Source organism: Thermobia domestica, chromosome 15 (assembly GCF_964235325.1).
Source record: "Thermobia domestica chromosome 15, izTheDome1.hap1.1, whole genome shotgun sequence".
Lineage (NCBI taxonomy): Eukaryota > Metazoa > Arthropoda > Insecta > Zygentoma > Lepismatidae > Thermobia > Thermobia domestica.
In genome coordinates, this window is record NC_137468.1 from 3,596,691 (window position 1) to 3,740,869 (window position 144,179).

The 144,179-nt window shown below is 36.9% G+C and overlaps 2 protein-coding genes across 2 annotated transcripts in view; both read right to left on the bottom strand.

The window, feature by feature from the left end:
* Nucleotides 1-50,165: 50,165 nt before the first annotated feature.
* Nucleotides 50,166-113,005, bottom strand: LOC145671807 (carotenoid isomerooxygenase-like). The gene is made up of 11 exons (XM_081741040.1): nt 112,688-113,005; nt 95,224-95,444; nt 93,304-93,415; nt 91,122-91,268; nt 83,643-83,784; nt 78,260-78,413; nt 74,242-74,465; nt 65,070-65,246; nt 61,762-62,013; nt 57,425-57,523; nt 50,166-50,416 (listed from the first exon to the last, which is right to left on the bottom strand). Exons 2-11 carry the CDS (start codon nt 95,405-95,407, stop codon nt 50,243-50,245), a joined length of 1,665 nt encoding a protein of 554 aa, XP_081597166.1. The 5' UTR covers nt 95,408-95,444; nt 112,688-113,005; the 3' UTR covers nt 50,166-50,242.
* Nucleotides 113,006-117,502: 4,497 nt separating this feature from the next.
* The window catches only part of LOC145672004 (carotenoid isomerooxygenase-like), a 108,115-nt gene continuing 81,438 nt past the window's right edge, over nt 117,503-144,179 (bottom strand). The window contains exons 8-11 of the mRNA XM_081741186.1: nt 131,546-131,722; nt 128,549-128,800; nt 121,772-121,870; nt 117,503-117,676 (exon numbers count right to left, since the gene is read on the bottom strand). Of these exons, the coding sequence (XP_081597312.1) occupies nt 117,503-117,676; nt 121,772-121,870; nt 128,549-128,800; nt 131,546-131,722 (702 nt within the window). The remainder of the gene's footprint in view (nt 117,677-121,771; nt 121,871-128,548; nt 128,801-131,545; nt 131,723-144,179) is intronic.

A 144,179-nucleotide genomic window follows, 5' to 3' on the forward strand; every position in this document is an offset into this window, starting at 1 on the left:
CATAATAATTCTTCCCACAAAATCCTATGGTGACTCAGTGATAGAGCTTTCATTTCTGCTGCATGGGGTCCCTAGTTCGATCCCAGCTCGCATCAAGGGATCTTTGTGGTGGACAAGCATTGTGTACGTGCAATTTATCAGGGTTCTCCCGTTTACTCCCATTTTCTTCATTCCACTATTTCATTCTTTTCTCATCATCACCGTCTCCTTTAGCCTAGCCGGCATAACCGTGGAGCGTAAAACTAAATGATTTCATTTTATTTTGACTTCATTTAAAGATACGTAAGCCTTTACACAATATGCCCCAATAATAAATCTGGTTTAGAAGTTGTTATCGATCGTGGATCTCTCGTGATAAAGAAATATTCTTATAACCACTAGATGACGTTAGGAAAACAATCAGGATATAAGTTCTGTTCACAAATGTATAAAACGAGACGAGACGAGGAGAAAAATACCTCGAAAATCGAGACGAGACTTCTATCTAATTTACGAGGCGAGACAACCTTATTTTTCGCCTCGTGGCAACACTTTTAGCAAATAATGCAATCTCTTTACACTTTCATTCCCTTCCTCTTCCATGCAAAATTTTCAGCAAGAAGTGCAGTTTATGTCGTAAATAATAACACTTGAAGCCTCACACAGCAAAGCTTTTCGTGATATATTTCCCTTTAAAACTTTCTAACGTCTTCCGAGTTACCACTGAAGCGACATAAGTAAAGAGACCGAAATATTGTGGGATAGATTGCAGGCATAGGGGAAACGTACCGACTGGTTTGTTCTCTTGAACGCGTTTTAAAATATACGGAACGATGCAGTGTGGAAGGTTTTACACTCAAGCCCGTCTCCCCAACATTGGACCAGGTTCTTCGTTAACATGTCGCTTTTCTTATATCCTCTTTTTCTCTTTCTTTGTAGAAGAAGAAGTAGACAAATAAAAGTAAGGAAAAGACAATCGGATAAGAGGAAATAAGAGAAGATAGAAATCGAAGTTCAAACGATGAGGAAAACGAATGCAGGAACATAACGTACCCAAGCGACGCTCGTTGCAGGCTGGCTTTACGACAAGGACTTTGCATATTCTTCTTCGTAGCAAGCGACAAACAAAGAGAGCGGATAAAGAACAAAAGCAAATAGTCAAATGACGATAGAAGAAATACAAAGAATAAAAAAGAAGGAACAACCTCCTTTTCATTTTATTTTTTTGGGGGATTTTTTTTTTTTCAAATAACACACAACCCTGGTTTATCTGCTATTTCTGTTCCCCCTTGTTGTCTCAGAATTGCAAACTCATCCTGTTTGGCAATGAGAGGAGAGGAAAGAACTGTTGCAAATCGAGATTTGGACTCAAAAACATTTTTTTTGGGGGGGGTCCAAAATCAAATATCTAAACGTATTTATATGGACATTTCAGTATAGGTCTTGTTCAGTTCAAACACTATTTTCCGCCAACAAGAATTCGTTTGAAAATCTCTATCAAAGGTACGGAGCCCATCGATCTAGAAATTGTTCATACAAACCGACAACCCGTACATTGACAACAAATTTGCGCTATTGGTGTCGCCAGGTGTGCACAGAAAAGCACGTCATTTCCAAAGATAAAAAAAGTAATTTAAATACCTTTCTTAATTAAAATAGTCACCGTCTGTAACTACAAAATGTTGCCATCCCGTAGCCAATAATTGGATTCCGTAAAAAAGAAAGTCTGGAGTTTGCAATACAAAGAATTCCTCAATTGCAAGTTGCACCGTGCAAATAGCAGAGAAAGATTTCGCCGTCAAGAAGTAATGGAGATTCCAGAAGACGTGATAGTCGAAGGGAAAGATGCCAACAGAATAGGGTGGCCGAGGGAGGGTTTCATACTTTGGTAACCTAACGAAGATATGATGGATCACACTCACCATAATACGATGAAGAAAGGGATTTCGGGACACTCCTCTGAATGCTGATCATAATACACCTACTGTCCTCAGCTTTTATGATTGTCATAGGAAATGCACATTTTATAAGAGACAATACCATGCGAGGCATCTTTCAACATTTTTAATGTATTTAGAGAACTGATAATTCTTGTCGACCGCTTTCAACTTATATGGTACGGAAACATGCAAAGAAGGGAAGGTGCCTATCACCTAGACAGGTCGGAAGGATGTGAACAAGGAAGGTCATTACCAGGTAAATAGGTGGAAGCATGTTAAGAAGAGAATGTTACTACCATATAGGTAGATCGGAAGAATTGGAATAAGGGAAGCTCATTAACATGTGAGTAGTTCGGAACAATATAAAATAGGGAAGATCATTACCACGTGGGCAGGTTGGAAGCATGGGAAGAAGAGAAGGCACTACCATGTAGCCAGGTTGAAAGCATAGGAAGAAGTGAAGCTCAGTACAACGTAGATAGGTCGGCATTGAGGTAGATAGGCACTGTCGACCTTTAATCTAAATGTCGTGGATTAAGACAAATACTTGTGCCATATAGTCCAGACAACGTCAGATCAAAGTACATTAACATACACACATCTAGAAGACAGCTACTTAATAGTGGAATCGTAGTGATTACGTCATCGTCTTCCCAATTGAAATTGCGAAAGAGGAGACTAATAATCAGGAGCGTCATTTCAGATTTTGCTTGGGGGGGGGGCAAGACCCCCTGATATAAGTAAAATTTCGCGTTTTTTGCTGAATTTCTATTTTATTGATAACTTCTGTATAAATCTCAACCGTAAGGGGGCAATTGGCGCTCCCTGCCTCCTAAATGACGCCCCTGCAGATAATCAAAGCATTTTGTGACTGAAAAAAGTTTACGTGACAATTTCATCGAATGCATATATTCTTAATCGTGAAACCAGGCGAAAGTGGTTGAAAAACACCAAATGAACACAGTTAAAACCAAATGGAGCAATTCAAAGAATGTATGAAACATATCCAATTCAATAAGGTTTTGGTAGTGCCCAAAATCGGAAATAAAATACACCTCAAAAGTAATACAAAATAAATGAATGAAGTGACTGCTAAACAAACATCAAGAAGAACTAGATTAATATCTTTCTCAATTGAAGAAGTGAGTGTCAAATGTAACAAATATCGGATAGCTTCTAAGGTATCGTAGGTGTAGACCAGCGAGAGATGCAGAAGATAAAATGTGTTGTTTCTAACTTTTATTACTGCCATACCTGAATTATCTGAATCCACGTTGAATGCAGAGCCACCTAGGAGACAAGAAAACGTTGTTGACTAGTACGACAAAAGATTGGTACTGTTTATTGCAGATTTATTCTGGAGTGAGATGTGGAAATTCCAAATTCAAGAAAAGTTTGTGAAAGTACGTACTTTTCATTGATTACAGCGCCACCGGAAACGAATCGAAAAAAGTTTCGGATACAATTTATTTATTTTCCTCTATAGAATCCGAATTTCCAATAAAAATTTAGATCTTCATTTGTGTTTTCAAAGTTTCACGCTCTTCACCCTATTGGAACTAAGGGGTACTAATTTCAACACAGGGGAATTTCCCCGTTCAGAATATTAACTTTTTATTTCAAATATATTTCAAGCCCGATGCTTACTTATTGAGATATTTTGCAGTCTTAAGTTAAAAAAACCACCCCGTATAATAGGAGTGGGATCGGAGGATACACAACTTGATGATGACATCTCTCATAGACATCACTATATACTGATAGGAAATTAAAAAAAATACAGTAACCATAAAATGATTGTAGATCAGGTTCTAACAGGAATAGTGTCATGAAACTTGTATCATTCCACGTGCAAGAGACGACAGTCTCTATGTTTTAAATCAAGATTGATAGAAGTACGGGAAAAGTTAAAATTAATCAGGTGAACAACAAGGTATGTCTATCAAGTACTACGTACATCGAGTATTACATGAAAGTACAAAATTGTTACTCCGTCTGCAATATATTGTAAGGATCCCCACATTACAGCGTGAGCACATGTTTACAAGCCATACGTTCTATTGTTTATGAGCAGCAGACGATACACAAAAGAAGGAAGACACGAAGAGCAACATGATGGGAACCGAAGGAGAACAAGATACCTGAAGAGGGCCTATGAAAGTGGAGGCATTAGTTGACCACTGATCGCTAAGCCTTAATTAGCTCTGGAGGTCGCATTGGGCAAAGGGGCTCTACCTTTCCTAAAATCCCTGGAGGCTGCCTTGAAGCAAAGGGGAATCTTCAACACAAATCATACCTTGCGAGATTGCAATGAGCCGAGGAGGTTACCTAAGGACCATAACCTGAAGTCACTACAAAACACCCATGTGGCTGCCATAAGCGAAGGGGTTTCCGTATAAAACCTTCTGGTCATAAGGAAGACACGAAGACCAACACGACGGGATCCGAAAGAGAACGAGCCACCTGAAGACGGCCTATAAAAGAGGAACCAAAGAAGACGGAGGTATCAGTTGACCACTGATTGCTAAGCCTTAATTAGCTCTGGAGGTCGCATTGGACAAAGGGGCTCTACCTTTCCTAAAATCCGTGGAGGCTGCCTTGAAGCAAAGGGGATTCCTCAACACAAACCATACCTTGCGAGGCTGCCATGAGCCGAGGAGGTTACCTAAGGACCATACACTGAAGTCGCTTCAAGACAACCCAGTGGCTGCCATGAGCTAACGGGTTTCCGTATGAAACCTTCTGTTCATAAGGAAGACACGAAGATCAACACGACGGGATCCGAAAGAGAACGAGCCACCTGAAGACGTCCTAAAAAAGAGGAACCAAAGAAGACGGAGGTATCAGTTGACCACTGATTGCTAAGCCTTAATTAGCTCTGGAGGTCGCATTGGACAAAGGGGCTCTACCTTTCCTAAAATCCGTGGAGGCTGCCTTGAAGCAAAGGGGATTCCTCAACACAAACCATACCTTGCGAGGCTGCCATGAGCCGAGGAGGTTACCTAAGGACCATACACTGAAGTCGCTTCAAGACACCCCAGTGGCTGCCATGAGCTAAGGGGTTTCCGTATAAAACCTTCTGTTCATAAGGAAGACACGAAGATCAACACGACGGGATCCGAAAGAGAACGAGCCACCTGAAGACGGCCTATAAAAGAGGAAAGAAAGAAGACGGAGGTATCAGTTGACCACTGATTGCTAAGCCTTAATTAGCTCTGGAGGTCGCATTGGGCAAACGGGCTCTACCTTTCCTAAAATCCGTGGAGGCTGCCTTGAAGCAAAGGGGATTCCTCAACACAAACCATACCTTGCGAGGCTGCCATGAGCCGAGGAGGTTACCTAAGGACCATACACTGAAGTCGCTTCAAGACAAGCCAGTGGCTGCCATGAGCTAAGGGGTTTCCGTATAAAACCTTCTGTTCATAAGGAAGACACGAAGATCAACACGACGGGATCCGAAAGAGAACGAGCCACCTGAAGACGGCCTATAAAAGAGGAACCAAAGAAGACGGAGGTATCAGTTGACCACTGATTGCTAAGCCTTAATTAGCTCTGGAGGTCGCATTGGACAAAGGGGCTCTACCTTTCCTAAAATCCGTGGAGGCTGCCTTGAAGCAAAGGGGATTCCTCAACACAAACCATACCTTGCGAGGCTGCCATGAGCCGAGGAGGTTACCTAAGGACCATACACTGAAGTCGCTTCAAGACAACCCAGTGGCTGCCATGAGCTAACGGGTTTCCGTATGAAACCTTCTGTTCATAAGGAAGACACGAAGATCAACACGACGGGATCCGAAAGAGAACGAGCCACCTGAAGACGTCCTAAAAAAGAGGAACCAAAGAAGACGGAGGTATCAGTTGACCACTGATTGCTAAGCCTTAATTAGCTCTGGAGGTCGCATTGGACAAAGGGGCTCTACCTTTCCTAAAATCCGTGGAGGCTGCCTTGAAGCAAAGGGGATTCCTCAACACAAACCATACCTTGCGAGGCTGCCATGAGCCGAGGAGGTTACCTAAGGACCATACACTGAAGTCGCTTCAAGACACCCCAGTGGCTGCCATGAGCTAAGGGGTTTCCGTATAAAACCTTCTGTTCATAAGGAAGACACGAAGATCAACACGACGGGATCCGAAAGAGAACGAGCCACCTGAAGACGGCCTATAAAAGAGGAAAGAAAGAAGACGGAGGTATCAGTTGACCACTGATTGCTAAGCCTTAATTAGCTCTGGAGGTCGCATTGGGCAAACGGGCTCTACCTTTCCTAAAATCCGTGGAGGCTGCCTTGAAGCAAAGGGGATTCCTCAACACAAACCATACCTTGCGAGGCTGCCATGAGCCGAGGAGGTTACCTAAGGACCATACACTGAAGTCGCTTCAAGACAAGCCAGTGGCTGCCATGAGCTAAGGGGTTTCCGTATAAAACCTTCTGTTCATAAGGAAGACACGAAGATCAACACGACGGGATCCGAAAGAGAACGAGCCACCTGAAGACGGCCTATAAAAGAGGAACCAAAGAAGACGGAGGTATCAGTTGACCACTGATTGATAAGCTTTAATTAGCTCTGGAGGTCGCATTGAACGAAGGGGCTCTACCTTTCCTAAAATCCCTGGAGGCTGCCTTGAAGCAAAGGGGATTTCTCAACACAAACCATACCTTGCGAGGCTGCCATGAGCCGAGGAGGTTACCTAAGGACCATACACTGAAGTCGCTTCAAGACAACCCAGTGGCTGCCATGAGCTAAGGGGTTTCCGTATAAAACCTTCTGTTCATAAGGAAGACACGAAGATCAACACGACGGGATCCGAAAGAGAACGAGCCACCTGAAGACGGCCTATAAAAGAGGAAAGAAAGAAGACGGAGGTATCAGTTGACCACTGATTGCTAAGCCTTAATTAGCTCTGGAGGTCGCATTGGGCAAACGGGCTCTACCTTTCCTAAAATCCGTGGAGGCTGCCTTGAAGCAAAGGGGATTCTTCAACACAAACCATATCTTGCAAGGCTGTCTTGAGCCGAGGAGGTTACCTAAGGACCATAACCTGAAGTCACTACAAGACAACCCAGTGGCTGCCATGAGCTAAGGGGTTTCCGTATAAAAACCTTCTAGTCATAAGGAAGACACGAAGATCAATACGACGGGAACCGAAAGAGAACGAGCCACCTGAAGACGGCCTATAAAAGAGGAACCAAAGAAGACGGAGGTATCAGTTGACCACTGATTGCTAAGCCTTAATTAGCTCTGGAGGTCGCATTGGGCAAAGGGGCTCTACCTTTCCTAAAATCCGTGGAGGCTGCCTTGAAGCAAAGGGGATTCCTCAACACAAACCATACCTTGAGAGGCTGCCATGAGCCGAGGAGGTTACCTAAGGACCATACACTGAAGTCGCTTCAAGACACCCCAGTGGCTGCCATGAACTAAGGGGTTTCCGTATAAAACCTTCTGTTCATAAGGAAGACACGAAGATCAACACGACGGGATCCGAAAGAGAACGAGCCACCTGAAGACGGCCTATAAAAGAGGAAAGAAAGAAGACGGAGGTATCAGTTGACCACTGATTGCTAAGCCTTAATTAGCTCTGGAGGTCGCATTGGGCAAACGGGCTCTACCTTTCCTAAAATCCGTGGAGGCTGCCTTGAAGCAAAGGGGATTCTTCAACACAAACCATATCTTGCAAGGCTGTCTTGAGCCGAGGAGGTTACCTAAGGACCATACACTGAAGTCGCTTCAAGACAAGCCAGTGGCTGCCATGAGCTAAGGGGTTTCCGTATAAAACCTTCTGTTCATAAGGAAGACACGAAGATCAACACGACGGGATCCGAAAGAGAACGAGCCACCTGAAGACGGCCTATAAAAGAGGAAAGAAAGAAGACGGAGGTATCAGTTGACCACTGATTGCTAAGCCTTAATTAGCTCTGGAGGTCGCATTGGGCAAACGGGCTCTACCTTTCCTAAAATCCGTGGAGGCTGCCTTGAAGCAAAGGGGATTCTTCAACACAAACCATATCTTGCAAGGCTGTCTTGAGCCGAGGAGGTTACCTAAGGACCATACACTGAAGTCGCTTCAAGACAAGCCAGTGGCTGCCATGAGCTAAGGGGTTTCCGTATAAAACCTTCTGTTCATAAGGAAGACACGAAGATCAACACGACGGGATCCGAAAGAGAACGAGCCACCTGAAGACGGCCTATAAAAGAGGAACCAAAGAAGACGGAGGTATCAGTTGACCACTGATTGCTAAGCCTTAATTAGCTCTGGAGGTCGCATTGGACAAAGGGGCTCTATCTTTCCCAAAATCCCTGGAGGCTGCCTTGAAGCAAAGGTGATTCCTCAACACAAACCATACCTTGCGAGGCTGCCATGAGCCGAGGAGGTTACCTAAGGACCATAAACTGAAGTTGCTTCAAGACACCCCAGTGGCTGCCATGAGCGAAGTGGTTCCCTTACAAAATATTCCTTCCTTCACCCCCTGGTCATAAGGAATATTTAAGTTGTTAACTATGTAAGCACAAAGACTATTTTTTATTTTTGTAAAATAAATAGTAAAATAGATATATATTTTTGTAAAATTTTGTAATTTTCTATTTTTGACAGAATCCCAAACTGGCATTGTCTCAAGCCATACAAATTATGGCATATATATATATATATATATATATATATATATATATATATATATATGTATATGATTATTACTGACATCTAGAGACTTAAGCCCGTCATGTATGCGGAATGATATCCCTCGGCGATCACACTATCGAAGGAAGGGGGAATGTAAGAATCGGCCTGACACCTGTTCATTAGGTACCATAACGGAATTTGCCTGGTGTGAATGAGAAAAGCTTAAGTAAATCTTACTTAGGATGACTGGCCTAAGAAATCTGTTATACCTTTTGCAACTGAATGTCCTTACCGGAAATCGAACAGGGTACCACTCGCACTCTGTCTCCAAAAGTTTTAAAAATATGCAACTTATCGTGGGAAAAATAGACAGCGGCAGAGACACACAAATGGTCACTAGATTGTATAGTAAAAGCTAGCTTATGTAAGTTGGAACAAATTGTATTTTATTTCATTTAATATTTTCGTGTTGTATAAATAATAATTTTGTATGTGTGCCAATTAGGAAAGACATATATGTATTTTATCAGCAATTCTTGTCAAGCACAGTTGGCTGACGGGATAAGTGGTTAACCATATGTCATGTTGAATGTTATATATCAGCTCGTAAATTATAGGCATTTATTTGATAAATCATGCATTCAAATCGTTCCAGAAGGTCAGATGAGAAGATTGAGAGTGTTAACTCAGTGTTACGTTTACATTGTGAGACTTAAATTATTGTCCTTCCCGGAAGGGCGTAAGGCTATTATAATTTGACAATGTCAATTGGTCAATCAGGTCCCTTGTTGCTCCTTCTGCATGCGAGATCTTGTTTAATTCTCGGCAGAACCACCTCATGAAGAAGAGAAGTAGTTGCCCAGGTTCCGCACCATGTGAGGAAAGAGTTAGGCTATTCAGTAAAAATAACAAAATGAAGTACAGTGGAACCTGGATAATTCGAACTTCTGTAATTCGAAAACTTCTTTATTTCGAATTTTTCTCTTGGTCCCTAGAATTTTATATACAAACAATGCTTTAAAAATATCATGGTTAATTCGAATTATAATCTGGATAATTCGAAGTTTTTGCCGTGTAAATCTTAAAGGAGATCAAGTCATCGGGTCGGATTTTCCAAGAAACGGATGAACATACGTACTGTAGCAGGCTTTCCGCCCCGCCCGCAGACTACTCAGCTTGAAGATCATCGCACCCACCCCTCCACTCCTCTCCCAGCACGTACACCAATGACCGAGAGACTAAATTCTAGGAAACGAGCAAAGATCTCAGCATTTTTTGAAAAATGTTAATTTTTTTGAGTCTCATGACAGTTATTTGTATATTAATACAGCAATATTATTTTCTGTTTTTATGACTTTTTCAATGTTCATGCATAATACAGTGCTAGTGTACGTACGTACGTATTACAGTACAGTATTTTACTTCATACTGTATTAACCTATGTTTTTTCTAGTTTTACAATGAGTGTATGGTACTTAAAACACTTATTATTAGCTCCAATAATGGTCTTTATGTTAAAACCTGAAGTTTGGTTGTTTATTTCAACCATTTACAAAAACTTTTTTAATTCGAATTTTTGTATAATTCGAATTTTTCTACTGGTCCCTTGAGGTTCGAATTATCCAGGTTCCATTGTACCGTGATTTTGAAAGACATTTTTAAAGTTTTAGTACTATTAATGCTGCGAAGTGGGATAACACCATCATTCATATGCATAAGTAGAAGTTGTCTCAAAAATAACTTACTTAAGTTCGATTGGAATTCTCATCTACATTTACTTTCCACAATTTGCTTCAAATATTCCAAGATTCCTCCAAGTATCCCGCGGGAGCTAATGTGATTCAAATCTCACGTGACATACTAAAAATAATACAAAATTTACCATTTTTCATTTGTTTGTTTATCATAGGTGAAAGAAGATAATGACATGCAACTTACCACAATCATACATAATGTTATTTTACAACAGAAAATATAAACCTGAAGAATTTGCAGTTTTGCCATCCATAGAAGTTACAGTGTTGCCAAAATGACATTTTCCCGAAAATCTAAAATAAGGCAGCGACTAGAGCAAAAAACTCAATTGCATTTGATTATGTATCATGTTATTTTCGAATCCTGTGAACTGTTATTGTTTAAATAACATCTATATATTAAAATGCTAGGTTTATGTGTTTATCTCCAAAGAAAAGTTAATATGTTCGTCCCCAATCATTTCGACAATGAGATCTGGAAAACTACAACTGCTAGTAACGTTCCGCTTTCACTAATCGATTCCAAATTCTGTGTAGATTGTCCAGTTCTAATTGAATATTAAAAAAAAAAAAACATGGCAGTTATTTCTTTATTACATTTTTAGGGGTAGACTGGAAGTGTTGATATTTAAAAAACATCGTATCCTATGGGTTATACATTCCAACACCACATAGTTGTATACAGGAGTAGCATATCTATCACTTATTTGTTTCATGCTCAAACAGTGGCGTAGGCAAGGGGAGCAGAGGGGCCGGCTCCCCCAAAGAGGTCCGACAATGTACTTTGGTACTTTGATGTTTGTAATTTTTATATATTTTTATGTTTATTTTGTTGTTTGTATTTTTTCTATATGTACCTATAACAGCACTTGCCCCCCTCAAACACACATTCTGGCTACGCTACTGTGCTCAAATGATAATGAAAAACGAAGGATAACCATTTCTCCATTGTAAAATGAATTTTTATTGTTTGGAGTGTTTTGAACAATGAACACCGTATATCACTGACATTATAATTAATTGTGTGTGTAACGTATTTGCTTATTACATACTGCATGAAAGAAAACACTGATCATACATGAATTAAAAACTCGAACCGGAAGTAGGCTCAAATCTTGCAAATGGTGCGTGATATTGAAAAAGAAATCGAAAAATCTCCCATTTACGGTATCTCTTGCTGATTTTTATCAAGACGTCTTTCACTTGTGTCTGTAAAAGGACATGTATAGATGTTGTTCTTGGGAGTGAAAAGCGTTAAAAGTTAGTACATAGATAGTGTAAACAAAAGAAAAACGTAATTAGGTTTAGAAAATGAAGCTCGTAACTATGTGATTGTTTATATGTGCAATTGAGTTGATGTCTAAAATGAGCCAGAAGTGGCTGAAGTGGGAATTAGGATTGTTACGAGCCATAAGTGGTTGAGATTATGAGTAGAATTGATATGAGCCAAAAGTGGCTGAGTTGATTGTGTAGTTTTCAATGTTAGTTGCTCAAGTCTATTTCTGAACCTTAGCGGTTGGATTGGTATACGTTAATGTAGCCAGTGATACACAGATACAGTAAATTGTTGAAGTAGTTTGGAAGTTGTTTTGACATCATTAGTGATTATTAGTAAGAGTATAAAAAGTTAATACCTTTGTCTATTGAATTAATTTACAACCTAACAGTTGTGAGATATGAGAAGGAGATACATACTCATATGTGAAAGGTGCATTGTGTAAAGAACGGAGATTCAGCTAGTTATTATTTAATTTTAATAACTGTATGTTAAAATTACTTTGTTTATTACAAACTAAATACAACTATTATTTAAAAAGTAGTTTACAGGATTTTAAGATAACACAATACGTAATCAAATGTAATTGAGTTCGTTTATTTAGTCGCTGCCTTAACGTAGATTTTCGGGGGAAATGTTGTTATGGCAACACTGAAAATTCTTCAGGTTTATATTTTCTGTTGTAGAATAACATTATCTATGATTGTGATAAGTTGCATTTCATTATCTCCTTTCACTTATGAAAAACCAGCAAAATAAAAATTATAAATTTTGTATTACTTCTAGTATGTCAGGCTCTTAAGGGGTAGATCCATGTTTTACAAGTCTAAATAAACGTTAAACTTGAAACCACCAGGCAACTAAATTGGTCAAATTTCTGTTTTAGAGCAGCTATATTATATTACCCTAGACATCTTTATACTTCTTAAACACTCATTTATAATCAGGAGATACACTCGTGTTGTACTTCACTCTATGGTTCCCACATGCTCATGCCAAGTGAACTTTGTGGTGGACAAACACCGTGTGCTTGGGTTTTCTCAAGGTTCTCCCGTTTCCTCCCACTTTATTCATTCCACCATTTCATCCATTTCTCATTATCACTGTCTCCTTTAACCTAGCCGGCAGCATAGCCGTGGGACGTAAAACTCAAAAGATTTCTATGGTTCCCACTATGAAGAGCCAACCTGTGTTACAATGCGGGTACTGGGCGCTAGAGGGACGAACGGCGTGAGGGACTCCAATCACTAATTACTAAACCTCAAGAATAGAAGAATTCCAGACAAAGTAACACATATTTAAAGAGTATTCGTTAAAAAGTACAAAATAGGCATAATCTTATAGACTGCTTTGTGGGGCTCAAAACATGAGTGTGTAGCAGGGGTCGGTTTATTTAAAGCCCCCTAGGTTACTTCCTTTCCCGCATACGGCATTGATAGTATTTTGGCTAACAGAAGCATTTTTCCTCAGCACACACACTCATTAAATATACACCGAACAAATAATTAGTGACCCCCCTTGAACTTAACATGACGTACGGTTACACTCCCTCTAATCTGGATCATTGCCTGTATCCAGTTTGAAAGTTACCCATTCGCTCATTAGTAGTAAAGTACGAAGATTCCAATTTGTACGTTAACTTGCTGCTCCATAGATTTAGAGTTAGATTAAACTCTTAGTATTTTACACGCCAAACTAAGTGTAACAGACCGACTGAATGTTCCTCACATCATATATATATATATTGTGTGAGTATCGGGGTGGCCCTTCCGATTTTTTTTTGAGTCTTACACTCCTAAAATGGTTTCAAATCGGACCAAAGTAACTCTTGGGAAAAATGAACTTTCTTAAATAATATTAAATTTTGTCCCAAGCGTCCTCAAATTTTGAATGCAGCATAAATATGAGGCCAAGGTATCTGATAGTTTGAAAACACAATTGTGAGCTAATAACCATGTATTATGAAAGCAATAAGTATTAAATAATTGGATATAAGTTGAAAATAACGTCGAATACGGGATACGGACAAAATCTCGCGGCCGAAACATCGCCGCCCAAAATCTCGCCGGCCAAAACCTCGCCGCCCAAAATCTCGCGTGGCCGAAACCTCGTCGGACAAAATTTCGCCGGGCCAAAACATCGCCGCCCAGAACATCGCGTGGCCAAAACCTGGCCGCCAAAATCTCGTCGGCCAAAATAGATATATCTCCCACTCCCCCTCCATTTTGTTGTGCCGACAAAGTGAAATCATAAAAGACATCCTAGGCTCGAACCTCATCTATGTTGAAAATTTGATTGAGATCGGTAGGATGGCTCAAGAGGTATAATGTAACAAACATAATCATTTAATTTATATATATATATATATATATATATATATATATATATATATATATATATATATATATATATATATATATATATATATATGAGGTTCGAGCCTAGGATGTCTTTTATGATTTCACTTTGTCGGCACAACAAAAGGGAGGGGGAGTGGGAGATATATCTATTTTGGCCGACGAGATTTTGGCGGCGAGGTTTCGGCCACGCGAGTTTTCCAAAGCATGCATTAGAATTTTTCTTGTCATTATTTTAATGTAATTATGTGTTATTACTAAATATATACATATAGTAATACATAGAACATTCTAAATTGAAGAAATCGTCGTGAAGAGGTTTTATCCTGACGACATTTCTTCCCAGGTGACACTACGTCTCGCTTAATTTAGACCAGGCGAGATTCTGTGTCGCGAGATCATTACAACGAGGTTTTGGTCAGTCGAGATTTTGGGTATGGCGATATTTTGGGGAGCGAGGTTTTGGCAAAGCGAGGTTTTGGCCCGGCGAGATTTTGGCCCGCGAGGTTTTGGCCCGGCGAGATTTTGGGCCGCGAGGTTTTGGGAGGCGAGGTTTTGGCCAGGCGAGGTTTCAGCCCGCCGAGAGTTTGGGCCGCGAGGTTTCGGGAGGCGAATTTTTGGTCCACGAGGTTGTCGCCGCGAGGTTCTGGTCGCGAGGTTTTGTACCCAAACCGTCAAATGTATCGACAAGATACTTAAAACTTTTGTTTAATCTTGCAAGACCCTTCAAATTAAATGAATTCTTCTCAACCAAGTCGACCATCCAAAGATCATGGATACCTTTGATTATGACAGGAATTCTACGGCAATGTCGTTTAGCAGACTTATGTAAGTCGTTAACGATCTGTTTCGTACTAAGACCATGTTATTTAGCGAAATGTTGCTTGAATAATGAATAACATGGTAGTAACTACAGGATGTTCACCAAACGAAAATTTATTGCTCCGAACAACAATTTTACTATACACATGAACTACATATTTATTCAAATCAATTTCTTCATCCAATGGAGCGTCTATAGTTCGTGATCCGTCATGTACTTCAAGGGATATACTGAATTTGAATTGATCTCTTGCGTTGTAAATTTCAAATACAGGAAACTCTTTATGTTTCTTCCTCAGCCATGTAAAGTCTACCCTTTTTACCTTCTCTTCGAACAGTATATCAAAGAATGGTGTATTAACTTCAAACATATACTCTTTACCACCATCCCAAGTGGGTTTAATATCTCTTTCTGTATTGGTTGTTTCTGTATTGCATGCTAAGAAAACAACATGCATATTTGTATGCTATGTAAGCTCTTCATTTCAGCCTTAAGTTCGTTTTCTTTGTGAAATTGGCTTGTTCCTTTTTCAAAAATTGGCTGTTCCTCTCTTTGGCTTGAACTGTCCGCTGTCGCTGCTGTCAGCTAGCCACTTTGAAATTTTATAAACAGGCCTGCTTTCCTGATTGGTTCCTATTTCCTGCTAGACACTTATAGCTGATTTCTTCATCGAGCTGATTGTTGCTTGCTTGCTGATTCCTGCTATTTGTTAGCCAACTAGAAATTTTATATACAACAGTTTGCTTTATACCTGCTTGGTTTCTGTTTTAGCTAGCAATTAATTACCTGCTTGCTGGTTACTGTATATATTTCTAGACACTCGTAATTTTATACATGACGGATTGTGCTGCTTGCTGACTGCCTGGTTCCTGTATATATTGCCAGCCATTGATAATGTTACACACAACTAAGTGCTGCCTGTTTCCTGTTGTTGCTAGTCACTTATAGTTTTTGATACCGCCTGCCTGGTTCTTATCTTTATTGCTGGTCACTTAATTGGATATTGGATTCATTTACCCGATAGGGTCTTAGTGCTATCTGTCCGATGTGTGTTGGTGCGTTAATGGATATTAATACATGTGATGACAGCCTAACTACTTCTTTTGGCTTCCATTGCAGGATCAATTGAGCAGCTAATACAGGATGTTTCAAAACAACACCGACAGCTTTTGAGAGGTGATTCCTGACACTAAGATAAGACAGAAAGTATAGATAGACCAACCTGGGTGCACGAATGCTTCCTTTCGCAGGTATAGGCTGCCGAAAACATGAAAAAAATGAACTTTAAAAATCCATAGCTCCGAAGCAATGGGACCTATCGTAGGGCAGGTCAAGACTTCACTTACAAGTAAACCTTACGTTTGGGTGAATCGAGTTGCTGACTGAGACATATATGAAAAAGTAGTACTAAATGTGGTCAGTATTTCAGTGAAGTTTTAGGTGCGAAGCTCCAGGGGTTTAGGAGATACAGCTACCAGAACATCACATGAAAGTACAGAATAGTCTTCATACAGTTGGAGGTAAAAGCTCTGTAAGACCTCTTGTAACGACAAAAGATGAATAACAAATATATGGGTACATATTAGGACTAGGGGGAAGTCATATAGTAAGGGTATACCTGACGGCGGCCATCTTGAAATCCGCCATTTTGAATTAAGGTTAAGTTTTTAAAATAGGAATAGGGTCATGTAATACATGATTTAAGGCGCAAATTTAACCAGAAGAACAATGGTGACGTTAATTTTGATTTACGCGCAATTGGTAAAAAGTTACAAGGAAATTAAATATTGTTGCTGCATATGTATTAGTCCTTTACCCCACCTTGTAAATTTTGTGTTAATGATAATAATTAAATAAAAAGCAGATGGATAAATATTAGGTCTATGGTAAGAGTTGCCTTGATGGCGGCCATGTTCAAATCCGCCATTTTGAATCAGACAAAAGTTTTAAACAAAACGCATAACAGTGACACCTTATTAATAGCAAATTTTACCATAACTCCAACGGTATAACCATTTTTGCTTTATCATTAACCAGCACAAAATTAAATGGATCGCTCCTTACGACTACTGCTTTGACGGAATTGTTAACGACAAATGTGTTAAGTGTAACTGGATTGCCTTTGTCAGGTGTGCTCACTGTGAGCAGAGCATTTGTGCAAGTCATGCACTCTTTTCTGAACTACATATTGATTGTACTAATTGAGGACTTTTCTGGAAGAAAGACCCAAGTTCAATTATGACTCAATTCCACTTTGGTCATTTTTCCTTAAATTAGCAACTTGTTTATGCGATAACAAGTGCTGGTTAATGATAAAGCAAAAATGGTTATACCGTTGGATTTATGGTAAAATTTGCTATTAATAAGGTGTCACTGTTATGCGTTTTGTTTAAAACTTTTGTCTGATTCAAAATGGCGGATTTGAACATGGTCGCCATCAAGGCAACTCTTACCATAGACCTAATATTTATCCATCTGCTTTTTATTTAATTATTATCATTAACACAAAATTTACAAGGTGGGGTAAAGGACTAATACATATGCAGCAACAATATTTAATTTCCCTGTAACTTTTTACCAATTGCGCGTAAATCAAAATTAACGTCACCATTGTTCTTCTGATTAAATTTGCGCCTTAAATCATGTATCACATGACCCTATTCCTATTTTAAAAACTTAACCTTAATTCAAAATGGCGGATTTCAAGATGGCCGCCGTCAGGTATACCCTTACTATATGACTTCCCTCTAGTCCTAAGATGTACCCATATATTTGTTATTCATCTTTTGTCGTTACAAGAGGTCTTACAGAGTTTTTACCTCCAACTGTATGAAGACTATTCTGTACTTCCATGTGATGTTCTGGTAGCTGTATCTCCTAAACCCCTGGAGCTTCGCACCTAAAACTTCACTGAAATACTGACCACATTTAGTACTACTTTCTCAGATGTGTCTCAGTCAGCAACTCGATTCACCCAAACGTAAGGTTTACTTGTTAGAAACTAATATGTGCCCTAACCAAATAACCATGTTTCAGTATCTTGTGGTACTTCCACAACAATTTTTATAGAGATAGTTGGTAAGTACTTGAAATTATAGGCCCATAGCCAAACTCCCTCTATAAAAATTGCTGCCTGAATATTGCAGGATTCTGAGACATGGATTTTTGGATAGGGCTCATATTAGTTCCTAAGTGAAGTCTTGACCCGACTACGGTAGGTCTCATAGGTTTGGAGCTATGGACCTTTAAAGTTCATTTTCTCATGTTTTGGGCAAACTATAACTCCGAAAGGACACATTTTTGCACCCAGGTTGGTCTATACTTTTTGTCTTATCTTGATGTTAGGAGTCACTTTACAAACGTTGTCGGTGTTGTTTTGAAACACCTTGTATATTAAAATTTGGCAGCAACACTTTCGTGTGTAGGCACTTTTTTTCTTTTTTCAGCTCTTACCAGGCATGATTGCCGGATGAATTATTTTTTCAGTTTTCTTTTTAAAATTTAGCCAGACTCACCTTGTATGGAGCTCTCTACTTTGGACCCTGTGTCACATAGCTGTTGCTTTATAAAGCAAAATGAGTGAATTATTTTAATGATATTGGATTTGTTTCGTTCTGTACTGGTTAATACCCCATGCGATAGATACAGTCTCTCTCTTCGAGAAGTCTCGTAAAGGTTTTAATGATATCTTTCACATTTCCGGTCTACTTAAGATTTCCTTAGGTCTACTTCCGGATTATTTCCAGTTCATTCCCATACTCCAGAACTCTCATTGATTCGAAGGTTATGTGTCTAAAATCAGCCAAACAGGAGCATGAGAAAATTCCTACCAAAAAGTGATGCAGAATGCCCACGTTTCAACTACGAATGTCTGTCCCCAAGATTTAAATTAATTTTGAAATCACTCTCGGAAAATGGTTAAGAGAATGGTTAAGAACGTTTTGAGAAAAGATAGCCTAGTTTCATAAAGTATGCATTGATTGGCAACAAAAAGGGATAAATCCTTTGAACGAATGTGATTGTTTCGAATGGTGTGAACTCCAAAATATTAAATACTGCACATAAAATTTGATGAAACTTACGCTGAGTATATTTAAAGTAAAAACATGATCATACTGCAGGTTATCGCAAAAGTCATGGCAACTTTCGAAAATGAGAAGTAAGAGAATCTGAAACATGTACACTCATGTCCAAAATTACTGTCGCATGTCTATAAATATGTTATTGTAGGAATATAATTTGATAACGAATTCGCCCGGCATTTCTTATAATGTTAGTACGTGTATAATCGGCAAAGACATGTATTTTTAAAATTTCATGTCAAAAGAGCAGTAAATAAGAACAATAAAACGAAAATAAAACTTTCTTGTCCATTTAGCAACATTCTATTTTACTAATTTTAATTTTCGTATTTATAATTCTTTTCCTATGAAATTTACCACAAATGTACATTTCCCGATTATACACATAGTATCAGTATTAAAAGTACCCTGCAAAATCATTATCAAATTATATTCTTACAAGGAAACAGTTATAGATATGCGACAATCATTTTGGACATGAGTGTACATGAAAGGTTATTACATGTAGAGATTTGGGTAAATATAAATGTTTTACATTAAACTACAACATTACAAACTACACTGTACAATTATGCGTAACACGTAGATGCATGGACTATAGATGCCACAAATATTTGTTTATGGATTTTATGCCGGTTTTCTTCCACATTCTCATTCTACAGATACTTTCAATTGTCTTCATTCACGTGCCTTAACCGTTTGTCTCGTTTAGCCTAAAAAGCATAATCCTAGACTTGAAGTGGAATATTTAATTTCATTTTAATTTTTGTTTCCATTTTCTTTTGTCATGATCCTCGTAAGGCTTTGTCTAACGTTTTCAGCTGAGATCATTAGTCCTTATATAATAACATGGTCAACTTCTTTCCAAACTATTATGAAAAATATTTGTCTTATGCAGTTCAAACTTTCTCCAGATGTTAACCTATCCCAGTACTACATGTTCACTTTTTTTATTTTTAAACTAGCTCTTATAGTTCATTAATATTACTTTTTACAAGGAAATGTGACAGCGCTGGAAAGAACATAAATATATACATATATTTAGATATTGGAGAATCAGCAGGGTTTCATTTCCTGCTCGTGGAGATGCAGATACCTGGCCCATTCACACCATTGTTCCTCACTGAAATTCAAAACGTTAGTAGGGGAGGGGAAAAAGTTACGAAATGAGAAAAGATCCTTCTTCTAATAAAGTGGAGAATGCATATCTTCGAAGTTATCTTAGTTGACATCCTGATCATATGGTTCAGAAGAAGAAAGGGTTACGGGAGGCAAGACTGCCCGCTGTTAGAAATGAGACAACCTTATCTATTCACATACCTTTTGGCTCAAAACTTTTGATCGTTTTACTTTGGGATATTGTAAATCAAAATTTAACTCTTGAGGACGTTAGTATGAACTACTTTAGCATTGAAACATTCAGTGAACTTCTTAAAATTTGTCAATTTTAGTTTGGATTTCCTAGCAATATTGAAACTAATGAAAGGGTGTTTTCTGTATTCAACACTCATTTTCAATATAAAAGAAAGTCCACCACTTTCTGACAGAATTTCCTGCATTCAATAATTTAGATACCGTAACTCAGTATCGTAGCCAGGAGGAGTTCACCCGTCTCAATATTTAGTGTAGTGGTATTGAAAACAGATTTAGCTTACACGCAGTCTTTCCATATATTGTCCCGATGTTACGATGTTATTTTATATAATTTAGCATACAAAAATTAAGTACTGTACAGCCATGTTAAAAGAAATTTACTAGCCAGAATCTCTGGGCGGTATTCAGAGAGAATTCGTTAATGAAGTGTTAGTCATGGACTAGTTAGAGGCGCACAAGCTCTTTACTAAGGAATGCATACTATTTTGTATTCAGAGTCTACATTGAATACAACTAAAAAGTTGATTTGGGTATGATTAACTAATATAACCTCAATGCATCGGGTGAGAAAAATAAATGTGGCAACTACATAAAAGAAGATGTGCGCATGCGTAGTCTGTAAACATGAAAATACATGAAATACGAAATACGAAATGTGTTGCACAAGCTAAACCGTGGCTAAAAGGGTACCCTCTGCTCTAGATTAATTAGTCACATGTGATTAACTTCGTCAATTACTACGTCCTAATCAGATACTCTGAATACACTTTTGATGACCATCCGTTAGTCAAACACGTACGGTAGTAGGTCATTAATCAGACGTCAAAACGACTCTGCATAAGACCCTCTATGTTTAACCTTTCGTATAAGTTCATCAAACTAATTATACATGTATTGTTAATCTTGTGGAGCTCTTTCTTTGTAACATATGCGTCAAAATTGCTGTGGTTGCGAATAGAATACATTCAACAAGTGAAACACAGTCTCTGGCCCAATTTCAGAACCTCCGAGCGCCTCAGGCTTTAAAAATCAGAAGGCCTTATGCAGAGTCGTTTTGTCGTATGATTAGAGTCATACTAAAGAGTTCGACTAACATATTTCCTGCAGTAGTCAGGCTTTTAGTATGACGCTAAGCATATGTCAAATGACTCTGCAGAAGGCGGATTATCTCTTGTCGAGACGAGTTAGCTGAGCATGGCCACCAACTATATCAATGTTTATTGCCTACACGATGACTATCAAAGTTCATTCAGATCCCGGCAGTAGTTACAGAACAGAGAAATAAACTACCACAAACAGGGCGAGCCGAGCATATCCATGGCCGAGCTCAACTACCAAATACTGCGATCTTTATTCTTACGCGATATGCTATTGCCTATCAAATTTGGTTTAGATTCGTGCAGTACTTACGGGGAAATAAAGTAATAAATACAAATCAAACTGACCTTGTCTCTGGCTGAACACTACGATCTAATATAGCGATCTTAATTTCTTAGGCGATGGGTTACTTGTTCACAAATTTGGATTATATCTGGCTAGTAGTTACTGGGAAGTAAAGTACCACACACACACACATACATCTGTAACGAAACTTAAGCTTCGGCATACGTAAGCCGGGAGCTTAAAAGAAAGTAGATGTTTTAGGTTTTTAGAAATATTACTGAGCTGCTGTTGCTTAGGTTTCACATATACAGGGTGTTTCAAAACAACACCGACAACGTTTGGGAGGTGATTCCTAATACCAAGATAAGACAAAAAAATATAGGCCTACGTGGATGTACAAATGCTTCCTTTCGGAGTTATAGGCTGCCAAAAACATGAAAAAATGAATTTTAAAAGTTCATAGCTCCAAAACTATGGGACCTACCGTAGTCGGGTTAAGACTTCACATGTGAACTGGTATGTGCCCTATCCAAATATCCAAGTTTCAGAATCCTAAGGTACTTATGTCACAATTTTTATAGAGGTAGTTGGTGCGTACTTCAAATTATATGCCCGTAGTCAAACTCCCTCTATAAAAATTGTTGCGTGAATACTGTAGGAAACATGTTATTTTGGATAGGGAACACATTAGTGTCTAAGTGAAGTCTTGACCCGACTTCGGTAGGTCCCATAGTTTTGGATCTATTTACCTTTAATGCTTTCATATTTTCGGCATCCTATAACTTCAAAAGGAAGCAATTGTGCACCCAGGTTGGTCTATACTGTTTGTCTTAACTTGGTTTCAGGAATCACCTTCCAAACGTTGTCGGTGTTGCCTTGAAACACCCTGTATATGGAGGACTCGAAACTTCAAGTGTGATCCCCATTTTTCTCTCCCACACATCTAATTTGTGTAAATGCCTATCGCCAAACTAAAATGTGTGAGACCTCCTTTGATGAGTTTGTGGCTCAAGGGTGTGATTTAGAGCTCCACTGGCATCTAGGCTTTTAGCGCCCTCCAAGAAAAATCTAAAAAAAAAAAATGCTGGTTTTCTGGCTACGCCACTGTCAGTATAGTCATGCTTGTCCGATTTATTGCATTAATTATTTACTTGAGACTTGACGCGTGGAAAAATCGGTTGTAGCTGGCAACTCTGTGTCTTGTTTCAGTGTTTTGGTTAACAAGAAGGAACTTCCAAGTAGTGGTGACTCGCTTCCAGAATACGACTCTCCTCCTCCCGCTGTTTCTGTTGCTTTACGGAAGGGAGGAACTTTTGGCTATATAATTTCGAGTGGTGCAAGACAGGCAATGCTTTCTGGATCGTCCAAGTGGGATTACTAAACCTTCGGATTGTTCCCTGGTGACCGTTAAAAACGTGACTACCCCGAGTCGAGTGCTTTATGACTTCTTGTGGCATCTTCTTCTGAGCGGTCGCATCGCATCGCGTCGCCTACGCTCTCCGTCTTATGAAGACCTCACTTCTGCGCTGTCACACAAAGGTTTACCACAAAAACATTGAAATAAAAAATAGTAGCACCACTTCAACAAGAGTAAAGACTTATATTTGTCCTCGTAGTTTCATTTATGTTTCTATACTTAGACTCTATGTTTGGATAACGATGGTTTTGGTTGTAAAACAAAATCAAATTAAATGTTGATAATTTAATCTGAAAATTGGTATCTTCTCAAAGAAACGTATTTTGTTCTTTGTTATATTTATTATTGTTATCGTATTTAGTGTAATTAGACTATATTCGTTCATTACACATATGATTAGGAACACCAGCTGTATTCTTTTAAAGAATACAACTCTTTCTCAGAATATGCAATTTTGTACTATTTTTATTTGAAATAAAGTGCTCTTTTGTAGTATTTTTGATAGTCTTGAAGGACCTTGAATGGTGAACACAGGAGATATACGAGTCGTGAGATATAAGGTAAACGTAATTACAGGAAACTTGTAAAATGCCCGTTCTTTGCACGGGAAGTATAACATTTACGAAAAATGTTTGAAAGTTATGTACATTTTCTAGTTTCAAAATACTTGTCAATACAATATCGATTTCGTTCAAGTTACGCTTACATAAGCTGGATAAATTGTTCCTTAATAAATTTTTCATAGCGTCAAGACCGAGTGAAAGTGTTTTCTCGCTTCTGGAAACAGTACTTAACGCCAATCCTTAGAAATCGTTATGCAGATTTGTAGTCAATATTTAGTGTATTGCATATGTAATGTAATCTTTAAGTTTTACGTTTCACGGTTATGCCGACTAGGCTAAAGGAGACAGTGATGATGAAAAATGAATGAAATGATTTAATGAACAAAGTGGGAGGAAACCGAAGACCCCGAGAATACTTACGCACACGGTGTTTGTCCACCACAAAGTTCATCTGGCGCGAGTTGGGATCGAACGGAGGACTCCATGCACCAGAGGTGAATGCTCGCCTACTACTGAGCCACCGCGGCACCTGTTGAGAACACATATTTTTATTTAGTACTTGAAGCTTCAAAACGCACGAACTTGCCATTGAATTTCAAATACTTACATAAATTAGAACTCCATACTGCAAATTCCTTGAATCTGACCCATGTCATCTTTAATGACTATATTTTTATATAGAGGACAAGTTCTGGAACTATATACAACATAAACTGTTACAATATTTCCAAACATCTGCTAAATAGAATAATTCTCAATGGACAGATTATTGATATACATTGCTTGATGTAGCGTTTGCTAATTGCTTAAATTTGTCACTAACGAGATTTAGCCAACGGTAACAATGAGGTGGTCTAGCTTATTGCTGCGTTATTGTCTTGGCATCTAACGAATTCTTTTCCTCCCATGGATGATCAACTATCTTATTTAAGGTATTTAATTTTGCATCCCTTTAACATTCAAGCCACTTTGAATGAAAAACGCGTTTCTTGTTTTCCTCCGCCCTGGATTACGGATGAATTTCGTAGCTTAATGGTTTGTCGTGACAGAGCGTATAGCAAACATAAAAAATAACATAAATTACGTTTATCCAACTCAAATGACAATCAAGCCATACTGTCTTTCCTATTCTGTTCAACCACTTGCAGAATGTTTTGGAAATGTTCATCTTTTCCGATGAAGAAAGAAAATCCACAGTCAGCTTGATTCCACGTTCTGCACAGTCATTGATAACATTCACGGCATTGATATTGAGAAGTCAGTTTTGAAATAAAGAGTTTTCTGGCCAGCCTGCAACTTCGTCACCGAGGAAGTCATCTTCGAGTTTCAAGGTGTGAAACCAGGAGTCAGGTCCAACCAAATCGGTTAGAGATGTAATATTGGTAATTTGTTCAGGAAACCGAGGTTTTCCAAATCCTGTTCCATATCATTCATTTGGATTTGATAGGGGAGTAGCAGGTTTCACAGCTAAGAGTCTACTGGTAAGAGAACATTTCTGTTCGAAGGGCAGTGCACTGCTGAAAAGACTTAGAGGAACCATCTCCGATGTTAAATACCACAAGTGTCGTTGAAATGCACGTATCGCACTCTTAGAAATAAATGGATTTATATTCTTGTACAACAGTAGATTTTGATAGAGCTTCAAATCGTTCCATGGAGCATAAACTGCAGAGATGTATGTCATCCACCACACACTGTATACATGGGTAACACATATGACAAAGTCTCTAAGCTTTGTAAACTGTCGTTGAGAAATGATGGCATTGTGAGGTAATGTCTGAATATGTTTCTCCAATAAACACATTTTAATGGCATAGATCAATTTAGCCATCCATCTCGCTCTATGAATGGCACCCGGTCGTTTTGAATTTAACTGGAGTCCCAGATATTTTTCCGTCGAGGAATGTGGTGCAGACTTCAATGAACTCGAGGTAGTCAGTTCTCAGAACTGTCTTGCACTGAACTGTTTTCATTTTGTTTCAAATTATATTGGGAAATTTTAAAATTGTTCACTTTTCTTAAATGGAGTTGGATCAAATCGTGAGAAAGGATATTCACTGATATGAGGTAATTCGTCATAGTGCTTATGAAATTTTGTAAAAAAGGAATCAGGTGACTTAGTGATTTCAATATTCAAGTCTTTAAAAACTTGTCCAATTATAATTTCATCTATATGAAGGCGACAAGCTTCCTTGTTTCATGATTCACTCCTTCCTAGAGTTGCTATCAAAGCTGCCATAGCAGATGGCATTTGGTCATATATACTGTCTGGACAGAAAGAAATGGAAGTACATGAATCAAATATATTATACATCCTTCATGGAGGTTCTCTTCTACATCGTATTCGATGGTGTTGAGAGGATATCTTTTCTGACGTTTGCAATTCTTACGTTCAGTATGTTCAGCGACGTTATAAGCAAACAGTTGTATCCGATGGATATTCTGGAAAACCATCAACGAAAGATGTGGCTCACATGAGAAGATATAAAGGACGTGGGTCACCTGATATCTTAAGCCAGAAATTAAATTCCAACTGAAGAAAGAAAACTTTTTAGCAAACCAAGTAATAAATAAAGGGTTTTGCATTTACTTAGTAATAAACTTGAAGGAGGAGGTTAGGGTGTCCTCTACTCCAGAGAAAATGCCGATGTTCTAATTGTGTAATCCGTTGTAGAAGCAACTATACAACGCAGTGTTATTGTTATTGCAGATGACACAGATATCTTGGTAGTTCTTTGTTACCATGTCAATGTCAATAACCAAATTGTGCTTTTACATTCAGATCCAAAGTCCAACACGCATAAACATCGGGTAGAGCAGGGGTGCCCAGGAGGGGCTATGACGCAAACTGCGTCATTGAAATATTGGGGGGGTTAAAAATCTATATAAATATGTTTGAGGGGTGTAAAAATTAATCGATTTTTTTTTCATGTAAGAACACCTACGGATAAACAATTGAGGGGGGTGCGTCATGGACATGAGGGGGGCACCACTGGGTAGGGGATATCAAAACAATTCAAATAACCGATAGATTTATGTTAGAGCCTCTCATTTATGCATGCTGTTTAAGGTTGTGACACAACTGTTCAACGTTGAGAAAGGCAATACAATGAAGCTGTTAAAAACAGCATCCTGAGCTAGTATGTTAAGAGAAGTGATTTTCCTCTAAAATTGTAAGAAAAGTGGTCAGTATCTTCGGGCTCTCACGGTCATGCAACCAGTACCAGACGCCATCCTTTCTGTTATTCGATGTAGTTGTAGAACAGATTGTTCGTCGACAGGATGTTCATGTAGTAAACATGGTGTCCAATGTTCTGTAGCGTACAAACAATGACAAGGCGTACCATGTACAAACTGTATCACTGAAAATGTAATATCTGATGAAGATGATGATGATGAAGTAGTCAAGGAGAGGATTAACAAGAATGAGAAAGAGGTGGCAAAAATCATGACCTGTATCCGTAATAAAGGTAGTGAAAATGTCTTGCTTTGTATTTATTACTGTTTATTTCCGTTTCTTAATATGGTTAATAATTTATCTTTATTGTGCTGTTGACTACACAATATATTCTTGCATGTATAATGTACAACATTTTATGTAAAATTACTGTTCTTGTATTTGCTTAGGTCCGGGGAAAATTATATTTTAATAATAGCATTTTATAATATGTTAGAACTTTTAACAATTTTTTTTCATTTATTACCATAATCAAACTGAATATTTACACGAACTTTGTAGTTATATTTTATTAAACATTTCAAGTATTCACTGTTAACTTTCCTTTCCATTTTATTTGTATTTGGCAATGTTAACATGTTGAAAACGGTTAAATTTACAAGAGTTCTCTACAATAATAAATATGTGAAACAACATTTTTAGAATCTTCAGTCCCCATATTTAAATAAGACTGCATTACATAAATTGTTTTCTACATTTCCTTGATTATTGTGTTCATTAGCTTTTAATTTGACACAAAAATGAAGTTTCTAGCTCGAGTCATTGGAAAGTCATTGAGAGAAAAGTATATCATAACTGTTTATGGTAATATCCAAGATGACGGCACAAAATGGCGGATTTTGTCTGGTCGGATTTTAATATGTTAGCCAGGGCGCTTCATAGAGTTCGGTACCACAAAAATAATTTCCATTGCAATTTTTTATAGGTTGACCCCTTTTTTGGTATAAATTGACTGGACTAAAAATATTTATATAATTCATAGCACCAGACATACACAGCAATATGCAAACACTCTTAGAATATCCACTAACCTTGAAAATGTTCATTTGTATAGAACTACGCATATGCATTTTTTTAGAAGTTCTAGCCCAAATAATAACAATACATAGATATTATTTTTGCGGAACATTTGGGTATTATAGGGATAGTTAATTAGGAATACCTAGTTTATATAGTACAAACGTGAACACATTGGAGCTTTTTGGTCTTGTAACATTTTGAAGGACAGTAGTAAATCTCTCACTTGGAATCATTTAACACATGCGGAAGCTCATTCCCAACATACAACATGTATTTGATGACATGAAGAAGGAGATAATTCCATGAGTGACAAGGCTAAAACAGCAATCACTTCTCTCGGCGCTGCTTCGAACACAACGCCACTCGACTGTTTTGACTTGTGTGGGCGCTTTACATGACCTCTTCTCTCTATCTTTGTCGTATTCCAGTGTCTCTCCCAATTCAGGCAGAGTTCATCTCTAAACGTTCATGGAGCGGAACGTTCCCACCAGCAAAGAATGACCCCGAACCACTCGACCCCCGAGGAGTTATCTGAAGCGTGAAGGAGCCGAAATGATTATACCTCTACGTCTTACCGGCCGCTGCCTCCTGTAGCTCTTGTTCTACAAACTTCTTCATCATAATAACAACCCACAACGAACACATTTCTCAGCGGACGATCAAACTCTATTTCTTTAAAGAAAAAATGGATAAACAGAATAAACAATTGTTTTTTTCAGTATTATTGTTTTAAATTCCATAGCTTTTCACAAACTAATTATATGAATCTATCCTAGAAATTACTCAATAAACATAATTGTAACACCCATATACTCGTTAATCTGTGTACGACAATGAGATCTGTAGCTGTTAATAAAGTAATCAGGTAAACACAGGCTGACTTTAGAGTGTAACTTGTGCCCATGAGATTTTTAATTGAAAATGTCATAAATGTACGTTTATTATGAAGACAAAATTTTCCGAAATTGAATAAAAATTAGTCTACAAATGACTAGCAGATCCAAAAGAGTCGCTTGGAAGGAGCGGATTGCTCCTGAGACGATTAATGTAAGTTTGAAATAAGGCCCCTTACATCAAATCAAAAGAAAGTAGTGTGATATTTTACATCTAGAAAAGCTAACTAACTCTATGGCCTATGGAACCCGAAGGTTCAATACCCGAAGGTTCACAAAAGCTCTCCACTGACTTCTATGCTTAGCGAACTGGATCCACTTTCTGCTTTGTATTCCTATTTCTGCGAGGTCCATCTTAGTATTATTCTTCCGTCTGTCCCTTGGTCTTCCTAATGGTCATTTTCCGATTGGACTTCCAGTTGAAACTTTGAATGTATTCCTGTTTTCTTCCATTCTGGTTACATGGCTTTCTTACGTGAGCCTTCTAGACTTGATGGTCCCTAACAATGTTCGGTAATTTTACATGTCCGTTATTATTATTATTATTATTATTATTATTATTATTATTATTATTATTATTATAATTATTATTATTATTATTATTATTAAGTATTCTGCCTTTTGGCAGGTCCTTGGGCTAATGAGTTTTGTTTTTCACTTTGCATTTGGACATGGAAACGTTTCTTCCATGTTTCTCAACCTTCAGCTTCCTCTTTTAACTCCCAAAATTTTCTTCTATTTTGAAAATCATCGATCACTTGTGTTCTTCTTCTTCCTATTCCTCGCTTTCCTTCCATCTTTCCTTCTATGGCGGTATGAAGAAGACAATTTCTTTGTAAGATGTTTCCAATCCAATTGGCCTTCCAACGAAGGATACTATCTAAAAGTATCCTCTTCTCTGCTATCCGTTTTAAAACATCTTCGTCTGTTATTGTATCTGTCCATTTTATCTTCTCCATCATCCTCCAACACCACACCACATTTTGAATCCCTCTAAATATTTCTTCTCTAACTTGCGTAATGTCTAAGTCTGTGAAGCATAAAGTCCAATACTCCACACATAGTACTTGACCAATTTCTTCCTTAGTCCAATATTAAGCCTGCTAATTAAGAGTGATCTTTTCTTGTTGAATGCTTCTTTTTCTATGGCAATTCTTGACCTGATATCTTTGGTACAGTAAGTCTCTCGACAAAATACTTCCCAGCTACTTGAAATTATCGACCTCTTCAAGTTATCTTTATGATCTGACCCGTATAACCCCATGAAAAGATAGTCTTTGAGGGGGAAGACTGTGGCCACCACCGCCCTCTCCTTGCATCCACTAGTGCTATAAAGCAAGTTATCTTGGTTTGTCACAACCAACTCTGTTATCGTCAACTACTTGTTTTTCTTTGGGGGTGGGAAGTTGAAGAAGAACGTAAATTTGGGAGAATTGCGCCCAAGCACTTTGAGGAGATGGGCTTATGCAAGTAATAAAAATCTCTTACTATCTGAGGTCAAAATCCTCCTTGTAGTCAAAAGTACGAGGGTCATTTCGTAGATCAAGCCAACCATGCTACAACCACCAAAAGATTTTCCATGTCAGAAATTCACTATTTGTATTTGAAGCCCACAGGAAAGAGCTTTTCAATGGCACCAACAGACGATGTCTATGTATATACATTACCTAACGGCAAGGAGCGATCAAAAAATAGATAGGTATATACAAAATCATTGCACGATGAACCTTTAACACAAATGAACAGAAGAGAACAGAGGTACACAATGAAGTAGGCTTACTGTATCGTAAGTAGTATCCCTTACAGCAATACCCTTGAAATACTCCCCCATCCCTTCGTTTGATATGCACACATCTTTTCTAATGTCGAGGAAGATAATCCTTCAATAATCACCGCTTTTCGAGTAGAGGTACTGCGAGCTAGTCGAGATATCTTATCCTAGATTCAGTGGTACTTCTAAGTCACCATTTGAGTTTCAGACTAGCCCCTTATCCTGACAAGATTCCTTTCTTTCACTAGAATCAAAAAGGCGTTATCCAGATTTCTGGGATCGGCACTTCTGCCTAGTCACTGCTTAGTCACCTATCAGCTAGGCCTTCTACCCGGAAAGACCGTCTACGCAATACAGGACTTCCTCTAATTACGGCAGAGGTACTCCATACATTATCGCACTCAATGACTGATGTAGGCTGTCTATCTTTAAACATATGTTCATTGGGAACGGTGTCTTTCCAGGTAGGATAGTCAAAGCCCTACCTACTGGGCTAATCCATGGCGAGCCATAGACAAGATCTTTACTAACTTACCCATTTGGAGATACTGCGAGTGCTTTAGGATACCAATATTCCATCCTATTCCATCCCAGACCCAAGAACACGCTCTCCGGATGCTCATAGTCTCTCCCGGTTGGGCAATGTTTCCACCCTACTTGTCACACTAACTACTTCTCTTTTACGTGTTGGTGTACCAAATTCGCCAAATCTAGTTGCCAAATTCGAAGGATTGTTGCAAAACCCACACCTCTGCCGGGAGGAGCGGTAGTTCACATAAATGTTCCACTTACTTCGATGAGGGTCTGTCGCGGTCGTAGTATCCTCCCATATTCGATAACACGGATTAGTCGCCATTTGGTAATCCGTCCGAAGCCTTCATTCCTTTTGTAGACACTTTTCCTGACTTTATCCACCACTTACGATTTTCGTTCTCATCCACCAGGAGAGTGAAGAAACGAACTTTCAGATACCTCCTCATCCAGCTTCGGACTAGCACGATGTACCTGGCCTGGTAGTAGAAGGAGAGATCCTTTGCCTTTTCTCAGCATGGCTTGGGACCAATCATGAAAGGATTGAAATGGTACACAGCGAAGTGTCTTCCACCACCATTCACACGCAACTGAGATGAAGGTCGAAACGCACTGGATAGTACACAGTGAACTGTCTTCCACCACGACTCACAAGAAACTGTCGTGACGGTCGATGCACACTGCATAGTGTCCAGCGAACTGTCTTCCGCTACGACTCAAACGCAACTCACGTCAAGACCGATGCACGCTGGATGATACACAGCGAATTGTTTTCCGGCATGATTCGCAAACAACTGACGTAAAAGTCAAAGGGCTGGAAAGTACATAGCGAACTGTCTTCCACTATGACTCAAACGCAACTGAAGGTCGATTCAAGTTGGATGGTACACAGCGACTGTTTTCCAACACTACTCACAAGAAACTGACGTGAAGATGGAAGTACACTGGATTAAACACAACGAACTATCTTCCACCTATTCACAAGCAACTGGCATGAAGGTTGAAGCACACTGGATGGTACGTAGCGAACTGTCTTCAAGCACAACTCGCACAGAAATGATGTGAAGATCGAAGCACACTGGATAATACACAATGAATTTTTCTTCCCCTACAAACAACCAATGTGAAGGGCAAAGCATGCTGACACGGGAGGGTCCCACAAGTTGTCGCTAAGATCTGATTGCCATATAGCACATCTGATAGAGCATCATAAGAAATTAAAATGAGCAAAGTTTAAGGTGCTATGGACCAGAAGGATAGAAGCTACGGGGCTTCAAAATTTGAATATTGAAAAAATTACATCATGGAATTATGTACATTTAAAGTAAATATCTTGAAAACCGTTAAAGCAATCAAAACAAAAGTTGCATAATTTAATGAGAACAAAATGCCCTATCGAAAACTACAAACAGTGTTGCCATAGATAAAGCAGTGTTGCCAACCCAGCATAAAATATTTTGTTTCAAATAGTACCATATACAAGCGTTCACAGATTTAAAACGCACTATTATCACTAAACATAACAGTGAAGTGTAGTGGTACAGTATTGGACACTGTTGGAGCTACGTATGCTGAAAATGTACAATGGGGAAGTCTGATATGTGGATGAAGGGTAATAAAGGAGTGCATTGGAAAAAAGTGACGGATCTGCATTACACTTTCGTAGCCTCAGTGAATAAGCAGACAACTCGCGAAAACAAAATGATACTCGCTTGGAAAGAAAGACGTGTTTTCTAATTCTGTAAAATGATTCTCCAGATTATCCTATCAATATTTGGAAGAGTAGTTTCTTGGCGTGTGTCTTTCGTGTTAAGTGGCATACTGTTTTACTTCCTTTCCTACATACCATATGATTAAGTTTGTACACTGTAATATTCTCATATTCACATTGGAAATATAATTATTTTATTACTATCTCATTTCGTTTTTAGTCGGCCCCGATAGCGTAGACAACCAACCTATGAGGGATGCGGGTTTCAATTCTGCCTCGGACATGTTTTTGTTGTACTTTTCACCTTACATTTCATTGTTATCTTCCTTTGCCATAGTGGTTCGGATCCTATTTTACACTATAGGTCCCGTCCTATATAGCTTGGGAGCTGACACAGGACGTTAAAATGGCATCACTCAATTTCGTTTTTCAAATGCATCAATATTTTGTGACACCGCTGACATTTTGCTGTTATACTATCGGTGTTATGCATTTGAACTAAATTCATAGTATGAGACCCAGATTCTATTATTACCATCTGTTGTTACATATCAGACTTCTCCATTGTACACTTTCAGCACACGTAGCTCTAACAGTGTGTAACACTGTACCACTACACTTCACTGTTATGTTTAGTGATAATAGTGCATTTTAAATCTGGGCACACTTGTATATGGTGCTATTTGAAACAAAATATTTTTATGCAGAGTTGGCAGCACTGCTTCATCTATGGCAACACTGTTTGTGGTTTTCGACAGGACATTTTGTTCTCATTAAATTGTGCAACTTTTGTTTTGATTGCTTTAACGGTTTTCAAGATATTTACTTTAAACGTACATTACTTCATGATATAATTCTTTGGATATTCAAATTTTGAAGCCCCGTAGCTCCTATCCTTCTGGTCCATACCACCTTAAATTTTGTTCATTTTCATTTCTTATGATACTCTATCAGATGTGCTATATGGCAATCAGATTTTAGCGACAACTTGTGGGCCCCTCCCGTGTGAGTCGTAGATACAGGGCGTTGGATAAATGCAGCACACATGACGTCATATGGTGGAAGAAGTCGCCCTTCATCAATGTGAGTTCCCTATTGTGGTGCGCGAGATGTGGCATTAGGTAATCTTGTCATCTTGTGTAGTAAGGAAATAGTACGATTCCAGACATGGGTTCCTTATCAAAACTTGATCTACTTTACAACCTCTCGAGGTGTGTAATAGGACTTGTGAATCACCCTGTATGTAAATACTTATCATCGAAAAAGTATGAATGGATTAAGTTGAGCTGAGTTGAGTTTTAGTTTAGCGTCCCGTTCAGCAGCGAGGCTATATGGGACGTGGACCTACTGATTAACGTGGTATCCGAACTACATGAGCTCCCGCCGGGAATCGAACCCGGGTCTCCCACGCCAAAGGCGCTTACGCTAACCGCTTAGCCACGAGAGAGCTCTATGAATGGATTAAATACGCTTGAAGAATAAAAATGGAGAACCATCTTATTGTGATTCTAAAATAACATGATAGTTAAACCTCTGGAAAGTAATGACTCCTTTGGTCCTTATAACTACGCCAAAACGTAGAAATAGAGAAAAATGTGTCTCCTAGTTTCCGTTCTAATGGCTGGAGGCATTTATTCTGTTCTATTTGGTTGACTCCCTGAGAGGGTAAGTAGGAAAGCGATGCTGTCGACATCTTACGGTAAGGAATATAATTAAGTTGTGGGTTGGGAACATGGCCACAACTCAACAGAAGAGAGAAAGACAAGGTACCGTAGTTTAATTCTGCGTAATCTCTGTCTCTCTGAGCAGAACTTGTCTGTCTGTGTGTGTGTGTGTTTCGCAGAGATGTCTGCAATGACTCCGCCGTTCGTAACCATTTGGCTGCAAAATTAGTATGCTAAATGTTGTGTGATAGTTCTTTGTCATAAATAATCTTGCATATTGTTTTTTTCCACATTTACAACAACATTTGAACAAATTACTCGCTGATTCATGGCGTTACTAAATAGTAAAATGAGCAACAGCCAGCAAGTTAAAGCATCAACGAATAACTCTGGATATTTATAGCCTTTGTCTCGACAAATTACGCAATGCCTTATCATATTTACAAACGATTCTCGTTCTCGTTAATTTTAACATGATTTTTTTGTGTGTGTTATTTACCAATTTAAGTTGTTGGCAAAATGTTAATCCTCTGGCAAAAAAAAGGAGAAAAATGTTTATCTGACAAATGTTCCCTGCGCTATACAGTACAACAATCAACGAAATTGAAGCTGTTATGACTTTACAACACATGACTCTCATTATCGCGTTCAAATACAAAAGCTGTTGTGGTGCAGTAACAAATGAGTGTATTTGTATTCTTGTTTTTTTAAAAGAGATTTTGAGTTTAGTAACTGATTTAGTCAACTGCCTAGTGTGTTGTTCCCTTATATTCTATAAGAAAATGCCTAAAAGATTTAAGGTATGGAAGTTGCCTATTATGCTGTTATGAACTAATTTGAAACCAACATGTCATAGCGAATGGCCGAAAATAAGTCATTTATAACTAGCCAATATATGACGTATGAGCGCCGTCTTGCAATTTGAGAAAAGCAGAGAGAAAGAAAATGAGGAAAGGAGAGGAAGAGGATGACGTAGGATAGCAAATGTTGCCAGTGAACGTGAAGTCATGTATCCACGAGTACAGTAGAGAAGAATTCTTGAGAAATTGCTATGCAACTCGCCGAACAAGTGAAGAGCGCACTACAGGAAATGAAATGAAATGAAAGCTTTGAGTTTTATGTTCCACGGTTATGCCGGTTAGGCTAAAGGAGACGGCGATTATGAGAAATGAATGAAATGGTGGAATGAAGAAAGTGGGAGGAAACGGGAGAACCCCATGAAAACCCACGAGCTCAGTGTTTGTCCACCACAAAGCCCACACGGCGCAAGCTGGGATCGAGCGCACTACAGGGTGGTCCGGAAGTGGGCGTACCCCCATTTAGTTTCAACAGTATAGTATTATTTATGGTAGAATGTCTCTACACAGTTACCTTGAAGCCTTAAGAGTATTAAGAGTCATAAACATCGGTATGATCACCATCCATGACGTAACACAGCTGAATTCTGCGCCAAGTTTTCGCAGATGTTTTGTGGAGATACTCCGAAGTAAGAAAAGACGTGCTCCACAATTGCTCGTAATTCCTGTGTTGTGTGATACGAGTGTTTGTTACTTGTTGTTTTATGAAACACCAGAGAGCATTGTCTGGTGTCGTCAGATCGGGACTTCTTGGGAGCCAGGCAAAGGGATCTGGTGAAGATGCACAACTTCTTCCAATCCAGTGACCAGGAAATGAGTTATTAAGGCAATTGCTCACGTGAATCGCGAAGTGTGCTCATGCTTCATCTTGCTGTATCACAACAGTGTCTTGGATACCATTTTCTTCCAGTTGACGCACCAACCATTCATTAAGCATCTCCAGGTAAGAATGTCCATTAACACCAATTAGGGGTGCGCCCACTTCCGGACCGCGCTGTATGCTTGTGCGATTGTATAAACATACCCTTGTCAACAGTAGTACAAACTCAGAGATTACACCACCACTTTGTATGAGAAGAGAATGAAAATAGTACTGAGAAAATTTAAGGAGAAGGGGATAGAATTTTCTTCCTGGGCTATCCTCTAAAATCATCACTGTTTCATGCAACTCCGAAAATAGAAAATAGAAAAACCAGTATTGTAATGTGACCTGAAGTATTGCTAACTTCTTTCAAAGTCTGTTATTGTTGAGTACTTGTTCTGTTTCAGGGAAAGGCCCCTGGAAAGCAGATGACGTTTCCAGATGCGTCAGTGATCGTTGCGCCCCATTCAATCATGTATGTGTCACCAAAATTTATTAGTTTGTGAAATTCTAAAGCTTAATATCAGTGATTTGATCATGTAGGAGAGATTTGTTACGGATGTATAATAATTTCGGTAAGTGATAGTTGCTGATGTAATTGTGGGAATAATTGAAGATATTGGAGCAAGCCTATCACCCAATCATACTTGCATTTAATTAACGTATGAGTTGGCAACACTACTTGTAATCGAGTAGAAAGGAGAAACTGTATGCTGTCCTGGTTCGCAAGAGAGCTTCTCAACATCAGAAATGCGGGGTTAATGAAAACTTGACCCACGACACACCATAACCCACTGTTACTATAAAAGTTCCTATGTTTAGTTCCGCCAAGTCTTTCAGGTTAAGTTCTATTTCCCTAATCTGTTAGGTTAAATTCAGTTCACTTTCAAAACTCCTTTAGGTTGATCTTCCAAAATTCTAACCACTAGGTTACTTACAACACTGATCAATATACGCGTAAACTTCGGTTATTCTTTTATTGTTTCTCAACTGGTAGACTTAAAATTCTCTCTTACCATCATACTTTACATATAACAACATTTCTCAATTCAATAGATCTTTCTTGAATCAACCCTAACTTTACTACATGTTACAAATCAACAACCTAAAAACTGTGCCTAGCAACCAAGGATGTTATAAATAGAGGATCTGTCCATATGTATCGTCATCCTATTAAATCGATGAAGCCAAAAAACAACCGAGCATCGGCACGTCTGATTGGCTATTTTCGTTTCCGCCATGATTGTTGGTTCAAAATATTGCTATCCTATTGGGCGAAGTGGGCAGAGTAGGGGTGACGAAACTGTGACGTATAGCTTCAAGATTTTGTTGTAAGGGCAGATCCTCTATTTTATAAGATCATTGATAGCAACATAAACATCTCTTTTCTTCCTTTTCTTCTTTTTTGGCTAGTGCTTTATTTTTTTCTCAACGCTTACAACCTATTCCTATAAACGTTTATATTTCCTACTCCTAACACCCACCATGACCAACTTGTGAGATACTCAATTTTTCGCAAAAATTCGGATCCCATTCCCCTTTTAGGATATGTATTATAATGAAAGCGATATAATAACTTCTCAGTTGGGATTGGTGCCAAACTATATACCAAAAGTAATTTCATTTGGATTTCCAATATGGCCGCGATGATCACGCACACATAGTTACATTATTATTATTGTTTTTTTTTAAATAATAATTCATATATTAAAGGTTATTCAAAAATATATTTTGAATAACCTCCTCAAAAACCGCACAGGCTGTGCCTCAAATGCCAAGTAGTAAGTCCTATTGATATTATTACAATTGCAAATATCAATATCCAAAAGTGTCTGAATCTCAGCTAAGTACATACAAACAAGTGAAAAAGGGAAGAAAAATTGAGGTTTTGAAAGTAAAACAATTTTAGAATTGTTTAGAAGATGTCTACAATGTACTGAGCAGAGTGGGTCATGGTAGGTCGGCGGTCACGGTGAAATGTGGGTCATAATGAGTCACATCCTGTTGACCCGCGACCCACTGAACCACTCACAAATCTTTACCTACTGGACCCACTCCATCTCTGCTCAAATGTAGTACGAAACACCGGGAAAATTCATTCACTAAGTTGTCCATGTCCATCTTTGCCTGTCGCTTGTTCAGTTCCTGAAAATGACACACTACAATGAATTAAAACATGACAAGTTGGTTTGACAAATCGAAGAAAGGATTTTCCTCGATAGTGTGTCGTAAGGATTCAGAATCTTTTACCCTGGAGCGACCGACCTTGACTGCTCTTCGACATTTTTACAACCTGGACGAAATTTCTGCAACCAGCCCGTTACTGTGCTGCGGTTCACTGTACCTTCCTCTTTTAACCATGACAAAGGGTTTTGTTTGCTTTCGCAGCATTTTGCCTAAGTACGAACTCAGACAGTAACCGTTCACTTATCAAACTTAATGAAGCGCTCATCGACACTGCCACTAAAGCCTAACTGAAGATATTAACGGAATTGCGGCTTCCATGTTAAATAGTCTCCTTGCCACACTACGTCTTGGCGCAGTTTACCTTTCACTTACATTGTCTTACGGTTTATACCAAGGATCTTATAAAATAGAGGATCTGCCCTTACAACAAAATCTTGAAGCCATACGTCACAGTTTCGTCACCCCTACTCTGCCCACTTCGCCCAATAGCATAGCAATGTTTTGAACCAACAATCATGGCGGAAACGAAAATAGCCTATCAGACGATGGCGGAAACGAGAGTAGCCAATCAGACGTGCCGATGCTTGGTTGTTTTTTGGCTTCATCGATTTAATAGGATGAAGATACGTATGGGCAGATCCTCTATTTATAACATCCTTGGTTTATACACGCACCTGCCGTTTGGATTGTGCAAATATTGCATGACTTATAACTCATTCTTCTAATATTAGTGACATCTATCTCTCGTCAAATATAGCTAAAACCTAAATTTTTGGAGTGTTACTATAGATTCGAAAGCAATATATATTCTGCATTGTATTCCGCGAATACATTTATTTTGTTTAAGGACTTTTACATGTCCAACCGTCACTGCTAACATTTTTCTCTTAACGCTGAAAAACTCTTACGATGTATTTTGTTCTGCTTTGGAACAGCTTTAAATCACACAAGAAGAGAGAATGTCGGTGCGTGGATTATTAACGCAACATTAACTCTTCCAGTTGCCTTGCAAAAGGAACTGATCCACGACTGCTGTCAGATGAATGCATTATCTATTCCATTCACCCTGTGAGCCCGGACTCTCTCTGTACACAACTCCAAAAGAGATGTGCCCAAACTTGAAGACATTGTTGTTATATATTAAATACGTGCAGCCCATAACGAGCGGAGATTTCTCTCAAGTACATCTCTTGAATTAGGGTCTCCGACAGTTTGAAATATACGTACAGAATATTGTTATGCTCCAGATAGGTCAGCAAATGTTTCAACTGCCTATGAATAAGTTACAGTTAAATTCGCTTCTAGCTGTTGAAAGTGGATGCAAAAATATCAAATATGCAAGTTCCAGGAGATAAATAGCTACGTGTTTTTGACAGCTGCAAGATTATAATTACAGGTACGTGCAGGTCAAATTTCGAACTTACATACGTTATTTATTTTAGGAGTACCTTAGTTGAAACAAAGTAAATCATTTCCTTGTAGTGTTTGGGGTCCCGGGTTCGATTCCAGCCCCCTCCAAGTGAACTTTGTGGTGGACAAACACCGTGTGCGTGTTTTTTCTCGGGGTTCTCCCGTTTCCACCCACTTTCTTCATTCCACCATTTCATTCATTACTCATCATCACCGTCTCCTTTAGCCTAACCGGCATAACCGTGGGACGTGAAACTCAAAGATTTCATTTCATTTCCTTGTATTGTTAAGAATCTATTGTTTAATGTTGCAAGATTAAGGTGTTTAAGTGAAAGTCAATGCTGCACATATACACAATCATATACATTAACACAGAAGAACGTCAGAAATATCACCAAAACATGGCAACTGAAAAAAAAAAAACGACAGCTTCATCGGCTGCTCTGGAACCGACTAAAAAACGAACGTAATCCTCAGATTACATATACAAGGTTACTATTAATGATCCATTCGTTTTAAAAGGGTTGCATTATCGAAAGAGATATAAAGAGCTGGCCCTAGGCAATTTGCCGCCCCATATAATGGCTGTGCCTTGTTTTTTTTTTCTTTAAATAATAAGTGAAAAATAAAGCAAGACATCTGCAGAGGAAAGATGATAACCCTTTTTATAGAATGCAATATCGAGCTTTAATCTCAATGTATCAGTTTGCAATTCCAGTGCAACTAGCTCTTTTATCTTTATTTTCTGATTTTTCTGCTATATCTGTTTTTAAAAAAAATAATTAAGAAACTTGTTTCCACAGTGCCTATTTGTGACAAAGACAAGACTAGTTTTCATATCAAAACTGTGATAACTAACTAAATGAAACAGGTTTTCGCTACTGTTCGAGAATTGAGTTCTTATATTTGACAACAATCAATATACGCTGGAATTTGTTTCTCCATTTGCTTTAGCACTGTCCATATGACCTTAAACTAATGCGACCTAAACATGATTTATGAGTGTAATATTCAAATAGAAGGTCAGCTTAGTAAATTTAACTACCATCATTACGAAGTCTGTTTCCAACAAGAAATATTTATTTTAAATAATATAGTTATGATAGATTACCTCGAAACTTGCTACCTTGTCAAATGCACATCTTGCACATGTGATAGAGTGAGATGGGGCCTACTCATGAAAATGTGACCTGAACAATTACTAGGGTTTCGCCTGAGGTTTTGTACTGATAACGTGGATCTAACCTGGAAACACACAAGTTAGCGACGAAGTTAATTAGTAAGTTAGAGTTGAGTTTAGCGTCCGCTTCAGCAGCGAGAGTGTGGGAGACGTGAACCTACAGCTTAACGTAGCAACCGAACCACATCTGCTTCCGCCCTAAATTGAATTCGGGTCTCGCCAAGAAGTTATACACGAAGAATCACAATTAAAACAATAGAAAAACACACATCTGTAGGATATGAGTATACAGGGTGTTTCAAGACAACACCGACAACGTTTGGGAGGTGATTTCTGACACCAAGATAAGAGAAAAAGTATAGACCAACCTGGCTGCAGAAATCCGTCATTTCGGAGTTATAGGCTGCTGAAAACCTGAAAGAATGAAATTTAAAGGTCCATAGCTTCAATACTATGGTGTCTATCGTAGTCGGGTGAAAACTTCACTTAGGAACTAGTATGTACCCAATCCAAATATCCATGTTTCACAATCCTGCGGTACTTCCGTAACAAGTTTTATAGAGGTAGTAAGTGAGTATTTCAAATCATATGCGCGTAGCCAAATACCCTCTATAAAAATTGCTGCGTGAGTACTTTAGGACTCTGAAACATGGATTTTTGGATAGGGGACATATTAGTTCCTTAGTGAAGTCTTGACCCTGCTACGACAGGTCTTTTAGTTTTGAAGCTATAGACCTTTAAATTTCATTTTTTCGGCCGCCCGTAACTCCGAAAAGAAACATTAGTGCATCCAGGTTGGTATATATATTTTTTGTCTTATCTTGGTGTCAGGAATCACCGCACAAACATTTTTGATGTTGTTTTGAAACACCCTATATAACACCAGCTTTCTTTTAAAATTTCGCAAACAAAAGTATGTCTATCAGAAAGGAACATTGTTTAGTTTTTATTTGGTAATAGTTAAAAGGATAGTTGGTTTGGTATCTCGCTCATAAACAGGCCATTGGTGAGTGGGGTGGAGAAAGTAAGAGCGAAAAGGTGGGGGAAATAAATCAAACTCTCGTTATATAGCATTGCTATGAAAATTGTTATCGATTGTCACATTTGGAGGGATTCGCAAAAAGTATTAAATTATAGCCACTGAAACAGAGTGACAGATTCAAACACATTTATTGTTCAGCTGGTTGAATCCTGCCAGTGACCAATTGACGAGAAAGAATCAATTTTACACAATTGTTTTTTTTTTTTTTTCATACTTTTTTTAAAGTTATATTTTTCCTTCATTTTCGGGAAGGGCTGCGGCTCAGAGTCGTAATAAATTCGTTCTTCAACTAGGCTGTGGAGACACGTAAAGCATATATCTATGTATATTAGAATTTAACAGAAGGGAATGATATGCATTTTTGATTAACCACCCCTTTTCCGGTCTTTGGCACAAATGCCATCAACCCCTCTGTTTGCTTTTGCTTCTATAATTCAACTCTCCCCTTCCCTCAAACCCGTGTTTGTCAGCTCTCAATCGGGTGGATCTAATGATGATTCATGGATGGTTTTTCGGTTCGATCAACTGACAACGTGGAACACGTCATTTAGAATATATGACCCCCCATTCCCACCTCCGGGTAACAGTTTCTAACATAATGTTTGTTCCCGCGTTGAAGGTAATTATAGAGAAAATGTCGCAATTAATATTCATTGGGGTAATGGATTTCTTGCTTTGTTGTGCGAGGTTTTGTCAATGAATTTAATATCTTTTATAAATAAATCTTTTATCTTTTATTTAATGCTTTCTTCCGAGCTTTACTAGGAAGGGAATAAAATTTGATTTACTTTTGCGCATATAAATATTTCGTATCTAAATACTGAAGATAACAATAATAATGTGAGCTTAATTGAAGGTTACACAGACTGTTAAACAACAAGGAAACATTAGTGTTATCGCTTACATTAAAGTGTCTTTTCTTTTTTAAATTTGGCCAAAAAAAAAAAAAAAAAGACGTGTGTTTTGACCAAAGCCGAATTCTAGCGGACCTTTCGTAACGTAGTGTAATGAAAATTGTAAAGCAGGGCGAGCTCCTCTATAGGTATGTTATTATTATTTATTTATTTTACATCCTCCACTCTCCTCTGTCTTAGCACCTTACTTGGGAGGCCGCGGTGGCTCAGTGGTAGAGCGTTCCCACTGGTGCATGGAGTCCTTCGTTCGATTCCAGCTCGCACTAAATGAGCTTTGTGGTGGACAAACACCGTGTGCGTGGGTTTTCTCAGGGTACCTCTGTTTCGTCATACTTTCTTCATTCCGCCATTTGATTCATTTTTCATCATCACTGTCTCTATTAGCCTAGTCGGCATAACCGCGGGACGTAAAACTTAAAAAAAAAAACATTTTTTCACCTTACTTGGTGACTTGATTGATGATTTTGAGTTTAACGTCCCGTTTAGCAGGGAGGCTATATGAGACGTGGACCTACTGATTAACGTGGAATCCGAACCACATGAGGTCCCGCCGGGAATCGAACGCAGTTCTCCCACGCCAAAGGCGCGTACGCTAACCGCTTGGCCACGAAGGAGCTCTACTTGGTGACTTATCAGTAACGAAAACGCACTTGAAGTTTTCGAGATCTCATTGTCGAAAGGATTGGCCACAAACATATAAAGTTCTGTTGACTACAAATATATAACATACACCTGTATAAACCTAGCATTTTAATATATAGGTAGTCTGCATCACAGCGAGCGTCAAGCACATCTTTTTTAATAAAATTCGAAAAATGAAATCTTTTAAGTTTTACGTCCCACGATTATGCCGGTTAGGCTAAAGGAGTCGGTGATGATGAGAGATGAGTGAAATGGTGGAATGAAGAAAGTGGGAGGAAACGGGAGTACCCCGAGAAAACCCACGAGCACGGTGTTTGTCCACCACAAAGTCCACACGGCGCGAGCTGGGATCGAACCAGAAACCCCAAGCACCGGAGGTGAACGCTCTACCACTGAGCCATCGCGCCCTCCTCATAAACTTCGAGTGAAACAAGTTGTGTTCTAGGGGTTCAAAAAGCTTAAGTTAAATGTTTTAGTTTAACATCTCATGATTATGCGTTTTTCGCTAAGGAAGATTATGTTTAAAGCAAGTGAATGATAATGGAAAGAAATTGTGAAATAATCAAGTGGGAGGAAACGGGGGGTACCCCGAGAAAACACACGGAGACAATGTTGTCCACAATAAATTTACTTGGCCGTGTATCGAACCAGGGACCTCACATGCCTAAGGTAAGTACTCTTATCACTGAGCCACTGTGTATCCCAACCCTAATACTTCAAGTTTAACATATGCTTTAATAGCATGAATTCTTAGAATAATAATTTAAAATTATCTTAGAACAGTATTTTTATTAAATATTTTCAACAATTTCAATTCTGTTATCAAAGATATACTCATAATAATAATAATAATAATAATAATAATAATAATAATAATAATAATAATAATAATAATAATAATAATAATAATAATAATAATAATGTTGGTAAGAGAAAAATTAAAGAAAAGTTATTTATTATCTCTGAAGGAAGGAAACGAGATAAAGAATTAAAAGCAAGTGAAATGGAAGATTTCTCAGAAACTTAACAAATGGTCAAAGAGTATTGAAGCACGGACAATAGAGTTTCCGCCCCTTGTGGAGATTGTCTACGGGGTACTACATCGCTACAACAGAGAGAGAGAAAGTCTTTCCTCGTAACTTTCTTCTATCTCTCCACCATTTCTCCGTTAGAGAAAAAGGGGAAAAAAATAAAAGCAGTAAAAAATCAACACATCCAATAATAATTTTTCGCGTGACGGCGGAGATGCGATGGGGGGACCCGTCCTTTCCCTCCCCCCTTTAACAAGGAGCTTCTTATCGCTGTGGAAAACCTTTTTTTTTTCCCTGACGTGATTGCTCGATCGACGAAACTTTTCTCCTTTTTATTTGGCCGCCCTTCCCCAAGGGGAACACCCGGCAGAAACTAAAGGATAGAAAAAAAAAGGTAAGAAAAGTCGAACCGAGAATTGATTTTGCTTTCATTCCCTTTTCTCCCTCAGACTTCGTTACAATCTAGTGTGTTGTCTCCTCTTTAACAGTTACTGCGGAGGAAACATTTCACCGCAAGAACAAGATACAACACTTTCTCTGTTTTCTTTCCTTCATATATTTATCTGTTTTTTTTTTTTTCGAGTCGTTGTAACTTTGAGAACCCGCTATAAGGAAGATAAAAAGAGTAACTCTCTTATGCTTTTAGAATACGAGGGCTGATCAATAAATGAATAAAACATAATTACGTGTACTAATCCTCCAAATGTTGGTGGTCTTTTTCAAAATAGTTCCCATTACATGCAATGCACTTGTCTCAACGTTTCTGTCAGTCATCAAATTCATGCTGGAAGCCATTTTTGGACAGATCCTTCAATATCGCCTCCGCAGCTTTCACCACTGTCTTGAAGATGCGAAATACTGTCCCCGGAGGTGTTTCTTCTACGTTGGAAAAAGAAAGAAATCCAAAGGTCTAAATCAGGGCTACGTGGAAGATGGGATACACACGGAACGATGATCTTTGCAAAATAGTCAATAACAACATTGGCAATATGGAGCGTGGCGTTCTCATCGTGTAGCATCCGTCCGGTTTCTTTCAAATATGGTCTTTTTCCGATTAATGTGACCTTGGAGGTTTTACTATACACCCTTAAATTCACTCCCGCGACAGTTGTATGTGGCGAGACGACATGTTGGTACACCATGCCTCGAATATCGAAAAATGAGATGACCATAACTTTGTCAGCAGAAGCAACTACTCTCGCTTTCTTGGGTGTTGGTGGGGAAGGAGACTTCCACACAGAGCTCTGCTGCTTGGACTCAGGGTCATAATGATGAAACAGAATTTTAGTTCACTGTACTGTTCTTCGCGTGCCACTTCCATGTTACCTTATGCGAAACCGAAACTACATGTGCTTGAACAGCTGCCAAGGTCACATTCCTGACGTCAGGTGCTTCAAACTTGCTCAATCAATCGGCACTTCTCCCACTACACAGACGTGTTTCGTTTTCTATGCCTCCTGCTGTTGTATTCACCTCATAAACACTGATGATCATTCTTCGTTGATTAGACTACGTATATTGTGTTTTACATTTTATTTTGTTTATATTTCTATTTACTTTTGCAAATTATACTTTTTACCCCTTAATATAGGGTCTTTATAAAGTGACGTAATAACAACCCAGCTTTGAAAGGTACTATAATAAGTAAATTCACTTCGAACTGTTGAATCGTTTCTTCTGTGATGCGATGACAAACAGCAAATAGCGCATCTTTTTATGTGGCAATTATATACAGGTTGTTTCAAAACAACACCGATAACGTTTGGGAGGTGATTCCTGACACCAAGATAAAACAAAGAGTATAGGCCAACCTGGGTGCACAGGTACTTCCTTTCGGAGTTATAGGCTGCCGAAAACATGAAAAAATGAACTTTAAAGGTCCATAGCTCCAAAACTATGGGACTTACCGTAGTTGCTCAAGCCTTCACTTAGGAACCCTTGCTTTCTCGTTGAAATACCTCTGGTATCCCTCTTTCTTTAAATAACAAATTATTTTCTATTTCACACCTCTGTACCGTAACGTTTCTCCTTTCTTCAAGTTTCTCCTAATTATGTCCCTGGTCTTTATCCTTAACCTGTTTGATGGCTTGTGTGATTGAATAAATCCTCTTCTACGTCTGTTATTTCTCCCTTTACTTTAAATTTTTGCCCTAATCTCAATAACTTCATTTACTCTTCTGACAGAGTTACATCCCATATATTATCCATACTTTGTCTGATGAAAGCAAAAGGCTTAGTTAGTTGGCAAAACTATTACACATTGATATTTTAATAAATAAAGAAAACGTTATAATTTTCTCAGAGCTGAGTGATATTTCTATTTTGAATTACAAAAGCAAAACTAACGTGAACCAGAAAGTTATTGGATTGAATCCGATGTTGAAACGAAGAAGTAATAAGTGGAAATACAGAATGAGAGTTGAGATATTAAAAAACACAATAAACAGTACCACAAGTACTACTACTTTCAGTTTCCACAATAAACAGTGTTTACTGGCATTTATAGCCGTCTTTGTCCTATACTGAAACCGAAAGTTGTAGTAAATTTCTACATCTTCCGGTTTTAGTAATGACATATGAGCAGCGATAGACACTGCAGCTGTATCAAAAAGCCACTTTTCCACATCTATTAACGTTTCTGTATGCCGATCAGTCTTGAAACCGAAAATCATACACACCCAACACTTTCGGTTTGAATAAAAGGTTTGAGTTTGACGAGGTTTGAGATCAGACTTTTTTCTTGAGACGTAAATTCATTAAAAACGTAACTGGTACTAAATTTCTACCACTTTTGGTACTAGTAGGAAGATAACTAGAAATGGAACTCATTTTTGGGACAGTGAATCTAAGTGGGAAATCACCACTTTCAGCTATTTATGATTATTGCGATATTTCCTCATATTCATGAACGACAGCAGGTACTTCTTACAAGCAGCCGACAGATGCTGTCTACGACGAAACACGAGGAAGACACGAAGAGTCACGAGGAGACTCCACAGGTTCTACCTCCAACTTCGGCTATAAAAGAGGATGTCAAGAGCCCGCGACAGTTGCAGCCCTACAATGAAACTACGCTGAACCCAAAAGTCAAGAAAAACACAATCCACATGGAAGGCAAGGGCCAAAGCCCGGTACTTCAAGCACTTAAACCCGACAATGTCTGTCTGTCAAAGGACTCAGTTGCAGCTGATCAATTCCTACATTTCTCTCTAAGCTGTTCTCTGCGGGAGAGACTCTTTAACCTTATCAATCCGCGCGCTCTACTGAGCAGGAGATACTAATCCACCTTTGCGCTGCGAAGGTTCCTATTCGCCGCCGAGCTGCTCTGTTCTCTTTTACTCTATAATGATGAACATTGAAACCAAAATTACTTGATTTATACCAATGTCGATGTGAATAGAGGATTAAGCGAAGGAAAGAAACTTATTTTTGGGTCACTGAATCCAGGTCAAAAAGAATTGTTTGTCATATTTTGTGTTTTCACTTTGACTTAAATAAATGACCAAAGTTTTCACTTTCGAAGTGGGAGACTCATCTTGAACTCGAGGGGACAGTCCATGTTAAGATGTCACGACAAAGTTATACAGTCTATCTTTTATTTAGCCTTATTATGACAAATTACCGTTCTGGACTTTATATATAAACACTACTCTTCGGGGACTGTAGCTTGAAAGCTTTTAAACTTAAATTTTACCTGAAAGTATCACTTTTGCGTATAAGTTACATATTTAAAAGTAGGAATGGAGAAACAAGAAAAAATAAAACGCATAAGCGACGTTTTCAGTGTAGCTGACATACTCTCTTAAGTGTAAATAAACATGCATGTACATTTGCTACAAATAATTGTAATAAATTTATCATCCAAAAGGAATAAAGTTCGAAAATTTTACAGCAGTACATTATATCTATAGATCCTTTATCTCTTTTTCTTAGTGACACATATACACGCATACGTAGACATAAGCATATTCAGTCACTGTCCAAAGTCTGAGAACACTACTGAATTTTCAGAATTTTCTAAACAAAATACACAATATCCATACAAATCCCTATATGCTCGACTTGTTTTGCAAAATAAACATCATTGATTACATTAAAAAACGAAAATACACTGTTCTGTTTTCATTGAGACAAATTTATTGAAGAAGTATGCGTTCACCGAAGTGCCGATCTGTAAACCTTGATAAGAGCTTTACAAAATCCAAGTATTTGTTTGGTCAACTTTATCCAACTTTGCGACTTCAACACCTTTAGAAACCTTTCAGAGATCTTCAGTAGGCCTATTTACTGCCATGTGTTCACCGACTGTCATGTGAAGTTGATCTCACAAGAGCTCGACGGGTGACAGATTCTGAGATTATGGCGACCACTCCATTTTTCTGATGTTGCGAGCCATTTCTTTGCTTTGCACATAATTACTGCATTACTTGGAAAAATGTTTGGGATCATTATCATATTAAAGTACAAATTTACGGCCCAAACTCCACGTCCCTAATGTAATTGCGTGCTTCACTTTAATGTGATACACATTTTCTCTATTATTATGTTGATTTGAACTAAATCACAAACTTGATTGCCTGTGAAACATTCCCACAAAGTGACACTAGCTTCTCTGTAATTTACTATAGGTATTACACATCAGGATTAAAACGTTCTTCAGTTGTTCATTAATGCAGTATTTATGTTATGGACCTCGAATTAAAAAGACTCCGCTTTATTTTTACATTTTGAAACATGAACTTCAATTTTAAAAGACTTAACTATATTTCAACAGTTAAAAACATGAACTTCGGATTAAAAAGACTTCACTATATTTCAACATTTTTGAATCTGAACTTCGAATTGAAAAGAAATGTAAATGAAATCTTTAACCCCTTGCGCTGAATCATGAGTCTAGCTCGTCATGGCCATCCAGTGCCGAATCGCACAATGACGAGCTACACTCGTCATAAAATTTAATTATTGTAGTATCACATAGGGTTACTATATTGATGTTTTGAAAGCTATATAATGATAAACCATCTATAATACACTTTTATAACTTGTACTTCAAGAAATTTGATGCAACGGAAGGAATTAAATGATTTAATATTGAAGGTAGTCGCTCTGTTTATCATAAAATTCATAAAATAAATCGTAGTGGAAGGAGCTAAATATTACGTCTTACCAAGGGCGCCCATCAGGGGGAAAGATGGGGCGCTTTCTCCCCCAGAGGAAATTGTACTTCAGAATATCGAAAATCCAATAGAATTTTTACATTAGTTACAGCAAAATTTGAAACTATTTTTGAAACGTCTTTTATACTTGCCCCCCTTGGGAACCACAACATGGGCGCCCTTGCGTCTTACTTGTATGCCGACTAGGGTAAAGTAGACGGTGATGAGAAGTGAATGAAATGGTGGAATGAAGAAAGTGGGAAGAAACGGGAGAACCCCGAGAAAACCCACGAACATGGTGTTTGCCCACCACAAAGTCCACTTCGCGCGAGCTGGGATCGAACCAAGGACCCCATGCATCAGAAGTGAACGCTCTACCACTGAGCCACCGCGGCCCCTCGAATTAAAAAGACTCCACTGTATTTTAACGTTTACAAACTTGAACTTCGAATTAAAAAGATTCCACTATGTCTTAAAATTTTAAAGATAAACTTCGAATTAAAAAAGACTGCTATATTTTAACATTTTGAAACAACAATCGCATTAACTCTCATATTGAGTATTGTTATTCAAACTGAGTTAGTGAACCATCCATGTAGACTTTTGGGCACAGGACCAGGACTAAAGAATTCTGCTCGTGCAACCTCGGTCCATGTTGCTGCATCCAAAGCAAGAACTCCAACTTTGTTCTCCAAATCTTTCCCCCAGAGTAACGCTGATAAAACAATTCCATCATCTTCAGACTATGAAAAGAAAAAAAAAAGAGAAAGAAAGAAATTAAATTTTGAGTATAATCATAATTTAAAATATTTTGCAGTATTTGTTTAAGAATAATTCATTTTTATTCCATGGAATTATCACATCAGATCAATGAAATTTCTATATTTTATATAATAATAGGCGGGTATCAAGTATTATGGTCGCAGCTCTTAAGCCATGTCGACTGTATCACTAGAAGCTTTTCAATATTTAAATTGATCTAAAAGTTACGAGTTGAAACCATGAGACCCACTAACCGGTTCTAAGTAAAATTGCGAACATTAACAATTGTATTAAATAACAAGGAATAGCGGCACCAGACATGTATACATTGTTCTAAATAGCTTAGTGCCTTACGCAGAGTCGTTTAGAGGTATGATTAGCGTCATACTAAAGGCCTGGATGCTGCAGGAAAAATGTTAGTCGAACTCTTTAGTATGGCACTAATCACGCGTCAGAATGACTCTGCATAAGGGCCTTAAATATTATATCAAATAAAAGATGTCTGAAAGTAAAATTGCTTAAAAAGTGAAATGTAAACAAAATAGTTTTATACTCATGTACTTATCTGTTGAGGCGCCATCATGACATTTCTCAGTGTCTATGATTGGGAACGAATTGGGTATCGCAGTTTGCATCGAGACATGAGACGCATAACATCGGCTTTTAGTACTTCAAAGTATTATATACTTTGCCCTTACGATCTTTTTTTTTATTCTTCTATAATTAGATAATAAGCTAATCGTTGAATAAAGCAACAGAATTTTTTATAATGAAATTAATATCGTGTAACAGTTTCGGAAAATGAACGCTGTTGGAGCGGGACTTGTGCACGATATTATGATAGTTTTGCAATAAAAATCGGTTGGTTTTGCTGAACGATTAGTTTTAAAAACAGGGTAATTTGGGGTAATATGGGCATTTCGATAATATGGACAGATCTAAGGTTTTCATAGCATTACTTGAACCAGAAATAATTATAATTGAATTTGTTAGTTCATGACATTGGGTGGAGCAATTAAAACGCTTGATACAAATGTGCACGACGGTTGTTATATTGTGTTATTTTAGAGGACAAAAGTAAGTAACAGGACCGGAACGAGGGGAGCATAGGAGGTTTTGGACCTATAGCTGGACGGGGGCTTCCACTCTGATCAAAATCTTAACTGTTTGTCTAAAAATAATCATACAAGATACAATCATCATAAGATAAAATATGACCACAAATATGAAACATATTCTCATTAACTTTCCTACTGTACTTTCACAGAAGTGTATTAGGTGAAGTCCGCAGGAGCCACATACTTTTCTAGGTATTAGGGCATTTGCGGTACAACAAGAAAACAAGTTTTTCTGGGACATTTGCGATACTGTTCAAAACTTTCCCTTAGATAGTGGGACATGTACGGTACTGTTCAAAACTTTCCCTTAGATAGTGGGAAATGTGCGATACTGTTCAAAACTTTCCCTTAGATAGTGGGAAATGTGCGATACTGTTCAAAACTTTCCCTTAGATAGTGGGAAATGTGCGATACTGTTCAAAACTTTCCCTTAGATAGTGGGACATGTGCGGTACTGTTCAAAACTTTCCCTTAGATAGTGGGACATGTGCGGTACTGTTCAAAACTTTCCCTTAGATAGTGGAAAATGTGCGGTACTGTTCAAAACTTTCCCTTAGATAGTGGGAAATATGCGGTACTGTTCAAAACTTTCCCTTAGATAGTGGGACATGTGCAGTACTGTTCAAAACTTTCCCTTAGATAGTGGAAAATGTGCGGTACTGTTCAAAACTTTCCCTTAGATAGTGGGAAATATGCGGTACTGTTCAAAACTTTCCCTTAGATAGTGGGACATGTACGGTACTGTTCAAAACTTTCCCTTAGATAGTGCCGTGAAAAGAACGACAAAAGCAAGCATCCATTTCAGCCCCGTTAATCTAAATTAGAATGAATACATTATTAAAAGGGGTGGGTATGCAGATGGAGCAGCCTAATATATGTGATTCATTTTGATTGGCTGGCTTTAGTAGGTTATGGATATGTAAGAGGAGATCACGCGGGCCGCCTAATGGAAACTATCACAATAATCGATACATCTGAGAAGAAACTATGCGCTTTCCATTAGAGTTTTCAGTACAGGCAGTATCGAAATTTCAAGAACGGGAAGATAACTTGGAGGAAACAAATATTGTCCCTTTGATCTTCGGCCTCTTACCAGCAAGAGATAGTAAGACATATCAGAGTTTTTCAGTTTGGTGAAGGCTAATATTATGATTGGAATCCGAAATTAAGCAAATTACATCTAGAACAAACCGCAATTACATCTCTAAAAACACTGTTCCAGCGCAAATTCGTGGGTGTTATTTCCATTTTAATCAGTGCTTGTGGAGGAAGGTTCAGGAATTAGGACTCATAAATTACTATAAATGAGTTCCAGAGATGAGACTGCCTCAGAATGTGTTTTGCCCTAGCATTTTTCCATGTAGATGATATCGATATTGGGTGGCTTTCCATTATCGAAGATACATCACATCGCGAAAGACTTAAGAGGTTTTTAGATTATCCTGTAGAACAGTGGTTAAGTAATAATACCGGTTAAGATATCTCCATGTGGAACTTCTCGAATCAGGAGCACAGAACGAATTATGCTGTTGAAGGTGGAACTACAAACTCAACTCATTAATAGGTAAGTCAACTCCTAACGTGTACTGTTTGGTGAAGTATCTAAAACAATGAGGCTGTGTACAGCGACTACCTGTATCAAAGAAGACATTTAAACATTGAAGGGGAACGTAGATAACGTCAGTACATAAAGTTGGACGGAAAAATAGAAAAAGCAGTAATTATTTATGTAGTCTCAAAAGATGTCAAGAAATTATTGATCAAAATTGCACACATTCAAAAGTTGGACTAAGTTTTGTTTGTTCCAGAAGAGAAGCTACGTTGTTTATTATTATTATTGTAATTATAAGTTATCTCAATCTATCCATTATAATTGTCTGTAGCTATTGGAAAACTGTTATTGAAAGCTATAAAAGAAAACAAACATATAAATATTTCTAGAAGTTCCCTTTAAATATTATGGACAGGTGTTTGACCAAATGACCAATGACAGATAAGAATTGGTTTACATTTTCCAGTTTTGACCAATCACAAACAAGCATTTGTTTACATTTTTCGGATGTGTCTACCATGTATTCCAGTATTGTTTTCACTTTTCTGTACAATTGATCCTTATATTTGAGAATTACATGTTCTTAGCGTTCTGAGATAAGTTTGTATATATGCATGGTGAGTTAATAATGGTTTCATATTCTGAAAGAAGATTTTTAGTCTGCTTCTAGTATGCAAAAAAGCCCAAGTCCCTTAAAAAAAGTCATGTTATTTTCCCCTAGACGAACGTGCTGCCTACACCAATGTTATAAAATTTGGTCTTTGAGTAGCAGTTGATATTGCGTGCTTATTCTCTAACTGAACACCCGAAAATATTCTCTCTTAGCAAGAAGAGTAAGAAGTTATTTCGATTAGTACCGCAAATGTCCCAGTACCACAAGTGTCAATACTTCCAAGTACCGCAAATGTCGATACCGCAAGTGTTGCGCTTTCTTTTTCTAGGTCCGGGCCTCCAGATGGATTGGCAAGTAGTTGTCATTATTTTAATTGCACATTTCGATGTTTATAAATTTCAGTATCACGGATGGGGGGTATATAAGAAATTCACGCATTATAATTTTTAAGTACAAAATTCAACTCATTTATGGTAATCTATAGACATTTCATTGCCAGCAAAGGATGTAGCTACATGATTACTGCAGTGATGAAAATTACTAAATATTGTTATTGTATTTAGTAAATGCAGAGAAAACTAAATACATGGAAGTGCGTCGGGACCGTAATACGGCAAATTGTGGAGGCGTTAAAATATTAAATAACACTTTTGATAAAGTGGATACTTTCAAATATTTAGGATCAATATTAACAGACGAAAATCATATTCACGAAGAAATTAAATGTCGACTAAAAGCAGGGAATTCGTGTTACTATTCGGTTCAAAATCTCTTGTCGTCGCGAATTCTGTCGAGGAATTTGAAGCTTAAAATATATAAAACGATAATCATGCCTGTTGTTCTGTATGGTTGCGAAACATGGTCGCTTACTCTGAGGGAAGAACATAGACTGAAAGTATTTGAGAACGGGATCCTTAGAAGAATATTCGGACCCAAGAGGAACGAGAATGGGGAATGGCGGAAGCTTCATAACGAGGAACTACATAGTTTATACGGTTTACCCAACATTGTTAGGGTCGTCAAGTCTAGGAGGCTTAGGTGGGCAGGTCATGTAGCTAGAATGGAAGAAAGTAGAAACGCTTTCAAAGTCTTGACTGGTAGACCCATAGGAAAACGACCATTAGGAAGACCTAGGCGCAGATGGGAGGATAATATTAAGATGGATCTCGCAGAGATAGGAATACAAAGTAGAAACTGGATGCAATTAGCTAAGGATAGAAGTCAGTGGAGAGCTTTTGTGAACGCGGCACTGAACCTCCGGGTTCCATAGGCCATAGAGTTAGTTAGTTAGTTAGTATTTAGTACGGGTTTATTTGTTTTGTGTAAAATGAACAGATATAATGAACATGCACTTAGCAATTATCAGCTAAACAAAGATACATTTTCATATTATACAGTCCTTTTCATTATATATATATACTGAATACAAAAATTAGATTTTGTTTTAAAGTACGATCCTGTGTGACTTTAATATTGACTACAAAAAGTGACAAATATCTCGTAAGACCATTGAAGAAACGCAATTACGAATTTCACCTAGTATTTAAAGTCATGATCACAATGATCGGATTTTCACTAAACTTGAATTTTGTGACATATTATCAGAAGCGTGGTAAACATCGACAGAAATGGCAAAGCCATATGATAGGAACTCGACCTGCCTAAACCAAACACAATAACATATTACGCGTACGTTGAATATGAACTGTAAAATATAAGCAAAAACTGTATTTTAATATGTCATATAGATCTAAATTTATATTTGGTTTCCATATCTAATATTGAAGTTTTCAAGTAGCTAAGAATGTTATAGTACGGATTGTGTATTTTTTCTTGAATGCTTTCATGTATTCTATAGTGTCACTATTATCTCGGCGAAGATAGTTAATGGAGACAATCCATTAAAATTCTCATGGTTACGATGACTTAAACGGTAAGTTCCATATCCCATTGTTCCATATTGAAACAAACGTAGCATATATTGCGCCATCAAATGGTGGCGAACATTCTCCAGCGGTTGATAGCTACCGGACGAAATTGAAACTTCAAGTGATTGCCTTACCTGCATGCAACCCTAATTACATATTGGATGTGCAAGCATGCATAACGGCACAGGATCCTTTTTACTGCTACCACACTTTATTTTATTTACATTTCTTTCTAGGACATTAAAATATTTTTAAAATTTCCTCGAACACAGAACACAAGATTAAATTACACTGAAAAGGAGAATGATTTCCAGCTGGACTTCTGTGTAACATAAGAAGCAGAAGAGGAGAATAGATGAGGCGAATAGAAGAGGAGAATAAGAGAATACGTAAATGTTAGCAGAGAACGAGTACCAATGGACTAACAAGTAGTAGCGCCTGCAAAACCATCGGCGATACTGTCGAAGTTCTTCTTTGCCCGTACCCACTGTCAAGTTTCCTGCTAAACCCTTATTGTCTTTGTCTCGTTCACTCAGAAGCGGAGCAGAAAATTATTACGTCACAGAGCATTCAGTTAAAAATAACTTATGTATGTTATACGAAGGATGATGTTTTAAAAAGTTACAAAGCCTATTATGATTTATGTGTGAAACATAGCTGGAAGATCGAAACACCTGATGATAAAGAGCACTTAATACATGTTCTCGATGTAATCACAATTTTTGTTCAACCCTTATCACAACGACAGATAAAGTTTTCTATACAATTTGCATAGGAATAAGCGACAAGTTCTCGTAGCCACCAAGAGACGTAGGTTTTGACATAATCACATGTCAAATAATGGTGACTAGCATATTTTTTTATCTAGAACAGAGAAAAGGTAAAAGTCATTGAGGCTAGGTCAGGGCTGTAGAAGGGGTGCTCTAGTTGTTCCAAGCGTAACGTCAGTGGTTAAAGTACCACATGTGTCCGAAGTTCCCATTAACAATATTGGTCCCTCTTTCTGTGAAGGCACAACGCAACTTCCCTACATGTTGCTTTGAAATTTAACCCTCACCATACACCTTTACAATCTGCCTATGAATATCAACAAGTGTTTTTAGCGCACACGAACTACATCGCTGACCTAACTTCTATTCGACCGATTTTTCAGACGAGTCTTCATTTTTAACCGTTTTTTGCTATCATCCCTTATATATATATATATATATATATATATATATATATATATATATATATATATATATATGTGTGTGTGTGTGTGTGTGTGTACCTGAAAGATGTGCACAAACTCTGGGAGGTGATTCATGTCATCAAAAGAGACACAGAAAGTTCTCTTGCATATGTCGAATTTCGCGTCATGTACGATGACAGGGGTGTGCCAACTTGGAATCGGCAATCGAATCCTGACAGTTGGAACGAAACAAAAGTGATTCGTGACACAAACTAGTAAAATGTGGCTATGAACATCCGCAAAATGGTACATAAGGCAATTGTGCAGACAGAGATAGTTTATGCATATCTTTCTATTCCGTTTCAACTGTTAGGATTTGATTGTCGATTCCAAGTTGACACCCCTGTCACTCGTATACGACGCGGAATTCGACAACATGCAATAGGACATTTTGACTTCTTTTGATATCACGAATCACCTCCCGGAGTTGGTGCACATCTTACAGATTCACCCTGTATATAAATGTTTCCAGACATTTCGTAGTCTTATAGAACGACAAAAAGAAAGAAAAGAACAGTTTAACTGTAAGACTTATGGTGCTCACCTTTGACTCTGGCGATGGAACAAAAACAGGTTCACTAGCATAGACATTGTCTTCTTGCCAGGTTTTTGTTGTCTTAGTTTCTGTATCAACTTTGATGAGCTGAAAAACAAAATCAATATAATTAACTAATACACTACTGCTAGTGTTTTCTTTCTTTTCTCTTTCTTTTTTTCTTTTTCTTTTTTTCTTTTTTTTTTTACAAAAATCTTTATGAAATTACTACATGAACACACTACAATTCAATGCACAAATAATTGTAACAATTCAAGTAATGGTGTAATAATATTACAGTATCATTCGCTTCAATAATAAATATTTTAAGTTCCTGTATTGCTTCGTTTCGTAACAAACACCCAATTGTATATGTGGCACAAACATACCGGCAGGAGTAGAAACAGTGGCTTAACAACGACTTTGTTCTATCATTGAGTCTGCAGAGGTGAAGACTGCCTGGAACAGAGCTATTTCAGAGTGAACGATAGAGAACACACAAGGCTGACTGCTACCCTTATATCTGTTTAAATTGTGGCAATCTGAAGGATTACTAGAAAATAATATTACATTTACAATAAACACTCAATATGCCAGTATTTTTGACGAGAGATGCTTACCACATCAAAGACACCAGGACAAGAATTGCTGTAGCCAAAGAGACAGTGAACAACGAAAGATAACTCCCAACTAGTAGGCTTAACATTGGCCTAAGGAATTATTATTATTATTATTATTATTATTATTATTATTATTATTATTATTATTATTATTATTATTATTACATTACAGTTCAGTGTTCCTTTCAGCAGCAAGAACCTACAGTTTAATGTAGAATACGAATTCCACCGATAATCGAACCCAGGTCTACCGCGCCAATGTCACGAACGCCAATTATTGCATAAGGAAAAAGCTGGTCAAGTGAAGTATCGGAACGTATGGTTTGGAGACTTCGACATTACTGTACTGAGTACACTGTACTGAGTATACTGTACTGAGTATACTGTACTGTGTTGAATGTACTAAATACTCAGAATTCAAAGAATGTATCGAGTTGCCCAGTACCTTTTGAAGTGCATTGGAGATGGCTTAATTTCCGTTCGTCATGATCTTACTTTTCTTCGCATTCCTGACCTCATTTCCTCTTTTTTCAATCTTTTGCGTATTTCTTTTCCCGCTACTCCTTGTTTTAATCATTACTATTTCGTTTAATTGTATTTTCTAAATATTATTTTTGTGGCATAATTCATCTTCTGTATCTATTCTTTTAGCCACTGTTTCTCATTCCATTCTTTATCTTGCAGCATTTTTACTTTCTTTGATTTTCCTCATCTCGTGCTGATGTTAATTTGCTTTCAAATTATGGGGAGATCTGTATTCAGTTGACAACTTTTTCATGTCGCAGATTCTCACTAACTTTTGCAGCTCATTTGTATTTCACAATCCAATGTAATGTATTTTCGTTTATCTTGGAATTAACAATTTAATATTAGCTCATTTTTTATCATATTCCTGAATAAAAGAAATACCTAAATGCAATCAGTAATTCTTTTCTCATACAAAAAATTGGTATGAATAACAATGATCAATACACCTGTGAAACAAAGGGAAGTACCAAAGTTCATTAAAATTTGACAAATGTTACGGGAGTTATCCTGGAACAGACAGATAGACGGACAGAGTCAGACACACAAATGTCTGTTAAGTTGAATGGTAGCGTTGAATTCAGGTATGTTCAAGGGGGACTGAGTCCCTCTATATGGGCCCCCCGTTAGAATATTTAAACAGATGCGTTGAGATATTTGCTTTTTTCTGTTTATTTTTTTCGGAAATAAAACTCTTAAAGCTTTTTAAAGTAAGATTTATTAGTTTATTATTTTGTTCAACCTAACTTCTAATTATCAAACAGCGTTCTCGTATAAAGTCGAAGTTGAATAAAAACTTGGAAATTAGAGACAAACACATACAAACGCTTCACAACGTTACTTAGGGAAAAAATAGGATGGATTTAAAAATGATCGATAATTATATTCAGTATTAGTACCAAATCCAAAGTTTTCGAGGCGATTGAGATGAACAGTGACAGTTCCCATGACGTTTAAATCCAAATTCAGCTCGCTCATTGGGGTAGGGAAGGAGGGAGATATAGGATTCGAAAATGACCGATATTAGTACCTCATCCATAATTTTCGGGCTTGCTGAAATGAATAGTGACACTTCCGATGGTTTTTTAAAATCCAAATTCAGCCTAAAATAGTAATATTTAATTTTTATTTGTATACGTAGATTACTTATCATTTTCTGAATTTTCATTATATTTTCTTTGTTCAGTAATAGTAAAAAGTAACTGACTAACAGAACATATTGCTATTTTTTTTATTTTTAATTTTAACCAGCAAAGCGGGTAATTGACACTTCTATATAACAAAAGGTACGGGCCACTGCACGAAAGTTTCCCCTATAGGCAAGGGCCAGTTCCTTAAACTAAATCATGTTGTGCAGCAGTTATTAATGAAACGTTTTATTCTGAAATACGAACAAAATTATAAGACACTTTCAGAAATTTTCACCCATAGAAAAATCATCCCCAAAAGTAAAATAAAGAGTCTTCCAAAAGTCCTGCACAAAAGTAAAAAAGCTGTAACTTTGAAAGTACTACTTACAATTTTGAATTTTGTTTGTAATGTTTAATGGAAATGTTAAAATTTTTGTTGGCAACAATGAACGGATGTAAACGTTGACGTTATAACCCCAAAACACGTGACAAAGATGGCGTCTACTCAAGAGAAAGCGCAGTGTGTGGCGTGGTTTTGTGAGTTAAAATCTAGTGTTTTGGTAAGAAGAAAATTTCGACAAAAATATCAGAAACAACGACGTGCAGGTTCAAGTATCAAGAGATGGTACGATAAGTTCATAGCTACCGGAAGTGTCTTGGACTTGCCTCGTAGCGGAAGGCTAACAACAAGTGTTGATGTGATTCAGTTCGTGCAGAAAAGCTTGTTGCGAAGTCTAAAGAAATCGTTGAAACGCAGATCCTTGGAACTGCGAGTGCCAATGACAACGCTACACAATATCGTTCGTAAGAAAATGATACAGAAGTTTACAAGCAAAAACCGAAAGATGTTTAGGAACTCCGGAAGAAGATACGTGATGTGATTGGGAGTATTACGGATGAAGCACGTTGAAATGCCATTCTTGGATTCCCGAAAAGACTTCAGCAATGTTTGGATGTAAATGGTGCTCAGTTGGAGGTTTGGTGTTGGAAAAAATGCTTGGAAACAAAATATCAGACTTTCTTACAAGTCCACTAAAAGTTTTGTACAAATACTATAAATGGTTACAAAGTTACAGCTTTTTACTTTTTTGCAGGACTTTTGGAAGACTCTGTACATCTTCTACAGTAGTAGTTGTTCCCATAAGATATGTCATATGTTAGGGTTATTAATAAAATATTTGTTTATAAAATAAGAACAAAATCGAATCAGTGGTATGTTACAAAAAGTGTTTAAAAGAACTCATCCCGAGAGTAAACTATCCCTTATAAATATTCTTCTGGAAGAGATTTATTCTACATTACAAGGATAACGAAATATTTATTTATGAAATATGACCAAAATTGCTTATTTTTTAAAAAAGTAATCGGAAAATAAATTAATCTCCAAAAGTAAACTACCTCTTAAGATTTCTTTCGTTTACAATGTAGGATTTAAATCTCTGGGCTTTCGGTATCTATGGCCGTGTTAGCCCGTCGCCTTTGAGGGATGATGTATTCTGTCGAGCACACTATCCGAGGAAAGGGAAGGAAGAAAGGATTGGGGAAGGAAGGAAGCGACCTGGGACCTGTAAGTTAGGTACCACCCCAGCATTTGCCTAGTGTGAATGAGGAAAACCCAGGAAAACGTCTCTCAGCATGGCTGGCCAGAGAAAGCTGTTTACACTTTTTCGACCAAGTGTTTCCACCAGGAATCGAACCTGGGACCGCTCGCACCGAAGGCGAGAGCGTTAGCTACTACATCACACGGGGCTATACAGTAATAAGTAATAGAAATCTTAAAGGAAAATGTAAGTTCAACAGAAATTTGGCCAAGTTAGAAAGATTTCACTGCAAAATACATAATATTTTTCTGCCTTAACCTTCACATAGAGGCTACCGCAAAACCCTTAAATGCCACAAAGAACAAGTAAATTGTTATCATCGTGAATGGAAGGAAATTTTCCTTGAAAAAGAACTTTAAATATTTAGCATATCAAATATACAGATATGCATAAAATAATAGCATAAAAAAATCTCGATATCTGACCCAATTTTTCCATTTCACAGTTTGTGTGATCTGTTTGATACTTACTGCTTCAGCTTTCTCTGAATCCACATCCGATAAAACAGCATAAAAATATCGATATTTTTTGCCGCAATATCTTTCATAATGAATTCTTGGCAACTCACAGCCAACATCACAAATTATTTCGGGTTGAATAGTCAGTCTTCCTGTCCTTTTGTAAACCTCATTAGATCCAGTTGACTCTGACGAAAGTGGCAATACAAATCTCATTGGCCGACTTCTTGACATATCTGCGTAGTTTGGATTGGAGTGAGCTGACTGGGATAGAAAATCAGATGAGCAAGTTATTACCCATAAGTCTTTGGGTCTGTGTACACCACATATTAAAACTGTCCTTAATTAAAATGTCTAAAGTGTTACTTATTTTATGAATGAACTGCAAAGCACTTTCATATTCTGTGTCAACATGTCGTTTTTGAATTAATAAGATTGAAACAATATACTTTAGACAGCAAGTAAATTGTTACAATATGGTTTTATCTTCATACGGTGTGTGATCAAAAATACTGTGAAGTATTTGCACAGTGCCATCTATCGATGTTGTGTTCATTTTAACTAGTAACCCCGGTGGCCTAAATCTTTGGTACAATCAGTGTCGAGTTTGAACGAGTTGTGACATGTTAGTTGGCTTCCAGAGTCAGAAGAGTGAGGACATGTTAAGGGTATCTGTCGTACGCTAACATTAAGTTTTGTTCTAAGCTGCAAAACAGAAGTGCCAAAGAAGCTCACGGAATGTGGAAAACAGTGTATGACGATGAAACTGTGACACTGAAGACTTTTTACAAGTGGTATGATCGATTCAAAAGTAGCAATGAGTCGGTTGGAAACGAGCAACAATCAAGACGTCCTTCGACGTCAAAAACAGACGAAAACGTGCGGAAAGTGGCACAAATGATTTGTTCAGACAGGGCGAATGACTATTCGAAACCTGTAGAAAGAAGTAAACATCTCGTATGGATCCGTAAAAAGCATTTTAACCGCCGATTAAATGGGCAAATGGCTTCCTTCTTCACCATGAAAACACACCGTGCCTCACCTTGCTTTTGATCCGCGAGTTTGTTGGGCGAAAAAATATTCCTGTCTGTTCAAATTCACTGTGCTCTCCACATATAACAGCATATTACTTGTGGCTCTTCCAAAAAATTAAAACAATGCTTAAAGAAAAACGTTTTGACACTATTCCTGACATTGGGAGGGCCACGACAGACTCTGAACGCCCTTCTAAAAGAAGCATTCCAGAAATGCTTCCAGTCAGGGATTCAACGTTGGAATCAGTCCTTTGAAGGACATTAAGAGGTCTCATACGGCGAAATTAAAATGCCGCTAATTTTACAGTAATTATGTGATATCTTCAGATAGATAAAAGATATTTGAAATATGGAACAAGACAATATTACTTTGCGTTATCACAAGTCACCTAGTGGTTTTCTGTTTTCAGCCATTTAGAAACGCGAAAATAAATGCCGATTTTCAAAATGGCTCGAAATCGAAAGCAGATAAGTGAGTCGTGATAACGGTATCTCATGTAAAGTAATATTGTCTAAGGCGCTCTTGTTCCACATTCCGATTATCTTTTATCTATTTGAAGATATTACATAATTACTGTAAAATTAGCGGTATTTTAATTTGGATGGGATGAGGCCTCTTAAACCAAATTCCATGTAAGCTTATTACTTTCTTTCTTATAAAATTATTCATCGTATGTTTGATCACACCTCGTGTTTATCCCTATATTGAAAGCAGAAGTAGCAGCAATCTATATTTTCTGTTTTAATAGTAATGACCACAAAGCAAAAACTGTAATAAGAAATGAGTGAAGTGAAACAAGCCTTTTACGAAAACAAAGGAACATAATATTGTAAATAATAATAAAACACAATAAAATCAATTTTGAAATACACTCATTGACATAAAAAAAACTGAAGCACCCATAAGGATAGAGGGAATAAAAAGAAATTTTCGCGCGTTGCAAAGACACAACTTTATTGTAATAATTACAGTATCAAATCTAATCCGAGAACGGATTTGGTTATACGAGTGTAATGCGTGTTGCATATCAGTAAGTTGTAGCATCCCCTTGCCGACGGATACATGAGCTGATTGGACTTGGAAGTGAGTCATAGAGTTGTCATATCGTTGATAGGGCAAGTCAGTCCATAGCTACTGTAACTGTGCCTCAAGATCTTGCAGATCGGCAGTGGTGTGGAGCTGGCTTCCGAGCTAGTCCCAAAATGTTCCATTGGGGAGAGATCACATGACTTTGCTGGGCAGAGAAGAATCTCAACATAACGTACGCAGTTGGTACATGTATGAGCGTTGTCTCGTTGAAAGATTGTACCAGCATGGTCTTGCGGGAAGGGGTAACACATGCAGACTCAGAATCTCGCCCATTTATCGCTGTACCGTTAAAATTCCGAGAGTGATTTTGAAATGTGACCGAAGTCATACGATGGCTTCTCATGACGCCGGAAGTAACGCCATTCTTCCGTTCCACAGTATTGACGCCGCCGTTCATTCCCCGGACACACACGTACAAGATGATAATCTGCCCTATGCACAATCAAAACTCATCACTGAATATAATGCGTTGGCATTCATGAAGATTCCATGCTGCCTAAGTATGACACTACTACGCAGGCTGTCGTTTATGCTTTGATTTTAGTGACAACCTACGCGAGGAACGATGCATCGAAAATACAGTTGATGCAGTGTCAATACAGAGGGGAAATGAAACAGAGTCCACTACTTGTGTCCGGATGAAATCACAGACATCACAGGGTTATGTAATGCTTCGCAGATAATGCTACGATCTTCCCATGTTTGGTCCGTCCTGATCGACCGAGATCTTCACCCCGTGCATTGGTGCTCTCATGTATCAAATAGCCCCAACAGGCCACAGAAACATGGAAATGTCCTACATGTCTGGAAATCGCACGAATCGTCCATCCAACCTTGTGCAATTTACGATGCGAGCCCTTTCAAAACGCCATCAAATGCTGGTAATTCTGTTTAATGCGGTAACGAGGCATTATGTGTATTTCTTGACCTTCCTGTCCTCTGCTGACTCACTTTCATGCATCACAACTGATTGACACGACAAATTAAATTTCTTACTGACATTATTGTTCTCTGGTGGCCATTCGTGATATTCCTTTGAAACAGCAAACGTTTACATTACACACATCTCCACAGCTTTCCACGTATACCGAATTGCAGTTGAATTGGTCGGTTTCTTCTTCGTGCTTCATCTTTTTTGTCACAGAGTGTATATTGATGAAAAGTTTATGTAGGCCCACATAATCATTACTACTTACCTTCAATGCATTGATATACATGCAATTCATTATATCGGAGTTCTTGTAGCAACTAATGTCAATAACTACTTTATCCTCCTCTTCGAAGGAATTGATGATGTGGAAGTAGAAGAAGGCTTTCGTTGAAAACGTCTTCACAAGACTTCCATCTTTTCTGCTCAACAAATGGATGCGAGTCTAAAATTGGAAGAAAAAAAAAGAATTTTAATTTTGCTACTGGTTTTCTACTTTCAGATTGTACATGACAAACACACAGACAGACACATAGGTAGGTAGATAGATAGATAGATAAGTAGATAGATAGATAGATATAGATATACATAGATATAGATTGGCTCAAAAGTAGGTGTACACCACTGCATTGATCAAGTATAACATTCTAGCTTATAGGTCTACTTGCTTCGGATGTTCCGAGCTTAAGATATAAGTAAAAGGTCATAAAGAACAAATAATAAAGAAACTAAGTTTACCTGATGGGTAACAATAAGAAATGATATAGAAAACAATGAGATGATCAGTATACCTACTTTTGTCCCACCATATATATATATATATATATATATATATATATATATATATATATATATATATATATATATATATATATATATATGTGTGTGTGTGTGTGTGTGTGTGTGTGTGTGTGAGGGGGAAGTGACTGACGAAGAATAACAACTGAAAACAAATACTTTATCAGTTTGGTTCCGCAAATAATTCTGTACTCAGAAACTGGTGCCTTCCGAAAGCTGTAAGACTTTCACAGATAGTTATCAAAATAATGGAAACAACTGTAGTTAACAATTACAACGATATTGTATATCTATTTTTGTGAATTTCTTCTATTTTTATATCTTGGTTTTGGGCAACGGTGCATAAAAGTACACAATCTGTTGTGTAGAAGAAGAAGAAAAAATAATATAATGTTGATTCTAAATAGAAAGAAATAATGTTTAATCTTAGTAGCTGAAGAAATATGTTGATTTTATGTGTATAATCGATGATCTTAGTTACCGCACAGCAGATAGTCGTTTATTTAAATGTTGCTATGACAACCATCGAAAAAGAAAAGTATTATTAATGAATTTTAGACGACAATAAAAAGTAATAGTGACACAAGGTGGTGCGTCTTATTTAATGCAATTTGACCGTGTTGATATAGCTAAAAAATTACGCGAACTGTGGGCTGGAATGTAACATAAATATAACGTTACATTTTAGATGGTATCTATCGACCAGGAGTACCTTGAGATTAGTTTGAAGTTCAGTAAAACAGCCTCATCATAGCTTTCAACACGGAGTATACTTTACTCAGAAGTAAGAAAAGAATTTATAGACACATCAAAATGAATGTTTCTGGAAGTGAAAATATAAATGAAGAAGTTGTTGATATAGATGTATCTGGTATGAACTCATCAACGAACGTAGTTGATCTTATAAGACAGCTTGGTCAGCAAAGGTCGCAGAAACAGCAAAAAGTGGATACCAAGGCTGGAGCAACTAGCACAATCCGTAAATGTTAAGTTTGAGGAAATAACTAATCAAATGGAAACTAAAATTAAGAGTAAATTGCAACAAACAAACCAACAAATACACTCCAAATTAGAACAGATTATAAGATAGAACAGATTTTACATCGATTTACTTATGTGCAAAGTTCGGTAGAAGTTGTGGAAACCATAGTTAATTACCATACTAGTCAGATCCAGGAATTGCAAGAAGAAGTAAATGCAATCAAAGAAAAATTTGGTACTACAAATGATGATCGAGTTCCCGCTGTCAGCATTGAACCCATACCGTATGAATCCCGAGTAGCAGTGGAAAATAACAATTCATCCAAAGGATATTCAGACAGGAACGATAGTGAAGCTAGTATGGAGAGAGATAGGAGAAGAAATCACCCCTCTCTCCGCCGGAAAAACATTTCCGTTAATTACAAATCTTGTAAGCATAATATTTAAAAAATCATTTTCAGTTCAGCAAAATTAGATTCCTAACAACATTTAGTGGAAGATCAGATGACATCCCGACTAGCACGTTCTTAGAAAAGTTCGAGGAAGAGTGATTTAATGGGAGTAGATAAATCTAAATTGTTGAAAAGTCTGCCTCATAATTTATTACCACCGTGTTCCGTATGGTTCAAAGCAATTCGAAGTAATTTACGTAATTATTTAGATTTTAAAAATGCTTTACTTTCTAATTTTGAAAATGATTTCATGTTGGCCAATAGTGACGCCTGAGTTCGAAATAGACATTATAACCCAAAATTGGATAAGACCCTCACTGATTTTGTAATATCCATATATAATGAGTTAAAATTAATTAATCGTATCAATAGGAATCAAGAGTAATAGAAACAATCCGAATCTTGTTACCTTTTAAGTTGCAACAAATGTTGATTTCTGCACAGAGAGAGAATTTTAATCACCTTATTATGACAGTACAAAATTTTGAAAGTCCATCTATGTTGCAAGCTAATAGTAATTGTAATCAAGCCAATATTAATCGTAATCAAGTTAGTTATGTACTTGTTCGCAACATTAATGTCAGGGAAGAAGGTGATCTTAATGCTAGAAATAATAATAGATTCCATTGTAACGAGAATAGAATTGAACCTAATTTAATGGTAATAGAACTGAACCTAATTTTAGGAGAAACAGGAAAAATAATCGTGATGCATTTAGGAATCAAGTGAACAATAAGTTTAACTTTCCACGAAATGGATTTCATAATAGATTCATAGGTGGCAGAAACTATCAAAATAGAAATCGGAATACTGTTGAAGTACATAATAGGCAGGACGGTACACAAGATTGTAGTGTACAATGCAACTTAACCAAGCCCTTTGGCAATGTAACTTAAGCTAACGTTATGGCGTCTGAGAAAATATATTCAGTTTATTTTTGTTTTATTTCACTTTGGATACAGTTATGACTTTATTTGTTATTCGTACTTTGAATTCTATACAGATAATAAAAATAATGGATACCAAGTTGCAGCAAGTTGTGGTATTAACACGAATATTGCTTACTAAAAGTTATGATACCCGAATAAATAAAACATATTATATCATATTCTAACCCACATAAACTTTACTAATTCTTAATATGATAATTTCTTTATTTGTATTAATTTTTGTTATGATATTAATTATTTTGTTTCATTCAATGTATTGTAATAATTTCTTTGTAATTCGTACTTCTGAATTCTATATAATTTACATATGCATTGATACAAATATTGTTTATCAGTATTGTACTTTTGTCCAAATGGAAGAAATAAGTTATATAGTATGTCAACATATACTGAGTTTATTCGTCAATCAGAATGTTCCTTAGGACCTGAATAATTAAATAAATTAATCGCGTTTTGAATAAGTTCTCTTTGTTGATAACTTTCTAGAAATAAAATGGAATTAATTGTTAAATGAATATAAGAATGAGATAAAATGATTTATATATATATATATAACTAGCAGCGTTCACCCCGCTTCGCTGCGGTCACCCCGGAACGCAATAAACTTTGTTACTTAGATAATTTTTACTTTTTCGCTTTCAAGTGATATGATAAAAAACATAGAAGATTGCAGTAAATCTTAACATTATATCGCCTGTCATTTATGTTAACCCGCCCCGCTTCGCTGCGGTCATCCCGGTGCTGGCATATTGTAAAAGTGTCTGTAAAAATAAGCAAATCAATTAAAAAATTTTAAACAGAAGATTCAAGCTATTTTCCGCTGTATATCGCCTGTCATTTATGTTAACCCGCCGAGTGACACGGTCATGCGGGTTGCATATAAATACGTTTATTTTTACCTATGATGAACTAATAACAAAGGATTTGTACGTTATGGACACTTGAATGGTCAATTATCTCAAGACACTGGTAATTAAAAATTAAAGTGATATGATAAAAACCATCTAGGGTCCAAATCCTAATAACCCCCCAAAAATGAAAGAAATTGGTTCAGCCGTATTAGCGTGATGAGCGGACAAAGGATTTTGTACGTTCTCTTTTATATATATAGATAGCCCTCATATATATTACATCAGTGGAGAGCTTTTGTGAACGCGGCATTGAACCTCCGGGTTCCATAGGCCATAAAGTTATATATATATATATATATATATATATATATATATATATATATATATATATATATATAACTCTATGGCCTATGGAACCCGGAGGTTCAATGCCGCGTTCACAAAAGCTCTCCACTGATGTAATATATATGAGGGCTATTCGGAAAGTAGTGTAACCGTATATGTAAAAATAAGTAACGGTCCTGGCTTCTTTCTTAAATTTTAACCAATTCAAGAAGTCATCGTCGGGAGCCATATATATAACGATATTGTATATCAAATTTTTGTGAATTTCTTCTATTTTTATATCTTGGTTTTGGGCAACGGTACATAAAAGTACACAATTGTTGTGTAGAAGAAGAAGAAAAAAGAATATAATGTCGATTCTAAATAGAAAGAAATAAGGTTTAATCTTAGTAGCTGAAGATATACGATGATTTTATGTGTATAATCTATTATCTTAGTTACCGCACAGCTGATAGTCGTTTATTTAAATGTTGCTATGACAACCACCGAAAAAGAAAAATATTATTAATGAAGTTTTGTGGATAATAAAAGGTAGTAGTGATACAAGGTGGTGCGTCTTATTTAATGCAATTTGACCGTGTTGATATAGCTAACAAAATTACGCAAACTGTGGGCTGGAATGTAACATAAATAAAACGTTACACAATGATTTGCGTGCATCTTCTATGAGATGATCAAGAAAAACTTTGGGAGCCTTCTATATTAAATTCAACTATTGCTTAGAAGTAAATCTGTGAACGTATAGTTCACTGGATCTTCTTGACGAAACCCCTAAAAATGCATGTGTGTGTGTTTCGTTCTCAATTGCTGCAACGTTTATACATGGTCATGAAATTTCATCTTTCGTTTTCTGACACGTCACTAGTGACGCTATATCACAATAAAAATAATCTTATTGCAATCGATAAACAACGAAGTTATAAGTGCACAGGAAAGCAACCAGAGGGGGCTAGGGGGCCAGGCCACCCTAAACTTTCCGTGGCCCCCTTCAGATCTCAATACAAAATATTATTAATGCAAGAATTATAATTTAGATATTTGTAAGAGAATTTTCAATGACTTGGCCCCCCTAACATATTCATGCCCCCCAAACTTCTTTGGCTGGTTGCGGGCCTGTAAGTGAATGTAAGTGAATAACATGAAAAACTAGCTTAAAAGCAGTGTTTGTCAATTATTAATGTTAATTATAAAACATGGATATTTTTTGTTGTGAGGAATCTTATTTTTCTTCCCACAACAGTGATTGTGCATAATTTGGTTACGTGCGGAGGAATAGTCAGTTGCTCTTCATCTTCAAGAAATGATTCCCAAGAAAAGATGAACCAAAGAATAACAATGTAAAGATTTTTCTATGCTAGAAGAAAGATTTGAACAGTATCTCATCAAAAAATCCAATCACAGTAAAATAGTTAACATTCTGGCAAAAGTCGAGAAGAACCGGCATGTAAGTAGTCGCAACATTACCAAAGATCTAAACAGTGTTAAACCATTTCGCGAAAGTTGGCTACAAAAAATAAGCTCGTCATTTGGGTGCCACATAACCTGATTCAAAATCATTTACTCGATCGAGTTTCCATCTAAGAATCTTTGCTGAAACAAAACGAATTCGAGCTATTTCTGAAGCGGTTAATCACGAGTAATGAAAAGTGCATAACATACGTCAACAATATGCGAACAAATCGTAATCAAAGCGAAGACACACTCCATAGTCTGTGGCATAGCCTACATCGAAGCCAAGGAAGGTTGTGATGTGTGTTCGGTGAGGTTTTAAGAATGTTGTGCATTACGAGCTGCTGAAACCAAGCACAACAATAGACTTTGACCTGTACTGTCGAGAATTAGCACTAGCACACCTAGCAATTGCAAAAGAAACGGCCGGAACTGGTCAACAGAAGGGTGTTGTACACCACAGTGCCAGATCGTATACAACTTTAATGACCGGTCACAAACTGAGAGAACTTGGGCGGGAGGTTTTAATACATCTATCGTATTTATTTATTTATTGAACAAATTCCCAGATACAGCATAACTTTGCCATTTTACACAGGGACATGCTAACAAAAGAAAGAAAAAAACAAGATAACAATAACAACAACATAGAAAAAAGAGTGTAAGAATAAAACTATTCCGTCAAAGCTCGCTTAATTGCTCTTTCAAACACTGGGTAGCTCGAAAATATGCCCACATCAGTTGTTACTTGATTATAACAGTTTGGTATTCTATAAAAAAAGAGATTTCTGTATAACAGCCAACCTAGGACGGGCAAGATGGAATAGGTGGGTATTCCGGGTGATGTGGGAAGGGACACGTAAGGATAGTTCCTGAAGTAATATTTCCGATCTTAAGTTTCCATTAACTATTTTATGTAGATATTTCAGGTCAGAGATAGTTCTGCGTACTTCAGGAAGTCTGAATATTAAGATGTTGCAAGAGTTCCTTCTTAGATAATATTCGAAGTGCTGGAACACGAAAACGGACTATAGTGATGAAGAAATTGAGAACAGAATCAAGTCTGGAGAGATGTGTAGGTGCTGCCATGGCCCATATGGGAGAGCAGTATTCGATCTTGGGCGTTATTAATGTCTTATAAAAAGTTGCTAATGAAGAAACAGTGCGTAGTTCGGTGAATCGATAAAGAAGTCCCAACATGCGCATTGAATTCTTTAGTATTGAGGAGATGTGGTCAGAGAATGTGAGTTTTGAATCAAAGATGACACCAAGATCATTATGACTAGCAGAATGTGTGATAGGGGAATCGTTGATATGGTATGTGGAGGGAACAGGAGACTTTTTCAAAGTAATAGTAATACTGTCACATTTCTTACTGTTGAGTTTCAAGTGCCACATTTCACACCAGCCTGTAAGGTAATTTATGTCTTCCTGTAGAGCAGTTGTGTCATGGAGACACGATATTTCTCTGTATAACTTACAATCGTCAGCAAAAAGCAGAAGGCCACTAGGTTGAGCTGATAAGTGCGTGTAGAGATCATCCATATACAGGACAAACAGCAGAGGCCCAAGTACACTCCCCTGAGGCACCCCTGAGATCACGGGTTGGGGGTTAGAAGTCGCCCCTGAAAGAACAACTCTCTGTTTACGGTCCTTCAAGTAGCTTGTGATTAGAGAGAGAAATTTGCCATGTACATTAAATCTATTGGAGAGTTTATGAAGAAGATGAATGTGACTGACAGAATCAAAGGCCTTCGAGAGATCAAAATAGATAACATCCCTGTACTTGGCACTGTCAGACAATTATGTGTGTTGGTGTCTGCAGAACTTCCTGAATGGTGTTAAGTTAGTTTGAAAAGACATCTGTGAGAATATGTCACAATTTCTTGGCCAGATACCACAGAATTTCTACGGCGACATGAAAGTGACAAAATGTCATGAGAACGAAATATTGTATATGTAGTTTCATAATGTTATTTTAAAATAACAGCAAATAATGTAATATCCTGCAAATGGATATGTTTACAACCAACCAACACATATTTATATTTATAAACAACACCATGTGTGTCCTACTACAAACTACTACAAGAATACAAGTAGCAGACGACAGGGATACAGTAGCAGACGACAGTGACACAACTAGTGACGTTATGAAGAAGGACCACCAACGCCACTGTAACACTACAACAGCTATAAAACCAGGAGGATCACAGCAATTGATATAGGTTTCTGGCTGGTCAAACCCACTCTCTGAGCTTGCTTGGAGCTTTGAGAGGAACCTAACCCAAAGCCTTTGCCTTGCTCAGAACTCTAGTCCTTTCCTACCTACTTAGTTAGCTCGGAACTCTGTGCGATTCCTAACTTCAGCCACCCAGCTTGCGTAGAACTTTGTGGTTTTTTAAGCCCCTTTTGCTTGCATGGAGCAATGGGAACCTCAATTCACTCCCCTTATCTTGCTCGGAGTTCTGTGGAGATCCTTCCCTAGACTGCTCGTGCCTTGGCATATCTTCCTATACCTAGTTATTAGTGGATTATTTATATTAGAGCGGTTTTGTATCATACTGTTTTTAACAGAAAGATTCTTATAATAAAATTCGGTAGTGGCAGAAGACGTTCCAGTGTATAATTTACTCTACCTAAGAAGAACTCAACAATATATTCTCAATTTTAATCTCCAAAGACGCAATACCTGATATTTATGACCAGGGCCCGGATCTTGTTGACAAGTCAACTTTTTTTCTGTTGCGCATAGGACAAGGCAACTTCAAATAAAAACGTTATCCTTCAACTCAAGATTCTAAAAGTATATTGTTTTAGGGTCAACGTTTGGTCACTTTTTGCCGTTTTGAAGTTTCAGGTCATTTTTTAATATTTAAAGGTAACTTTCAGGTCACTTATGGTCTTTTTAGTACATAAGGAAATCTCATGGTCTTTTCTTGTACATAAGGAAATCTTAAAATGAGCACTGTTCACGGATTTGAAAAATACGAAGTTATCTCTTTCCCTGGTTCCTGATTATTAAGGTGGAAAACTGCATTCCTAAGAAGCTAATGAACACTAAGCTGTAGCTGGTTGACTAGGGATAGGGGTTGGTAGGTGGCCAAACAGATGGTTTTAGATCATTGACCACAAAGGATGTGATTACGTGAATAACTAACAATGGATTAGAAGACATACAAAGATTTTAAACGGGGTTTTTATATATTATTCTCATGTATATAGTCTACACTTGCGAACTTCTATTGTTTAAGTGTGTTTCCTAGTTTCAAATCGGGAGTGAATTGACGCTTTCAGTACATACAATGCCGTACAATGAACTGATCAATAGACTGCAAGTAACTGAAACAAAACTTTGTGAATATGAGTAAGAAACGTTAATTTAAATCTAATAGATATTCAAAAATGATAATGTTTAACGAAATAAACGTTTAAAAAACAAATTTTAGGGTCAACTTTTGTGAATTTTAGGATCATTTTAGAGGAATTTTAGTGTAATTTTATAGGTCACTTTTTAGAAAATTTTAGGTCAACAAGATCCGGGCCCTGTTTATGACTAATATAAGCCTGTATTCAGAATGCCATTCAGATTATCAGGTAACAAATCTCCTCACCTTACTATCGCCATGCCACTTGAAATTGGTGATCATGGGTTTACCTAGAAATTTGTTTTTGACAATGGATGAAACTGAAATACAAGATGGCTGTTCCACAATCACAAAGTAGTTGTCCGTAATTCCGAAACTGTGCATGTAAGATGGTTGCATTTGCCAGCGTGCAGAGATCGAACCAACGATACTTGCTTCTTGAAAACAGGACTTCTGAGCATCAGAACAATCTAAAATAAAGTAAAATGATGTTTTTTTAAATATATATATATATACCAAACCAATGTTCGTAATTGATGGAATTTAATGTAGGCTATATACACCATTAATTAATTGGTATGAAGGATAACGTTAGCAATAATCCTTTAATTGCCTTCGTACCAATAAATCCCATCAGTAATCAAAGAATTTATAACTACGTATCGTAATGTTAACTTTCAAAATAGAATATGACAACCCAATACTACATAAAAATGAAAGTGATTTTGTATGGGATCCCATAGCGAACAACAGCTGAGGTATTTGAACTGAATTTTGGAATGTAGATATCATCAGGCTGAGACTGAGTTTCAACTATGTTACTTATATTAAAATGAGTTACTCTAAGGAGGAAATGAAATGAAAAAAATCTTTGAGTTTCACGTCCTACAATTATGGCCTTTAGGCTAAGAGAAGCAATGATTAAAGCAAGTGAATGATAATGGAAGTTTAATAGGGGATGATAGGAGAACAATGGAAAGAAATGCAAAGGTCTTATTAAACGCTTGCAGGGACATGGGAAAAATTAACTACATGCAAGTTCGTCGGGATCGTAATACGGAAAATTATGGATGCCTTAAAATATCAAAAAATACTTTTGATAAAGTGGATAGTTTCAAATATTAATATCTAGGATCAATATTAACAGACGAAAATCATATTCACGAAGAAATTAAATGTCGTCTAAAAGTAAATAAATTTGTGTTATTATTGAGTTCAAAATCTCTTGTCGTCGCGAATTCTGTCGAAGAATTTGAAGCTTAAAATATATAAAACGATAATTATGTCTGTTGCTCTGTACGGTTGCGAAACATGGTCGGTTACTCTGAGGGAAGAACATAGACTGAAAGTATTTGAGAACAAGATCCTGAGACGAATATACGGACCTAAGAGGAACGGGAATAGGGAATGGCGGAAACTTCATAACGAGGAACTACATAATTTATACGGTTTACCAAACATTGTTAGGGCCATGAAATCTAGAAGGCTCAGGTGGGCAGGTCATGTAGCTAGAATGGAAGAAAGTAGAAACGCTTTCAAAGTCTTAACTGGAAGAACAATCGGAAAACGACCATTAGGAAGACCTAGGTGCCGAGGAGAGGACAATATTAAGATGGATTTCGCAGAAATAGGAATACAAAATAGAAACTGGATCCAGTTGGCTAAGGATAGAAGTCAATGGCGAGATTTTGTGAACACGGCATTGAACCCTTTGGTTCCATAGGCCATAGATTTAGTTACTTAATTATAATGATGATGCAATAGCTGGTGAAATGAGAAAGTGGGAGAAAACAGGAGTACCCCGAGAAAACCCACGGACACGGTGTTGTCCACCACAAACTTAATTGAAATGTGATCAGGTACCCCACTTTCCAGAGGTAAGCGCTCTACCACTGAGCTACTTTCTTCTCTACCCTAAAGAGGGTATGGCAGGGTCAAAATTTATGCAACAAAAATAGTGCCTCACAAACCTCTCAAGACAGAGCTATAGGCTAAAACCCAGGTATGCAAAATAGGGATGGCAAGAACCGGTTTCTGGTGGAACTGGTTTTCGGCTCTGAACGGATCCAGTTCTATAAGATCGATTTCGGAACCGATTTTCCAGATCCAGGTCTGGAACCGGTTCCCAAGGTCCGGCTCTGGAACCGTTTTTTTAGATCCACGTCTGGAATCAGTTCTCAAGATACGGTTCTGGAACCGGTTTTTCGGATCCACGTCTGGAACCAGTTCTCAAGATCCGGTTCTGGAGCCGGGTTTACGGATCCAGGTGTGGAACCGATTCCCATGATCCCGTTTCGGAACCAGGTTTTCGGATCCCGGTCTGGAACCTGTTCCGAAACCAATTCTGAAAATCGGATATTCAAGAACCGGTTCTTCGCGGAACCGTTTCCGCCGGAACCGGAACTTTGTAACCATCCCTACGCTAAACCCGAATTGTTGGCAGGCTGTGAACAGTGTGATAAATGAAATTACTCCGCTTGTCTCATTTGGCTAAGCAAACTGGATAATTGGCAAACTCATCACCTAAATAGGCAAACTGGCAAACTCATTTGACTAAACACCCATTGATGGACCAATTTTTTTTCTGGGAGGCACAAGCGGATCTGGGCGGGAAGAGCAGAAGCGCGTGGTCCTCTCTGCAATGTTTTAAGGGTCTTTGGGGGCTTTCGGATCCAGGTCTGGAACCGGTTCCTAAGATCCAGTTGTGGAAGCCTTCTTTCAGATCCAATCTAGAACCCGTTGCTAAGATCCGGTTGTGGAATCGAGTTTTCGGATCCAGGTCTGGAACCAGTTCTGAAAACCCGATCTCAAAGAACCGGAACTTTGTGGCCATACAAATCCCCTAATACAAAATCCGCATTTAAAATAAACAGACCCATGTTCTAGCGTTTTTGAATATTCATGTTTAAGAAGATTAAGGTGGCATTTCCTATAATGTACTCGAATGTTACGGAAATTTGAAAGTGACGTGTTGTTTCTTTTGGATCAAAAGTTCCAACATATTTCAATGAAAAAAATTTTTGTACGCCTTATATCTGTTGAACTACATTTAGTGTAGAAAAACCTAAAATATCAGTTAACTAAATATGATGTGTTTATTCCGTATAAAATACGAAAACTCGATTTAGGAGTTTCAAAAATTTTGTAGTCTCTAATCCACGAACTAATTATTGGCCAAGATCTCAATCTTTTGATGCATTTTTTGGATCAATCCTTTTTTTTTTTTTTTTTTTACCACATCACGGAAAAAGAACAATTGAACAGTTTAAATTGACTTTTGGAACATTGTTAGTGCTTATCTTACGCAAAATTTTTATTATGAAATTTTGATTAAGGGGGGGTTAAACACTTATGCGAAAAATAAAGTATATTAGAAGGGCAACCCAAAAGCATTAAAAGCATAACAGTAATTTACACAAATGGTTGGTACCTGAAACATGGTTGTGGTTGTCTAAGAGTCCAGAACAAACTAATTTTAAAAGCATAATAAAACATAATTTTAGAAAATAAAGCATAAACCATAATTTAAAATATATAGCACAATTCTTGGAATACTCTGTTTAACTGCAAGTTTAACATACTATATTAATATTTTAAATAATATTTACAGTGCAAAACCTTTGAGAACATAACAATGCAACTATGAAAAGCTGTAAACTTTTCGGCGTAATCCTTTGATGTGGAGAAAAGAAGAAGAAAACTTTCCACCAACAATGAATAGCACACAAGAACTCCACAGTATATTGTCATGTGTACCTCTTGAACTTGAGCACTTTCTGTACTTTTTGGTGGCATCTTTTACTTTTACTTTCTCTATATATGCACCTCTAAGACGCACACAAGTGATAGAAAAAACTGACTCGAGTAAAGCATATCTCTTTACAGTGCGTTAAATAGAAAGTTCATTAAGTATGAAAGAAACTCATTGCATAAAATATTAATAAATAGATCAAGATATTTGGAATATTTAATGTATAGCAAATATTATACATTATACACGATTAATGTAAAATAATGATTGAAATTAGCAATAAAGCATAATTTGGAAAAAAAATAAAGCATAATTAAACAAATATGAAGCACAATGTGGGTTGCTCTATATATTAGTATCCCCACAACTTAGGGCGATGAAACTAAAAAACCACCACTGCATATTATAAAAATGCCACAATGAACAGAACACCTCACTTACTATATTACGATGATCTTACAGAAATTAGCATATTGTGGATAGGTCAAAAATATTCACTGGATAACCTATTACCTGAGCTTTTGCTGCGTTTGGAGGGAAACTTGACGATGCAATAGGAGATTCCTGACAAAGATGTCGTTAGTCCTAAATTGTAAGTTGTTCCGTCGGGTGTAACGTGAGGATGTGAAGAATGATTTACTATGGCCACATGCTGGGATACATCAACCTGCATATATAAATTAAAAATATAATTCTCGCTAAGAATAGACATCTTAATTTGTTTTCTACTGTTAGAAATTGAAATAAACTTTTCAAATTACTGTATCTATAGTGCATAGGCCACTCTTATAAAATTTGAGTTTAGGCACATTAAAACTAATCTCGGTCATAGTTCAAAGAGCAACTTGGAAAAGGAGATCATTTCGCAAGATCTTACTTTTGGAAAACGAAAAACAAAACCATTTTCCAGAAATACCACTGCTTGTACGAAAATATTTGCATGGGACACTTGTAGAATATGTTAAGATCTTTCATTTACAAAATTACGGTAAGAGTAACGAGATTGGATATTTAGTTATAGAGAAACTCTTATCGGGGAGTATTGTCCTCTATTATCGGAATATTATCCTTTTTTTCTTTTTTCATTAACTGCTTGAATTATAGTCTTGTCTTTCCATGCTTTGTAGAAAGTGAAGTAGTACTTCATCAGTTGTCTTTATATAATTTCAGAATAACCTTATATATATGCACAAGAAGTCCTCTTCCACGTTGCCGAATTCCGCGTCGTGTACGCTGTGCATATCTTTCTATTCCGTTCCAATTGTCAGGAATGGATTGTCGAATTGAAGTTGGCACACCTGTCACTTGTACACGACGCGGAATTTGACAATATGTAAGAGGACCTTTTGTCTTTTGATGTCACAAATCACCTGCCGGAGTTTCTTTCATTTAGGAGGTAGTCATTTCAATCAGCATCGGTGCGTTGAGCTCGTTTACTGCATAACAATGCCCCAGCGCACATGATTTCTATTGCCAAGGCTTACACTTCACATTTGGCGGCACTCTGAGTGGGCGTAGTCATTGTAAACACGTGTTACTCGCACTAGACTTGAAGTGGCAATGAGGAACAGCCGCGAGAGGAAAGTGGAAGAGTGACAGTCAGCGTCAGTATAGCCAACTTAGACATGAAAATCTTTGTCCGTTGTAACGTTACTTTAGAGGATGGGCCTCGTATCTCTATGTAATGTCATATTTCAGTGTTTATGGTGGGAAAATATGTTAGCGGACGACTCCACAAGCATTTTCAGATTACATTTCGTTATGTATTCATATTTAGCAGCTAGTTCGTCCCTAAATTTTACATTTTTCTCCTACATCGATGAGGAATATCCTTCATCAAGCTAAGAATCTTCTTCTGAATTGTGAAGCAGAAATATTTGTTCTCTGCAATGTAATGATTCTGCCATATTAATTAATGACAATCACAAAATTGCAATATTATTAGCATTTAACGAGAAAAGTGCAAAAATAGGACATACACCAACAGATAAGAATTATTCAAATTATAGCTGAATAAAATGATATTCGAGACTATAAAATCTTATGTGTAATTTTGGAGAAAATTGAGAAAACTTACATTTCTTTGTGAACCTAAAAATCAATTATGTAGCACGAGAACCATCCACTTACTGAGATAAGACTAATAATCAAATATACCATCAATAAATACTTCGTTTTGACAGTAGCAAGACAGCAGACACATCGTAAGGCTAATAGAATATTATCCAAAATTATCATTAACTGTTAAATATTAATTTCAAATTGTTGTCCAATTATAATACGTAGGTCAGTCGATAAACTACATCGAACTGAACAAAAATAATGTTGTAATATCCTAATTTTTGTTTACAAACACCCAACATGTGCCTCTATTTACAAACATCAACTATGTGTCTCTTACTATGGATTACTATGACGCAGGCGACAGGGTCAGCAGCGACACTACTGGTAACACGAAGACAAGGGAATAGCAACGCCACACTCTCTCACCTGGAGCGCCTATATAACCGAACATCAATGTGCGACTGGTCATCCCTCCTCTAGCTTGCTCTGGAGCTCTAGGGGATAATATTCCAAAGCTTCTTGTTTAGTTCGGAACTCTAGACTTCCCATATGCACCTTTAGCTTGTTCGTAGCTCTTTTGAGCATCCTATTCTCAGTCACCTAGTTTGCTCTGGAGCTAAGGGAGATGATGTTCCAAAGCTTCTAGTTTAGTTCGGAACTCTAGGCTTAACATATGCCCCTTAGCTTGTTCCGAGCTCTGTTGGGCATCCTAACCTCAGTCACCTAGCTTGCTCTGGAGCTCTAGGAGATACATATCATCAAAAGTTCAGAATAAACCGATACTTTATTAACACTGAAGTAGATCACCTACTTCTTATGAGACAATGCTTCATTGAACTCTTTATCATTTTCCTTTTCCGCCAGAAAAAATTTCAAATTCGAAAGTTGATCAAACAAAAGGGACTCCTCAATACTAATGCCTTTATCCATCATAAATTCTACACTTTTCTCGATATCTGTCCACTGCGGAATTTTATGGAACTCCATCCATTGAAAATGTGAAACTGATCAAAATTTTCAGTTCATTTCTTCAGATACTCCAAACAGCTGTCATATACATACAATAATGTCTTTCTTAACACTAAACACTGATGCTCACTTTCCTGGCTCTTTTTAACCACTCCCTTAACTTTTAGTGGCAAGAATTATGCATCTTTTCTTTCTGTTATTGTCCTTTTCACGGAAGTGAGAATGGATATGATTTCCACAAATGAGTTATTCTCATCTTCCATTGCCTGAATTTTATTATGAAACACAAACATCAATGAATGAAGAAACCAGAGGTAACGTTCATTTAAAGGGTTTTCAAAAAACTGTTTTAGGACAACAGGAGAATGTTCTAGGGAGAGGAAATAAGACTTCAGGGCTGGGAACATCTCGAGTATTCTGTTGATAGCAAGGAACAAGGAAAGCCACATAGTTTTGGAGTGATAAAGAAGTTGTTTGTATTCAATGTCAACAAAAGATGAAAATTCCTTTAATCCTTCAGTTCTGACGGTGTAAACTGAAAAATAGTTAAATATCTTCTACACAAGGCTTTCAATGTCAATTGCCCAACCATCCACACGATTCTGTACGCAGTTATTTAAGATATGAGCAGGGCAACCTATTCCTAAAATAGTTTTATCAAGAGAAGTTTGAAGGTGACAAAAAAAAATATTAGTCCCCTTCCTATTTATACCACCAAAATTGCTACTGAAATTGTCCCCATTGAAAGCTATGAATTTATCAGGCATTTTTGTGTTTTCTAATGCATTAACCACAACTTTCGAAACTGTGTCAGACTCTTCATCTGGAATTCATGTAACATCTAACAGTTTATGTGACATACCTGTATTCGCATCAAAGTACTGAATCAAAATGGGACACATCTTGATTGCTCCGTGATTGGAAGTGTCACTTGAAACACCAATATATTTTATATTCTGAATGTTGGACTCATTTGCTATTATATTCAAGGAATGAGGAGCCAAAACATTATTTACTATGGCTTCTGCTTTCGTTCTTGCTAAGGAAATGTGGGTGGCAACTGAGGAGTCACTGAGAATCTGCTTAAATAATTTCGTTGAACAATCGCATGATTTGTAGCTTTGGTGATGAACCACGGTGTGAAACGCCAATGCAGCCTCTGCTGCCAATACTTTATTTTCTTCTGTAGTGTCTTGTTTTAAGAAGAATTTGTCCACTGTTTTAGATGAATGAGCACTACGTATGCATTTTTTGTGTTTTTCTGAAAATAAATGTCGACTCAAGTCTGCGCGACCTTTATTCGCTATCGATACGACGGAATTACACATTTCACAAAAAACTTCATAGTCACTTTTTTGTCTTTTTAAACACGAGAAACTCCTTCTGTAAATCGTCATTAAATTTGCACTTTCGTCGTGACATTTTATTTACCACTTTGATTCAAAGCAATTGACACGAAAAAATCCAAATAATAATGCTCTTGCTGTTTAGTTTATCACAACACCAAGTGGTCAACACACAGTCAGGAACTAATTGGCGGATTAAAAACGATTGTTCAACTGATGCCCAGCGTTGCCATCCAAACAGCAGATCATTACATCACTACGCTAAAAAAAATTATGATCTTTCATATATAATTATGCCAAAATTAGACTCGCTTTCTTCCTTATTATATTTTACTTAATAATAACTTCGTTTACCCGGATCTATTGAATTCAGAAAAAATTCGAAGTTTTATTTCCTGTACACGACGTGTAGGAAATATCAGTATGCTGTTTCATAAGGATTTCATTTCCGTGCAAAACTGGTGACAATCTTGAAACCGAGAAAATATAAGTGATTTTTGAGGACGCGATGTGGCTCAAAATCACGACTTCCACCAAAAGGATTTGTTTGCACTCTAACGCGTTGCTTATACAGCTTTAACTAAATAAATATGTATTTACATGATTTCAGATTTCCTCTTCAGCGATTATGTACGTTTCTGACATTGAAATAATCCGAAATCAGACTCAACAATCGAGGAGGCTTAAAGATGCTATTTTTGTAGATGATATGAAATCGAACGATAGGCCTATATGCTCATTCACAGACATCTACGTCCTTAAGGAAGGCCAAGAACCCGGCAGTTGTTTTTGTGCTTACTGAACGCCTCTTTTGATTTCTTACCCTCTGCTACAAAAAATGCATTTCTTACTCTCCGTGTGGGTGTGTGTGTGTGTGTGTGTGTGTGTGAGAGAGAGAGAGAGAGAGAGAGAGAGAGAGGAGAGAAATAACATTTTGGTCTCAGCTAAGGTAAAGTATTATGCAGGACTACGCTATGCCAGATACTAAGACAGTTCAAGTTATACTAGGTTTCGCATAACTATGCTAGGATTGGCAACGCTGCTAATGTGACTGCAGGTGCATTATCTTTCTTATCAAGCACTTTTTTAAGAATTGATCACTGCTTGACGTAACAGTGATTTTATCATATGAGTGATTTTTCGTTCATTTATGCTATGCTAGGATTATTATTTTTGTCACTACGAATCGTTTCTTGAGTTTAAAATTATATCTAATAATGAACTGCAATATAACAAAATCCCTGAACACATAATTTGTACATATAGTAGGGCTATTTGTTTATTAGCATGTTGAAATTCATATCGATTATTAGCCAACGTAAAACGAGTACAAAAGAGTACTTCACTGAAAAAGAGAGAGTACAAAAGTACATGCCTTGAAAAAGAGTACCGGTACATGTACTCTTAAAAGAGTACGTCTGGTAACCCTATAGTATGTATCTTCTAACGTTGGCAAAGTAACTTTTATTCACATACTATTTGTAAATTAATTAAAATAAAAAAGCGAAGTTGTTTACCCGCTCTAGAGTTTCTAGTGTTTGAGGGTCTATCTTGTATATAAAAGGAGCCTCTGTAAAAGTATAGAATTCGTCGTCTATTGGATACACGGAGACCATGGTATTGTCTGTCAATTCTTCAGAACGAAACGTAGAACACATTCTAGAAAGAAATAATACATCACGTTAATAATAACTAGAGACCGGATGTTAATCATTAAAAACCTGGAAAATAGGCACTTAAAATTTAAAAAAAAAAAATAGGTAATTAAATAGGCACTGAAACTAACTCGAAACAATGAAGATAAGTACTCAATACAAACAAAGAATAAATTCATGTCACAGATAATGTTCAAACAATACAGAAACACACCCAAGAGGAACGGGAATGGGGAATGGCGGAAACTTCATAACACGGAACTACATAATTTATATGGCTTACCCAACATTGTTAGGGTCGTCAAGTCTAGGAGGCTTAGGTGGGCGGGTCATGTAGCTAGAATGGAAGAAAGTAGAAACGCTTTCAAAGTCTTGACTGGAAGACCAATCGGAAAACGACCATTAGGAAGACCTAGGCGCAGATGGGAGGACAATATTAAGATAGATCTCGCAGAGATTGGAATACAAAGTAGAAACTGGATGGAGTTAGCTAAGGATAGAAGTCAGTGGAGAGCTTTTGTGAACGCGGCATTGAACCTCCGGGTTCCATAGGCCATGGAGTTAGTTACTTAGTTCTATTTGTTAATATAAACGAAGTTTGTTCTATGTATACTTGGCATATACATTCTCTAAAGCATTTTATCAGTAGACATAAGAGTCCAAATTTTATACATTTTATCAGTACACACAATAGTCCAAAGTTTTACAGCACTTTGTCAGTGCACTTAATAGTCCAAAGTTAATAGTGCACTTAATAGTCAGTGCACTTAATAGTGCACTTAATAAACACAACAAACAGCGCTTATATTTCTCGGAAGAGGCAGAATCCTTTCTTGAAATAATAAATTATATATTTTTTCCATGATAAAGTCTTACTTATTTTGAAGAAAATGCATAGCATAGACAACATTAGACACTAAAGCAATTATTTAGGCAGGAATGGGCGAAATAGGCAAAATATAATTGGTTTAAATTGAAACTATAACCCCCCCCATATAAACTTTAAAACGTTATTTTTGATCATATCTTTAATATTAAAGAAGAGGCATTTTGCCTAACATCCGGTCTTTAATAATAACACATAACGTAGAATGAGATTATGTGTATAATGGATACATTTATAAAGGATGTTCCTTAAGGAACGTAAATTTTAAAATGCCCGCCATTTTTGTTCTAGTAAGTTGCCAGCCCTGAAGGGTACATAATTTTCGTGTGTTGTATTTGTGAGTAGTAGTTACAGAGTGCTGAATACTTAGTGATCGTCATGTTTTTCCGTACAGGTAGGAATGCAGGACGGAACAACGTATTGTCATAGTGAAAACTTATTACAAATTTGATGAATGGCATAGAAAACAGATGACGATCATGTGGTAATCGGCGTTTCGTGACTATACTAACTGCAAATACGACAGGTGAAGATCGTGAAACATTCAGTGCTGCCAACATAGACTACTAGAACATGGCAGACATTTCAAAGGTTGCGCTTTTTAGGGAACAACTTTGTATGCAATGTAGCGTGTGTTGTATTATAACCGTTGCTTCCATCAGTATCTGTATAAAAGGATTTTAAATTTTTAAGCAATTCAAAATGTGTTTTTCTTGCAACATATTTCTTTCTAAATGTAATTTCTTCCTTGGAAACTAGAGCTGGCTAAGAGCGACTTTTTTTCTCTCTCTCTCTTTAGTCATTCATATCTAGAGAAACAAAACTGTTGTCATGTCCATGCAAAGAAAATTACTCTAAAGAAAAAAAGAGCTGGTTCATGTGCCTGCTTGAATGTGCATTCTGCTGTTATGATTTTATTAATAACAGTCAAGGTAAGGTAATAACAGAAGTTCTCATTAATATTGACCTTGAGAATGTTCTGTTACCTCCCTTGCGTATTAGGGGGCCGCGGTGGCTCAGTGGTAGAGCGTTCACCTCTGGTGCATGGGGTCCCTGGTTCTAACCCTGCTCCCGCCACGTGAACTTTGTGGTGGACAAACACCGTGTGCGTGGGTTTTCTCGGGGTTCTCCCGTTTCCTCCCACTTTCTTCATTCCACCAATTCATTCATTTCTCATAATCACCGTCTCCTTTAGCCTAACCGGCATAACCGTGGGACGTAAAACTCAAAGATTTCATTTCATTTTTCCCTTGCGTATTAAGCTGCGAATAATGTAGCAGCAGACGAGGTCGTTCAGTGGTAGAGTGCCCGCTTCTGATGTGCGAGGTCGCTCGTTCAATTCCAAGTGGACTTTGTGATAGACAAACACAAAGTCCGTGTCTTTCCTTGAAGTTCCTCTGTTTCCTTCCATTTTATTCATTTTTACCGTTTCTTTCATTATTATTAACACCGTCTCCCTTATCTTCGGAAGATAATTGTGAGATGATAAAACTCAATAATAATAATAATAATAATAATAATAATAATAATAATAATAATAATAATTTTTATTGCATACTGGAAATTACAGACAACTGCCCACTTATAATTTCCATACAAATAACATACAAATAACAAAAATAAACATAATCTATATTATAAAATTGAAAGTGAATATGTTTGTGCCTCTTAATCTCTTGAACGGCCCTATTGATTTCGATCAAATTTTCAACGTAGATTAAGTTTGGAACTAGGATGATGTTTATCATTTCACTTTGACACAGCAACGTAGCGGTGGGGGAGGAGGCGAAAATATACAAAAATCAATAAATATAAAAATAAAAGTGCCTATGTACGTAAATTAATAACTTTTGAGCCACCCGGTCGATCTCAATCAAATTTTGAACATATATGAAGTTCAAACCTGGGAAGCTTTTTATCATCTCATTTTGACAGTAGGTCTTAGGGGAGGGGGAGGGAGGAGGGGAAATATATATGACAATGAATAAAACTTAATAACTCCTGAATCACCCTACCGATCTCGATCAAACTTTCAATGTAGATAAGCTTCGGGCCTGGGATGTTTTCTTCATTTCACTTTTACAGTGCAACGAAGGGGAGGGGGTGGGGGTAGATATATTTTTAAAAAAGAAAAATAATAGTGACTGTGTTTGTGACTTCACCACGCTTAAACCACCCAACCGATCTTAATCAAATTTTCAACATAGATCAGGTTCAGACCTGAGGTCCTTTTTATTATATCGCTTTAACATTAGAACTTAGGGGAGGGGGAGGGGAGGGGAGAAATCTATAAAAATAAATAAAACTTAATAGCTCTTGAACCACCCAACCGTACTCGATCAAATTTTTAACATAGATGAGGTTCCGGCCTGATTCGGGCCGGATTCTATAATTTAACTTTCACGGTAAAACTTAGGGGAGGGGAAGGAAGGGGAGATATATATAAAAACAAATAAAACTTAATAACTCTTGAACCACAGAACCGATCTCGATCAAATTTTCAACCTAGATTAAGTTCGAACATGAGATGATTTTTGTCGTATCACTTTGACGATGTAACTTAAAGGAGGGAAAGACATTTACAAATGATCGAAAATCACCTATATTAGTGTCGAATTTATAGTTTTTAAGGTCGCTGAGATGAACACTGACATTTCTGATGCCTTTTAAATCCAAATTTAGCCTCGCAAATTGTCGGAGGGGAGGGGGATATATTAAAAAATCATCGAAAATGACCAATATCAAGCAGGAGCGCTTACGTTAGTAATAGTAAAAAGTGGCTGACTAACGAAACATATTACTGTTTTTTCTTAATTTAACCCAGCGAAGGTAATTGATGCTAGTACATTATAAAATACAAATTATACATGCACAGAAAAGGAAAAAAAATCATGCATAAAATAAACACGCTGTTATATAAAAGAAAATAATACTCTTAGCTGATAATGAAATGATTAATAGAACTGTCTTTGTATAGTACTAAAATTATGATCAAAAATGTCAATAACACTGGCAAAATCATTGGCTACTGATAAAATTTTATACAATGGAACATCATGGAGAAACTGAATGGGTTTAAATATTTTCGGATTTCTTATATGATAACTGGTTGTATACAAAGTTATTATTGATAACAGATTCAAATTACCGTTAAGAATTGAATGTAGGATTTTAAGATCCAAGATAATCCTTCTTTCAGACAACCTTAACATACCTAAGGACATCCTAACTTCATCCAACGAATAATAATAATAATAATAATAATAATAATAATAATAATAATAATAATAATAATAATAATAATAATATAATTTCTCAAAGCATTGATTAATGATAGACCGTACAAATTTCTGTCCTGCCAGAAGGCTCTTCGAAGGACTTCTATACACGAGCCGCTTTCCTACCGGCAGGATGTATCTCCCCAATGGAAAGAGCGTGAGTTTGTCCTTCCGGGAGGACGGAAATCTTCCAGCAATACGCATTTTAAAATATACAATAAGCACTATAAGAATAGGGTTAGTGCTTCCCAATTATCACCGAAATTTTCTCTACTCCCTACATTATTGCTGTTTGGTGGATCAAAATAGAGAGTTTAAACGTACACACGATCACCTTTAGAAAACATCCCGCCAAGGGCGCCGATCCTGGGGTTCCGGGGGGGGGGGGGCAGGTCCCCGACAAAGCTCATGAATTAGAACGACAATTAGAACGTGTACAAAGTACTCTAATTTGTAGATAAATATGACAGGACTTCTAGGACGTTACATTCTGCTTGAAGGACATTATACCTTCTAAGGTTAAAGATAGTATTGTTTCCGATGTCAAAAATTACTTCAAAGTTGAGATACAAATAAATTAATACAAATCAGGGGCATCATTTCAGACTTCGCTTGGGGGGGGGGAGAGCACCACCACATAAGACTTTCACGTTTTGTACTAGTATATTAGTAGGCAATCTATTAAAGTATACGTATTCCTCAAACTCTTGGGGGGCAATTGCCCCCTCTTGCCCCCACAAATATGCCATTTTTGAAGTCATTTTCTCATTGGCTCATTAACAAGTATCTTTAAAAAAATAATCTCATAGGATTCATCGCTGTAGAGTCAATGTAAAAGGTACGATTAGAAATTTTACAACTTTGGCTTCTTTTTTACCATTTTCATGAGCGATACTTCTTTATTAGACATTGAATACATGCTTATTTGTTGTCTATTCTCACAAATGTATATTTTCTATCGAAATAACGTTGAATTGATTTTGAGTTTAACGTCCCTTTCAGCAGCGAGGCTATATGAGACGGGACCTACAAATTAACATGGAATCCGAATCACATGAACTCCCGCAGGGAATCGAATGGTCTGAAAATACGGTCTTCTTATTTCTCACCTTAACCATAGGTTGGTGGGCAACATGGAAATTTTAAAACTTTTCTCTCCCTTGGGAGAGATGTTTCATACTTTGATAAGATCTCTTCTTCGTAACTGCATCTAGATATTCTATCCTTGGTCTTCCTCTTCCTGGTTTTCCTTCTGCCTTTTCCTCTATCAGAACAGTGATCCAATCGGAGTGTCGAATAAGATGGCCAAGCATGTTGTTTCTTCTTTTTCCTATCATCCTCATGATCTGTCGTCCTTCATTAGCTTCCTTTAGTACGTCTTCATTCCTTTTCCTTTCGGTCCATGATATGCGCAGCATTCTGTAGACTTCCATATTTTAGGGATGCATTATCGTAACTGAAAATGGCAGGTGTTTTGGAAAGCTGAATGCACTTCAAAAGATTATTTTTCATTATATGTTATTGTTTTAATTCTGATACCTACAAAAGAGTGCTGAAAATAGAGTTACTTTATAAAACCTTAAACAGTTAAGTTTATTTCGAAGTTTAAATTTTATCATACAGGGTGGTCCAAAAGTAGGTGCACACCCCTTCATAGATCAGGAACAACATTCTAGCTTATAGGTTTATTTGTTTCAGCAGCTCCAAGCTTAAGATATAAGTAAAAAGACAAGAACAAATAATAAAGAAACTAAGTCTACCTGATGAATAACAATAAGAAATTATATAAAAAGCAATGAGTTGATCAGTACAGGACTGTATACCGGTACCTACTTTTGGTGTATTATTATGACAAAAGCGTCATTATCTCGATAACTTCTTTGCAAAGAAGGCTTCCCTGATGATTGGGAGGTGCAATGTGCGGTGAGTCCTCCTTCATATTCCAGACTTCAGATTTATTTCGTCATGAATCCCAACAATTGGCTGAGATATGGCCAAAGAATGTTACTACAAGCAGAGGGTATTTTATCTAACCAGCCATTGTACTCTCTTTCCTTTCAAAATGATCCACGTATGGCATATTTAAATCGTACCAACCCAATAAATTTATTTTGTTTCCATACAGTGAGCTGTTTACGAAGTTTAATCAGACGAAAAGACCCAAATTATTATATGTTTTACGAGGGTCATCCAGAAAATAAAGACCGTTTAGTTATACAAAATGGAAAACACAATATTTATTTTTTAAAAAAAAAAGTTATGTTACGTACCGAAAGTTTTCCTCGTTCTCTTTTCAACCATCTTCGTTTAAACATTTGTTTTATCTGTTCACGAATTTCTGAATTCTCCTGTCATACCCTTCTTTCCGAGTTCATTAAGCCAAGTGGTCACTGCAATCAAATAACAAAAGATCGCTTGCGTATTTCCGCCGCATAGCTAACTCTTCCTTCTCTTTTCAGGTCAACTGGCTTCCGTAACAGCTGTGCTCATAAAGCTGTGAGTAGAAGTAAGAAGTGTTATACAATTTCTAAATGCACGCCCTCAAACTGTTGCTAGAACTCAAAAATTGATGAATCTAGGGATGCGCACGAGACGAGTCGAGACAGGATTTTCTTGACAAAATTCGAGTCGAGACACGGCTCTTCCAATAGAGAAATATACATTTTTCGAGTCGAGACATCACTTTTACAGCACCTTTTCGAGACGAGACAGCCACAAATCTTGTCTCGTGCGCATCCCTAGATGGATCAGTTAGGATGGGAAATTTTTGATCACCCACCCTATAGTCCGGAACTTACTCTTATCGATTTCCACCTTTTTCCTAAGCTAAAACAGTTTGTGGGCAGTGAACGTTTGGGAAGTGCTGAAGAGTTAGAGAATGCAGTAACCAGCTTAAACTGGCAGCAGAAGAGTACAACGTGGAAATCTGAAGCATGTAACCAGATACAACAAATGTTTAAATGACGGTGGTGATTATGTAGAGAATTGACGGAAGCTTCAGGTACGTAACAGATTTGTTTTTTACAATAATTTTGTTTAACTAAACGATTTTTTTATTTTCTGAAAGACCCTCGTAATATCATGGACATACAAACATATACACATCATAGGGCAAATAAAGAATTTTGAATACTTAGATCATGGGTAGCAAATGCTCTTAGAAATATACCTACGCACCTTTGGAAAATTGTTTGGCATGGATCTGGAACTGCACTAGTTCCAAATTCTGAGATGACAATTCGTTTAGCAGCCATGTTGCGTTTGAAAGTTTCGGACTGAAGGAAACGATTTTGGTAAGTCACTTTTCCGTTCTGGAAGGAAAACCTGGAAAACAAAAAAAAATTTATTAGATAATAATAATACTAGTTCAACATAATGTCTTAAAATAACATGTATAATTCAACCTCCCACAATGTCCCTTAGGCTAAGAGACACGGGTGATTAAGAAACATTAATTAGTTATGAAAGATTTGGTGGAGTGAAAATGTTGGAGAAAAATGGGAGAACCAAGAGAAAACCCGTCGACACGACATTGTTCACCACCAACTTACTCTGGAATCCAACCAGGACCTTTAACATCATAAATAACTTTTTTGTCACTGAGCCGTTGCGTCATAAAATCCAAAAGTACCTAACTATTTCAGAAAATAAACAAACAACCAAAACCATAAATTTATAATCGCAATTAATATAGAAGAAAATCTCAATTTCTCTTCCTATATTCAAAATTTATCAGATGCACTACTTTTGAGAACACTTTCTGTATTTGTAAAGGAACTTTAGAAAAAGAAAAGAAATAGTGGATGTGTCTTTGTTGGGGATTGGTGTTGTAAGAAGCACTAATCAAGCACTAACGATTGCACTAGAAGAGATCATTCTTTTGAATTTGGCGGCAATTTGACCCAATGAAAATTTCCCCCATGTATTTCTTATGGGAGTTTCGTGTCACATAATGGACCATATCTACTCTAATAGTGTTCATTATCGAAACTATTAGTATTCTTATAAGCAGTAACGATGCACTATCCATTGCACTACGTTTCATGTCACTGCTTTCTGGGGTCAACGTGAATTTAGCCCTCCAAAGTTTTTTTTTTTTTTTTTGCTTCTAGCGTCCCAAGTATTGGAGCACTAATGTTGGGAGTTGGTGCTCTAACAAGCACTAACGAAGCGCTAACGACTGCACTAGAAAAGATCATTAGTGCTCCTAAGGGAGGGTCTCATTAGAAGTAATGATTGTAGTGATTCATAAACATTATAGAATACAGAGAATCGTGTATTGTTTATTTATTTGTTAGAATCAGGCAATGAGAATTAAGACTCCATACTTAGTACGTACGTCCGCCCATCCGTCAGTCCGTTATTCTACATGATAATTCTTGAACGGACACGATTTTTAAAAATTGTATTTTGGCAATAAATGGCTAGAAAAATGAAATGGAATTTTTGAGTTTGGCGTCCCACGGTTATGCCGGCTAGGCTAAAGGAGACGGTGATGACGAGCAATAAATGAGATGGCGGAATGAAGGAAATGGGAGGAAACGGGGGAACCACGATGAAACCCACGCACACGGTGCTTGTCCACCACAAAGTTTACCTGGCAGAAGCAGGGTTTGAACCCGGGACCCCATGTACCAGAGCTGAACGCTCTACCACTTAAAAAAAAAGACCAAACGCTCATACCTCAGTTTCCTGAGCAACCCGAGTTTCCTCGTATACAAGGTCTCTTTGACCTTTACCATATTAGACAGGGACACAAACACATATATATCCAGGACAGTTAAAATTCCAACCTTGCTCTTCAGAGGGATTCGAACTCCCAGTGGATTGCGCCTCATGATCCGAAGCCGAACGCCCGAGATCACTCGGCTATTGCCACCGGCAACCACTGAGCCAACGCGGATCCAGAATAGATGGCTAGAGCAATTATCTGTTTCAAGTTCGTTAACGGAGACAATCTGCTACCTTCTTTAAAGGTAAAGATGACTTTAATTATAGCTATCCATATCCCAGTTTCTTCTATTGAAACAAAGGCAGTAGAACTTACACATCTCGCCAACAGATGACAGCAAACATCCATCAGCAGTTGACATCTGCCGGACAGGTTGAAAGTTTTACTGCGTGATCTTTTTTACTATCTGCCAATGTTTATTTATTTATTTATTTATTTATTTACAGCAGCCTATATTTTACATACATTTAGCACTGTAAAGTAGCAGATTGTATCTCTTGTAGCTTGACTTCTAACGTTGACATACAGACCTCTAACAGTAGTGAGGCATATACTTTTAATCTCCCTTAAACATATATTCTTATACTTCGTATATATCCATATTTATATATATTTATATCTACTAACCGATGCAGTAGAGCTGACCCATCAAACAGATGCTTGAATTCCGAATCTCCAAAAGAAAGCTTCCCTGGTCCATTTCTTAGGAGAGTGCCTCGAAGCCATTCTGGGAAGGAACCTACGACATAAAGAAGGATCATGGATTAATTAACGGTATCCGTGATTTAGGGGAAACACGGGAGAATTCCCCCCTGAAGTTATAAAATCCCCCTATCGGGACATGTCTCCGATCGTGCTCAACATAGATAACCAGTATTGTTGGAGTACTATTTTCACCTTCTAGGTAATGAAAGTGTCCCCAGGAAAAATTTCAAATCATCAATGACTGGTGGGTAGGTTCAGGTGCAGTATTTACCTCTGTATACAATTTTAAATCCAAAATAAGTATCGCTGGAGGATGCGTTTATATTAGCGTGTACTACAAAATAGATTTTATGTGTGTTAACCCTTTAGAGACTGCCATAGCACATAAAGAGAGCCGACTGCTCCGGTTTGAAAAGTAGTGTTATATAAACATATCTACACCGAGATGATATGCTTCCTCCTTCGTAACTAAGCGGTTATCGTACACGCCTTTGGTGTGGGAGGTCCGGGCTTGATTCTCGTCGGAAGCTCATGTGGTTTGGATTCCAAGTTAATCAGTAGATCCCGTCTCATATAGCTCGCAGCTGAAAGGGACGTTAAACTCAAAATTAACTAAACTCAAGATGCTTATTTTTCGTTTAATTAGCCAGATAAGTCATTCAGTACTTAGTCATAGGTTTGAATGCCTCTTAAAAAATCAATTTCTCTTTCTGTCTCAAGAAAGACTAAAAGTACCCCCAAAAGGGTTAATTGAGCTCACTCGTGGCTATGTAAATATCATACGCGTCTTTGGCGCAGAAGACCCGTGTTCGATTTCCGGCAGAAAGCTCATATAGTTCGGATCCTACGTTAAGCTGTAAATCTCCGTCTCGTATAGACTCGTACTCACCAAAGAATGAAGAAGTCCGAGTTTATTGGACCTGGTGGCCTATCCGGCCTTGGGAGCAATGCACGAGGGGTCATCTCCCACCAACTATAAGTTAACTGAGCAACTCCCGTTAGTGTTCAAAGTATGGCAAGAGCTCAAATATCTACTTAATGTGTGCCGTCCGGTCGAAGGAGGTCTTACTGTAATTCTAATCTGGAACTTGACGTAACTACAATTATTTTGCATTTTGTAACAATTTTTTTATTGTTTTATTTTTCGAAAGACAAATTAGTACTATAGTCTTTAAATGACATGACTACGAAACTATTGTGACTATAAGCTTGAACATTTTCCTTTCGAATTGTAGGCATTTCATACAAATATAATTAACTATTTTCAATCTATAACATTCTGAAATCGGGTAAAGACTTTATAGACACTGTGATATTTGGTAGATGCATTTTCTCTGGATACTGTAGAAAATACAGTGTGCTAAAAATAATACTAATCCAAAGTAAAAATATACATTTCTCTTATCTTTGCAGGTAAAGTCACCAAACTTCACAAACAGCCGAACAAAGGTCAGAATTTCAGATCTGTATGCTAATAAAATACTGCAGTGTTCTCAAGGATGGCAAAGTACACTTTCGAACAACTGATTTCGATCATTCGAACAGCCCGGAAATAGTTCAATGAACATTCTGCAAGCAGTAGGGGCGGAACAAGCACTATTATGCCCACGGTAAAGCCCTATCAGTTTGTTGATGTATTTGTAATACTCTTGTACGATGAAAACACGTTGCTAGAAAGTGTATGGCGCCATCTATTGGTTAACCTTCAGAATACTAGATTATTCTCTTGGCATGCAGAGTTGAAACTTCTTATCTCTGTACGTGAAGTTTAGTGAGAACTGAAATACAAGCTTTTATCTTTGGATAGTTCTTTTATAAACATCCTGTATGTTACGTGCTTACCTGTGACTTGCCCTTGGATTGGCTCCAGCACCTCCTTCGTGCAAGATCTCACCCAAACAGAGATATCAAAGTTCGGGTACAAATTGACGCCACTGTCCACAGAATGTTCACTTCCCTTGACATTGGTGTGTTCCTCCAAATTCTTCTCCAATTTCTTCTTCCTATTTCCGACATACTTGAACATATTTAAACTGGTCGCCCAGAATTCACTTAAAAGTTACCTAAATAATAGGGAATAAAGCATAAAAACTTTAATATAAGCGTTCCTGTCAGAGTTTCAGATTTTATATACAGGGTAGTCCTGGATGAAGTGACTATATTTTGGGAAATGGTACGGGTGATCTGATCAAACAAAAAGACCATATCAACCAGGGTCCGATCTTAAACTGTAACAAATATGAACAGAAACACGAACACCACTACCAAGATCGATACACTTCATGTCTTAGAAGTAAATAATTTATTGAAGTAAGTAGTTGATGCGTAGTAGCTAGCAGGTAAACACCACATTGCCGGCCTCATACCTGTTAAATGATTAGTAATGTTTCCTACTGATTTCGTAAGTCTGCCAACAAGTGGCAGTACGCGTGACACAATTACTAATCGAAGCGTCACACTTGCAGTGTTGTGAGAGTGTGTATCTATAACTAGTGCACATTTATGAGCTACTCTTACTTAGGATGTTTCCGAAGCATTTCATAAACAGTCACTATAAGATGACACCTACACACAACAATGAGAAGTATGCGGACATATTTGTGTTCTGGATTTGTAATTGGAAGTGCTCACGTAGCTATTGAAGAACATAAAGGACGATTTCTATTACGTAATAAGGTAGTGTTTACTAAATCCTGTGACAAATCAGCTACACGAATAAGACGCAAGCTTTGACGCGACGTTGCCGAGTACTAAGGGGTGTGGCTATGGCTAAGCAGACATACTATAGCCCGATCAGGTGATAGGGGACAGACGTGGATGTGTACAAAATAAACGTGGCAATACCGTTGGCCTCTCATTTGCTAGCAGCATTTAAAGGGAACTTGGAGCGCCGCCTTCAAATGTCAAGATGTTTGTCACGCCGTTTAATACATCGTTAATTGAGAGAGTGTGGAACAGTTCCCAGTGCTAAAGTAGCTTTCGAACGTGAAGCCAATCTGTGGAAGAACAGGTAGAAACAATTTCCCTGGCTCTACCATAAGTACCTCACGAATGTCAACATGTTTGGATATTTCACGTACCCATGTGTGGCGGACACTACATGAGGACTGAAGCCGCGGTGGCTCAGTGGTAGAGCGTTTACCTCTGGTGCATGGGGTCCTTGGTTCGATCGCAGCTCGCGCCAAGTAAGCTTTGTGGTGAACAAACACAGTGTGCGTGGGTTTCTTGGCGTTCTCCCACTTTCTTCATTCCACCATTTTATTCGTTTCTCATCATCACCGTCTCCTATAGCCTACACAGTATAACCATAGGACATAAACCTTAAAGATTTCATTTCATTTCTACTATGTGGACAATTTGTATTCATTTAACCACCAAACATTACGGTACTCACATCCTGCTAACTACGTTCTTAGCGTTCAATTTTTTCATTGGTTAATACGTGCAATGCATTTTATATATTCATGAGTCAACCTTCACTCGTACTGGTGTGCACGAAGCCGTATTAGACACAATTAGGCTCAGGAAAACCCTGACGTAATACTTGCCACATGGTACCAAGATAAATTTTTCATAAACTCGTGGTGTAGGATGGTCAATGACACACTTATTGGCCCATTATCCTTTATGAATACATGAATGTACAGCAGTACCTTCATCTGCTGAAAAATTGTTTGACAGACCAGGTAGACGATGTTTCTTTGTACCCAAGGAAGAATTTCATCTTGCAACATGATAAAGCACCGGTGTATGCCAGTCGGTTGATCATTGAACATCTGAATGCTGCCTACTATACGCGATGGATTGGTCGTGGTAATCTGGTTACTTGGTAACTTCATTCTCCTCACTTCACTCCTACTCATATCTGTTTATTGGAATGCTGGAAACATAAGGTTTACTAGGAATTGATGAATATAAGCAGCGGCACAAACCTGTCTTCAACATAGGGGGACAAGTAAGACCGTTTTATTTTTGTTTGTTTGTTTTTTGTTAAGCGATGCTCAAAATATTTGTGAACTTGAAAAACAATCCTGTGGAGGATCAGGGAGCAGAGTTGTCTTCAACATTGGGGCACAGGCAGGTTTGAGGTTTGTTCTGGGTTGACATCAATTTCATCTCACTTTTCTTTGTGGCTATCGGACACAGATCATCACATTTCCCCCCCCCCCCAAAAAAAATACACATTTCAAATCGGATTATTGGGGGGAATAGTCCCCACAGTTCCAAGATTGGAGAGGACATGTTCCCCTCATCCCCCCGGGATTTGCGCCAGTGAATATAAGGTATGGAGTGGAAGATCACATTATAATTGCTAGTGAGCGACCTCAAATAACTTCCTCGAATATCATCGGGGGCTTCGTAATGCAACACAAAATGTCCTCCGACACGGTCAGAAGTATATTGATGTTGGTGGCTTCATATTTGAGAATCTACTGTGGCCTGCTATGTGGTCTTTTCACCCCATTAGAATTGTTATGTACAGTGACGTAACTAAGGGGGGCAAACGGGGCTTGTGCCCCGAGCGCCGGATTGTGAGGGGGATGCGAAACTGGGCAAATATCTATTTTCACTATAAGGTAAGGAAAGAAGTTTTAACAAACTAAAGATCATAAAAAAATACTCCAGAAACTTAGAAGGATTACAGTGACTCACCAACCTTAGGATCATATCCATAGAGCATAAATTAGCTTCAAAGCTATCTTTTGAGGACATTCTAGAAACTTCTGCAGCCAAAAGAGCCCGCAAAGTTTAATTTTAGTTCAAACATTTTGTGTTTTCATTTAACTTACATCGATTTAAGAATTTGTAAAATGACCGACCATAATACTCGAGACAACAGCTTGACTGTTTTTCATAGTTAAAAATTCCTAACTATATATAAAACTACATGAACTGACATATATTATTGAGCACTTCCTGTAGGGCTACAAAGATTAAATTTAGAATGATTGTAGGCTTCCAGAACTAACCGACAGGAAAATTGCCAAAAGTGAATATTTTTAATTTTTTAAGGGTCTAAAGGGGGATGAAGAAATTTCCAGGCTATTTAAATAGGCGTTTTCTTGGGATACAAAATCTTATCTTTTAGATAGTTGAAATAGGAAAAGAAACGATAGAATTGTGGGTTCAAGGGGTGCGATGCCGTAGGCCGAGCAAAGACTGTGTGGGAGCGAAGCCCCCGGATGGGCAGATTCAGGAAATCTGAAGAGCAAGTTCACAAAATTCATTGTTGATGCAAAGGCCGATAGATAAGAAATGCGAGGCCGTAGGCTGAGCAGAGTCGGGGGTCTGGGTGCGAAGCTCCCAGCTAGCCAAAGGCCAGTTATATTCTAAAGCAACAGACTGTTGATTCATTCTACACATATGCACATTTCGATATAATTCCAAAAACATTATGATTTGCAGTTATTATGATAAGACTATACGAATACGTCAAGCTTGCTATTCTCAGATCATTTGGCAATCAAATACAAATTAGTTTGGTGTTTTATCTTGTACTAAAAATTAAATTATGTCCTGCGATTTTGAAATCAAGCTTTACCACTTGGAGAAAAAATGGAATAGAAGAATTACTTTGTGATGCCATCGGGGATCGTTTTGGTTTGGTTGGTAGGGGGCGCTAAGGCGAGTTCCTTCCCCAGGCGACAACTTGTCTATTGTGCTGCCAAAATGTCTTGAGCCGTGGCAAAAATGCGAACTAACGCTCACACTCTCACACACCCACGCGTTGAGCCAATAAGGTTTCAGCTATTGCTAAGCGAGAGAAAGCGAGTGGAATTCCTTCAGCAGATAGCAGCGCTTGCAACGGAAGACTAGGGATCAAGTCAATGTAGCATATTTATAGCTGTGTCGCTGTTTATGTAGATATATCACCAGCGTGTGTCAACATAGTATTTTTCACTATTAATTACTTGTTTAATTACTTAATAACCATATATTAATTAGTTCTGCACCACAAAGTGATGCAAGAACCATTAATACAAGCATGTCCCTTTTAGTATTTACTTTCGGAAGTACCCTTACATTTCTATGTTTTACACGTTACTGCTTTTGTTTACGTTTTCCTAATCCATCTATGGGCCGCGGTGGCTCAGTGGTAGAGCGTTCACCTCTGGTGCTGGGGGTCCCGGGTTCGATCCCAGCCCCCGCCAAGTTAACTTTGTGGTGGACAAACACCGTGTGCGTGGGTTTTCTCGGGGCTCTCCCGTTTCCTCCCACTTTCTTCATTCCACCATTTCATTCATTTCTCATCTTCACCGCCTCCTTTTGCCTAACCGGAATAATCGTGGGACGTAAAACTCAAAGATTTCATTTCATTTCATTCCTAATCCATCTTTATTTGTGTTCATATCTCAGTTATCGCTCAAAATCGGACCTACTCATATGAACTTTTCTGCTCAGAACCATCCATAATAAAACTTCATTCTGGAACTGCCTGTACATAGCCAGAAAAGAGGAACACTTTTAACTGGGTCATCTCTCTATCTTGGAGGTTAGCCGCATTGAATCAGTGATTCTTTTCTTCTGTCCTGTTAGTGTTAAATTTACTTTTGTTTGTATATTGAACACTTTTATTTCTTATAAGTAACACTTCCCAAGTGTAACACTCCGATGTTGATAAAAGTTGACAGGTAGATACTACACAAAAAATAAACGAACACGTGCTTTTTTATTTTCTGAGGAAAAACTGTTTTAGGGGGCAAAAGCCCCCACCCAAAATTTTGAAAGTTGACGCTCGAAAGGCAAAAAAAAAAAAAAAAAAAGTGGACCGAAGTCAACGAAATTCTACACACATATTGTAGACGCGAAATGAGGGAATACAGGTTTCGTATTTTCCTGTAAAAAACGGTTAGGTGGGGCATGGACTCATCCAAACCTTTGATCACGAAATATCAAAAGTGCTAATAACAGTATGTCAGATGTGTGTAAAGGACATGGAGAATTGCAACGAAACTTTGTGTAGGGACAATTTGCGAAAAGTAAACGAATACGTTTTTCATTTTCTACGGAAAAAAGGTTTTGAAAGTTGAGGCCTGAAAGGCCAGAAGAAGTGAACCGAAGTGAATGAAATTGTGCACAGAAACTGTGGACATAAAATGAGGAAGTACAGGTTTCGTATTTTCCTGAAAAAAAAAGAAAAAGAAAAGAAAGAAAGAAAAACGTTTGGGTGGGAAATAGGCCCCTCCAAAACTTTGATCGTGAAATATCAATAATACATAAAAACAATTAATTGGATACATTAAAATATGAATGAGCAAAGACTCCTCTGCGGAGAAAGTGCAGAGGTAGAGCCCCAACAGAATTTTCGTACTGGCTTTCAGTTTAGTAGAACTTCAGCGACAGACAAATTTGTTGGGATTATTTCATTGTGAGAGGTAAGCCCTTTCAGAAAAAATGGTTGGTTCAGAGCCTTTAAGGTTTATATTACCGTGCAAAATTGGAGTGGAAAAAAAGGCAGGCGCAAGGACGTTGCAGCGAGCGAAAGATAGAAGGACCCAAATATTTCTAGTTCTTGAATACAATTAATTAACTTCAAGAAGGAACAAACATTATTCGCAACTCCTTCTCTAGAAGGAAGAAAAAGGAAAACAATAAAAACTCTGATTTTCAATAAAACTATATATTTACTATTTGCTATTTTTGAAGTTTCTCATAAACTCCTTTTTTAAGATAGAAGAGGAAAATTCCGTTCTCATTGAAAAGATATCGGTACGCCGTTAACTTGCGTACCGCCAGAAATAAAACTACATATATACTATAAATAGATAGATAGATAGATAAATAGATAGATATGTTGATTTATTTATTTATTTATTTATTTATTTATTTATTTATTTATTTATTTATTTATTGATATATATTATATATATAAGCCTAAGTAGGCTTATTATGTAGTGTCCACGAAATACAGTGGACTCTTTTTAATTCGAAGTCCAAGGGGACACGAAAAAACTTCGAATTATCCAAAATTCGAATTATCCAACAACATTTATTTTTACATACATAACAACAAACAAACCAAAGTACTATGCATCAAAAACATATTCATATGGTGTAGACTTTAGCTTTAAAGCAGCTTATTATTTGCGTGATCGAATATCGCAAACTAACAAACGACATTGACTCCACATAATTCAAACTACGTGTACAATGGAAAATATATGTACGTACAACACTACAACATACATTGAATAGCCCAAACAATTAAACACCAGTAACAATTTGAATATTCTGTTCTCACATTTATGAAGTCGTAAACCTCATTTGCTTAAATTTGATTGTTTTTGTACGGTGGATAAATCTTGAATTTCATGTACTGCGTGGAATATGATATTATTAACATTTGGTTGACTTTATCAATAATTCATCTTTTTTCAACCAATTCTGAAACAAGATGAGATTGGCACACGTTCTCTATCTTTACTTCTTCCCCAACTCACCTTCATCTTTATCATTACATAGATTTTCTATTTATCTTTTGTATTACTCTTCCCTATGGCTGCATCTGGATAACTGAAAACACGTTAAAACTGTATTTCTCTGTTTACATCTGTCCAACATCAACAATTTTCAACTGTATTTATTTCGAATTATCCAGAACATAGGTTCAAAAGTTCGATTTATCCACGATCTTTTACTATTGTTTTCAATACAGTCTTCAAGGGGAATGGACTTCTGTTCGAATTATCCAATATTTCTAATTATCCAAGTTCGAATTAACGAGACTCCACTGTACAATGTCATTTCAACTATGCCGTTAAATTCTCACTGACCACTTTTTTGAGCCTGTACTTTTAAAAATCTTCTACCCAATCATAACCACAAAAGATATTTTAAAGGATAGACTCACCTCTAAATGGAATTAATTGTTGTAACAATATATAAATGGATAACACTTATTACCGCATTCAGCGTCACTCCGATCACTTGTGCTGCTTTAAGGTAGGAAAACACCAGTGTTGCGTCAACAGTGTTACATTGTAATAACATAATACATGAGTATTGAGAAATTACCTTTTCTTTAGTGTGAAGTTAAAAGAAAGTTGTAAACAAATATGTGCTAACTAAAGTAAAAAATTTGGAAACTTCCTTGTAATGTGCTGGATAAGTATAATTTAAACTCATAAATTGCTCCAGAACAAATATCATACATACATATTTGTAATTAAGATATGCAAACGCTGGTTTACTAATTAGCTACACGTGTTGTGTACAAGGAAATAACGGCTAACAAATCCACAGAAAAATACAATTTCTACAGTTTTTCCTGGAAATTATGTATGTGAGTCTTATGTTTTTAAAATTAAGAATAAAACCTATGATCTTTTGTCCTGACATAAACAAGGTAAATTTCCATGCAATATCGAAGGCCACCATTACTTTAAAAATATCAAATTCAGAATATAAACTCGTCATTAAGAATGAGCGAACACGTGTTGCAGTTTTTTTTTTAATTCCACTTCTGAATGGGAAACAGGCTACATCAAACACTCCAGCTCTCCCCGCTAGCCTATAGTGATCGCGAGGACTCGTGAAGTTTGATCTAGGTTTACCAATTTCACTATCTAATAGAACGCAAAGGTGTGTTCCGGTTGCATATATATTTTTTCACGTTCTACCCTACCCAACTGTTTTAAGTTGGCGTGTGGACTTTGTGGTGGACAAACACCGTGCTCGTGGGTTTTCCCGGGGTTCTCCCACCTTCTTCATTCCGTCATTTCATTCATTTCTCATAATCACCGTCTCCTTTAGCCTAACCGCCATAAGCGTGGGACGTAAAACTGAAAGATTTCATTTTTTGTTTTAAGTTGGTCACTAGGAAGCAGGCAAGGGTAAATTTAGATCGAAGTTACACCACCTGAGGTGACGTGGTCAAGTAGTATTATCATAGAGGCAAAAGTGGAATAAAACGAACACTGTTGTGCTTCTAACCCCCTTCCCTCGCTGACGCTCGCTCAGCTATTTTTCGTAACATAATTAAATTACATATTATGCATTATGTATTATGTACAAAGGTAAATTAGCATTATTTTTTATCTTATTTCAATGATAAAATACTTATTAAAATTTAAGAAAAATAAAAACAATCCCTTGGGCTGGGTTTGAACCCACGCCAAAAGCGCTTTTCATTACTACCCCGCGGTAGCATGCTCGGCCAGGAGAACCGACAGCAGCTGGTGTTTGACTTGTGCTACATGTATGCTAGGTGGCGAGAAACGGATAAATTCAACCAATCAGAACCGTGTATTTAGCTCCTATGGCTAGGATCGAGGGTGATTAAAATTATGTGTCTCGGTCATCAACCCCAACCAATGAAATCTTACCATTGTCGTTTCTCAAGCATCTTCTAAGAGTACAGTGTTGTCAGATTTTGAGCTATGTTTCGTTTTGTTGTTTTTGTTGTGGTCGATATTTTATATTTTAGATATTATTATTGTTAACATTTAATTCGAATAATTGTTTGGTTGTGTTCTAGTTCTTTAAGTGCTTTTTCTGTCGCTCAATTGCTATGCCTTCTAAGTTTGGGGACATTGTTGGTGCACTTTATCTCAAGTGTGCGTTCGGAAGGTAGCTCCACGAATCGTTCCGAATTCTTCCGATGCATCACACGTGGGTAGGGTGACCAAATCGTCAACTAGAAAAAAACGCGACAACTTTTTACTTTTGGATAGGTTGCTCCCCTAAATATATATTTTTGCCTCTCTGTTCTCTAGTTCTCTCTCTGTATCTCTCACAAAAAAAGGACAAATTTACACTTTTTCGGTTTAGAATCTATTGAAATGGTTGTAGAATTAATTAAATAACAAGTAACTATCATCAACTAACAAAAAATGAAATTTTGGAAACATTACTAAAACTATGTGAAACATTTATCAATATCTGTCAATCAACAAAATCTGTCACCGGCAGAATTTATAACGAACTATTCTCAGCATCTGATTCCAACTTCCTTTATTTGCTTTTTCTTACTTTTAAAGTTTATTTCACTTATAACTGCTTTTCTTTTTTACTTTCACTTTTATAGTTCTATACTTTTGTTCCCCTTTCATAAATGACAGACCTTAGTCAAATCATGGAAACACTGTACTGTACTGATGACAGCGCCTCAGTCTTCCACCACCCGAAACAGAGAGTAAAAACAGTTTGTGTTTCATAAGACTTTCAGCCTTTGGCACTGTCGTCTGCATAGTAGGAGTCTTGGAGGGGACACAACCAACCACTCATAAGGACATTGCTCACTAATTAGACATAGCTCAATATAATCACCTAACTTAGAAAATAATAATATAAATTAGGAAATTTTAGATTGGAAAGATTTTTTGTACCCAATGTACGTAAACACGGGACATTTTGGTGTCCCGGGAAAATTTTTCGAGACACGGAACGGTAGTGAAAAAACAGGACAATCCCGTTTTGATGGGACGGTTCGTCACCCTACACGAAAACAGTTCTGTGATTCGTGTGGAACCCAGGTCATTATAGCAGCTAACGTGAGATTTTTTCGTGCACCGGATCCCGAGATCGATTTCCGGTGCAAGGGTAAAAACTTGAACGTATTGTGGTGGTTTCGATTCCATCTTAAGTTGTGAATCCATGTCTCATGTAGCTTCGGCGCTGAAGAGACACTGAACTGTAGTCCAACCCGCCGTTTCTTAAAATGTCAACATTAATTTGTTGCTATTCAACTTCACCACGAACACATATGATCTTCTCGTAAATGACAGTAACTCACTGCGCATAGACGCCGACTACTTGAGTGCTCCCGGGCCTCAAGCACCCATTGGAATTATTTAATGAGTGCTGAGTACCCATTGAATTTTGAGTTTGAATTAATTTCCAAATTACGCTTTCATGCTTTGAATAATAAAAAGAAACTAGAGTAAGCGGGGGTGAAACCAGGGGCGTCATTTAAGGGGGCAGGGAGGGGCATATGCCCCCCCGAGTTTGAGATTTGTATAGATTTTATCAATAAAATAGTAGTAAGTCAGTGAAAAACGCGAAATTTTACTTATATCAAGGGGTCTTGCCCCCCTCAAGCTAAATCTGAAATGACGCTACTGGGTGAAACGCCCAATTTTTCATATTTTATTTATTTGCTAGTATGAATAAAAATCCATAGAAAAACAAACCATTCTGAATGGAAGGTACATCCTTCAGTATTTCTACCTGAAGGCTATATTATGTAATGTTTGATGCTGAAGGACATACGCTGATGTTTGTAAAGTTAGAGCAAAATGGCCATCGTAGCCCATCGTCCGAGTGAAACGAACACATACGTGGGGTAATATGTCCACCCACCCAACACCAAACTTTATAAGGCGGGAATTCATAGCATCAGAAATTCACGTTAGCACAGGTGTTCTCACACTACAAGAAATTATATTACGGTATATTTCGGTACAAGTTACAAAAAAAATCTTATAAAGCAGTAAGTTACGGATATATTTCCTGAACTTTGAAAATGCAGAATAGAAAACATATATTAACTGAAAATTCGATATGGAAAAGCTTGTTTAGTTTCATTTTAATTATTGAGCATGATGCAACTCAACAATCCACCGCAGCGCGCGCTGCCGGTGCGGAAAAAGTAGTGGGTGGTCTGTCCTTCCAAACGCGCCTAGAGTCAGTCTGCTTCGAGCAGTGACAGCGTGTGGATGTCGATCCGCGTGAAGCACGATTTTACAAGTTGTAACACGGCGCGGTGGAAGGTTCGCTCGAACAACGCTACGCCATAAAATTTTGCGTCAAGTTGGGTAAGAATGCTACGGAAACTTACCAGATGCTGAAAGAGGCCTACAAGCAGGAGTGTTGTCAAGATCCCAGGTCGGAAAATGGTACAAGTCGTTCAAGGAGGATCGGCAGGAGATCGCTGACGAGCCCCGTTCTGGACACCCAACAAGTGCCAAGACCGACGACTACGTTAACCGTGTGCGTGAAGTGCTGCGCTCAGACGAGCGTGTGAGCATTCAACAAATCGCGGACACCCTAAACATGTCAACATTTGCGGTACATGGGATAGTGACCGAGGACCTGCAAATGCGAAAGGTCTGTGTTAAGCTTGTGCCGAAGGTGTTGTTGCCTTATGCTCGGCGTAACGTAACATGGCCCGGTAGTTTTGGGACACCTAGTGTATATAAAGAAATTTTATCTTTAGTGAAAATGTAAGAAAACATGTTTATTTCTCGTATTATGAAAAAGGTAGGTCGCAAATTTTGCGTAATTTTATTCAAGTAAATAGTTTCAAATAGGTATTGCATGAAAATACATGGTTCGTAATTATATTTTGTAAGTTTTACGTATTTAACCAAAAATATGACATTATTTTAGAAAATAAGTGTATATTTTAGCGTTTTATAGGGTTTTCAGTTTATTTCTATGGATATTTTAGTATAGGGAATCTTCAAAAGAAAACTAAAATTTTTATTTCGTAATTTTCTTCAAAATTCTAAATTTGGAAAGTCAGCCATAATTTCTTCTTTATGCATCTCTTTGTTTCGGAGTAAATTATCTGTGATTGGATTATCTGCAATCACAGCTGTGGTTGAGATTTTCGGCTTTCTTTGATCTCAGGAGAAAAACCTATCATTCTATAGTTACGTCACAATAATCCTCCAATTAGGGATCTTCTTCCCATTGTTCTTTGTCTTACATCAGAAGTAGCCATAGGAGATAGACGTGAAATGTTCGACGTCTGTACAAATTTGTTAAAATTGTTACTTTAAAACACTGATACTCATTTGGAATGGTGATTCTTGCTAAATTCACGATCTAGAGAAGTGAGAAATTGTTGTGGTAGCAGGTTAAGACATTGGTGAAATAAGAAAATCTCGAGACTGGTGATTAGCGTCGTGGAAGAAGAAATGAATTGGTAAGCCATATTTCAGAAGAATATGTCCGGAGCTATCACAGCTATGTTCTTTTTTGGGACCACGATGAGTGATTCTTTATAGGATCACGTGGAAAAAGTCAGGTATATTTTGGAAATTTTCTGCTCTAACAGTTTCGGCTCATCGTTGGATGAAAACCAAGTAAGTGTAAAACGAGAAAACCAAGAAAACAGTTTAGGAACGATAACCTCTAAAATCATTGTTTCGTGGAAGAACAAACGAGTGTGGTTTTTCTGTGCAGGTGTTGAATTCTAATATGATGTGCTAATTGCCGTAAGTTTCTCCCCAAAATTTCATATATACAGAAATGTAATTGCGTCAGAATGTAATTGCGTGAATACATTCAATGGAAGGGGAGGGGGAGAGAAAAATTAGAGTCAACATAACGAAGACGATTGTCATAATAACAAGAAATGTGTGTACCACACACACACACACATTTCCCCCAATGAAAGAAATTTTAGATTCCTTGTTAACTTCTAAATTATCTTATTTCGGAAAACTTAGTGCTGCTCGAAATTTTACAATTTGGCATGGTGCTTTTCTTTGTTAAATCATTCTAAAGGTTATAGAATTTTGGAAAAACAAATGTGGTCAGAATCACGGCTAATGCTTAGTACAAGGGTACATGAATTTGATACCGGTAACAAGAGACTGTCGTCAACAGGTCAGATCTCCGCCGTTTATTTTAATACCCATCGAGAAAAGTTTTAGATACAGTTTTAAAGATTTATTTGTATAAATGTTCCAGTATTTAAAAGTAAAAGAGAAAATTTCAGAGCGACACATTCATTGATAGCCACTACGTCTTTGCCAATCTGAGGTAGCTAAAAGAAACGTAAATTGTGAATGAAAAGGGTGCTTCATGAATATGATTTTTTTTCTTAGGTTAAGGTAGTATAGTTAGGTTAGGATAGATTACTTAGGTTTAAGTATTCTGCGAATTTTCTATTGAGTGTTACCTGTGCTTGATGTTCAATGAGGTCCGAGCTTCAAGGGAGGTAGCGTAAACCCTCTATGGTGGCCACAACTAAAGCGCACAGAAGTTTGAGCACCGAAAGGGAAAGAAAATCAAAATAGCTAATCACAGAGAATTTGTAGATTGGCCTAGTGTAGATTTAATGTAATGTGTTTGTTGATTTTCATTGTTTTGTGTCGTTATGATGTAAATGTCTACGGATATCGAGAATATTAATGAATATGCATATTTTAAGAATTTTCTTGAAAACTGAATGAAAAGTAAACAATGTTTCGGCTCTGAAGATTTAGAAATATTTAATGTTATTTTCTTTTGGTTGATTTCGATTCAGATGGGTATATCCCTACAAGCAAATGTAAAGATTTTTTAAAATTAGAATTTCCTGTCAAATCTATTTTCAATGAATGATGTCAAATAAAAAATTACTAGCCGTGAAGTAACATTTTTCTTTTCAAGTACAAGAATATAGCATTTTAGTTTTTAGTAGTAAATTTGAGTACAGTCATGTTTTAATAGTATGTGAAATATGGACAAGGTAAAGAGCAGTACGTACACAATTCTTTTACTGGTGAAATGAAATTGCTGTGAATCGAAGAAAAGAGATTTTCCTTAGTGTGACCGGGGTTGAAACAGCCGAGTCTGCAGAATTTCTTTTCTTTTCTACCAGTTTTGATCATAATCTGTTTGGATTTTTTTTATTTTCCGTTGCGCTACTAAATTCTGTTTTGGGATCGTATAAGATTTTTTTATTATTATTTTGATAGGGCTTTTACAGACAAAAATAAAATCTCCAAGGTGCTCATTAACAGCTCCACTCATAGGTCGATGTTCTGTGTCGATAGTTTGTGGTTCGCAACCTATTTCACGATGGGATGCAGATGATGAACTGCAGGCCTGGATACCGGACTGTGAGTTGAGATGGAAGAGACTCTGGAATCTTCTCATATTTGGGCAAATTTGAGTTCTATTTTCCGTAGATGATTGGATTGGTAAATGTGTCAGTGAGTGTTGATGGCAAGCCCACACGGGCCCAGTAGGTTCGTTACCGCCAGTCAGTGATACATTTGCATAGTCCGTAGTCTTAAGGAAAGGGAACATCATTCAAAGACAAACATAGAATACAAGTTTATTTTTATTTTAATATTTTATTTTATTTTTTTAAGTAAATGTGTTGACGAAGGAACAAAAATAACTTCGAGTTTTGCGCTGCAAGGAGTTGTTGGCATTGTGTGAAAGTGATCCGGACTTTTTAGACTCGATCGTAACTGGAGACGAATCCTGGATGTTCGAATATGACCAGAATCCAAAAGGCAGAGTGCAGAGTGGCACACCTCATCCTTACCCCATCCCAAAAAGGCGTCCCATATTCATTGTCCTCTTCGACGTTCGAAGAATCATCCATTTCGAGTTTGTGCCACCAGGACAACCTGTCAACGCAGGATTTTATCTAGAAGTGCTCAAGAGACTGAAATGCAGGGTCGCCCGCGTTCGAAGTGACATCAAAGACTCAATGAAACTCCACCACGACAATGCACGAAGTCACACCACCTTCACCGTCATCGACTTTCTGGCCCGGAGCAGAGCCCCAGTGTTCCCCCGTCCCCCCTATAGTCCTGACCTGGATCCTAGTGATTTTTCTTGTTTCCCCGTTTGAAGAGACACCTCAAAGGAAAACATTGGGACTCCGTGCAGAGCATTCAAGCCCATGTTACAAGGTTTTTAAAAGCCATTCCAGCCGAGGACTTTAAATATACTTTCCAGGCGTGGAAAACACGTCTCCAGAAGTGTATCGATTCAGAAGAAGGGTATTTTGAGTAATTTTAAAGATTTGTAACAATCGGAACAATAAAACAGTTTTTCTAAAGCAATGCTCTTTACTTTCATAACGAACCCTGTAAATAAGTAAAACTAGGGATCTATGGTGAATGTGATTAAAGGTTAATTTTAGACACGGATGTATATGTGTTGAATAATCATTTATCAATACTTATTTTAGACTTCAGGTTTTCCTCACATCAAGGATCAAGTGATATAACATTACAACGATAATAATAATCCGTGGCTGTAATTTTATATAATTATTTCTTTAAAGAACTTGGTGTTTAATGTTGTTAATCTATGTTTTTAAAAATGTAAAATGTTTTATGTAAATTACAAGGCAGCTGAATCATTTTTTATTTTCCCTCAAATTATTCTCAAATGTTGTAAAGGTTTGACTATAATATATATATATATATATATATATATATATATATATATATATATATATATATATATATATATATATATTATAAAAGTAAGTGTGGTTTGTCCGTGCGTGCCACAAAGGCTCCGAAACCAAGACCCGGAGCCCCATGGGAGTTATATGGTATTGTAGCCCTGTATCTCCCATCCATGAAGAAGGTTTCGGTTTGGACCAGCAGGGGTCTTAGAGGGAGAAAACGCCCTAGCAACGGTATTACTGTGCTAAAAAATGGGTTAAATTTTAACGACAATGCGAGCATTTTTTTCATTTTCAATGTTGCTTTTCTCTCTACACAAATCATCAAATATTCCAGAATGTTCTAGAATTATCAACAATCTTGGAAAATGTTACAAACTGTTATAGAAGTTTCCCAAAGGTTCGAGAATGTTCTAGAATTTTCAGGATACTCTAGAACCTTCTAGAATGTTCCAGGATGTTCTAGAATGTTCCACAATGTTCGAAATTGTTGTAGAATATGCCAGCATGTTATGTTATTTTCCTATATGTTCAAAAATGTTTCAGAATGTGCACCACTAGGAAGGTACACATTAAGAATACGGGGTCATTTTTCTGTTTTGAAAGGAAAAATGGTGGGGTTATGTCTAGATAATGGGAGCCAGACAACAGAACCCACCTTAACCTAACCTAACTGAATCCGAGCTACTACTACTAGCACTACTTACTACTACTACCAACTACTACTACTACTGTTTGTACTACTACTACTACTACCAACTACTACTACTATTATTTGTTCTACTATTACTACTGCTACCACTATTACTATCAACCACTACTATTACTATTTGTACTACTACTACTACTTCTACTTTGGTGAAGGCAAGCATCCAATTGATTGTATAACTGGCCAAATTGAACTTACAAGTGATTTATGTAATGCTGTCCACAGTCCAGATGAATTAATAGATAAAGTTTACCCTAACGTTGTTCAAGGCTTGTGTATAGCCCGCTGTCCCCAGTTCTTTGTCACCGGAACTGGAAGAGCCACTCCTACTACTACTATTACCACTACTACTACTACTACTACTACTCAGGGGCGGATCCAGGGGGGGCGATCGCCGCCCCCCCAGACAAGGAAACTTTCTTGTTTTATATATATAAATAAATTGCATCCCAGAGTTTGGAGCCCTTAAAAGTAGCATTATGGCAACCCACCGCCCCCCCAGAAGTCGGTCCTGGATCCGCCCCTGCTACTACTACTACTACTACTACTACTACTACTACTACTACTACTACTACTACTACTACTACTACTTCTGCAACTACTACTTATATAGAGAACAGAACCCAACCAACCCCTGCGGGGCTTGTAACCCGTTCCTACTACTAGTACTACTACTACTACTTATACTAAAGCTTCCTTACAACAAGATTTACATCTTAAATCTTTATAACATACGATTTCGATACGTTATGAACTAATATGAATCGTTAGAATCAGTATGATTCGTTAAAAATCACTGGGGGGAGCGGGCTATACTCAATACTTGTTCAAAATTACACAAATTCAAACTGGTTATTTGACAGAGCCATTCTAGCAGTAAGAAATGACGTCGTCGATGATATTAATTTAAAAATTCAAAACAAGATTCCTGGCGAGGAACGATTATATAAAACAATTGATTCTATGGTTGATGAAAATGAAAGTGTTAACTTTCCCACCGAATTTTTTAATTCAATGCAAGTGCCAGGAATGCCTTTACATTGTTTAAGATTAAGAATAGAATCTCCAATAATTTTGTTGAGAAATTTGTATTCACCAACATTATGTAATGGAACAAGAATGACCGTGAAACAGTTATCAAACAATATAATTGAAGCAAAAATAATGTCAGGAAAGGATAAAGGAAAAACAGTATTTATTCCAAGGATTCCGCTCATATCTACCGAACTGCCGTTCAATTCAAAAGACTGAAATTTCCAGTAAGATTAGCATTCAGCATTACTATAAATAAGACACAAGAACAAACGTTAACATATTGTGGTTTTAACTAAAAGGAACATGCTTTTCTCACGGTCAGTTATATGTAGTTTGCTCTAGAGTGGGAAACCCAAAGAATTTATATATCTACTCACCAAATAGTAAGATAATAATGTAGTTTATAAGCAAGTATTGTAATAAAACAACTTAGTTAAGTATGAAATAAAATGAAAATAACATTAAATACAAACCAGACTTTCTTTTCACTACAATTTTCTTCATTTGAATTTAATAGCATTATTGTTGCTTTTCTTTTTAAATGAATTTCCGTTTACCAAATTTTCCATTCTTGCATAACCGTGCACTTCATACATAAAAGTACGAAACATGTTAAATAATCAGAAATCAATTTATAGTGAGCCACCTATCTCCTATAAACATATTTCCTCCGTGCGAGGAACGGGCATCTCCTTATCTTGGTGATATTGTTAAACACGTTGAAAATTCAGAAACAAAATCTTGATGTTTAGAATTTTGTTCAATATAAAGTTTAGGAAATCGTGCTATTTTTTAGCTTTTGCAAAGTAAAAATAATTTCAAGGTTCATTTTATTTCAGCAGCTCTTGGTAGACTTTTTCGCCTCTCAGGAAGTATTTGGGAATCACTGTATTGGATCTACTACTACTACTACTACTACTACTACTACTACTACTACTAATAATAATAATAATAATAATAATAATAATAATAATAATAATAATAATAATAAAAATAATCGTGCAGGTGTAGTTTTGGAGCACCACTAGAAATAATTGTTGAAAAATTGTAATTCTTTCACTAATTTACTTCCTATTGTCTCCTAAAAGATTTGCACTGGGCGACATGAAAATATGTCAGTTGGCATAGATAAAATTCAAAGGGGCCACTAGAGATAATTATTGAAAAATTACAATTCTTTTTCGATTTGTGTATAAATACGGTTTCCGGATGTACGGCATAAAAAGTACAGTGCAAAAGCACAAACCAACCTGTGCTAGATGGCCACTAAAAAGCACGAATGCTATCTAACCGAATCAGGGTAGGGCGAAGCTGGTGGGCCTGCGCGGCAGCGCGTTGGTGCGTCCGAAGGAAGCAGGCGCGTCAGCGATGGTGGGTGTACGTGTAAGCGAGTACATTGAAAAAGAAGTGGATTTTGGCAAATATGCGAGTTTCAATAGCATTGTCATGGCTTTCCACTAGTAACTTTCCACTTGTAAACATGAAATACAGCTTCTGTATACTGTGCAGAAATACATCACCGGCGAAAAATAATGCCTAATAGAGTCGTCTTTCATGTGCACTCACTTATTTTATCCACCGTGAAGCACTTTTACACTAGTAACCCTACACTTGTAAACCTGAAATACAGCTGTATTACTTTGTATAAAATTTTGTCGCTTGCAGAATATGTTCCTTATGAATATATCTTTTCATACAAAGCATTCAATTTCACCTGTGAATATTCCAAAATGTGGTGCGCCAAAACTACACCAGCACAATAATAATAATAATAAGAAGAAGAAGAAGAAAAAGAAGAAGAAGAAGAAGAAGAAGAAGAAGATCTGCCAATGTCTGAGCACCCTTTGAGAAACTTAGAAGTCGGCGTGTATGCCATCGACCCAGGAATAACAACTACCTCACCGCCTACACTTGTCTGATGTATTAGACGAGATTTAATCTTTAATCACGTGGAGAAGCGCTCAATCAATATACTATGTCTTATCATAAATTACATCTCACTTAAGAGAACTATTTCGATACTCCATAATGATTTTAAGTTTAATAAACTAATTAAAATATTATTATTAAAAGTCGCAGCTGAATAGCCAAGTCGACTATAACATTAAGTTTGTTATGAAACGTAATATAAAGTAATGGCACTTGAAAATTGCCGTGTAATAATAGACATTCGAAAATATGGAAAATATTATAGCTGTGGACAAACACTGGTGCCAGATCTTCATGATACAAAGTTCACAGTAACACAAAACTTGTCAAAAATATAATCACTGTAAATACACCGAGAAAAAATGTATGTTGTGTAGGTAAGAACGTAGGATACATACGTAAATTCTGTTGTTTTTGGACAACACACGGCTATAGATAAGATTCTATAGCAAACTTATGACTGAAAATGTATGTTTTATAATACTTTCCGTATAAGTATTCCGAATAAATGTACTTCCCGTACGAAAGAAACAACTATATATCGGCGGTCAGTATCTCACATACAGATGGACATAATTAACAATTATGGCTGACGTAATATACGGAAAACAGTGTCAGACACCTCGCAGCGGCATTGTGTAAGATCTAAGAGGGAAAAAGGCATACGGATGACGTATGTAGTAAGTATATTGATAACGTATACTAAGTACACATTTCCGTAGTAAACTTATGGATCCGTATATTTAAATCAGATAATGCAGAAAGGACTTCAGTCAGACAAACTTAGTATTGAGGAAACAAAAAAATTACAGAACAAACTCATTCTGAGTGGAATAATCAAAGTTGATATCTGTTTATGAAACATGACATGTTAGACCAATGAAACTGAAGCCCATTATACATAGAAACATAGAGCTACCCTATACGAACAAAAACCCGTTGTTAACTCTATTTCGCCATATGGGTGACTGAAACCCTCTGTGCATGAACTAATTCATTTGTATAGTACAATATGCCGCTGTCCGAATAACAGACTTTTCTCAATGTAGTAAATAAGTATATTAAATAAAAGAGTAAACCCCTGGTACTTCTTTCAAAATTTTAGTCCGTTTTATTCATATTGAAACCACTTATATACAGGTATTTAGATCCTCCATAATCTTTAGATAAACAGGTATCACCAATATCTATCTCCTTCTTTACAAACCATCTTTCTCCCTTCTGTGTTGAGCCACCTACAATCTATGTATCCAATTTTTTTAAAAAAAAACTTCTGCCCCATTTCTTACTTATCATATGATAGTTCATTTCCAACACAATCAATCAAATAAACACCGGCCTTCACACTAGGATTTTTTGAGCCGCTCGCGTGAGACGCTTATGTGAACCTGCAATATTAAAGCATTGGATACTTCTGAGCCTCGCAAAACATCGTAATACCGAAATGACAGCCATACTAGAGCCAAAAGAAGCTGCAGCTTTAATCTTAGCGATAAATTACAAAAATAAAAGGAAATCAATATGGATTCATCCTATAAATCGATGAAGATTGGAAGAATGTTCATTTTAGTCTGTTTTCTAAACGGACAAAAGATGAAAGAAAAATTTTCAATTACCTCAGGATGTCTATATCTTCGTTTGACGAACAATATAATAGTGTAAAGGATGAAATGCATACTTGAGTAATTTTGTGGTTCATTAACCAATACCGGTTGTGTGTTAAAGACGTAACACATCTCCAGTGTTAAACGCCAGCACCGTGGGGTATGTGTTGAACTAACACCGCATAGTGGTAATCACACTGGAACCACTGCCTTGTGTTAAAATTGAGTTGGATTAACACAACCATTTTTTACTATGTAGTCATAGCCATCTCACGTGCAAGGAACAGTCTCAATGTGGTTAGTGGGTTTCAACTCAGTCCTATCTGATTGGCCCGTAGCTTGTAGAGGGATAAATTGTTGAGGTCTTTTGAATTTGGCTAATCAGAGTGCTCCTTTAAGCCGTCGCTTTAATGTAATATTATAAATAAATAAAGTCAACGATGTGATTTCGGTACTGTTTGTTTTGCCGCATACTGTGACTGACTTCTTTGCATCTAAGAACAAAATGTGGTGTCGAAATGAAATCGAGGAACTGGTAAGAAGATGGCTGTAGACAGCCCAACACGAGGGGCTATATTTTGAATATTAAACTGTTTTCACTATGCTGTAATAAATACATGTATGTTATGTACTAGAAAATTGTAATATTTATAATTCATCCTTCTATTAAACAGAAATTGTTATTATGGTTTAGTGAAATATTACATGTTTTGACCTTCCTTATTTTTATCACCTTTTCCTTATCTTTTTCCGACGATAAATCCCCTTAAAAATACTGATCCTAATCATTACTTTTATTATGCTATAGATAAACACATCATTGTTAACAGAGGAAGACGGTGTATGTCAGTATAGTAGCAACCCTGATGTATAAATGCATGTTTTAATACAGGGTGGTCCGGAAGTGGGCATACTCCTCCTTTAGTTTCTACAGTATATTTATTTATTTATTTAACAATCACTAGATACAGCTCAGAGGCCATTTTACACTGGGTATCCAACAACAACAATAACAATGGAAAGGATTTGGGGAAGGTATCGGCCAGGGCCTGTTTAGTAGGTACCATCTCGGCATTTGCCTGGTAGGACTGAGGGAAACCCTGGAAAACCTGTCAGCGTTAGTTATGGTAGAATGTCTGTACACAGTTACCTTGAAGTCTTAAGAGTTTTAAGACATAAACATCGGTATGATCACCATCCATGTCGTAACACAGTTCAATTCTGCGCCAAGTTCTCGCAGATGTTTTGCGGAGATACTCCGAAATAAGAAAAGACGTGCTCCACAGCTGCTCGTAATTCCTGCGTTGTGTGATATCGAGTGTTTCTTACTTGTTGCTTTATGAAACCCCAGAGAGCATTGTCTGGTGTCGTCAGATCAGGACTTTTTGGAGACCATGCAAACGGAGCTGGTAAAGACCCACAACCTCTTGCAATCCAGCAGCCAGGAAACATCTCCGCAAAACATCTACGAGAACTTGGCGCAGAATTCAGCTGTGTTACGACATGAATGGTGATCATACCGATGTTTATGACTCTTAAAACTCTTAAAACTTCAAGATAAGTGTGTACAGACATTCTACCATAAGTAACACCACACTGATGAAACAAAAGGGAAAGAGGTACGCCCACTTCCGGACCACCCTGTACAATTTATGGGTATTAACGTTTAATATTTTGCAAATTTGGCACTGATTAATATTTATTTTGCATTTATTTTATTACTTTATTTATTTATTTATTTATTTTTTGTTGACATCAAACTGAGTTGGTGAACCATCCATGTAAACATTTGGGTACAGGACCAGGAGTAAAGAATTCTGCTCGTGCAATTTCTGTCCACGTTGCTGCATCCAAAGCAAGAACTCCAACTTTGTTCTCCAAACCTTTTCCCCAGATTAACGCTGATAAAACAATCCCTTCATCTTCAGACTGTGAAATAAAAATAAATAATATTTGATTATAATTGGAACTATTGGAAGTGTAGAAAATATCTTGAAATCTGTTACAAGTAGTACAGGCGTAACTGTTCGGGGAAAAAAAAAAAAGGAAAATTGAAAGATCAGCCGATACAATCTGTCAGTAAACAGTAAATACTTTAACATACCCAATATACATATAAAGGATTATTTATTTATTTACAGCAGAATAAGAACTGTGAAATATTATTGGCGAGGAACAGCTTATTTTTAATATAATAAAAATATGGTTGGCAATTGAACGGTACTTTTTATCAGCCTCAAGTATATATTTGAAAGTTTAAAATACGAGGGTGAATCAAAAATTATCCGCAGTCAAGCTATAACTCTTCATACATTGTTCACACTGACATCTGTCCTCGTTTATTTTATTGTTATGCTGTTGTGGTCATGCTATGAAAGTTTGATCTTAAGTCCTCTATCTGTCTTCCTTTTATTGCAGATAGATCATGACTGCTCCATTAGAAGTTTGCATCAAAGAGGAACAACGAGCAGTTATCCGGTTTTTGTGTTTGGAAGGTATAACAGGAAGTATGAGTAATTTCCAGACGATGTGCCACGTCAACAATAGTCATTCGTCTGTCTAACAGAACCATGTCACGCGCACGCTCAATGTTGTTATCATTTGTGGTCGTAGATGGTCGTTCGGCTCCTTCCCCATGTGTAACACTTGTGCGATCATTTTTGCATTTTTCAATCCATTCCCAGACACTCTGTTGCACGAAGATATTTTTCCCGTTTTGTGCCGAAAGTCTTTGATGGATTGCGACCCCTGAACACTGCCCGTTGTTCCTCTTTGATGCAAACTTTAGTGGAGCGGCCATAATCTCTCTGCAACAAAAGTAAGACAAATGGAGGAATTAGGATCAAACTTTCATAGTATGACCACAACAGCATAACAATAAAATAAGTTTGGACAGAGGTCAGTATTAACAATGTACGGAAAGTTATATCAAAATTGACGAATAATTTTCGACTTAACCTCGTACATTATTCTCATCTCTTTTGAGGATTATGAGCGGGTGCCGGAGATTTTATTTTTCAGAGTTAGCACCTTTAAAAAAGGTTAGTTTTTCTCTGCTTTTTTTTTTTTTTTTTTTTGAAAAATAAAACTACTCAAAACTGTTTACGCTCGAACATGTGATTTCGTTGCACTCCGTTTGACCTACCGACTGATATATGTATACATTGCCTTTGCACAATATTTTACTTAAACAGAATTCAAAGTTATTTGTTAAGAGAATGTCACCCATTATTTTAATAAGTATCATTTTTATTTTTCTTAATATACTCAAGCACACGCGTTGATAGGGATTTCCTGCTTTGGAAGAAGAAATACGACTGCTTGAGAACAGCTATATGCTGGGAGCTGTGTCGCCCTCGAGCTTTACTTTTCTAATTCTTTCTGCAAGTTTATCACGTTTTAAGTTTTCTTCGACTTGTCATTGCGGAAGTAATAGTTTTGCGGGGAAAAAGGCGTCACCGCTTGTGGATTTGTATGTATTTTTTGTAATCGTACTAGGTATACTTTTCGTACATATACAATGTAACCCCCCAGAAAGTTATTTCCCGTTTTTGACGTTACATTAATCATGCACTCGTAGAGAGAAAACGAAATGACGCACTGCCGGCCAAGCGATTAGGAGTTAGTCTGACCACCATCAACCTTCAGTAATACAGGCACATTCAGCAGTAGCTCGTCTAGTGTTGAACAGAAATCTACTGAGGTATCGAAGCAACATATTCGCGTGTGTTTGTTGTATGACTTAAAAGTAGGCCTATCAGTTGCGGTATTTGCGGAGAATTGCTGTGAAGGAACGCACCGCCAGGCATTGGATCCACAACTTCCGTTTAGGAGATGTGAACCTCGCAGTGGACGACCACATGTTTGGATGACGAGGTCATGAAAGCAGCCATCGAGCAGAACAGTAGTCTGACATGTGATGAACCCAAGGGCGCCGATCCTGGGGGGCCGAGGGGGCCCGGCCCTCCCAAAGCTCATGTGGACCCCCTATTATATTTATGAATATACAATATTTGGCATAATTTGAGTTCAATTTGTCTTAAAATCTTCATAGATATACCTTCTCCATCTGAATGCCTCCCCCCCAAATTTACAGAGAAATCGGCGCCCTTGGATGCACCTGCAGAAAGGTTCCATGTTTCCGCTGAAACAGTTAGACTGGACCTGCATGGGATAGGGAAGTCATACAACTTAAGCAAGTGGGTACCATACACATTGTCGGTAGCCAACAAGGAACAACGAGTGACAACCTCTTTGTTGTTGCTCACTTGGTATCTGAACACATTCATCTTTGATCTCTTGTTCACTGGTAATGAAAAGTGACGTTCCCAACCATACCATACATTCGTTGTCACTAGGTGACCCGGTTCATCATACCTCAAGACCACCTCTGCACCCTCGAAAGGTTATGCTCTCTGTATAGTGGAATTGTCGGCAAGTGGTGCATTACGAGCTCCTTTCACCTGATTACACCATCACTGTTGACCTCTACTCTCAGTAGTTCCAAAGGGTGCACTGTGCATTCCGGCAGAAGGAGCCGGTGGTGAATCACAAGATAGTGCCATTCCTGTACAACAATGCCAACCCACATGTGTCAAAAAGGACCCGAAAGATCCTTCAACAACTTGTCTAGGAGACACTGTGATATGCACCATATTCACCGGACTTTGCTCCAACAGATTACCACATGTTTCATTCACTCGACTACAAGCTCCGTGGGAGATCCTTCGCAAAGGAGGGAGATCTGCGGAACGCATTCACGGATTTCTTTGCATCCACGACCTCCGAGTTTTACCACCAGGGTACTGTGGAACTGCAAGAACCTTGGCAAAGGTGTTGGATGCTGAAGAAGATTACTTCGAAACCTAAACGTGGATACCATCAACATTATTGCTCTTTGCTTATCACTGCTCTACAACAGAATTTTTTTTTTTTGTTTACCTTGTAATTGAGATTTTAATGGAGCATGAGAAAAAACAATTACGTGTTTTTGAATTGTTTTGGAAAAGGTTGAAAGATGTTGCTCGAGGTTATGAGAATAGGAATCTTCTAAAGTAGGCATAATTCCCGTCACCATGAGTGATTTCGTTTCCTTAAAAAAATCTCCATACAGTTGTTACAATTTCAACAACTTCAGGTAAGAAGCTTTTCGGCACACCTACAATAGAAATTAAGGGACTTTTTAATGTTCTTAAGAAAAAAAATACATCAATATATTTGTAGCAAAAGTAACTAAATAGTATACGTTTAAAGTAGAAAGTTATTGCCAGTTATTCTTATATTGATGGAATCCTTGTACCACATGTGGATTTAATTCAGAGTGCGTGTGTTTGGATGTTTTAAGAAATCTGTGCATTTACGGCACAATTTCCACTCCGAAGCGAGGAAGTGCATACTTCAGTGAACTAGATAAAATAAATAAGCTGCATCAATTATTACAGACATAATTTCATAATTCCGTAATTCTCTAGATAAAAATATATTTGAAAAAAAATTCATCAATAATAAATAATCTTTCCATCGGACATGGTGTGTATATACGAGGATATGAGCGGCTCGGGCGAACACACTTTCGATGAAATTGAACTATTAGATAGAATGGGTTGTGATCAAACCACAGAATATTATGTAGGTAGTTTAATTTATAAAAATTCACTGGATATGTGTGTCATTACATTGAATTGTGTTCACCTACTTCGGCAATTTACTCGAAAGGCAGGAAATGTGTGTGATCATTATGTTCACCCAAGTTGCTCATGTATGTAAAGTGGCGTATTTAGGATTTTGTTTTCGGGGAGCTATGCACAACACGTGAATAAGAGCTTACACTCTTTCTTTAAGGTGCCGATTAATTTTAATGAAGTTTGTCATATAACGAATTTATTTCGGCGAGGATTGAGCCCAATAGCCCCTAAATACGCCACTGTGCATATATATATATATATATATATATATATATATATATATATATATATATATATATATATATATTGAACAGTGACTTTTAATAGTTACGGTGCTCACCTTTGACTCTGGCGATGGAACAAAAATAGGTTCACTGGCGTACACGTTGTCTTCACACCAGGTTTTCGTGGTTCCATTTTGTGTATCGACTTTTATCAGCTGAAAAATAAATGTAATTTAGTGATAATTCATTGTATATAAATGACACCAATACCTTCGAGAAAACTCCACAAAATAAGTCAATTCCAGTGATGGATTTAGCGCGGTGCTGGTAGGCCTAGCCCCCTCTCAGTTTTTTTAATCACAAAAATAATTTAAACTTTCATTTATATATTTTTGAAAGTTTATAGCAAATTCGTGATATACTATCATAATCTGGGTTTTGGTTGCCCCGCTCCACTTTTTACTTTCTAAATCCGCCACTAGTCAATTCTTAATATCAATTCAAATACTTTCTTATTGGTAGCAAGAAAACGAAAAAGAGATTCTACAAAATGTTATATAGGACATATTTAACATAGCTAGTAATACCAGTAACAGTGCAAGCTTTTATTTTCGTGGGAGGACAAGTGGAGGGCAGAGGCAGTTTTGGGGTGCAGCTATTTTTGGTGTATCGAAAATAATACTTTTATGTTGCTTTACATACATTACAATACAATTCACATATAGTGCTCATGCCGTTCCTCTTCCATGCGCGTGGGAGCGTGGTGGCTCAGTGGTACAGCGTTCACCTCCGGTGCTTGGGGTCCTTGGTTCGATCCCAGCTCGCGCCGTGTGTACTTTGTGGTGGACAAACACCGTGATCGTAGGTTTTCTCGGGGTTCTCTCGTTTCCTCCCACTTTCTTCATTTCACTCATTTATCATAATCACCCTCTCCTTTAGCCTAACCGGCATAATCGTGGGATGTAAATCTCAAAGATTTCATTTCATTTTTTCTTCCATGCTCCATTCGGGTCACGGTCGCTAGCATTCATACATAGCCAGTGTTAGTAGGTTCCCTTTAAAAAATTTCCCACGACTGACACAAAATTTTCCCTTTTGTTATGAAATTTTCCCTAGTTTATTGCGTATCCAAATTCCTATGACAGAAATAACGTGATAACACTAATTGAGCTATTTTAAAGGAATTTGCCAACCTAATTTCTTTTTTACTACTGTTCGTTTCTCCTTTTTTACAAAAAATAGACACAAATATACCCCGTCAACAATGAGTACAAATTATGCTAATTTTAACACACACCCTATTGTATTGCTTTATTTCTGAAGAACAAAGAAAAATGTGAGCATTTATATTGTTCAATCAATCAGCGTCAGAAATTTCCCTGGATTTTCAGACTTTATTTTCAGACTTCCCTTTTTCACTTTCTGCTAAATTTACCTACAAAATTTAGCTAGATTAGGGAAGTTTCCTTCAAACTATGAACACAGCACATACCATGTCGTTCCATACTGTGCCGCTGCTGTTTTCTACACCATTTTCCAAGATGGATTACAAGGAGAAAAGTTTCGTTCGCTTCGTGTGCTCCGAAGAATGCCCAACGAGCTCTGCCGACGAGCCACGACCGGGCTGATTTCTCTTCAAGGTCGCCTGTCGGGGCACGGCACGTCATGTGGGAATTAAAGAAAGGCAACCGAATGAATTTTCAATGTTCAAGTCTGAAAATAAACTTCAAGGACCACGACACGGCTGGGGAACGGCACACAACCTGTGGTTTAACCTTTTAGCATCGTCACTGAGTGCGATATCCATCCACTGTTTTAATGGACTAAAACGTGAGAATAGCGATCCAATGTTGTCGATTGTGCGTAAGTTCCGGTATTAAGTCGGCGTGCAATGACAGAACGACATTACAAACTATGATACGTGACTCGGAAGGAGTCAGGACCCACTGATCCGGAGAAGCCTGTGACCTCGTATGACACAGAGTGACAATAACAGACTTCGAGAAGATGCAACATCGTCACACACACCAAAAATGTGTTTGAAACTGCTAATATGATTCGAACGAACATAATTCTTTCCTCTCTTTGTCTTTCTCTTCTCAATAAATCTGTAATTTTCTTCTTCTTTTGTTGTGAGCGTATGCACTGAAAGATAACTACAAGGTCTATCACAATGTAAACGCATGAATATCACAGAATGTGTTTTTTCTTATGAAAGATAGTTGAAAATGGCATATCACCGAAAAGCATAATGGCTTTGAAAAAATGTGATCGCAGAACAAAATGGAAAAGGGCTTCGCCTATTTCTAAAGCTGAGAATTCTATTTTCCACTGTTTACAATGAGAATTCGCGCGACAAATTCTTTTCCGAGGTTAAGTCTATAGGCATCCAGTTTTTCGGTGATTATTCCTCAATGGCATGTTCGATCGAGACATGCTACCCCTTATGACACTCAGCGCGCGCTCTTGAAACACCTGTCAAATTTTATTAAAAATGGTTCAGGCGTTTCGGAGGAGTATCCGGATATACAAAGGCCTACTAAGTCGTTTAAAGAGGAGCTTCGCTACAATAATATAGAATTAATGTTTTGGGTGCTCCGGGGTCATTGGTTTTGTACACGTTAAGGGACCAGGTTGGGACTGAGAAGAGAGATGCACATCTGGGTGACTCGGTGACCCAATACCCGTACGATTACTGCTACAGTGACAAATGGCCATAATTACATTACGACTGTAAGAGGTAGAATAGAGTACAGTACCTATCATCCTATCAACAACCATATCAACCATAATAGTCACTAGAATACAGTAAATTGAACATTGTTAATGTAAAAACAGAATTCTCAAACAGGATCGACTACTCCACAGTTTCTTCTTCCAAAAGTCCGTAAAACTGAGTGACGTAGGTCTGGAAATCGTTTGAGGAAATATTATGGAAATGAAGTGAAATTGCGATAAAGTGACCTTCATAAGTCCTCCGAAGGAGCAATTGGCAGTCTATAGTAATTTAGCATAGTTATAACTATTGTGTTTTCATTTCCATAAACGCAATAGGGCTACATAATTTCTGGATTATTCGCTTTCCCAACTATTTTGAGGCTTTAATGTGTTGTAGCCAGTGGCGGCGATTGCAGGTTGAAAGTGGGGGGGCAAGACACGAATATTTGTATATCAATGTTAGTTTTCCTGGTTGTTTCTAACACTTTGTTTGACGAAAGGTTGTATAACTAATAGGATACTGTCTTTTTCAGTTAAAATACCGTATATCGTATTTCATATTTTATTAAGTAAATTAACAAGAGCAACGCAAGTAGATACTAGCCCTTTGTATTCTTCAACAACGAAGGTGCAAGAAGAGATTTGATTCCTTGCTCATGAACATCTTAAAATTCTATCTGGAAAATTGTGTGATAGATTATTTAATAACAAATTGCAAAATAAATAAATAGAAAGGATAATATTAATAATAGTAATGAATAATGAGGCCTGTTTTGCAAAATTATATTTAAACTAGGGACTAATGAACAACTTACATCTTTAATTCCACACATGCTATTAAATGTATATTATTACTCTTAGAAAGACAGTAAATGCTACAAGCATACGCTACGACATTTAAAGAAATATTTTTGCAGCTTCCCGAAACATGTTCGTTGCCATTAGGTGCAGTTTTCACTTTCTTGAAATACATCAAAACTTAACAAAAGTTAGAAAGACTCCACACTCCAGTTTTACAAAATAATCCTAAAACTTAGAATTATGTCGAATTCAATAAATTTAATTGTATATACACTCATACACCCCTAAACACGCAACTTCACTCGTATATTACACTACAAAACAATGGAAAAGGTAGAAGTTGTTTCTTATTACTCTCTTTTTAATCATTTGGCTTGCGATACCTGGGTTCGATTTACGGTGAGAGCTCATGTGGTTTGGAGGTCCCGTTTTATACAGCTTCACTACTACTTAAACTCAAAATCAACTCTTTTTTTAAATCAATATTCCATACTATTAGAAAGAAGAAAAGACATTTTAGGAACTATCGGTTTTTGTGTAATTAAATAATAACTTCTGAAAAACTTTTTTTTTTTTTTTTTTTTTGCGAAATGTTCTCTTTTAATTAGTTTCAAAGAGCCTGATTAACATATCGAATCTTTGTAAGAAGAAATGAAAGTACACTGGAATTGTTGCGTCCAATAGGTTAATTTTTGGACCGTTTTCTGTGGCAATTGAAACGCAATTCCTGTAGCTTTCTTAAGTCCACCGGAAGAACCAATACGAACTCACGCAACGGCAAATATTATATGATTTTTTTTCTATGAACCAGTAATACATACAAAAATTTTACATTTCCAAATGAAACTATATTCATTAGTGAGTCACTTCAAAAAAGTGGGGGGGGGGCAACTGCCCCCCTTTGCCCCCCCTAATCGCCGCCCATGGTTGCAGCATATCACGTGTTACGGATAATATATAATGTAACATTTGTTGTACATCACATATTATGATACGAAACTATTTTACATAGTATATTAAAATGAATGGACTGCAAGAACTAGTACAGATAGGTACCTTTCACTTCTATAGATAGCTATTTAGTAAAAGGACTTTTGTAAACACTAAATTACGTATAAAACAATAAACTACATACAGTAGCTATGGTTTTGGTTCCCAACATAAAAGAAATATGGACTGTTCATCATATATATATTGAACTTCAACTTTCACTGATGTGTGGGTATATTTTAACTCTTATATTTTGTCTCGACTAAAATTTCGAGACGTCTAGTCTCGAATTCGAGTCGAGTCGAGACAGAAACATATTTTTGAGTCGAGACATTTTCTCGAGACAAGTCGAGACAGGCTTAAATCTCGACTCGACTCGTGAGCATCCCTAAAATCAATATACACGAAGAGACTATCTCATAAGCATGCACACTATGTTGTCCCAAATTTGTGGAAAATGTTCCTTGTTTATTGTTACAGCATCATCGACAGTGTGTTAAAAATTGTAGCTTTATGACAGAGTTCACTCCATGTTGTTGGTTCTTACACTATGTCTTATTCCGTAGCTAATTATTTTCAAACAATTCATTAAACCATTATAATTATCCTGCTAATTTCTGGCCAAAATTGTTTATTAAGTTCGTATGATTCAAGTATCAATTCCATGTAATGATGGAAACATATTTTCACGAACATAAATATCCTAAGACGTCATGAGTACCATTAAAACATCACGACATGCCTGAAGAACAGCCTTTTGTTTTATACAGTCCGTAAATTGAACAGACTTGCGTCAAAGTGAACTTGATACTGTTATTCTATATGAACATGAAATAAAATATTTTGAACCATTTTGCGGCAGATAACATTAGCATTACTTTTCGAATGAACGAGTCATATCCACTGTTATACGAAATTTTACGTTGATGATTTAGCAGTAAATAACAAACTCTGTGGCCACTGACGCATGTAGTCATCGAACACGTCAGACGACAAAATGTTCGAGCTATTATGGAAAAAAAAATTTAATAATCGCCAAAGTATTTAATGTTAAAAACTATCGGGAGAGTGAAAAAGCTAAATATATGCGTTCGTTGTTGTTGACATTGCACCCGATATGGAAATGTCCAATCCTCAAAGATTAAGGACTGAGCCAGAAAGATTTTGCATCAGGTTATTACACATGATGTAAAATGGATGTACGAAAGGAAGTAAAAAAATATGGGCACTTTCGACGTATCTCTCTTTAGATTGTGCGCAATGCCTTCTGCCCTAGCATGTTATAAAGTTATGCTATTGTGATAACGTTATGAGAGCATGTACTTAATTGTTGGATTGTTGAATATGTTTGACGTATTGTTGTGTTGTGTGTAATATATAGTACGTTCGTCTAAAGTTACTTACAAAAGTTATTGGTGTGATTTGTTCAGCTTCTGCTTTGAGATTTCCCACCACGAAGGATTTTATTATGCTCTTTAGCCTATTTGTAGTGATGTCACTGATTATGATTAGTACAATTAACAGTAATCATGATTGTATTATTTAACACGTTCTTCTTCTTCTTCTTCTTCTTATTATTATTATTATTATTATTATCATTATTATTATTAGTAGTAGTAGTATTGTTATTATTATTGTTAGTATTAGTATTAGTATTAGTATTTTAATAATTAGTTTATAATATAATTGTATTATTTGTGTGAGATTGTGTCCAGTCAGCTTTTGTACACTTTTGCATTAATATAGGTGAGCAAATGTCTGGTAAGCTTATGTTCAGGCTCCGCATTTCCAGATCCAGACGTTGTTTCCGACTAATAATACCATATTGGAGGACGACAATGCACTCATTCATAATTGCCGGCGCTGTTGAAGGTTGGTTTGAGAAACACCGAAGTGAACTTCTCTCATGGCCCGCACAATCCCCGGATCTAAATATAATTCAACATCTGTGGTTCTTTATAGAGACATTAATGCACTGTACATTACAGTACATGTGGAATTCTGCAATATTCGACTTGCTATCGTTCACGATGTATGAACCAATTCCATGTCGCACCAGAGCTGTTTTGAGGACAAAAGACGATCAAACGCCATATTTATCCGGTAAGTTGCGTTTTTCTTTTTTAGCTGTTTCTGATAAATTGGTAGGCTTTTGCATGCCAGAGATCAACATTATCCAGGTGTAGCTCGTATATGCAATCAGACTGGTTGCTTAGCTTTCCTTCATACACTCATCCGAGTACTTACGACTAAATAACACGAAACGTCTGCTTTACCTAATATAGATTACCATGCTGTACCTAATATATACAGTATAGGGTCTAAGTTATAATATTCGGTATATGAACTAAACCTTTGTTTTCGAAGTTATAAGTAGTACTTACGCCTCCAGGATTCTCTGCATTTATATCCGATGATATAGCATAGAAATAGCGGTACTTTTTGCCGCAATATCTTTCGTAATGAATTCTAGGCAACTCACAGCCAACATCACAAAGCATTTCAGGTCGTACAACCTCTCTCTTTGCCCTTTTGCAAACATCACTAGATCCAGCTGATTGTGACGAAAGGGGTAAGATAAACCTCATTGGCCGATTTCTTGACACTTCTGCGTAGTTTGGATTGCAGCGAGCTGACTGGAACAGAAAATTAGATATTTAGTTTGAGATGCTTCGCAGATAAAAAAAAAAAAAAAAAAAAAAATCATTTGAATATTGCACGTATAACTATTAAAGATAATAAAAGTGTTGAATTACGTCAAGAGCCTACTACTGTTCTGATGAAAAAGTTGTTAATTTGTTTGATAGTACAAGTGAGAAGCAAATAGAAGGAAGGGCTTGAAGTGCTATAAATTAGTAGCTGAGCTATGAACATCCTTAGAAAAGTTTACCTTGATACTCGAAATATTTCAATAAATAAATGGTGATATCAAAGAATAACATAACACGTCTTCTGTCATTATTGACAGGTCGCTTGAGGCAACTGAGAAGCTTCCATGCTCTACAGTCTACCGCTAACCTTTTCGTTTTTACGTACGATTTTTCTGTTTTGATATCGTCTATTTAATTGTAATCTCCTTCGCCCCCTCCCTCTCTCTCCATACCCTCTAGCACGTCGCTCATGATGTAATTCCTTTTTAGCCAATGTTCCAAGCAGTTTCTCTTCCTCTTCTTAATAATATTTAATTTTTCTCTCTCACCATTTCTAACAGACACTCAACTCAGCTAATTCTCTCCATTCTTCTCCATACCCACATTCGAAAGCTTCCAGTCTTTTTTCACAATGTTTGCTTAATGTCTATTTTTCTGACCCATACAGCACAATACTGCACACGAAGCATTTTATAAGATTTTTTCACAACTCTATTCAAGGTCCCAGTAAACCTTATTTTCTTCCTCCTAAAGGCCTCTTTCGCCATTCCTATCCTTGCTTTTATTCTACGTTCACACTTCATATCATTACTAATAATACTACCCAGGTATCGAGAACTAGTCACCTGTTCTATTTTCTCCCCTTCTACTTCTATATTTGACACCGACCTCTTCGTTCCAATCACCATGGCTTTTGTCTTTTTAACATTTTATTTTCATCCCATATTCTTCACAGCCCTTCCTCAAATTTACTAATATTATAATTAGGCTCTCAATATTTAATATATACCCTATGTGGTGGTTATGGAGCTAATACAATTCAAGATTGTGTTTGTAGTATCTCTATTTAATATATGGAGTTACTTGTAATACTATTTGATCAAATTTTATAAGGGAGTTGATTTTGAAAGTGATTTACTGATTACATGTTTGCTGATATAACGTTCAGCATAATTGGCACATAGGGATGCGCACGAGACGAGTCGAGACAGGATTTTCCTGACAAACTTCGAGTCGAGACATGGCTCTTCCAATAGAAAAATATACATTTTTTCGAGTCGAGACATCACTTTTACAGCACATTTTCGAGACGAGACAGCTACAAATTTTGTCTCGTGCGCATCCCTATTGGCACAAGAAGTAGTTGCTAAACTCTTACGTTCCAGAACAGCAATTAACCATGTTTCATGTAAGTATTTTTAATTATTTTGAAGAGGAATTTTATGCAAAATTCAACTCTCACGGTTTATGGACCTTCCTCGTTAGTGTAGTTATTAAGGTTAGGCGATGTTTCTCAATTATAATTGTTTTACATAGAATATTATGGGTATTGAGTTGTGTATATTTGCGACTTTGCTTATCTTCCTTCACCCCTGGAAAGAATCCTGTGGGATTTTGCATGTATGTAACACATGCATACATGATTATATAATGACAAGCTCGTTGTCATTTTTGCTGTAGTGTTTGTACCTCACACCAGAATTAAAAAAAAATGTCTTCAGAGTGAAATATCACTGCAGACCCTAAAACCCTGGAGGTATTTTATGGGGGACTGCAGAGTTGAAAGCAGGCTTCACTGCTACTGATGATGTGATGTCTCTGTTGTGAAACTCTGACGCTGCCACGACTTTTATAGAAATGTTTTAATTAGAAGTGATGAGCAGTACATGTTGTAATATACCACAAGCTTGTGCTAATAAATATCCAACATGTGATTGACTTTATGAATCAGAGCTTCTATTTATGAACAATAATCACGTGAACTTTACGGAGGAGTACTACGCTTTATTACGTTGGAGTACTATAAGTTGCAGATGACGGACGACGGACTTCAGCGACACCTACAATCGCTTGACGACTAGAGAACAGCAGCGCCACCGCCTATATAACGAAGAGGATCCCATGGACAGTCACCAGTCTCTGATTGGTTGCCATTCCTTTAGCTTACCTGGAGCTCTAGAAGATACCCAACCCAAGCAGCTAGTTTGTTTCGGAATTCTAGGCTTTTCCTTTCCTCCCACTTGGCTTGCTTCGGAGCTCTGAGGTCATTCCTAACTTCAGTCACTTAATTTGTTTCGGAGTTCTGTGACATTCAAAATCCCTCTCTGCTTGCTTCGGAGCATTGGGAGTTCCTAATCCACTCCACTTACCTTGCTACGGACCTCTGTTTAAATTCTGTCCTTAGCTGCTCGCATCTTGGGTCACCTTTCTCATTCTTGTATTAGAGAAATTACATTATTTTATTATTCTTGTAGAATACTGTTCATACCACATTTTATAATAAAACTGGTAGTGGGAAAAGATTCCGAACCCATAATTTTACTCTACCAAGCTCTACCTACATCTTCACAGGGAGAATTTTACAATATCATCATGAGTTCTTTTTAAGTAAAACAGTAAGGGTATGATATTATACCACGTTCTACACTTCTTTTCTTTTTACATAAGTATTTCCTAAAAAGTTAATAAACGTTAAATGAAAATATTGGAAACTGCTTCATTGTTACTCACCTTCAACGCATTGACATACATGCAGCTTAACAAACCAGCATCCTTGTAGCAACTGATATCAATAATTACTTTATCGTCTTCTTCGAAGGAATTTATCACATGCATGAAGAAGAATGCTTTCGTCGTAAAGGTCTTCACAAGTTTCCCATCCTTTCTGCTCAACAAATGGAAGCGAGTCTACCAAAGAAACAATACAACAAAAGATTTTAATTTCGTTATTCTAATTTTGTCACTGTAAGGAATAATAATAATAATAATAATAATAATAATAATAATAATAATAATAATAATAATAATAATAATAATAATAATAATAATAATAATAATACATTCTTTCTATTTCAAATCATGCAAACGGATGTCCATCGACCATCACAGATTTTGGTCCGCAAAACATATGTAAATCCATTCATTCATGCACGAATATTCCCAAAATAGTTTGAAAAATTAGGTATTGTAAGGGAAGATAAAAGGAGGGGAAGAGTCAGCTCCTGACGATTATGCAACCACGTATATATATATATATATATATATATATATATATATATATATATATATATATATATATATATATATATATATATATATAGGGTGTTTCAAAACAGCGCCGACAACGTTTGGGAGGTGATTCCTGACACCAAGATAAGACAAAAAGTATAGACCAACCTAGATGCACAAATGCTTCCTTTCGGAGTTATAGAAAAATACATGCTTCAGAATCCTACAGTACTTCCGCAACAAATTTTATAGAGGTATTTGATGAGTACTTCTAATTATATGCCCGCAAATAAATTGCCTATATAAAAATTGTTGCGTGAGTACCTTAGGATTCTGAAAAATGTATTTTTGAATAGAGCACATATTAGTTCCTAAGTAAAGTCCTGACTAGTGATGGGTAAATTCCCGGGAAGATATTTTTCTGGAATATTCCCAAAAATTTGAATTTTCCGGGAATTTATGTACAATCACAAAGGAAATTGCTTTCTATTACTATATTATGATTTCAAAGTTAAATCAAGTTTTTTATATCACAGTGTATTATTACTGTTGTCCCCAGGGGAGTCTTTAGAATGTATATTCTGAACGGTGTTATGTTATTTTATTATATTTAGGGAGTACGCAAAATAGATATTTATTTACAATATGTTTTATGAAAGTAAATATGTTTCAAAATGGTAAGTCCACATACTATTAAACCGCTAAACGGTTTAAATTTACATGTTAGATTTTCTTAACTTCTACTAATATTATAAACATATTCAATTTTTAAATGTTATAAACAAATTAGGTTGGGCAACTGCCAGAACACACATGTCCCACCATTTTGTCAACATTTGCGCATAAATATGTGTGTTCACAATATCTGCAAGATACTTTCCTGTCTTTATAATTTTGCATGTAACATTGCTACACACGACTTTTCTTCCTGCCCATTTCTCTAAATTCCATGCGTTAATTCATATGTAAAAGAAGTTCGAGTACCTCTTCAGAAATTAGAGACAGAGAGAGGAGTCAGACAGACGTATATTACTAACGGTGGTTCAGGGTTTATTAATAGTACTTCATTTATATTTCTACATAATTCTACATAACTTTACAAAATGGTTTCTTTCCATCATTTGTAATTTAGTGCTTTGCTACCTTTGGCGATTGTTTAGCTTTGGCGAGTCAGATTTTGCACCTACTTTTTGGCCAGGGAAAAAACCCGGGAATATTCCCATTTTTAAAATTCCTTCCCACCGGGAATATTCCCACTGCCCATCACTAATCCTGACCCGACTACGGTAGACCCCGTAGTTTTCAAGCTATGGACCTTTAAACTTCATTATTTCATGTTTTCGGCGGTTTGGGTACAAAACCTCGCGGCCAGAACCTCGCGGCGACAACGTCGCGGACCAAAACCTCGCCTGGCCAAAACCTCGCCTCCCAAAACCTCGCGGCCCAAAATCTCGCCGGGCCGAAACCTCGCCTGGCCAAAACCTCGCCGCCCAAAACCTCGCGGGACAAAATCTCGCGGGGCCAAAACCCCGCCTGGCCAAAACCTCGCCGCCCAAAACGTCGTGGGCCAAAATCTCGCGAGGCCAAAACCTCGCCTGGCCAAAACCTCGCCTCCCAAAACCTCGCGGGCCAAAACCTCGCCGGGCCAAAACCTCGCCGGGCCAAAACCTCGCGCCCCAAAACCTCGCGCCCCAAAATATCGCCATGCCCAAAATCTCGCCTGACCAAAACGTCGTTGTAATGACAAGAAAAATTCTAATGCATGCTTTGGAAATGTATATACAATAAAAATTAAATGACTATGTTTGTTACATTATACCTCCTGAGTCATCCTACCAATCTCAATCAAATTTTCAACATAGATGAGGTTCGAGCCTAGGATGTCTTTTATAATTTCACTTTGTCGGCACAACAAAAGGGAGGGGGAGGGATATATATATATATATATATATATATATATATATATATATATATATATATATATATATATACAGAGCCGTAGCTAGAGATTTCGGCGCCTCTACTCTCACCACACCAAGCTCTTCCTTCCTTTTTTCTTTTTACTTATAAGAAAAGCTGCAGATATTGTTATACTACACTGAATCTTTATTAAGCTGCTTGGGCAGACCATTTCAACAGCCAAAAGCTTATGTATTCTTTTACAAATAAGAGCCGTTTTCAAGAGACGTATTTTTCACCTTTTGTTAAACTTGACAAAACTACCTTTGGTTGTACACAAATCCACTTGAAGAATAGTTACGGAAATTTACAATACAACTATTTGTAACTTTTCATACTATCGATAAGAAATGAAATTTCAATACATTAGAAACTATGTAATTTTATTAGTATTGTAACAATTTTTCAATAATATCTATTGAAGGTTACAATTGTTTAATAATAATGTATGAATGCTACAATTTTTTAAAATTATAACGTCAAAATAAAAACTATCGTCCAGGAACTATTATATAGCATTAGAAACTATATGCTTTTTAAATGTTCAAAATGGGTGACAACATTAATTTCCAATATTATTTTAAACTTTTGTAATTTTATCCTGTATGTGACCATTCAAATAGCATTTTAATTTTAATTCTTTTAATATCAGCAATTAAACGGGTTGAACTTGTTAATGATAGACTTTCTTTTATTACTCTTAGGAGTCGGTGGTCTGATACTATCGTTTTAAATGTAAATGTTCCAACAGATGATAAGGATGACGGTATAAAAGACGCTGTTTCAGAAGAAGTATCACGGGTATTTGACCAAGTCCCGCGATACCATATGAAAATTCTATTTCTGTATTAGAGGATTTCAATGTGAAGGTAGGGCGACAGGATGTTTTTAAACTGGTTATAGGGAAAGAAAGTCTGCATAAGGAAAGTAATGACAACTAACGGGGTTAGTTTCGTGAACTTTGGAACACCCAAAAACTTTATCGTGAAGAGTACAAAATTCTCACATCGCGACGTTCATAAACACACATGGACCTCGCCAGATGGTAGAACACACAATCAAATTGATCACATCTTTTTAGTAGATAGGAGAAGACAGTGTAGCATATGTTCGCAAGTTCAGAGGACCCGACTGTGACACTCATCACTATCTGGTAGCAGCGATAACAAGAGAAAAAGATGATCGTTGAATAAAGAAAATATTCAACATCTGAAAACGGAGAGGTTTAGTTTAAAGAAATTAGAGGAGAACCAGTCGAGAAGGGAATACCAGATGAAGTATAATAAATACTCGTTTTTAGAAGGTTTTCAGAGCGCTAGTGTTGAGGATACTAGGGTTCAAATTAAAGATAGTATTAAAATTTCAGCAAAAGAAAAAATGAGGCAGGCGGAAATATGTAGGAATAAACCGTGGTTCGACCAGAAATGCCCCAAATTAGCGGAGAAGGGAAAACAGTCGAAACTGCGTTGGCTGCAAAATCTGAACGATATAATAACAGAAAATTTCGTTGACATCAGACGGAAAATATCCAAAATACTTGGAACAAAAAAAAAAAAAAAACGCGATTTTTTGAAAGCTAATATTAATGAACTTGAAAATAAAAGTAAAAATAACAAAAAAATTCGAGACATCTATAGGGGTATCAAACGAATTCAAGAAAGGTTATCAACATCCTGCGTATATTAAAGAGAGGCGACGGAACAGTTCTCACTGATACATATAGCATTTTGAATAGATGGAAAGATTTATTTGATGAATCGCTTAACACAGGCAAAAACTAATGTTCCTGAATAAAGAGAAATGCACAACAGAACCATAAATTTCAGAACCTAGCCGAACAGAAGTAGAAATTGCTATAAAGAAATTAAATAAACAAAAATCTCCGGGTGTAAACGAAATTCCGGTTGAACCAATTTTAGCTAGAGGAGAAATTGTGGAACAAGATACACAAACTCATTCTCCTTATCTGGAACAAGGAGAAATTACCACAAGAGTGGAAAGAATGAATCGTTGTTCCAATTCACTGTATGAAATATTATTATTATTATTATTATTATTATTATTATTATTATTATTATTATTATTATTATTATTATTATTATTATTATTATTATTATTATTATTATTAATAATAATAATAATAATAATAATAATAATAATAATAATAACAATAACAATAATGTTTTTGTTGACGGCCGAGAGTGCAATAAAAAATTTACAAATCACCATACAAATTTAAATTTGTTTCTCTTTTTGCTATGCAAAAATCAAAATCTAAAAAAAAAAGTACCTGTATATAGGCTATATCAGTAGTTCTCAACCTAATTCCGATTACGACTTACGATAACCGTCTATTTCTATGATAGTAGAATCCATTTCTTGATTTCTTGTATATAGTGGATACAGTGACTTCCCTAAAAGCGAACAGATTAAAACCAAATTTTGTCAGTTCATTCATACTTCAAATATCGAATCCGATCTGTCATACTGTTCAAAATGAATTCCATTGGCCGGAGTAAGTACACTTTTTCGTCCATGGTAAGCATTAAAACAAAGACACGAAATCGTTTGTGAGTTGAAAATGACTTGATAATGTACGTCACAAAGATTGAGCCGGACATCGCCGCACTAGTGAAATCACACTATATTCAGGTATCTCATTATCTTTCAATTTTAATTGTATTTCAATATGTAGGTTTTGTATCATTTGTTTTTTTTTCTGGTATTTCAATATGTAGTTCTCATTAGTTTCATATCGTACCACCCCTAACAGCACAAGATGTGCTAGGCATGTGACATTAAGGTGTCCCATCTATTTTTTACGTACCCGACACTTAGTATATATGGTATTCATGTGCTAAGTATGTGCTTCAGCTACCTAAAGTTTTAGGTGCTTGTTACACCAAATTGATATTTGCGACTATGTACCACAAAAGGTAGCTTTATATACATGGCTCAGTTTCGCACTGTGATAGTCATTTGTTTTTATGTCATCACTTGGAACACACATCTTTCATGTTCGAGGTACTTCCTTTAGTTGCATACTTTTTCAGATACTTATGACACATAGAAAAATAATTGATATCTGCAGCGACACACAAATGACTGTCAGCTGTTTGCATTAGCTCATGCGCAGTAACATGCAACGGTTTCTAGCGCTTTCTGTCCTTCTAATACACAATCGCTTAGAAAAAAAAGCAACAAATGCATCAAATTTTGAAGATAAATTTAGAAGAAAGAAATGACATAACTGATGAATAAAGATTAAGATGAATCTTTCGTACATATGTGAAAAAGTTAATCATTTACGTACGTATAGGGATAAAGAGTTGTATTTTTTAGATGCCAACTGTCGCCGATCATTTGAAAGTGAATATGGAAGAACCATGCAATAAAGTAAAGAGACGTACGTCATTTTGTATAAAATTACATGGCGAGCGGATTTTGTTTGATCCCAAACGGTTATCGTTGAATATACAGGGTTACAAGAGGACTTTGATTAGCCAAATTAAAAAGACCCCAAGGATTTATCCCTCTACAGCGACATTTTTTTTATCGCCTCCTTGGCCGAGTCGGAATAGCACGCCCTTAGCAATCAAAGAGTTGGTGGTTCGCGCCCGCCTTCGGCTACTTTTTTCTTTTACATTTTTTTATAGTGTTTTAGCACTAACCTTAATGTAAGCAAATTAAGCATAAGGACGATTTAAGATATTTTGAGGGAGGAATTTTCGCTTACGGTATGGGGAACAACATACGTAGAACATCCCCAAGTAGCTTACATCTAAGACATGTGCCTGGGGCAGACATAGACTGTGACTATCACTTGCCATCCATGTTATTTCTCTCTCATAGGTACATAAGGCAGATACTGGGCACATTTCCATGTACCTGAGGGAACATGAGAGGCATATGCCTGCTATGTAATTGTGCTGTTCTGGTCTTTCATTTAAATTCATTTTTAAACAACTCTGCGTCTGTTGAAAATATTTAGTAGACCTATTGTTTGTTGTTCTTAACAGCATGTATAAAAATAAAGAATAAACCTATCAGAACAAAATAATATTTAAAAATATTTTCCTGCATTACATTTTAATTGTATTTATCTCTTCCGCTTTCTTCGCGACCCTCGTGAAACCCTCTCGTGACCCCGAGGTTGAGAAACCTTGAAATAGAATATATATATATATATATATATATATATATATATATATATATATATACAAGGGTGGATCCAGGGGGGGCTATACCCCCCCCCTTGACGCTCAGGTTTACACTGGATAAAATGGGCTTCAATTCTGCTTTACACTGGATAAAACGGCAAATTATGGTTTAGCCCCTCCTTTGATCATATCCAGCATCCGCCACTGTATATATATATATATATATATAGAGAGAGAGAGAGAGAGAGAGAGAGTAGATTGATATGGATAGGTTGATAAATACACTCTCTTAGGAAGCAAACCACACAAAGTACACAAAAGCAAGATTTTTATTGGATACCACAAGTGACAAGTACCAACCTACACAACATTCTAATATTACAAGGTAGTGTGACAAAATTGGGTAGCAATGCGAATATCTTGGAAACGAATTATCCAAGATAAATTATTGTCAAAAAGAATTGGAAAGACTTTAATCCAGCCATAGATCAACAATTATTGATAATGGTATGTACCCGTTTCAAATATAAATAACCTTCAGCACTACATTTATGTGATCCCAGTTCTCATTCTTGATACCTGAACCATGGTCTGAATATTTGAGATGAAGAAATAAACGCTTATACCTTGTTCTGAGAGATCGTATGTGTAACCTGAAGCTGTAAGAAAACAAAGACAGTTAAACTAAAGTTTACTGTTCCTGGGTATTACTGGGTAAAACTTATTATGTCTGGGTATAACAAACGGTTCTGCGAACTCGAAATATTTTAACAACCGGTTCTAGGGAATATGTACGAACCGGCTGAATAGCACCACTGCATTTTCTTACAAAATGATGCAGCCATGCATCGTCTTGTTTCTCCAGATATTGAATGAGACAGCCGAAAATAATAAATAAATAATAAATAAAAACAAAAAATAAAAGGAAGACCGCAAATAATTGAAGTTTACTGTAAAACCCTAACAGCACAATTACATAGCAGGCGTATGCCTATCATATTCCCTCAGGTACATGGGAATATGCCCAGTATGTGCCTTATGTACCTATGAGAGAGAAATAACATGGATGGCAAGTGATAGTCACAGTCTATGGGCGCCCCTAGGCACATACCTGACATGTACCTGGGGAACTTACCTAGTATATTCTAGGTATGTTTTTCCCCATACCATAAGCGAAAATTACTCCCTCAAAATATGGTAAATCGCCTTTATGTGTAATTTGCTTACATTAAGGTTAGTGCTAAAAGACTAAAAAAAAGTAAAAGAAAAAGAAGTAGCCGAAGGCGGGCGCGAACCACCAACTCTTTGATTGCTAAGGGCGTGCTATTCCGACTCAGCCAAGGAGGCGATAAAAAAATGTCGCTTGTAGAGGGATAAATCCTTGTTTTTTTTTTTTTTTGTTTTTTTTTTTAATTTGGTTAATCTAAGTCCTCCTGCAACCCTGTATATTCAACGATAACCGTTTGGGATCAAACAAAATCCGCTCGCCATGTAATTTTATAACAAAATGACGTGCGTCTCTTTACTTTATTGCATGGTTCTTCCATATTCACTTTCAAATGATCGGCGACAGTTGGCATCTAAAAAATACAACTCTTTATCCCTATAGTACGTAAATGATTAACTTTTTCACATATGTACGAAAGATTCATCTTAATCTTTATTCATCAGTTATGTCATTTCTTTCTTCTAAATTTATCTTCAAAATTTGATGCATTTGTTGCTTTTTTTTCTAAGCGATTGTGTATTAGAAGGACAGAAAGCGCTAGAAACCGTTGCATGTTACTGCGCATGAGCTAATGCAAACAGCTGACAGTCATTTGTGTGTCGCTGTAGATATCAATTATTTTTCTATGTGTCATAAGTATCTGAAAAAGTATGCAACTAAAGGAAGTATCTCGATCATGAAAGATGTGTGTTCCAAGTGATGACATAAAAACAAATGACTATCACAGTGCGAAACTGAGCCATGTATATAAAGCTACCTTTTGTGGTACATAGTCGCAAATATCAATTTGGTGTAACAAGCAACTAAAACTTTATTTAGCTGAAGTACATACTTAGGACATGAATGCCATATGTACCAAGTGTCAGGAACCTAAAAATAGCTGGAACACCTAAATGACACATGCCTAGTACATCTTGTGCTGTTAGGGAACATACGTAAATAGTGTTCGATTTTGATACCACATACTGTACTTTTCTATAATTTAGAAAGTTTCAATCACATTCATTGCTTTTAGTTGACATCACTTTACCCATTTATTCGTGACAGATAAACGAATAAATTTCACGTACAAATAGTAGTTTCTAAATCCTCTGAACTACAACGTTTGTTTGCATATGATTATTTTCCGGAAAACCTTATGCTCAATCATTTGATTTTGACGCAACATGGTGTATATTTTCTTTGAAATTTTCCGAACATACGCACCTTTTTGAAATTGTAATTGTGTTAAATATAAAATTGTGAAATTTTACCCTTCCCCGATTTAAAAGTGGAGGTTGCATGTTAATTTTACTTTCTTAAAAAAAAAAAAAAAGTGTAGGGCCTAGCTATATGATTTTGTCGAGATATTGCATACATTATATTTTCTGTGAACTTTCCGAATTATATTGATGGCATGAAGTTGAAATCAGTCAAGAGCGACGGGATACATTTACTCCTCCTGATTTTTTTATACGTTCCACCACGTTAACCTTCGTTAACACTTATTCGATTTTGATTTATGAATATATTTTGAAGTTTCTTTTGTTCAGATTCTGCACTTCTAGGGTGTGAGGGGTGAATTTCACTGTAATGAAGTTTAAGTTATATCCTCAACGATTTTTAAAAAAAAATGCTACACAGGGCCGTAGCGGAGATAGAGACCCCCGCAAAATGAGTGGCCTCCTTTAACATGGATATTATATAGTAGACCTATATCGAAATACATAAAAAGAACTGATACCGAATAAAATGCTGGAATAGTTTAAATGATAGCAAAAGGAAATAATAATAATAATAATAATAATAATAATAATAATAATAATAATAATAATAATAATAATAATAATAATAATTATAATTATTATTATTATTATTATTATTATTATTATTATTATTATTATTATTATTATTATTATTATTATTATTATTATTATTATTATTATTATTCCAAATTATGGTATGCATAAGTATTAGAAGTCTTACAGAACGGCTAATGTCCCTTCGTCCGTCTGTCAACAACAGTTATCACATTAAAAACGGTAGGAGGTATCGAGAAGCGGTTCTCTTGCAATTAATTCAGAGTCCCAAGAATAGTTTTCATCTCTTCCAACAATTTATATCTAAACCGCAAGGGGTGTAATTGAGCACTTCCAATTTCAATATTCATGGCCATAAATCAAAAATGATATTAGCTAGTGAGAAACGGTGAGAAAAATACAAGACCTTCAGTCTACAACGATACGTGTATTTTCGCTTGTATTTTATACTTGTAATTTAACATCTTTGGGCAGAATATGCTTGTAATTGATGCACAAGCTGTTTAGAAAAGGAATAAAAAGATATATGTAATTGCTCTTTTTTTAGTGGAGATACGTTGCTATTTTATTATTATTGAAGTAATTCGAGGATGTGAAGTTAGTTATCGTGTCAACGCATGCAAACAAGATATAATGATTCCTCTGTAAGAAGCTACACGTCTACTCTATAAAGGTGTGTATTTATTTAATTGCATGCTACAGTGAAAGGTAAAAGGGGAAAGGTAATATAAAATGATTTTGTGATTTTGTAGCCTAGTTTAAATATAAGATAAGACTGAGGACCTTTCAATAAGTGACATTGTGTAAATATTTGGTGGTCCTTTGCCGTTATAAGTCCATCTCTTTATTAAAGCCAGAAGTGGTAGAAATTTACAACCACTTCGGTTTCAATATTCATTTAAATAGTTAAAGAAACGGGAAGGGGTTTTGAGAAGCGGTTTTTTGGGAATCGATTCAGTATCTCAACAGAAAGTTAAATTCCCTCTGGTTTTAACTGTAATGGCTATAAATGGAAAACAGTAATGGCTAGCTTCAAACGGTTTTAGGGAATCGATTGAGAGTCTCACGTAAATAAATATGTTCATCGTATATCTTTATACTAAAACCGAAAGTTGCAGAAATTCACTTCTACTTCTGGTTTCAATATTGATTTTCATAGAGCAAAAGCTGTATGAGATGTTGGGAAATGGCTTTTTAAAATTGACTTATCGTGCTTAGAATAAGTTTCATCTCTGACCATATCACTTTATTGCAACCGAAAGATTTATATCTACTACTTCCGGTTTTAGTGTTGAATTTTCATAGATAGGAAATCTACAATACTTTCACACCGTGAAACGAAACACATTTATTATTATTATTATTATTATTATTATTATTATTATTATTATTATTAGTAGTAGTAGTAGTAGTAGTAGTAGTAGTAGTATTTTAGATAGATGGAGAACTCGATAATTTTTACTGCGTTGACAAGGAATTATTTCTGCTTAACTGACTTTTTTTGAGTTTTACGTCCCACGATTATGCCGGTTAGGCTGAAGGAGACGGTGATGATGAGCAATGAATGAAATGGTGGAATGAAGAAAGTGGGAGGAAACGGGAGAACCCCGAGGAAACCAACGCACACAATGTTTGTCCACCACAAAGTTCACTTTATGGGAGTAGGGTTTGAACTCAGGACCCCATGCACCAGAGGTGAACGCTCTACCACTGAGCCACCGCGGCCCCTCTTAAGGCTGTTGCTACCTCTTTGTCAAGTCGAGTTTTCCCCTATCTAATAACATTGGAACTTTTTTCGAATTTTTCTCAGTAAGCAATGAACAAATCCCTACAAAAATTTGCATGGAGTCAGGTCAATAATAAAGGATTCCTTGTATGAGCTTATAATTTTACTAAAAGCCTTCAATTAAGTTATTCATTCCCCCCTTTTTTATCATGTGAAGATTCGCAACAACGCATTGACGACACTCGGTTCTCTCTTCTAGCAGGTTGCGGAGGGTTACTTTGAGGTTGAACATTGTCCACAGCTGCGAGGGGACCCTTTTCAAGAATGACATATTTATGGCATTTCAGTGAGGAGGCGTTGAAGTACGTTTTCTTTGCTGAAAGCAGAAAAAAAGAAATAAAAACAATGAGAACAAATCCATTCTTCTTTTACATTAGCTTTTCCCCCGATCATGGATAGACAGTTGTAAGCAATTAGAAGCGAACTGTCTCTATTGAATAAAGATACTTTTAGTGTATACGAAAGCGAATATCACTTCATTATTATTATTATTATTATTATTATTATTATTATTATTATTATTATTATTATTATTATTATTATTATTATTATTATTATTATTATTATTATTATTATAACTTTTTTGAATAAAATGGCATACAAAACCTATAAAAATAATACAAAGGCCATAATATGCGTGGCTTTAAAAATGTGCAGAATTTGTGAAGTTCCCACACGAAAGTCGTAAAAATACATAAACCTTCCATTATTTCCATTTCCTCCCTTTTCTCTGTAACATCAAAACAAGAAACCCTTTTGCCATTTTCGTCTTCAGCACCCTTATCCAATAATGTCTGCTTATGTCTCCGTTACACAATACCGGTACCTACTAAAGTTTGGAGAATAGTGTAATTTTTAGATTCACCCTTTTCTCCGCGACAATTCAAAACAAAAACTAATCTCGCTTTTTCAGTGCTATTTTCGTGTTTAGCACTCTAAAATTGTCCAAAAATGGTTATTCATAACTCCATTAGAAAATCTATATTGAACAACGTTATTTACTAAAGCGTTTCTAGGAGCAGATTTTTATGTATAATCACTATATCTGTATCCGGTAACTGTTCTTTGTCTTTTCTTTCCACCTGAAACAAATTTTAAATGCATTATCATCATATTTCATGCATAATATAAATTACTGCATATGTATAAATTACTGCCTTTGGAGTTATAGTCACAACTTCGTATACTATTTTAAAAGCAAAGC

What these genes read in the sequence shown, in the direction of transcription:
- LOC145671807 (XM_081741040.1), bottom strand. Translation starts at nt 95,407, where the DNA reads ATGTTCAAGTATGTCGGAAATAGGAAGAAGAAATTGGAGAAGAATTTG. An exon ending in AATCCAAGGGCAAGTCACAG is followed by an intron (nt 93,416 to 95,223) that starts GTAAGCACGTAA and finishes TTTATGTCGTAG; the next exon opens with GTTCCTTCCCAGAATGGCTT. An exon ending in TTCCATCGCCAGAGTCAAAG is followed by an intron (nt 50,417 to 57,424) that starts GTGAGCACCATA and finishes TTCTTTTCATAG; the next exon opens with TCTGAAGATGATGGAATTGT.